This window comes from Artemia sp. Qi Xiang Cuo, chromosome 6 (assembly GCF_049724085.1).
Source record: "Artemia sp. Qi Xiang Cuo chromosome 6, ASM4972408v1, whole genome shotgun sequence".
NCBI classification, from domain to species: Eukaryota; Metazoa; Arthropoda; class Branchiopoda; order Anostraca; family Artemiidae; genus Artemia; species Artemia sp. Qi Xiang Cuo.
The window spans coordinates 79,786,811-79,930,989 of record NC_142799.1 but is presented as its reverse complement, the minus strand read 5'-3'; the positions used below and the strand labels follow the sequence as shown (position 1 = coordinate 79,930,989).

At 34.3% G+C, this 144,179-nt stretch overlaps 1 protein-coding gene across 1 annotated transcript; it reads left to right on the top strand.

Moving 5' to 3' along the window:
- Positions 1 to 29,029: 29,029 nt before the first annotated feature.
- On the top strand, positions 29,030 to 136,126 carry eIF3a (eukaryotic translation initiation factor 3 subunit a). The gene is made up of 18 exons (XM_089091240.1): positions 29,030 to 29,134; positions 58,803 to 58,999; positions 66,927 to 67,075; positions 71,510 to 71,660; positions 74,616 to 74,831; positions 82,141 to 82,337; positions 84,546 to 84,924; positions 85,952 to 86,254; positions 95,086 to 95,223; positions 101,745 to 101,989; positions 104,791 to 105,095; positions 108,672 to 108,843; positions 111,728 to 111,900; positions 123,235 to 123,321; positions 126,595 to 127,066; positions 128,711 to 128,859; positions 129,777 to 129,869; positions 136,006 to 136,126. The coding sequence occupies exons 1-18, from the start codon at positions 29,086 to 29,088 to the stop codon at positions 136,053 to 136,055; spliced, it is 3,525 nt and encodes a 1,174-aa protein (XP_088947366.1). The 5' UTR covers positions 29,030 to 29,085; the 3' UTR covers positions 136,056 to 136,126.
- Positions 136,127 to 144,179: the final 8,053 nt, after the last annotated feature.

Genomic DNA, 144,179 nt, shown 5'->3' with positions numbered 1-144,179 from the left:
ATATTCTTGTGCATACCCTACTCCTATTGATGAGGACTGAAGGTTCTCATTCAATATTTTTTCATGAAAAACAGACTAACTTTTTTTAGGATTTCCCAGAGGTCCCCCTACCCGTTAAGAAGACAAGGAAGGGCGAAGCGACTCTAGTGGTCATATCAAATTGACCAACTATTATACAATATGGTCGTTGGCCGAAACCATTAATCTCAGCAAGAACCAACGTAAACCACCCAAAAGCCAGCTGTCGAGCTGCCACATCCAACAACCACAACAAGATGCCACAGCCATCCAGACCCATCATACGCTAGCCAACAGTCAACTGTCCAACTGCCACACCCAACATGCAAGCTGTAGTCCCATTCCAAGAAGCTGATGTAGTCATGGAACCAGTTGCCTCTCTCTGTGATTAAGTAAGAAAAATTGAATCTTCTCTCTCTCTCTCTCTCTTATCTCTGTATATATCTATCCCAGTGAGTGTTATAAAAAAAGAAAAAAGCGATTTATTAAGTGTGTATGTTTGTGAACTATGTTTTAATGACAAAAAAACCCACAACGTTTCAATGTTAGGATCTAACGTAAATTAAGAAGTAAAAAAAAGTAATAAAAGGGTACCCCTTCTACAGTTTTAGGTTATTAAACAGTGAAAATATTTTTTTCAGCTTAATAGAAGTGTCACATCACCATAAAAAATAGAATGAAAAAATTACATAATTTCTCTGTCATATACCAGGTTACACTTGAAATATCATATTATACACATACATACACATATACATGCACACAGACACACAGACATACACACACACAGAGAGAGACAATCTAAATATTATTTTTCTGGTAAAAGAAGCAATAAATTCACATTATTTTTTAGATAAATGTGCAGGAACTCCCATAATCAATAATCCTAAGGACCAACAATTTAATTGACGACATAGAGATACCGTTATTATCACCACCATCACAATTCCAAGATAATCTCCATGTCGAGTCACAGGAATGGATTGAAGGTTTGTTAAACGATTATTTTGGCGATGATAGTAGTAGTAGTAGTAGTTTGCTTCTTCCGGATAATGGGTATAATTACATAAATGAACAATGTACATCTACAAGGGGTATGGCTGAACCAACTACCCTCGAATCTCAAGGTGCATTAGAAAATATATGGACTGATCGTCTCAGTCCTGATACACTCGAGGGTTTGTTGAGTGAGCTGGGGGGTTTCACACCAAGCAACATCCCCATCATTGAACAAATTGGTGCATGACATGAAATTCCTGTGACGCCCCCTGTCATGCCTGCTTTTAATTTAACTGAATCTGCCTTGCACAATGTACTTGTTTATAGGGCTGAGTTTGGGGATCCATTTACTTCGCTAACATCAGGTGGCATCATAACGGATCCGGTAGACATAGTGCACTCCTATGTGGGCAAGATTCAAACCTTTCTTGAAAGAGTGATTCGGGAGGGAGTAGGGAGGGATGGGATTAAGGCTGCCATCACAAAAAAAAAATTATTGAAATGAAAAGGCGGATGAGGTGTATGAGCGTTATTTACGTACTGACATGCTACCCCTTCATCCGGACCTGAATAATTTTTAGGGTGTTTTTATGGAATGGGTTTATAATAAAGTAACAAAATTGGATAATTATACTGAGGTGGGTAGTGAGTCGATCTTTTCATTTATTGGGAGTTTGGATAATAGTGTGGGTAAATTTAAAAATAATTTTATTTTTAGAGGAGGTGGGAGGGGGGCAGTGGGAGCAAAATATAATGAAGATTTAAAGGGGTGTCAAGGTGTACAACGCTTCAATTTCGATACAGGGCTTCAAGGCTTCAAATATGAATTTCTTGTGGCAGCTCACAAGCCTCTGCAACGGGTTGCTACTTAGACACTGTTGGACAATTAGGCAGTTAATGGGAGTCCAAATTTCCCTAAAGTAGATTTTAATTGTTTAAATGATCAACATCCAGTATTACTTAATGGGATAACTACTTTTGAGCAGGCTAATGCACATTTAAAGATTGGTGTTACTGTTTTACAATACGAAACATAATTTGAGGAGGGTGAGCGCAAAAAGGGGGTAATATTTCTAGTGTGGGCTCCGTCCATTGAATCAGTGGAACATTGGGTTTGGCTTCTTTACAAGCCAGCCAGTGGGTGGTGATGATTCTTTGCTCTGAGCTGCGACAGCACTCATTGAAACAGCAAATAAATTGATATCACGGCTGCGAAATAAATCTTTTCCAATGACTCTATCACTAGAGGACGAGTTGGCTATTAAAATTGAAAAAATGTGTTGAGTTTTTAAAGGGGAATTTGCTGAGCATAATGTGAAAGGGGGTAAGGGGAAAGGGAGTAAAGGGATGGCCCGCGACCACGATCATTTGGGTAACCCGATTGTATCGGGATTGAGTAATTTTCATGGAGTGACCCATCAATCCTGTAATTTAAACGTTAGCTAACAATATTTTCCACCTGTTTATATACACAATTCCAGCTATGATCTGAAATTTATTTTACCGGCGTTGGCACGATTGCAAATAGGTGAAGTTGTAGATGGTGCATGGGTAGATGGTTCTTTTTGATATAATATAATACCCAAATCGTCTGAAAAGCTGCTGCTCCTAGAATTCAAATGGCAAACATTAGATAATGATAAACTGTGCTTTAATAAGATCCGTTTCTTAGACTCCTTTAGCTTCTTCCCCAAATCCCTAAGACAACTCATTCAAGTACAGAAAAGTGTTGATTTTAATAGTTTCCCCCTTCTTAAGCAATACCTCCTTAAACAGCACTTTCTAGACGGTGAGATGTATGATGTATTAACGTGTAAGGGAATGTACCCGTATGAGTACTACAACTCCACCGCGAGGCTTTCTGAGGAACAATTTCCGTCCATCGCCTCGTTCTACGATTCACTTTACGATCGTCAATGCACCAGTGTCGACTATGAATATGCCAAGAGGGTTTGGGCTCAGAGAAGGTGTAAAAATGGGTGGGATTATTGTAGATTGTACCTAGCAAGTGATGAATTGACGTTGCTGTATATTTTGCGCTAGAACACGGATAAAACACGTAAGAACACGGTAGAGGATGGGAGTGTGCACTGGACACCTTCACAACAAAAACTTATCGCTGACCTTCATCCGAAAGTTAATATCGTTGTACATCACGTTCTTTTGCGGTGGATGGTAGCCAACGGTTTCAACGTCACAAGGATACATAGAGCCCTCCAATTTGATCGAAAACCTTATTTGAAAACGTTTACTGACATTTTTGTCGGTAAACGTTCCGAAGCGAAAACGAAGTTTCAAAAAGAAATCTTTAAACTCATTTTGAAATCAGTCTTCGGTAAAATGTGTGAGTGTACGTAATCGAAATCGTTGTGACGTTCTGACTGACCCAAAAGAATGTGCTCGAATCGTTGCCGATCCGAACTTCACATCATTCACAATCATAGACTCCAATATGGTCCTCTTTAACAGAAAAACGTAATTTTCTTGAATAGAAAGGAGTGTAATTTTAAATAAAAATATTGCTGGTGGTAGCACAATAACCGAAATATCAAAAAACTCATATTGTCATTCTTTTACGATGTGTGTAAACACCAATGACTGGGAGAGGAAGAAGTTCAAGTATATTACTTGTATACCGATTCACTTTTGCTCAAAGTTAGAACCGTGAATTTATTGGAAGATTTGGAAAAAGTTGCGCACATTAGCTCTCGAATGGACTTTACCAATTGCGATGAGTCCATTTGCCCGGAGCTAGTGAATCGCTAGGCCTGAAATCGATTATTAATGTTAAAATCAGAGACGGGAAGTGACTTGATTTCAGGCGGTGTGTTTGCAGGTCTGAAGGTGTATTGTGTGCAAACACACAACGAGGTAATCAAAAAAGTCTGCAAGGGGGTGCCTAGACACTACGTGAATCAGAATTTCGATCTGAATGTATGTAGAAACTGTGTGGAAAATAGTATAGCTTCAAGAGCGAAAGTCCTGGTGATTCGCTTTTGCCATGTGTCAGGTGTCAGATAAAGTCTATGTTTGTGCAGATTGTGTGACGGTGCTACCCCACGGACAATTATCTAACTTCTGACCGAAGTGTATGTTTGAACCCTTTCCAATTGTGGTGGACCCCTTTCCAATTGTGATAAGTACTTTTTTAGTGTCTTTTTATTGAATAAATAAAAAATTTTGTTTTGAATATATTACGTGATAGTGCCTTTTTCATTTTTTTATGTGTATGTGTGTTAATGAAACATGTAGTATTTTTTGTAGAGATGTTTTAATTTGTAAATATAAAACATGTATTATTCTTTAAAAATGTTTTATTTTCTTCTTGTTCTCGAATCTGAATAGGGAAATTACTATTATTATTTATTCAAGGAAACGATGCAATCTATAGTCAGTTGTGTTTTGACATAGATGCAAGGGAGACAATGTATCAATTTAAAACTTCATTTAGGTCGTTTCTTTGCGGACCATCAATGTCCGGCAAAGCGACACTTTTAACAAAAATAATCCAAAATCGGGATAAAATATTTTTAGAAAATTCAAAAAAAATTTACTATTGCTACAGTGTTTGGCAAGAATCCTATGATAGAATAAAAACTATTACCCCAGACACGAAATTCATACATGGACTTGACATTCTCAACAGTATTGAATCAAACTCTTGGTTGATTACTGAAAATATGGCTGGATCCATTGAAGAATATACTCAGGAGATGATACAATTTTTTACTGTCCGATCTCATCATTAACATATCCCCGTAACCCTACTTCTACACAATCTCTTTCTGCAGAGCAATGTATGAGAAAACTTGCTTTGAACTGCACCTACTATACCATCTACAGGGTTGTTCGCGATTCCAGTTCCCCCATAACGTTAAACAGACAGGTGTATCCAGGTGAACCGAAATGTTTACTCTTGGCCTACAATCACGCTACCAGCAAACCCTACGGATGTATTCTATTGGACCTGATTCAGAACACACCCGAGGATTTACGTGTAGTCACCGATATTTTTTACAATGAAATTACTGTATATCTGCCGGTTAACAGTAAAAAAAGTTCGTTAGTTGCAATCATGACACTGAAGAAACTACATTAAAATCTACATTTATTGACCATCCTATGTAATTCAAAACCGAGACTTAGGAAGGCCATACTCAAACATGGTGTAGACAGAGAATTCATTAATCTAATATCTGAACTTTGTTTAAATATAACTGAAGGTAATGTTCAACTGCTAGAAGGTTTTAAGCAACAGACAAAGCAACATCGTTTCCTTGTTCGCTCCCTAGCATCAGCAGTAAGCAAAAATAAAGGAAACAATTTAAAAAAAACGACTTCTTCAAGCGGGTGGTAACTTTTTTATACTTTTACTGCCAATCATTGCACGACTTTAAACAGATTTCTCTGGAGAGACAGAGAGAGAGAGAGAGAGAGAGAGAGAGAGAGAGAGAGAGAGAGAGAGAGAGAGAGAGAGAGAGAGAGAGAATGGCCAAACCCTCTAAAGTGACTCCAATAGAACTCGCCATTTCTCCAAAGGAACCTTTCAAGGACAATCTCAGTAAATTCATTAACAATGAGACAATTGCCGACGATGAAAAATCAATTCTGCTTCAAAATGTGCTTCACCGAGTCGACAAACATAAACCCTATCGTGAGAGACCACTCAAAGTAAATTTCATTGATCACAATAAGGAAATGATTCGAACATCATCATCATCATCATCATCATCAAAAAGAATAACAATAATACCAACAGAAGAAAAAGATTTGTCAAAAGTTATGACAAGTGTTGCAGATCTAATGCCACATTCCTATCGTGAACAGTGTAAAAGACTCTTGACCTACCTCAATGACAGTGAACATGTTCAAATTGATGCTAATGGGAATCAAGTTTTAATCCATGGCAAGACCCATATTCTACTTGATTTATTATCAGATTTGGTCATGAATCGTAAAAGACTTGAATAATTTGACAGTCATCTGCATAAATTTTTAAACTCATAAAACTTTCCCAAAAGCATTATTGGCAATAAACATGTTTTTAAACAATTAAAGAAATTTAGTGAAATATCAAAAGATGTTTTAAATCATTTTCAGAAAATACTAGCACATCAAGTGGAAAAGATTTGACAAGAATAATGGGTGAGGGAGTCAAGCGAAGACGTCTTAATATCACTGCATCTCCCCCATCATCACCTTTTAGTATGCAATTGGGCAGTGGACACTTCACTACGTGTTTACGTTCAAAACGGTTGAAGCATTGAAACATGTTTATGAGAATATTGGTGAAGTGGGAAGTTTAAGTTCACCCACCAAACTTGCTCAAGTCACTTGACATGAAAAGAATCGGGCGGCAGAGTATCTACAGAATGAATCAAGTTACACTCTACATCGTAATCGTAGAGTTAGTGGTGATAAATATCGAAAAACTAAAGCCTTTTTCCTAATACAAATATTACAAGCAGATCTTTTGACTCTAGATGACATTCAACGGCGTCACAATCACCCATACAAGTATATTCTACTTGCAATCAGTGTTTTTAGTCGCTATGTATATGACATTCCACTGCGGTGAAAGAGCGGTGATGAAGTTGCTAAAGCTCTTGAAATCACCCTTGAACAGGATTGCTATAAGAATATTCAAACGGATCGGGGTAGTGAATTTGTTAATCCCCTTGTAAAGAAAGTTCTACTGAAATATAATACAATCCTCTATTATAATGATAGTCCAATAAAAGCAGCATTGGTCGAACGGCTGATAAGAACTATTCGACTGTTAATTTCTAGATAATGAACTTTGAAAAATACTGCTACATTTATTCATGATTTGGATAAAATCATGTTGATTGATAATCAACGTTCCGATCCCTGTCCAACTCAACCCCAATAGAAGTTTATCATAATGTCAATACACTCGACAATTTTCTTAAACAATATTCCTATGGCAGTGGTGGTAATGAGAAGAAAAAGAAAAAATTCAATGTTGGTGACACTGTTCGAATCAATTGAACTACTACTGTTTTTGAAAAGGGTAATTACTTATGGTCCACTGAACTTTTTAAAGTCTCCAAACTCTTGGACACTACACCCATAACGTATCGTCTACGTGACATGAAAGATGATGAGATTCTTGGCGGCTTTTATGATTATGAATTACAAAAGTTAAAAACAACGGAATCTATCAGATTGAAAAGATATTAAAGACTCGTACTCACAAGGGCATGAAACAGTTGCTTGTTCGTTGGCTTGTATACAACTCTGATTTTGATTTGTGGATATCCACCGAGGACATACACAATGCCCGATGATTTTTATGTAACAATTATGACCAACGTCTCCGACCCTCTCTACAATGATTTGTATAAAACAAGTGACTTTTGGACGAAACTCTCCCCCGCCATAAAATTTGATGATGGAAAGTATGAAGTTGCTCTTGTTGATTGTATTCTCAAAAATACATATGATATCCTGAGAAAAGATCGCGTGTACGAGGTAAACGTTATACCATTCGATTGGTCACTCTTTGTCGAGTATGAATGGTTTGAAGCACTTAAATCAGTGAATATGCCCATGTCACACTGAAATACACGGCATTTGGCTGTATGAACGATTTGTGTCAAACAATCAATAGGAAAATCTCAGTTCGTACGAATTGCACATTTCAATTTAATTAATCAATGAAAGACGGTTAGATTATATTACCTCACCTCTTGACAGTGAAATAAGGCGTCTTATTGATAATCTCAGAGATGTTCTATGCTTTAAGCAGAATATGATCAGTGGTAAAAACGCTGGAACTCTCAGTGGGATGAATCGTGTTATTTTGGCAGATTATACGCCCGGTTTTGCCTCGGACTCTTGTATGTTTCTTTATGCGTCTTCTGTGGAAACATCAAGAGTTGGTAATTCAAATATTCCCCTCCTACATTTTCTTGAACGAAAAACCACCCATGAACATGTTCATCACTATAATGTGAAGCATCTTCAGTATGTTTCTGTAAACGTTTCGTATTTGAATCTCTGTCATTTAACACTAAGAAGTGAATTAGGTGATCCTCTTGCAATAAAAAAAGGTTTGGTCGTGATTAAATGTTATTTTGGACCATTCAGAAACAACAGAATGGCTGATATTTGTATGTCCTGATATTAATTGCTATGTTACTGTTCTTCAATCACGACAATTGGGTCATGCAATGGACTATCATAAAGGCCATTCGTCAATGTCGGGCTACGGTCGTGGCAGTTGCCTTGCTAAGCTGTATCGCTCTGCAATACCGCTGGCTAAAAAATATATTTCACCGGTTGCCGCAGATTTTGCATCCTCTACGCTACACTATTGGGGAGATGGTAAAGACTTTAAAGAAAGTGTTTCACAAAATCTCAGGTCCAGCGAATGATCCCATGGCGAGCGATTGAAGTCACGACAAAGTAGAAAAGGTTTTAAAAGGAAGAAAAACGTCTCATCACTCATTAGTCTCTACTCAGGTAAAAAATGAAAGACATCACTCTTGTCTAAGAAAAGTAAGAATAAGAAAAAGAAACCAAGAAGAAAATTTGCCAGATCGAAAAGGGATTTCTTTTCATAGAGTGAAATGGTATATCTACCCCACAAGGAATCTCATCCCACTGTCGCCATATCTCTACATCTTTTCAATGCAGAAAGTGTAGATGTCAGTGTAAAACACGGATACTATGAACAATTCTATCCACAGCAACCCCTCTCTGAAAACATACATTTACAAATTTATTCCAATGAAAACTACTTGATAGATTTATCATCCACAATTATCGATTTAAAAGTCGTGGTGAGGAAAAAGTCTTACAATTTACCCCCCCCCCCCAAGTCGATGGATTATCCTATGAAAATGGTATACTATTCAATTTATATAAACAAATATGTGTCTACATAAATGGAACATTGGTGAGCCCTAGCAATAATCTATCAAACAATTCAAGCTACATACAATTTATGTTGATGAATCCAATGTGCAATAAGAAATTGAGAGGTCTGCCAATGGCTATGACGATAGATCAAATGTTTATGCTGACGGTGAACTCACTTGGGCCGTGAGCATGGAATATCATTTAGTTGGTAGGCTCAATCATAAAATATTTAATATATCCTAATGGATGCCCCCCCTTCCAATGTTAAAATTGATATAAATTACAACTTGCACCGTCCAATTTCATATTGAGAAAAACACTTGATGCAGCACCCGATCTAATGTCAATCTCACATCGGCAATACTTCATGTGCGAAAAAACTAGGTTATCAGTTCTATTGCTTTGGCAATTCAAAAACCAAGAGCCTCTGGGAATAATATCAAACTGCTCGTTCCTCTCACAATAACCAATCAATGTCATATTGCCACTGGATCAAGTTCCTACACCGATTCTTCATTTATCAATGGTGAAATTCCTTCGAAACTTGCCTTGGCTTTTGTAAATATGCAAGTACCATAGGATTGTGGACAATTTTGCCACATGAATTTGAATTATTTTTACTTTCCTCTCTTGTGTGTAAAGTAAATGGAATTCCTCTCTACAATTTGTCCTTTGATAAGTCCTATAGGACCCTATATGAATTGACAATGCAATCCATAGATCGAGATTCTCAACTATATGAAAATCATATAACCGATTCAATGTTCGTCAAAAGAAATGGTATCATTGTTTTGGACTCGTCTGGTACTCAAGATATGAGCATTGTCCGAACAGGTACTGTACGTTTAGAGTGTAACTTTGACAAACCATTGACAGAGAGTTTAAGATTAACCTAATTCAGTCAATTTGAAATTGCTGGGGAAATTACTCCAGACAGCAATGTTTAACTAGACCTGGCACCATGAACACCAATCAAATAATCGATGTATTTAACATGGACCCTTATATGTCCAAATACAAATCCTATTGTATACCCTAAGATTTCCTTGATTGTATTCATACTGTTAACAAAACCCTTTTCATTGTTAATAGTAGTCCATCGACTGTGCATACGGGTCATTGGCTATGCATCTTTCAAACAGCAAAGAATATAGAATATTTTGATCCTCTTGGTCCACCAAATGCATTCTACATATCGCACATCAAAAAGTACCTTGAAGGAAGTGGGAAAACAATTATTCAAAATCGGATGTGAGTACAAGATTTATATACCAAAAGCTGTGATTTTCAATGCATTACTATATTTCATTTTTCGATGTCGTGACTATAATTTCAGTGAATTTTGCAACTAAACAGTTCTCGTTTGAATGACTTTCTAGTAGAAAATACCTTCTCATACTTGTATAATATTGATTTCAATGCCCTAAGAATTAAGTATTTTAAAAATGTATGTGAATATGCTTATGAATAAAACATATATATATATATATATATATATATATATATATATATATATATATATATATATATATATATATATATATATATATATATATATATATATATATATATATATATATATATATATATATATATATATATATATATATATATATATATATATATATATATATATATATATATATATATATATATATATATATATATGCACTATAAAAAAAGTCTTCTGTCTTCATTTGTTTAGATTTCTTCTTCTTCTTCATAGTCGTTTAGATTGTCTTTTTATTCGTCATAGACAACGATTAGCGGTGGAAGATCATTGGGATTCAACCTGTTTTGATCCTGGCGTGCAAAGTCAGGGTCACATTTTCCATAATATTAAGTAACTTCATTTTTATTAAATCTCCTTGTGAAGTCAGTGATACTATTACGATTCCTATTGAAAAATTTACCTGTTTCTATCTGATTGTTTGAAGTAATGTCGCACACAATACTCTCATATGAAGAATCACTTTCTGTAACAGCCAAATAAAAATCAGTAGGTTTATAATTATTAATAGCATTGTCCTCACAACGATGACACAGGAACCATAATCTCTTCATGTTTTTTACAATTGAAATTGCTCCAAATTCTTCTTCCCAATACAATTTAAATCCACGACGATACCAATCCCTCAGAAATAAACTGAAGTCACGTTTAGGGTTTTTTCCAATCATGCCAGGGTAAGTATTTTACCATTGGTCAAACTTATCAAACTGAAAATTGGAGCATAGATATCCATTAGGATGAGAGTCACAAGTCTCTTAAGGACAGGTATTACAAACCTTAATTTGTACAGCATATCCTTTATGCAATTTACATGGATTGCATAATCTACACTTTTCATCATAGTCATCAACTGTTGTACAGTTCTCACATGATGACCAGCTGCCCAATATATATAAACATAGTGAGCATGTATGATACATTTATTCGATGTTTTCCGTCTCACTGCCGAAAAGAAACTGACTCAAAATCCATAAAAAAATAACATTGTCTTCTAGGAGGAGGAGGAGAAGTAATAGAGTATTGTCACAAAAATTCATTTCCTACTGTTTTAAAGAATGAATTTCTAGGTGGTGGTTAAAAGCAGAATCACAATGCTCTTTTGTTTCGTTTCAATTAATATATCAATAAATTGAGTAAATACATATGATTCACAACGCCTAAGCTTCATACAATAGTCCAAAGAAGGGGAATCAGTTCCAATTATGCTGTGAAGCATTCCTAGAGAAAATATTTTCCGTTGAAGAGATAATTCCAGAAATTCATCATCTAACACTAAACATTTTTCTAATTTTACTAGATTCTGTAAGATCTTTTGTTTCTCAAATCCAACTATTTTTGTTCTTGATACTCTCACTTCCAACTATAGACTAAAATAACAATTGCAAGTTTCTACTTGTTCACACTCTCAATACCTTTTGGTCACTTCCACTAGAGAGAGAGAAAGTGGAGTAAACGATCATCTAGAGTGTCTAATAAAAAAAAGCATTATAAAAAAACATTTTTATTGACAGAAATCTAATAAAAGAATATTTTTTCACTCTCTTCGCGTTAGGTGAGTCAATCCATTTTCCCCAATGTGCTTCCATTTTCGCTAAAACTACTCATTTTCACAATATTTGAACGTTTATATTTCCAATTTGAAACAAAGTAAACTTATCAAATTCAACTTATTGATGAGATACTAACTCAGTATCGGGTTTTTCATATCCAACCTCAATGTCAGATTAAAAGTGTCAACGCCTATAATCATGCTACAATGAAGAATTATGTCTAACAATAAAACATCCATAACAGCCTAAAAAACTATTAAAATCCATATATCCATACAATAAAACATCTATACAAAAAAATTATATAAAACACCAACCATATAAAAATACGTATAATCAATCATAAAGTAACACACATATTCAACTATATATTATAACCATCCCTGCAATAACAATCAGAATTCCATACAATAAAACATAAAATATAACACCAATACAATGAACAATCAAAATCCATAAACATAAAACATCCATACAATAAAATACCAATACAGTAAACAATAAAACATCCATACAAAAAACAATGCTGTTATCTGTATTATACATGTCATTGACATAGTAATGTCCCACCTGCCCTCCTTGAATGATCCACTACCTGCCCTCCTGGAATGATGGTATATTTGATAGCTCGGAATGATTGGCTACCTATCTTCCCGGAATGATGGGCTACCTGTCTTCCCGGAATGATGGTATATGTGCCTGCTCGGAATGATTGGCTGCTTGGAGATATTGGCTACCTGTCTTCCCGGAAGGATTGGCTACCTGTCTTCCCGGAATTATGGCATATGTGCCTGCTCGGAATGATTGGCTATCTGCCTGCTTTGAGATACTAATATAACACTACTGTAGCGTTTGTTAAAATTGTCCCTAGATTTCTAAGTTAGTGCTTTGTTCTGCCTATATTGCGTTGTGAAGTTTTGAATGCTTTAAATCATCTCAAGTCGAAATCTATTGATGCTGATGGTATCTCTAAAATAAATCTAACTCCCCAATGTGCTGAGCCTGTGTCACATCTTGCACATTTGTTTCAAATCTTCTTGGTGTCATCTGTCGTTCCGGGAAGCTTTTTGTGTGGTAGCGTGACTTCAATTTTAAAAAAAGGTAAGCCGCCAACAAATTGCTCTTCTTACCGTCCAATTTCTGTTTCTTGCAATATTTCGGTAATATATTCGGTCTCCGAATATATTCTTTTACCTAGTCTAAATTAAAATATTTCTTTCTTTGGTGAAAATAATCTTGGTTTCAGACCGGGTGTGGGGTGCCAACATGCTCATCGTGTCCTTTCTTTTAATCTACTTTCTAATTCTTCTAAGGGTAAAGGTGTATATCTCTGTACCCTTGATCTTTCAAAGGCTTTTGATTCTGTTGTTAATAACCAGCTTTGCTTTTTTTTTGTCTTCTTCTGGTGTTAATTTGTCGGTTATTTACCTTCTACGGTTTTGGCATTCTAATTCTTACCTCCGCCTGAAATCTTCTCCAGAAACAACTATTAAAGTGCTTCAAGGCATAAGGCAGGAAGGTGTTTTATCACTAACCCTTTTCAAAATTTGTATTTCTACTGTTCTGGAAAAGATCTCAGGCATTTGTTTTTCTGGTTCTACTGATAATTCTGACATTGCCTATGCTGATGACATTCTGTTGATTAGTCCTACTAAATCTGCTCTTTCTGCAATAGTTTCTTTAGTTTCTCATTATTTCCTAAATATTGGTCCATCCCTGAATCTTGACAAGCGTGAATTCTTATCTTATAATCTGTCTTCGTCTACTCCTCTGGTATGTAATGAATTTTCTGTACTTTCTGTCTCTTCCTTTCGGTGGCTTGGTTTTACTGTTTCTAATTCTCTAGCTCTTTTCTGTAAACAGGTTTTTCCGATCAGAATAAAAAGTACACTATTACAGCTCCTCGTCTGAAACCCCTATATAGGAAACTTACCATTCCTTGGGTTGAAAAACAAGAGAATTATATTGGCTGGAAAATCAAGAAAATTGGCTGCAACCAGGATATTACAAAAAAAATTTCCATCAATTTTTGAAGTATTAGTTTTCTTTGCGGCAGGTTGGATTGAACCTGAAAACCTTCGAACAGTAAGCGCAGATTTATTCACAACGTCATCACAAAGTATTATAGACAGTAATTCATTAACAGATTTGTTAATATACTTTAATAATTTAAATTAATTACATTAAAAGACGGTCATTAGGATATCAAAACATTCCATATATTAGACTTAGTTATATACTTAGTTCTTTGAGGTTCATCCCTTACTATAAAAATAAAAAGCCACAGGCCCTTTCCTTTTTGTAATGAGGGTTTCACCCGGGTTGCAGCGGTGGCTAGCAACCAAGTAAGAGACAATCAAGTCCCATAGTAAATACTTATAGAAAAAGAAATTCGTTAATGATGTTTTCTTACAATAGTTAGTTTTTACTATGGGACGTAATCGTCTCTTACTAGGTTGCTAGCTACCACTGCAGCCCGGATTGATAGCTACCGCTGCAACCCAGATGCAACCTGAATCTTTTCTAGGTTACTAGCTACTGATGCAACTCAGAATCTCTTATAGTACAGCATATACAGTTTTGATAACTGGTTGAAATAATAGCAGTGCTGGGCTCATAACGAGGATGTCGGTGGATCAAAACCACCAGCCGCTCAATTTTTATATTTCTTTACCACTATGATAAAGTATCTGCAGACAAGTTTGAAATAATGAAGAAGAGTGATTGAGAAAAAGAAAAACTCGATTTTAGAAGGAAATGAAATGAAAGGGTTGAGACATAACAATGCATGGTACTTTTTAAATCTTACCATTTCTGAATCAGTTTTATTTGGCAACTTTTTCTCATTTGGCAGTTTTTTTTCCAAATTTGTTTTCAAACTTTTGTTTACCATGGGCTGTGGTTCACCTCTTACTAGGTTGCAGCAAATGTTGTAGCCAAGATTATTATAGGCTAAGAATCTTCATTTACTGGGTTTCGGCTACAGTTGAAACCATAATTTACTGTTCGTCCTTTACTATAATTAGTTAAAATAACTTGTTTAAACAAAATAAGTTTTTAAAAGAAAAGTAAAGAACTCGATTAAACGAAAATGACCAAAAATAAAATCAAATAATCTACCAAGCGTGAAACTGCTACAAATCAGCATCGATAAATAAATGAAACCCAAAACGAATAGAAATTACAATAAATAACCGATTCAAACTCAAACCGAGCAGAAATTAACATGAGTAGGGCTCAAAACCCCTATGGCTTCCCAAGCCCAGAACATTATTTGCACTTTACTGAAAAAATATAAATATTTTTACTTTTATAACTTTAATAAATCAAATAATATTAACATTTTTATTACTAGATATCAGTATATGTATATTAAAGTGACAAGGCACATTCATATTAATTTTTTTCAGTAAAGTGCAAATTATGTTCTAGCCATGGAAAGGCATAGGGGGTTTTGAGCCCATCTTATGTTAATGTCTGCTCGTTTTGAGTTTGAATCGGTTATTAATTGTAATTTCTGTTCGTTTTGGGTTTCATTTATTTATCGATGCTGATTTGTGGTAGTTTCACGCTTGGTAGATTATTTTATTTTTTCTCATTTTTTTAATGGAGTTCTTTAATTTTCTTTGAGAAATTTATTTTGTAGAAATTTTTTTTTTAATTAATTTCTGCTCGTTTTATATTCACATAGTCTTTTCAGGGAAAAGGAAAATAATACTATAAATCATTTCGTTTTTTAAGACTTTATAGTTTGGCCTGGTATTTGTATGCTGGAGAAAAACTTTCAGCAATTGTTTACAACATACACCCTTTTAAAAATCCGGACAAAAATATAATTGTTTAATTTAGTTTCGCAAATCCTCTAGTTGACTTGAAATGGAAAACTTGATACCATTCGCAAAAAATCTGTTTACTTTCTTTGATAGCTTGGATACACTTACACTATTTTGATTTGGTTAAATTTTATGAGCAGAAGTAGCCGCAAAAGTTTGAGCATAGCCCTCAGTCGTTCTTGGGATACTGCTGATATCCCTTATTGGGAATTAGCATTAAGACAGTGCATTTTAATATAATCTTAAGGCAACATTTGGTTTTTAAACATAATAGGCAAATGTGAGGGTGGGTCTAGGAGGAGGATTACTTGCCCCTCAATAACTTTCGACTATTAAAAAGGGCATTAGTTCTTTCTATTTTCAATCGAGTGAGCCCTTTTCGAAGTTCCTAAGACAACTAATTCAATAAAAAGTGCCCTGGTCTAAACAACGAAAAATAATACATTATACCCACATCGACCTTTATTATAAAATTGTCAAGCCTTCCAATCACGCTCGACTATTAAAAATGGCACTAGGCCTTTCAATTTCCAATCGAATGAGCCGTTTTCGAGTTTCTACGACAACGCTTTCTATAAACACATTATATGCCCCAAGGGCATAAATTACAACCCTTACCCTAAGGGCTGTTAGGGTGGTTGTCATCCTCTAGGATATAATTTCCAGAACTTTCAACTAAGTTAAATACAATGGCTATATCAAAATAATGATTGGATGTGTTTGGGGAAATGGTGGGCATGAGAAGGGCACTAGTCACTCTCCAATCACTTCCAACTATTTAAAAAGGTACTAGTAATATCAATTTCCAGTCGAATGAGTTTTTTGAAATTTCTACGACAACAACTTTCTATGAAAACCTTATATGCTCCCAGGCACAACTTACAGCCCTTGCCCTGAGGGCTTTGGGGGCGCTGTCATCCTTACAGACTTAATTTTCAAACCTTTCAACTGCTTTGACCAAAATGGCTATCTAAAAGTATTGATTGGATGTCTTTGGGGAAAAGGTGGGCATGAAAGAGGGGTTGGTTGTCCTACAATCACTTTTAGATATTAAAAAGGGCACTAGCCCTTTGAATTTCCAATCGAATGCATCCTTTTTCAAGTTTCTCTGACAAAGCTTTCATTAAAAACCTTATATGCCCCCAGGGCATAACTTGTAACCCTAGCCCTGAGAGCTCTTAGGAGGATTGGACTGTCATCTCCAAAGACCTAATTTCAAGAACTTACAACTACGGTGAACAAAATGGTTTTTTTTTTAATCCTGATTGGATGATTTTGGATAAATGGTGGGTGTGAGAGGGGGGCTAGTTGCCATCCAATCACTTTCGACTATTAAAAATGGCACTAGCCCTTTGAATTTACAATAGAATGAGCCCTTTTTCAAGTTTCTACGACAAAGATTTCAATGAAAACCTTACATGCCCCCAGGAATAACTTATAACCCTTACCTTAAAGACTGGGGGGGTGTGTCCTGCTTTCCAGAAAAGGTATAATTTCCAGAACTTTCAACTGCGTTGAACAGAATGCCTATTCCCAAAATTTGCCTGGAAGGGGTGTCAGTTGCTTTCCAATCCCTTTCGACTATTAAAAAGGGTACTAGCCAGTTCAATTTCGTATCGAATGAGCCCTTTTTGAAGTTTTTTACGACAACGCGTTCTAAAAAAAATTATATGCCCCAAAGGCATAACTTACAACCATTTCCCTGAGGGTTGTGGTGGAGTGTCCTCCTCAAAAACATAATTTCTATTCCAAAATTGACTTCGCCGAACAAAATGGCTGTCTTGAAAATTTAATTGGATGTATTTTGGGAAATGGTGGGAGTGGAAGGGATGTTAGTTGCCTTCCAATCACTTTCGACTATTAAAAAGGGCACAAGCCACTCCAACTTCCAATTGAATGAGCCCTTGTCGAAGATTCTACGACAGCTTCTGCGATACGAAGTGCCGTTGTCTAAAGGAAAAAAAAACATTGTGCAAACATCATTCCCCCAGGGCATAACTTAAAAACCTTGCCCTGATGGCTCTGGGGGAGTGTCCTCCTCAAAAACATATTTTTATCTAGAAATCAGCTACGCTGAACAAAATGGCTATCTCAAAATTTTGATTGGATGTGATTGGGGAAACGGTAGGCGTGGAAGGGATGTTAGTTGCCTTCTAATCACTTTTGACTATTTATAAGGGCACAAGCCACTCCAATTTCCAATCGAATGAGCCCTTTTCGCAGTTTCTATGACAACTAATTCAATATGAAATGCCCTGGTATGAAAAAAAAACAAATCAAAAAAAAAAGCAACACATTGTGCAACTTCGTTCTTTACTTAGGCAGCAAAGTTTTTTCTTTATTTGGGCTCCTTTTGAAGTTTTTGAGGTTTTTAAACATAATGGGCAAATGTGAGGGTGGGTCTAGGAGGAGGATTGCTTGCCCCTCAATCACTTTCGACTATTAAAAGGGCATTAGTCCTTTCTATTTTCAATCGAGTGAACCCTTTTCCAAGTTCCTAAGACAACTAATTCGATAAGAAGTGCCCTGCTCTAAACAACGAAAAATAATACAGTCTACCCACACCCACCTTTATTATAAAAATGTCAAGCCTTCCAATCACGCTCGACTATTAAAAAAGGCACTAGACCTTTCGATTTCCAATCGAATGAGCCGTTTTTGAGTTTCTACGACAACGCTTTCTATAAACACCTTATATGCCCCCAGGGCATAAATTAAACCCTCACAATAAGGGCTGTTAGGGTGGTTGTCATCCTCTAGGATATAATTTCCAGAACTTTCAACTAAGTTAAATAAAATGGCAATATCAAAATTTTGATTGGATGTGTTTGCGGAAACGGTGGACATGAGAAGGGCATTAGTCACTCTCCAATCACTTTCAACTATTAAAAAAGGTACAAGTAATATCATTTTCCAATCGAATGAGTTTTTTGAAATTTCTACGACAACACTTTCTATGAAAACCTTATATGCTCCCAGGGCATAACTTACAGCCCTTACCCTGAGGGCTTTAGGGGCGCTGTCATCCTTACAGACCTAATTTTCAAACCTTTCAACTGCTTTGACCAAAATGCCTATCTAAAAATATTGATTGGATGTCTTTGGGGAACATGTGGGCATGAGAGAGGGGTTGGTTGTCCTACAATCACTTTTAGCTATTAAAAAGGGCACTAGCCCTTTGAATTTTAAATCAAATGCATCCTTTTTCAAGTTTCTATGACAAAGCTTTCATTAAAAACCTTATATGTCCCCAGGGCATAACTTGTTACCCTAGCCCTGAAAGCTCTTAGGAGGATTGGACTGTCATCCCCAAAGACCTAATTTCCAGAGCTTACAACTACGGTGAACAAAATGGCTATTTTAAAATTCTGATTGGATGAGTTTGGATAAATGGTGGGTGTGAGAGGGGGGTTAGTTGCCCTCCAATCACTTTCGACTATTAAAAATGGCACTAGCCCTTTGAATTTACAATGGAATGAGCCCTTTTTCAAGCTTCTACGACAAAGATTTCAATGAAAACCTTATATACCCCCAGGCATAACTTATAACCCTTACCTTAAAGACTGTGGGGGTGTGTCCTGCTTTCCAGAAAAGGTATGCTTTCCAGAACTTTCAACTGCGTTGAACAGAATGCCTATCTCAAAATTTTCATCGGATATTTTTGGATAAATAGTGGGCGTGGAAGGGGTGTTAGTTGCCTTCCAATCCCTTTCGACTATTAAAAAGGGTACTAGCCAGTTCAATTTCGTATCGAATGAGCCCTTTTTGAAGTTTCTACGACAACGCGTTCTAAAAAAAAAATTATATGCACCAAAGGCATAACTTACAACCATTTCCCTGAGGGTTGTGGTGGAGTGTCCTCCTCAAAAACATGATTCATTCCGAAATTGACATCGCCGAACAAAATGGCTGTCTCGAAATTTGAATTGGATGTATTTCGGGAAATGTATTTCAGGCATAGTATCACTTTCACTATCCCTTTTTGAATTGCCTCCAGATCTTCACTTAGGTAGTCAATATTATGAGCCTGGGGGCCCCACACAGGACATGCATATTCTAGGATAGGGCGCACTTATGTGACGTAAACCGTCTTCAGCTGACTTTGTGAAAAGCCCAGTCGGCGCAAGGTAATTAGTACCCGTAGTGCCCAACTAACTTTTTTCACCAGACCGGCGTTATGCGCGCTAAATAAACAGTCGAAAGTGAAAGTAATATCGAGAATCACTGAGGTTGAGACGGTAGGTTACCACGGATCTGGGCATGAGAGGTCAAGCTTAAGCGGATTAAACCTCATGACATTTGTTTTATTCACATTAAGTTGGAGGTCATTAATGCTACATAGCACGAGCAAGCATTTACTGATCTCACTGCTGAACTGGAGATACACGTCTGACTTTTCAGCAAGATCTTTCAGAAGTAGGGAGATATCGTCCACGTGTTTGAATCTGCCTTCAAACTCGAGGATAATGTAGTTAATTACCACTAAAAACAAAAGAGCTGCCAGTTTAGCGTCTTGCGATGCGCCACACGTCAGTTCAGCCCACTCAGAATTTAATTCACTTGGGTAGAGGTCATAGAGACACTGGTAGGGGCTACGCAGAAAGTCAACAACTAAGAGCAAAATATGCTTCCTAGCGCCCATCTTTTTGAGGTTATTTGCTGCTGTATAATCGTGGATCAAGTCAATGCCTTATGATAATCGACTAAAGCCATGTCAAAGAGGCTACTGCCTTTGTCCAACCAATCGGCAATCAGGTGGTAGAGACATACTAGATAATGTGTCGTACTACTCCCTTTCAAGCAGCCGTACTGAAACGGATCAAGGGCTGGCTGAACTTGGAGTAAGAGCTCTCTATAAATAAAAAATTCGGTCACTGTAGCCATACTATGCGTAATAGAAATCGGACGAAGCTGATCACAGGATTTTGGGTCTTTGACTTTGGGTAAGACGCACATGCATTCTTTTTTCCAAGCACTCCGGAATTTGTGTTCCTTGAGCGACTGATTGATCGACTTTTGAACGACTTTTGCGAAACATAGAATATTCTCTTAAAAGTTTAACTGGCAATTCTCCGGGATAAGAAACACAGTTGCTTTTAAACTTTTGAAGTTCTTTATACACCGCAAACTCAGATACCTCAACGATTGTATCTTCAGAGACGTCAAAAATGAGCGTTCTTCTATCAGCGTTCTGTCATCTTTCTGTATCTTAACATCACTGGTGGTACATTTACCGGTAAGACACTTGACTTCAGAGTGCCACTTGCGGGGCTAACCTTGAAGGAGAGGCGAGACATTTTCATGAACATACCGTTTCTGCGCTGCTCGTAACAATTTAAAAAGGGGTTACGAAGTTTGTTTGCTTGAACAGTATCACCACTGCGATGTAACTGGCAGCGAGTTAAGTTAAATATCTTGAAATTTGGTGTTAGCCAAGGTTTGTCAGTGTCACTAACAGTTATTTTTTCTCAGGAAAATGTTTATGATATTTACATAACAGAAAAGAGTTGAGAGTATCACCTTTTTGGTCGATATCTGTCAAAGAGCAAATCTCATTAAAGTCAAACGTCCCAATCCACCGTCCGAAGGAACGAATTGCCGCTTTAGTCATATGTCTAGTGGCAATTTTAACTTTACGTGGTGCTGGAAGGCCAACTTTTACTATCCAAAGAAGTGTGTTATGGTCATAGTTATGCAACGGACTGAGAGAGCAGGGTACTTCGTAATAATCAGGAATGTTTGTGAAAATAAGGTCTATTATACTACCACTGACGCGCGTTGGGATTGAGACAACTTGTTTGAGGTCAAGCATGCTGGAGACCCATGCCTTATTAGTCTGATTGAAATCGCCAGCGATTACAAAAACCAGCAATGTGTGTTTGCGGCGTAGGTCATCAGTACAGTTTTGGATATACTGGATCAGTTCTTTCCTGTTCTTTGAACTCTTGGGGTAGTAAACTGCAGCTACAACCAAGCACGAATATCTCTTTGATAGGTGCTTTGGTTTGCATTCGACCCAAATTACTTCATGGCATGAGTCACTGGGCTGACTTAGTAATTTACAAGGTAAGTCTTCCCGAAAGTACAGGCCGACCTAACCGCCTCGTTGGTTAATCCATCGGTCACGTCTCGTATTAAAGAAACACTTTTGCCCTTTAATATGCCCGGTTTCATCAATAATATCCCAACATTCTGTGATCACAGCAATAGGGGAACTCGTCTGTTTGAGAACTAAGTTTTCTATATAGGGGTTTCGGATAAGGCGGTTCTTATGGTGTACTTTTTGTTTTGATCTGACTGTATTTTTAGGAGTTATGGGTTATTATATCTCTTAACATTGGACGTGATCGTCTCGTACTATGTTCCTAGCTGCCGCTGGAACCCGGATGATGGTGAAATACCTAGCATTATGACGTCATTCATCAATACTGACCATGAAAACGCAGTTTTTTTGTAAATTAAGAAAAAAAAAATCCGAACATAAGTTTTTCAAAGAAAAGTAAAGGTCATTTTAAAGTTAAGCTCCAGAGATACAAATACCTGTTAAAATTCAAACTCAAAACGACCGGAAATTACTATTAAAGAATAAATGAAACACAAAGCGAACAGAAATTAAATAAACTATCATAGTAAAAACGTACAATAAGTAATGATAAAAATGAATAAATAGATCTTAAAGCGAGTAATGCTTAGATTGAATATGAAGATCAAGCTTAAAACGAAAAAAAATATTTTCCTATTAAAGTATAATTGAAACTTAAAACGAACAGAAATTAAATAAACAATCAATGCGAACAAACACACAATAGATATTAATGTAAATTAATAAATTAATCTTAAAACGAGTGAAACTTAAATTGAATATTGAAATCAAGTTTGAATCGAATAAAAATAATTACAAACCAGAGTTTGGGTATCGCCTCACTGCAAAAGCCTAAAACCTACTGCGTCATTTGCGCCTTATTGAAAAATATTTGAGTCTTGGACAGTATTGGAAAGTATAAACAAAATCAAACTGAATGTTAGATGTATAATGATATTAATTGTTGAAAGATCCATCAGTTCAGGATTTTTTTTTCACTGTAACTTTTATTTCCATTTTCAATGCTGTAAGAACTTGAAAAGAATAAACTTGTAATATACGAGTAATTCGTTTTTTAGTGAAGCGCCAATGACGCAGAAGGCTTTAGGTTTTTACAGTTAAAGAAGGGGGCAGTATCCAAATTTTGTTTGCAGTGAAACTATATTTATCTTGACCAATCTTGGAAAGAACTAATAAATTAAACTGAATATTTGATGTATAATGATATGAAATGCTGAAAGCTCATCAGTTTAAAATTTTACTGTAATTTTAATATTTATTTTCAATATTAAGTACAAAAGAAAACGTTTGTAATATAATTCGTTTTCAGTAAAGCGCCAATGACGCAGTAGGTTTTAGGCTTCTGCAGTGAGGAGATACCCAAACTCTTGTTTGTAGTTATTTTTATTCGAATCAAACTTGATTTGCATATTCAATTTAAGTTTCACTCGTTTTAAGACTTATTTATTCATTTACATTAATATATATTGTATTTTTGTTCGCATTGATTGTTTATTTAATTTCTGTTCGTTTTAAGTTTCATTTATACTTTAATAGCAAAACATTTTTTTCGTTTTAAGCTTGATTTTCATATTCAATCCAAGCATTACTCGCTTTAAAATCTATTTCTTCATTTATATTATCACTTGTTGTATGTTTTTTACTATGATTGTTTATTTAATTTCTATTGGCTTTGGGTTTCATTTATTCTTTAATAGTAATTTCTGGTCGTTTCGAGTTTGAGTTTTAACAGGTATTTGTATCTCCTGAGCTTAAGTTTAAAATGGCCATTACTTTTCTTTGAAAAACTTATTTTTCGGAAAGTTTTTTTTTTAATTAATTTATGTTCGTTTTTGATTGCAAAAAGTTTCAGGTTTTTATGACATGGGGGCGGGGGGTTGCTTACTGTCCGATTATTCTTGACTTTAAAAAACGGATCTAGAACTTTCAATTTAAATCGAATGAGGCTTTTATCAAAGTCTATACGATTACCTCTTTGATAAAAACCTTATATGTGAACAATAGACAGCTTGCATAACTTGTGGACAGCGATTGACAACAATGAACGGATTGAAAAAATAGCTCCAATAAGGGGGTTTAGACCATTTCACTTGCTGGCACAAAGGGATCACGACTGGTTGGAATTGACCCTAATAGGATTTTGTGTGCCAAAGCAATTTTGCATCTATCACAGAGTTTGTACTTTAACCTTATAATTGGATAATTATAATATATTTACTATGTGTTCTTCCCGTACAAAACTTTACCTTATTAAAGTCTTTGGGGTGGGGGCGGCGTAGTTGGCATAAAGAAGAAAACTTTAGGTAAGAGAGTAGGAGAGGGGGAGGGGGAGGTTGGAGACTCATCCAATACGGGGCGGAACTTCACTTATCTCCTCCGTCCCCGATTTAAGAGATTAGACAAACTCATTGGGCTGTAGAATTTTGGACCGTTTGAGTTGTGGAAGACGTTAAAATATTCAAAAATACTTTATATTTTCAGTTATTGCAGGATTGATTTCATAGATTGTGGAATGGTCAGCCCCCTGGCCCATCATTTGGGTGAGCCTCGACTCATAATATGCAATTTTGAATAATTATTCCGTGTTATGTGCATATTTTATTCTATATATGTTATTTTGAGTTACACTTTTATCGCATTGCGTTCATTTTTAAACCTTGAGATAAAAACTGAAACCTTAGCGTGGAAATTCGTGGGGGGACGTCTCCCCCCCTCACATGCATAATTGAGCAGCCAGAGAGAAAGTAATACCAATGAAAATAATCTGTCTTTTGAAAATGTCTTTTTTCAAAAGACACGAACAAAATCGTTCAAAGGAACATGAAGTGCTATCTCTGACATTTCCATTGATTCTTTATTCCCGTTAGTTTCATATGTAAAATTCGGAATATTACCGAATGGGTTTAGTCGTCCCCTCCCTGAATTATTGACATTTGGAAAACCCACCCCTGGGAAATACCTCCCCCTCAAAGAGCATTTTCTTTTGCTGCTGATAATTTCCCCCGTTAAATTCCGTCCAGGAGAAATTTATTTATTAATTTACACTAATATCAGCACTAGATTTATTTATTAATTTACATTAATATCTATTTTATTTTTGTTTGCATTGATTGTTTATTTAATGATTGTTTGATTGTTTATATGCCCCCAGGGCAAAACTTACAACGCCTACCCCCGGACTCTAGTGGGCTGTGTCGACACCGGAGTTTTTTGTTATCAGAAATTTGAACTATTTTAACAAAATGTCTATCTCAAAATTTCTATCTGATGCATTTAGAGCGTAGAGGAGGTGGGGGGCTAGTTGCCCTCCAATCTCTTTTCACTCTTAAGAAGTGAACAAGAGCTTTCAATTTCCAATCAAACGAGCCCTCTCTAAAGTTTATACGAGCATCCATTCCATAAGAAATAATGGGAAGGATTCGGAGAATCCTTAAATTACAACCCTTGCCCTGAGGGCTCTGGGGGCGTTGTCATCCTCAAAGACTAATTTCCAGAACTTAAAACTACGTTTAATAAAATGGATGTCTCAAAATTTTGATTGGATGTGTTTTGGGAAAAAGTGGGCGTGCGAGGGGGGTTAGTTGCCCTCAAATTACTTTTGACTATTAAAAAGGGTACTAGCCCTTTCAGTTTCTTATCGAATGAGCTTGTTTTGAACTTTTTACGACACTGCCTTCTATAAAAACCTTATGTACCCCCAGGGTATAACTTGAAACCCTTACCTTGAGGGTTGTGGGGGAGTGTCCTCCTCAAAAACATATTTTCTATCTGAAAAGCAACTACGCTGAACAAAATGGCTATATCAAAATTTTGATTGGATGTCTTTGAGGGAATGATGGGGGTGGAGTGGAAGGGGGGCTAGTTGCCCTCCAATGACTTTCGACTATTGAAACACTAGCCTTTTGAATTTCCAATCGAATGAGCCTTTTTTGAAGTTTCTACGACAACATCTTCTATAAAAACCTTATATGCCCCCAGGGCATAACTTATAACCCTTGCCCCGAGGATTTTGGGGGAGTGGCCTCCTCAAAACCATATTTTCTATCTGGAAATCAGCGATTCTGAACAAAATTGCTATCTCAAAATGTAGATTGGATGGGTTTGGGGAAATGATGGGCTGGGGGGGTTAGTTGCCCTCCAATCACTTTCGACTAGTAAAAAGGGCACTAGCCCTTTCAATTTCTAATAAAACGAGCCTTTTTTGAAGTTTCTACGACAACACCTTCTATAAAAACCTTATATGCCCCCAGGGCATAACTTAAAACCCTTGCCCTGAGGGTTTTGGGGGATTGACCTCCTCAAAAACATATTTTCTATCTGGAAATCAACTACGCTGAAAAAAATGACTATCTCAAAATTTTGATTGGATGTGTTTGGAGGAGTGAAGGGCGTGGGGGCTAGTTGCCCTCCAATCACTTTCGACTATTAAAAATGGCACTGTCCCTTTGAATTTCCAATCGAATGAGCATTTTTGAAGTTTCTACGACAACACCTTCTATAAAAACCTTATATTCCCCCAGGGCATGAATTAAAACCCTTGCCCTGAGGGTTGTGGGGAAGTGTCCTCCTCAAAAACATATTTTCTATTCGGAAATCAACTACGCTGAACAAAATGCCTATCTCAAAATTTTGACTGGATGTGTTTGGGGAATTGATGGGCGTGGGGGGCTAGTTGCCCTCCAATCACTTTCGACTATTAAAAAGGGCACTAGCCCTTTGAATCGAATGAGCCTATTTTGAAGTTTCTACGACAATGCCTTCTATAAAAACCTTATATGCCCCCAGGGCATAGCTTAAAACACTTGTCCTGACGAATTTGGGGGAGTGTCCTCCTCAAAAATATATTTTCTATCTGGAAATCAACTACGCTGAATAAAATGGCTATCTCAAATTTAGTTTGGATGTGTTCGGGGGAATGATGGGCTTGGGAGGGGGGGGGGTTAGTTGCCCTCCAATCATTTTCGACTATTAAAAAGGGCACTAGAACTCTCGATTTCCAATTGAATGAGCCCCCTTTGAAGTTTTTAAGACGACCCCTTTCATGTGAAGTGCCTCTGGGAAAAAAATAATAATAAATAAATAAATAATAAAACATTGGAGCCGTATGGTCTTTACTGTAGTCAACGCTTTAGCGTCGACTCTGATACTTAAGAGCACAGGGCTGGATTCTGAAATTGTTCAGATGTGAAACTTTGCTTATTTGTGCTTGCAACCTTTTGTGTACTAAACCCTTCTACCAGTATCAGGTTCTTATACCTGTAGGATGCAAGCCTATTCGTTTACACTATTGCCTCGTTAGATAGGGATATTGGCTAGCCTACGTGTCATCTATAAAATCTTCTAAGCCCTAGAAACAAGTAAAAAGTAGAGGCAGTACCTTGTTAACATTATTGTGCTATATTTTAGGCCTTGGATACATTTCTACATGTTATATTCATCAAACTAAGCTAGTTTTCCAAGATAATAAATAGCCACTCAACTAGATCTTTACCATTATTTTGTCTTCTTGGTAAATTTGCCAGTTAATAGATGAAGATACCTTGAATGGGTAACTTCATACTAGAATACAGGTTTTGGGCTTCTTACTTCCGTTTACAAATATACTAGGCTATTCACAACCCTTGGAAATTTATTTTTAGACCTCAAAGTGCCTTGCTCTTTTTTTTTGTTTAGTTGAATGACCCTTGGAAGCGATAAGAAGTGCTTGACATAAATATTGGGGATAGGTTTATATCTAGCATGCAGCTCCTAGATGACAAGTTGGTGGTGAATATGGAGACAGAAATATTACCGATTTCTGTTCGTTTATTTCAAAGGCTTTATCAAAAACTCAGCCAAAAGTTGTCACAAAGAGTTTTTTTCAGGGTTGCGAAAGGAATTTCTCTTGAATTGGATGCTTCGAAGCTCCTCACGGATTCAAATAGACGCAATGCAACTAGAATTGGAGGTTCTATTACTGTTAAGATCGACTTTGATAATCCAATTGCAAAAGCCCTTATAAAAAGGGAGGGCTATAATTTTTTTGATCTTCTTAGTTCACGGTGTTGCTTTAACTGTAGGTCTCCCAGTACTATGAAGCCAGCTTGTACCATCCAAAATGTGCCATTTTTTATGTGGCCCCACATCTCAACCAAAGAATTTCCTTGTGGTTTATATTCTAATTGAGCAAATTTTGACAAACTCCATTTCTCTTTTAGTCTTAAATGCCGGGTTTCGCAGTATTTCTTCCAGCAAAAAATGATGAATAAACCAGTCTCTATAGATTCGCTTAATATAACCGGGATAAATAATAATGGTCTTCTAATCAATGAACTAATTAATAATTATGATATTGTTTGCCTGCAAGATCTTTTTCTTACCTTTACCAGTGTGAATCTCTTATAGCAAACTTTGCATGTGTTTTTTTTTTTTTTTACGAATGCTTGATCAACATTTGGTCGCCCTTCTGACGAACTTCCGTGTTTTGTACATAAGAGACTTATGGAACTACAGCAAATTGTATTAACTATGATGGTCATTTTCAGGTTGCAGGACTAGGAGGCATTATTATTAATAACTCTTAACTTCCTCATAACTCAAATAGAGTGCATTCACTAAATAATTTTGCTGAGGCCTGCTAAAGCCTTGGCTCGTTTTAAAGCTGATCCGATGTCACCTACATCCGATGTCACAGATCCTAAAAAAGACCGTGAACCTACTTACATCCACAATTTTGTATTGTTTCTGATTTAGACCGTATAGTTCCCTAGTTACATCTTGAAATTTCTTCTGTTTATGTGCATATTGATGAGAGTGATATTCATCACCTGCCAATTTTTTTCGTGTGTTAGTTGCATGTAGAAATTTGTGCACGCCCGAGAAAATGCAGCACGAAACGATTTCAGCCAAGTAATTGCAATCCAGCAAATATTCTCTTATTTTTTTTTTGTCTCTCGGTATGTCATTGAGTCTTATTCACGTGGCGAATCATACCAGTTTGAATGCTAGGTCGGAGCATATTTTACTTCCGGCAAAAACATACTTTTAAGCTGCGTTTTAAATTAGTGTTTATGGACAAACTGAACGGTCTATTCTAAAAGCACCAATCAAAACGTAGTTTGACGCAATCGTCAAACAATTATTACGAGAAGAAAAAACGACGCTTACTTCTGTTCAATAGCCAAGGTAGAAATAGGCTAATCTAAGATGTCACGTTTTAACCAAAGGCCAGAAAATGCTCTTAAGAAGGCAAATGGTGAGCTTGCTTTTTTTTATTTGTTCAGTTTCTGGCACAGTTTACTCTGAGGCTAAACATTGATCTTCAAGTAAAATTTCCCTTGGCCTAATAGCCTATCAGATAGGCTGAGACAGAAATCAGATTTTCCTAAAAAAATTTAGTAAAACCATCAAATTGTCAATTCCACGTTCTTAACCAACCTAAACAATGCTATTCACAAAAACTTGCTAACTGAAAAATTGACTTTATTAGCATTTTGAGCCAACTTATGTTAAGATGGCAAATTTTGGTCAATATATACCAAATCATATTATTGAGTTAGGACTAAAGGGAATACACCATTCGATGTTTTTTTTTATGCTGATTACGAATATAATAAGCATTTCTATCGGAAATTAATTTCAGCCCCCCCCCCCCTATATAGTCCCATTCAGGTTTAGGTTAGTTTTAGCCTTTATAGGGGGGGGGGGGCTGTAATTAATTTCCAATAGAAATGCTTATTATATTTGTAATAAACATAAAAAAAGCATCAAGTGGTATATTCACTTTATTTGAAACTCAATAATACAATTTGGTAGGCTATATATTGACCTAAATTTCTAGGTGGTGTGAATAATATCATTTGATGCCTTTTTTTATGCTCTTTCATAATTCAATGATTATTTATAGCTGATGGCATCTTTAGCCCTTAAATGGGCCCTAAATGTATTTATATTAGCCTAATTATGATAGAGCATAAAAGAAGCATCAAATGATGTTTTCACTTTCATCCTAGCTAAATTTTATGGACCACTGTAAACTTACCAGGTAAAATTCTCTAAAGCTACTTTTGGCTAGCCTATCTTGGAAAGGAGTTAGCCTAGGTTGGGAAAATGAAACTTGCTGGGATGTGTCTACAGGTAAGGTCTAAAGTACAGGTAAATTTTTCAGTATTTGTATTAGGCCTGTTTTTTAGCACTAAGGTCTTACATCTAAGATCTTGCATCTTTCTGCAAAGATTATCATTTTTTAACTCATCTTTGTTCTAAGATCTTACAGCAAAAATTGTGAAGACCACCACTGTTCTGCCATATAGAACAATGATGAGAGAATTTTGATGATCTACTCATCATTGTTCTCAGAGTGCTGATCAGAGCAGAAAGATGAAAGACATTTGCATAAAAATGACCAAAGATGTAAGATCTTAGCACATTGATGAGTGAAAAACAGCCCTATTACTGACTTACAAATAAAGTAAACATACCACTTGTTGCCTTTTTTATGCTCTTTCCAAATATAATAATCATTTTTGATGAAAATGAATTTTAACCCCCCCCACCCCCCTAATGTGCAAATATATACCCTGAATTGGTATAAAGGCTAGGGGTGGGGGTAAAATTCATTTTTGACAAAAATGATTATTAAATTTGGAAAGAGCATAAAAAAAGATGGTTAAGTTCTATGAAATCATATTATTGAGTTAGGACTAAAGTGAATACACCATTTGGAGCCCTTGTTTATGCTGATTACAAATATAATAATCTTTTCTATCGGAAATGACTTTCAGCCCCCCTCTATATAAGCCAATTCAGGGTAAGGTTAGGTATACCCTATATAGGGGGGGGGGGCTGAAATTCATTTCCGATAGAAATGCTTATTATATTTGTAATCAGCTTAAAAAGGCATCAAATGGTGTATTCACTTTATTCCTAACTCAATAATATGATTTTGTAGAACTTTACCAAAAAGTCATCAAGTTGTATGTATACTTTATTCACGAGTCAATAATATGAATAACAAAAAATTTACCAAAGTATGTCCCAGGTAGGTATTTTGAAGTACCTACCTCCACTCCTTCTCCCTCTAGAAGGTCCTGAAATTTGCCTACATGACAGGTCTATACCAATTGAAATTTTGACAAAGCAATATTATGCCTTAATATTCAGTTATCAGATTCTTTTTTTCTGGGTTTTTCCTTTTCTCTGAAAATGCAATTCCTGTTATTTGAGTAGAATTTTAAGCCATATCAATGTTTTTTTTTTTCAAAATTTAGGAAATGTATTTGCATATCTTTAAAACCTTATAAATTGGGATTGAGAAAAGTTGTGAAGCTGAGAATAATTTTGCTGTGAAGCTGAAGCTGAAAGTTGTGAAGCTGAAAAGGTATTTTGAAGTACCTACCTCCACTCCCCCTCTATATAATGCAAATTATTGTATGCCATCTATAGTATATTCAATGCAATTGTGTCTGAGTTTGCATCTTTGCTGGTAACTTGAAAAAGTTTCTTAATTATTTTGAAGTCTTTTCCTGTTGTTGTTTATCCTCTAAAGATAGATTTTTTGTCAAGTAGTGTTTGTATAACCTTCTCCAATTATTAGAATAAGCCCTTTTCCCTGGGCATTTTCACCAGCGCCATATTTTTCTCGGGAAGATTGGCACGCCATCTATTGTATCAATTTTCTATAGTGCCATTTTTGATTTCTTATCATTAAGAAGCATACTGGGAACTAGAAGAAGAGGGGAAGGAACTTCCTGCAAGCATTTTATTGTACCTGCCAGTATTAACTTACCCATAAATTGCTGGGGACAGTTGAGGAGGTCCTTACACTTCCCTTGTTTCTAGGTTCCTTCATTCTGTATGTATTCAGCATTCAGTGCTGATGGTGTGGACCACTGGAATGCTTGAATGTAGTAATATGGTCCTCATCAATGTCTATATGCCATGCAATCGCAAGAACATTTCTTCCCTATCTGTCTTTGTGGGTTCTTTTAAGCAACTCAGGACACTTCTGCTAAGAGTGACCAATCAGGGATTAAATTGGACTGTGGGTGGTGAGTTAATGCCAATCTTCTGTCCCAATCTGAAAGAAGTGACCTGTTTTTTGATGCTTTGCCTAGTGGCTATCAGTTAGTCAATAAAGATAAACAGTTTACCAACATTTGTAACCGTGATGGTTCTAGATCAAACCTTGATCATATTATAGTTTCAATGGGATCTCTTGTGATTCCTCCTGTCATTTTTTTGGATAATAAAATTGAGGATGGTCACTTGCCCTTAACTTGCGAAATTGAGTCGTCTGCTCTACTGGTTTATAAACGTTTTTCTTACCAAAATAAATGATTTGATAAGCCAAATTGGAAACGAGTAAATTTTGAAGATTATTTGTATATTCTTTGCTCGTTATTATCAAGCCTGAAAGTGCCTTTTCACCTTGTACAAACCTCTGTAAGGTCGTCGACAGCTAAGATTGATTTAAATTATTACTATTACCAGATGTGTGCATTATTTGAAGGCAGCTGCTTCAGTTTCAGTTCCTGTCGAGTGTGTTAGATTTGGCACCAGAAAACTGTTATGGAATGTCTGCCCAGAAGTGAAAAAAGCTAAACAATGGGCGAAGTTTTGGCTTTGCCTTTGGATTCCATGTGATCGGCCCAAGTCTGGTAAAGTATTTAAAATTAAGCAAAATTCAAAACGTCAGTTTAGATCTTCTTTGCGTCAAGCCTGCCTGAATGGTTTGGATGGCCCCTCGGATTGGATGTCTTGGTCAAATGTCATTATTAGCAGCAAGTGTATGCCTGCTACCGTTTCGATTATCAAAATCAGTGAATTTGTTGCTCATTTTACTCGTGTTTTTTTCTACATTTAATCATTCTATCCAGTCCATGTTTTCTTCCTTATTGCATAATACTGTTCCTTGAGTTCTTTGGCAAATCCATATGTTGTCAATATCTGGTGGTGATATCTATTGGGCTTTTGAGAATGTTAAGAAATCAAGTGCTCCTGATATGGATGGTCTGTGTTACAATCACTTCACCATTAACTGTCCATTATTGTTAATACATTTTCAGCTCCTATTCCAGATGTGTTTAGCCCAGTTAGTTTTCTTTCAGGAATCATAACATCAGTTTTGAAAAAGGGAAAGGACACAGATGAGTGTTCCAGTTATTGACCAATTACAGTGTCCTGCTTCATGAGCATGATGTTTGAGTATGTCATATTGCTGGAAGTTTTGACTAAATGTGATTTTTCTGATTATCAAGTTGGGTTCAGAGCTGGTTTTGGTTGTTCTCAAGCCCTTCATATACTTCGGTCAGTTGCTTGTCTTGGCAAAAATGCAAACAAGGCCACTTTATTTTTGCTTGGTTGATATCTCAGGCACTTTTGACAACATTGTACATGCACAAGTGCTTCACTGCTTAGTTAAAGCAGGAGTTAATTCTTCCATAGTAAAAGTAAAAGTCCTTCAATATTGGTATTCCAATTTGTTGGTTTGGTTAAAATGAATGTCTGATATACCTGAGCCTATCTCAGTAAGGAAGGGATTCAGGCAAGGTGATGTGCTGTCTCCATATATTTTTAAAACTGTGATTGTTGACTGTTTGTGAATGCTGTCTCCTACTGTGTTTTTAGAAAATACTGCTGTTAGTCACACTGCCTAGGCTGATGATGTTTTGCTAGTTAGTCATACTAGGCCAGGTCTCACAAAGAACCTAAACGTTCTGATTAATGCTTTGAGTATGATTGGGCTTTCTATAAATGTTTCAAAATGCAAGTTCCTGTGTTTTAATACTTCTAACCCTGCTCCTTCTTTACATGGGGGTACAATGCTACTGAAATGTGTCTCAAAGTTGAAATGGCTTGGAATTGCCTTTTCTGATAAACTTTTGACTACATGCTTGTCTCTGGTTGCTAGTGCCCTGCAGTGTATTTGCTTCTCATATGGTAAAATCTCGCCTAATAGAGGGAGGTACAGCCATCAAGGTTTATGTAAACTTTACCATCGTTTTTGTTCTCCTGCAATTCTTTTTCTTTCTGGTTTGCAGCCTCTAATGCTCAAAAAAGATTGTCTTCAGCTAAGGAGAGGCTATTTTAAATATTGTAAATTCCTGCTATATTTGCCAAGGTGGTACAATAATCACAAGATTATTTCTCATTTTGGACTTATTGACCCTCTAGTGCTGTTTGATAACATCACTAAGGATCTGAGGACCAATGCTCCAAGGAAGATATGTGCCAGTAATGCCCTCACTTATTTTTTTTTTCCAGATTAGTGATTCTATGGATATTGTTAAGTTATTTATGTTGTGTTTTCCTTATTATTTCCTTGTGGATAATATTATTTTATTTTCTCTTTTTTTACTCCGCATTTATTTTATATTGCGGGTTACAAAAAAACTTACTTACTTACTAGTTTGTAGTGCTCTATCTATTAGTGCTTTAGACATAATATTTAAAAAGCTTCTAAAGTAGAATTTTCGAAAATTTTGAGTTTGGGGTGAATGGGGATTTCAAAAACATCTTCCCATAACATAATTTGTCCTATAAAGTCAATTCTGATGTTTGTAGTACTCTATGTCTTAGCACTTTAGAAATATTTAAAAAGCTTCTAAAGTAGAATTTTAGAAAATTTTGAGTTTGGTGTGAGGGGGGATTTCAAAAACATCTTTCCATAACATAATTTGTCCTCTAAAGTCGATTCTGATGTTTGTAGTGCTCTATGTCTTAGTGCTATAAAAATATTTAAAAAGCTTTTAAAGTAGAATTTTAGAAAATTTTTGATTTTGGAGTGAAGGGGTATTTCAAAAACATCTTCCCATAACACAATTTGTCCCCTAAAGTCGATTCTGATGTTTGTATAGTTCTATCTATTAGTGCTTTAGAAATGTTTAAAAAGCTTCTAAAGCAGAATTTTAGAAAATTTTGAGTTTCGGGTGAAGGGTGATTTCAAAAACATCTTCCCATAACACAGTTTGTCCTATAAATCGATTTTGATGTTTTTAGTGCTCTATGTCTTAGCTCTTTAGAAATATTTAAAAAGCTTCTAAAGTAGAATTTTAGAAAATTTTGATTTTGAGTGAATGGGGATTTCAAAAACATCTTCCCATAACATAATTTGTCCTCTAGACCTTTGTCTGCACTAGATCTCTAGACATAATTTGTCCACACTAGACCTTTGAATTTCCAATTGAATGAGCCCCTTTTCAAGCTTCTACAACAACGATTTCGATAAAAACTTATATGCCCCCAGGGCATAACTTATAACCCTTGCCCTGAAGACTGTGGGGAATAAAAGTACTCACAAAGTAAGGCACAAATAAGTATCAGACAGTGGAATTAATAGCCAGCAGGCTTAGCTGTTGAAATTAACCCAACAAGCAACTGTTGCAGGGATTCAGCAGGAAATTTTACACATATTCAGGGAATCTATCTCATTGAGTTTCAGACAAAAGAAATTTGAAGTCCAATTTAATTGTCAGGTCATGTTTAAGAGTCAGTAGACATAATAACTGGAGAGTATTTTTGTAAGGAACATACCCACCTCCACAAATACTTCTGCATCCTTGCTTTTGGACACCCCCTCGAGCTTGTTACTTTGAGTCAAGGTGAGGCTAGTGTGCCACACAGGGCAAGCGTGTTTTGCATTTGGTCTGATGGAAGTGCAGAAATAAGACCGTAGTGACTTAGGAGGAACATGATAACATACAGCAATGCAGATGAGATTGTAAAAGTTCCTGCCATTTTTGTATATTTGTTTCATGCTGGTGTAATAGAATTTTTAAGAATCTGTGCTACTTTTGACATTTTACTGCAACATATTACTGCAGGAGCATTGCAATTTTGACCTACTGATGCTGTAAGGACAAATTCTGACATTAAAACCAAAACTGTGACTTGTGACCATTCTAAAGAAGTACCTAATGGGATAAATATCTGTACTTTGACCAACATAATTTGACCAACATAAAAAAGGAAGCAGAGTAGATAGCAGAAACATTTATAAGAAAGATTACACCAGACATAAAATTTTAAAAAAAGATAGCATCAGATTTTTGTTTTATATAGCAATTTCAAATTTTTTTCTCTGCATGAAATGTCACCTTTCACTCACAACTAACTCACTCGTTTGCATTTTTAAGACTAAATAAGCTTTAAACTGAAAAGTGAAATACAAGTTGCACCCTAGGCACAGTAGTTTTTACAATATAACAACAAACAGATCAATTACCTCTACAGATAAAATTTTTTTTTTTTTTTTGGTAACAATTTCAAATTTTTTCCTTACATGAGATGTCCCCTTTCCCTCACGACTAATTCACTTGTTGGTATTTCTAAGACTAAATAAGCTTAAAACTAAAAGAGTTGAGATGCAGGTTTTACCCTAGGCGCGGTAGTTTTGACAAATATAACAATAGACAGATCCCATTACCTCTTTAATGTCATTTTTCGTTAGCCAAAAGTACTTGAAGACTTGGGAAATCGCCTACGTCTATCTCTATGTCTTCCAATTCACTTCTTGTAAAATTTAACCGCTGTAACCTGGAGAAGGTAAATATTAGTTTTTAAATATAAAATCAAATTCAAGCCCTATTAGTAAGACTTTGAAAAATTCTGTAAAGACAGGCCCTAACTTCAAATAATTTTTGAGTTTAAGTGTATAATATTTAATACACTGAAGTTTTAAACATTTTAAATTTAAAGATTTGATTTTAATAAAAATAATTGGTAAAATAAAAAGTTTTCCAAATAAATAGGACAAATTCAACATGCCACCAATAATTTATCTCCCAATGTAGGCTATCTTTTTTTTAACTACCTTTTTTTATCCCTTTCTTTCCTGTTTTTTTACTTATTAGATTTTTTACTGTTTTACTTCTAGGTTTTACTTTTTTTACTGTTTGTTTTGTTAGTATTCACTAAAAGTGTTAATTATATTAGTTTAATGTATTGTAAAAATATCTACTGCTATACTGTTGCCAATTTAACAAGATATAAGATGCATTTGTGATTGAAACATATTAATTGTTGTATAAAAGGTTCACATATATAAGTTATTAGTTTCTTCTGGTCTACTGAGATCCCTTTGTCTCTGAACGGCAGCCCTGACAAGGTTTGCAAACCTCCAGATTGAGAACAATGCTCATGGGTCTCGCATGTGACCCATAACTTCATTTGTTAGTTTCAGGATTGCCACCATCAGTAGGATTTTACTAGATCTAGTAAATTTCGAGGATTTAGTAAATTTCCCGAAATCTAGTAAAAAGGCATGGTTTATAGTAAACAAAACTTTTGTTATTTTCCATGAATTCAGGGAAAAAATTAGGGTCTGCTCATTACAAAATCTGATTTCGATTACGTGAGATATTATGGTTATTATTGCTCTCATTTTTGTAATTTTGCGTCAACTCTGGCGCTTAAAAATCTCTACTTTTTTCTTGCCTTCTTCTTGTTACTTGCTTTGAAAGGCAAACTATTTAAAATCAGGACTGGCATAACAGCTGCTATGTGTGTTAGTTAGCTTGGTCCCTTTTTAATACACTGCTGGCAACGAATTTTTTCCATACTTGCCCGAGTTCTTTCTGACTCTCTGCAGCTTGCCCCATTCATGTGCTGGAGCAGAGAGACAGTTCTTGATTTTGTTGGTCATCAAAGCCAAAACCCAGAATAGGCTAAATGTCACGAGAGGTTCGTCCTTGATGAAAAAGAAGCAACTTGTTCTCAGGTCGTCAAGTGGAGTACATGACTGGGTGATCCCCATGGATTTGAAAGGGCTAGTGCCCTTTTTAATAGTCGAAAGTGATTGGAGGGCAACTAACCCCCCTCTCACGCCCACCTTTTCCCCAAACACATCCAATCAAAATTTTCAGATAGCTATTTTGTTCAGTGTAGTAGAAAGTTCTGAAAATTAGGTCTTTGAGAATGACATCCCCCCCCCCCCAAGCCCTCAGAGTAAGGGTTGTAAGTTATGCCCTGGGGGCATATATGGTTTTTATTGGAAGTGTTGTCATAGAAACTTCAAAAGGGCTCATTTGATTGAAAATTGAAAGGGCTAGTGCCATTTTTAGTAGTTGAAATTGATTGGAGAGCAACTAACATCCCTCTCACGCAAACCATTTCCCCAAACACATCCAATCAAAATTTTGAGTTAGCCGTTTTGTTTAACCTAGTTGAATGTTCTGGATATTAGGTCCTAGAGGATGACAACCACCCTAACAGCCCTCAGAGTAAGGGTTGTAATTTATGCCCTGGGGGCATATAAGGTGTTTATAGAAAGCGTTGTTGTTTCAAAAAGGGCTCATTCGACTGGAAATCGAAAGGCCTAGTGCCCTTTTTAATAGTCAAAAGTGATTGGAAGGCTTGACATTTTTATAGTAAAGATCGACGTCGGTAGAATGTATTATTTATGTTGTTGTTGTTGTTTAAACCAGGGCACTTCATATCAAAGGACTTGTCGTGGGAACTTCGAAAAGGGCTCATTCGATTGAAAACAGAAAGGGCTGATGCCCTTTTTAATAGTCAAAAGTGATTGGAGGGCAACTAATCCCCCTCCCACGCACACCTTCCCATTTGCCCAATATGTTTAAAAAATAAGTACTACCAAAAGATTGAATCAAAATGCACTCCGATAATGTCAAATCCCTATAAGACATCTCATTAACAACCGAAGAACGACTGATGGTATTATTTTCAAACTGTTGGTGCTGCTTCTGATCTTAAAATTCAACCAAATCAAAATAGCGTAAGTGTATCCAAGCTATCAAAGAAAGTAAACAGATTTTTTTGCGAATGGTATCAAGTTTTCTATTTCAGGTCAACTAGAGGAAGTATGAAACTAAATTAAACACGACTATTTGTGTCCAAATTTTTAAAAGAGTGCATGTTGTTACAAATACCTGAAAAATTTTCTCTGGTATACAAATAGCAGGCCAAACTATAAACTCTTAAAAAAACGAAAATATTTAAACAATTATGTTCTTTTTCTCTGAAAAGACTATTTCAATGTAAAACGAGCAGAAATTAATTAAAAAAACTTTTTCCACAAAATAAGTTTTTCGAAGAAAAGTAAAGAACTCTTTTAAACACAAAATGAGCAAAAATAAAATCAAATAATCTACCAAGCATGAAACTACCACAAATCAGCATCGATAAATAAATGAAACCCAAAACTAACAGAAATTACAATAAATAACCGAGTCAAACTCAAAACGAGCAGAATTTAACATAAGTTGGGCTAAAAACCCCTATGCCTTCCCAAGCCCAGAACAAAATTTGCACTTTACTGAAAAAAATACAAATGAATGTGCATTGTCAATTTAATATACATATACTGATATTTAGTAATCAAAATGTTAATATTATCTGATTTATTAAAGTTATAAAATAAAAACATTTATATTTTGTTCATCCTTTGTCTTAATTGTTGGTATTTGTGGTGAACCTAGAAAATGAAATGTTTTATTGTAAGTACAGTCTTAGATCAACTGTATTATCAAATATGCTTACCTCAAATTGATCCTTTTCATCTTTGTGGCTCAGTTTTGAAGCATAGGACTGGTATGTACCATAAGTCAGATACTTAAAATCAAAGTTCCTTTTATGTTCATCCGTTGTCTTCGTTATTGGTATAAATGGCGAACCTAGCGTTTTGTTGTAAGGAAAGTTTTAGATGAAGTGAATTATCAAATATACTTACCTTAAATTGATCGTTTTCATCTATGTGGCTCAATTTTGAAGTATATGACTAATATTCATTATTAGTCAGATACTTCAACACAAAGTTTCTTTTATCGTTATCCTTTGTCTTCATTGTTGGTAGGCTGTATTTGGCGAACCTAGAAAATGAAATATTTTATTGTAATGACAGTCTTAGATCAACTGTATTATCAAATATGCTTACCTCAAATTGATCGTTTTCGTCTTTTCGGATCAATTTTGAGGTATATGACTATTATGTATTATTTGTCAGATATTTCAACATAAATTTCCTTTTATGTTCATCGGTTGTCTTCGTTATTGGTATATATGGCGAACCTAGCGTTTTGTTGTAAGGAAAGTTTTAGATGAAGTGAATTATCAAATATACTTACCTTCAATTGATCGTTTTCATCTATGTGGCTCAATTTTGAAGTATATGATTAATATCCATTATTAGTCAGATACTTCAACACAAATTTTCTTTTATGGTTATCCTTTGTCTTCATTGTTGGTAGGCTGTATTTGGCGAACCTAGAAAAAGAAACGTTTGATTGTAATGAAAGTCTTAGATGAACTGAATTATCAAATATACTTACCTTGAATTTATCCTCTAAATATTTTTGGTTCAGTTGCGAAGCACATGTATAAGCTCAACGACAGTAAACTGCCATCAAACAAAGTTCCTTTGGCGCCCTGTCTTTGTTTTCCTTATTGGCATACATTTTGAATCCTAGAAAAAGAAACGTTTTACTTGTAAGGAAGGGCCAAAATGAACTGTATTATCAAATATACTTATCTGTAATTGATCTTTTTCAACTCTGTGGTTCAATTTTGAAGTATATGACTAAGATGTATTTTTAGTCAGATACTTCAACACAAATTTCTTTCGACGCCCATCCTATCTTTTCCTTGTTGGCATATATCTTGATCCTAGAAAAAGACACGTTTTTATTTTACGCTATGGCTTAAATGAACTAAATTATCAAATATACTTACCTCAAATTGATCGTTTTCATCTCCATGGCTCAATTTTGAAGTATATGACTAATATGTATTGTTACTCAGATACTTCAACACAAAGTTTCTTTTATGGTTATTCTTTGTCTCCATTGTTGGTATATATCGCGAACCTAGAAAAAGAAACGTTTTATTCTAATGAAAGTCTTACATGAACTGAATTATCAAATATACTTACCTCAAATTGATCCTTTTCATCTTTCCAGCTCAGTTTTGAAGTATGGGACTAGTATCAACTGTAAGTTATATACTTCAACACGAATTTCTTACGACGCCCATCCTATGTTTTCCTTGTTGGCATATATCTTGATCCTAGAAAAGGACAAGTTTTTATTGTTACCAATGGCTTAAATGAACTATATTATCAAATATACTTACATCAAATTGGTTGTTTTCATCTCTATGGCTCAATTTTGAAGCATATGACTAGTATCTATTATTAGTCAGATACTTCAAAACAAAGTTTCTTTGGTGTTCATCCTTTGTCTTAATTGTTGGTATATGTGGCGAACCTAGAAAATGAAATGTTTTATTTTAAGTAAAGTTTTAGATGAACTGTATTATCAAATATACTTACCTCAAATTGATGCTTTTCATCTTTTCGGATAAATTTTGAAGTATATGACTAATATGTATTATTAGTCAGATATTTCAACACGAATTTCTTACGACGCCCATCCTATGTTTTCCTTGTTGGCATATATCTTGATCCTAGAAAAGGACAAGTTTTTATTGTTACCAATGGCTTAAATGAACTATATTATCAAATATACTTACCTCAAATTGGTTGTTTTCATCTCTATGGCTCAATTTTGGAGTATATTAAAAATATGTATTATTAGTCAGATACTTCAATACAAAGTTCCTTTTGTGTTCATACTTTGTCTTCATTGTTGGCATATGTGGCGAACCTGGAAAATTAAATGTTTTCTTGTAAGTAAAGTTTTAGATGAACTGTATTATCAAATATACTTACCTCAAATTGATACTTTTCATCTTTTCGGATAAATTTTGAAGTATATGACTAATATGTATTATTAGTCAGATACTGCAACACAAAATTCCTTTTATGTTCATCCGTTGTCTTCATTATTGGTATATATGGCGAACACAAATTTCTTTCGACGCCCATCCTATGTTTTCCTTGTTGGCATATATCTTGATCCTAGAAAAGGACAAGTTTTTATTGTTACCAATGGCTTAAATGAACTGTATTATCAAATATACTTACATCAAATTGATCATTTTCATCTCTATGGCTCAATTTTGGAGTATATGACAAATATGTATTGTTACTCAGATACTTCAACACAAAGTTTCTTTTATGGTTATTCTTTGTCTCCATTGTTGGTATATATCGCGAACCTAGAAAAAGAAACGTTTTATTCTAATGAAAGTCTTACATGAACTGAATAATCAAATATACTTACCTCAAATGATCCTTTACATCTTTCCAGCTCAGTTTTGAAGTATGGGACTAGTTTCAACTGTAAGTTATATACTTCAAAACGAATTTCTTACGACGCCCATCCTATGTTTTCCTTGTTGGCATATATCTTGATCCTAGAAAAGGACAAGTTTTTATTGTTACCAATGGCTTAAATGAACTATATTATCAAATATACTTACCTCAAATTGATCCTTTTCATCTTTTTGGATCAATTTAGAAGCATATTACTAGTATCTATTATTAGTAACATACTTCAAAACAAAGTTCTTTTGGTGCTCATCCTTTGTCTTAATTGTTGGTATATGTGGCGAACCTAGAAAATGAAATGTTTTATTTTAAGTAAAGTTTTAGATGAACTGTATTCTCAAATATACTTACCTCCAATTTATCCGCTTAATCTTTTTGGATAAATTTTGAAGCATATGACTAAGATGCATTATTAGTCAGATACTGCAACACAAAATTCCTTTTATGTTCATCCGTTGTCTTCATTATTGGTATATATGGCGAACCTAGAAAAAGAAACGTTTTATTGTAATGAAAGTCTTACATGAACTGAATTATCAAATATACTTACCTCAAATTGATCCTTTTCATCTCAAATTTCTTTCGACGCCCATCCTATGTTTTCCTTGTTGGTATATATCTTGATCCTAGAAAAAGACAAGTTTTTATTGTAAGCAAAGGCTTAGATGAACTGTATTTTCAAATATACTTACCTCAAATTGTTCCTTTTCGTCTTTGCGGCTCAGTTTTGAAGTATATGACTAATATCTATTATTAGTCAGATACTTCAACAGAAAGTTCCTTTTATGTTCATCGGTTGTCTTCAATATTGGTATATATCGCGAACCTAGAAAAAGAATGTTTTATTCTAATGAAAGTCTTTCATGAACTGAATTATCAAATATACTTACCTCATATTGATCCTTTTTACTTACCTCAAATTGATCCTTTGATTCATTACTTACCTCAAATTCCATTGATTCATTACTTACCTCAAATTGATCCTTTTCATCTCAAATTTCTTTCGACGCCCATCCTATGTTTTCCTTGTTGGCATGTATCTTGATCCTAGAAAAAGACAAGTTTTTATTGTAAGCAAAGGCTTAGATGAACTGTATTATCAAATATACTTACCTCAAATTGATCCTCTTCGTCTTTTCGGATAAATTTTAAAGTATTTGACTAATATGTATTATTAGTCAGATACTTCAAAACAAAGTTCCTTTTATGTTCATTGGTTGTCTTCATTATTGGTATATATGGCGAACCTAGAAAAAGAATGTTTTATTGTAATGAAACTCTTACATGAACTGAATTATCGAATATACTTACCTCAAATTGATCCTTTTCATCTTTTTGGATAAATTTTGAAGTATATGACTAATATGTATTATTAGTCAGATACTTCAACACAAATTTCCTTTTGTGTTCATCCTTTGTCTTAATTGTTGGTATATGTGGCGAACCTGGAAAATTAAATGTTTTATTTTAAGTAAAGTTTTAGATGAACTGTATTATCAAATATACTTACCTCAAATTGATCCTCTTAATCTTTTTGTATCAATTTTGAAGTACATGGCTAATATGCATTATAAGTCAGATACTCCAAGACAAAGTTCCTTTTATGTTCATCCGTTGTCTTCAATATTGGTATATATCGCGAACCTAGAAAAAGAATGTTTTATTGTAATGAAAGTCTTACATGAACTGAATTATCAAATATACTTACCTCAAATTGATCCTTTTCATCTTTTCGGATAAATTTTGAAGTATATGACTAAAATGAATTATTAGTCAGATACTTCAACACAAATTTCTATCGACGCCCATCCTATGTTTTCCTTGTTGGCATATATCTTGATCCTAGAAAAAGACACGTTTTTATTGTAATAAAAGGCTTAGATGAACTGTATTATCAAATATACTTACCTCAAATTCATCCTTATCATCTTTTTTGCTCAATTTTAAATTATACTACTAATATGAATTATAAGTCAGATACATCAACACAAAGTTCCTTTTATGTTCATCGGTTGTCTTCAATATTGGTATATATCGCGAACCTAGAAAAAGAAACGTTTTATTCTAATGAAAGTCTTACATGAACTGAATTATCGAATATACTTACCTCATATTGATCCGCTTAATATTTTCTACTCTGTTTTGAAGCACATTAAGAAGATGTGTTGCAATTAACATACTCAGAAACAAAGTTCTTTCGACGCCCATCCTGTGTTTTCCTTGTTGACATATATCTTGATCCTAGAAAAGACACGTTTTTATTGTAAGCAAAGGCTTAAATTAACTGAATTATCAAATATACTCACCTCAAATTGATCGTTTTCATCTCTGTGGTTCAATTTTGAAGTATATGACTAATAATGTATTATTAGTCAGATACTTCAACACACAGTTTCTTTTATGGTTATCTTCTGTCTTCATTGATGGTATATGTGGCGAACCTAGAAGAAGAAACGTTTTATTGTAATGAAAGTCTTAGATGAACTGAATTATCAAATATACTTACCTCAAATTAATCCTTTTCATCTTTTTGGAATAAGCTTTGAAGTATATGACTAGTATGTATTATTAGTCAGATACTTCAACACAAATTTTTTTCGACGCCCATCCTATGTTGTTCTTGTTGGCATATATCTTGATCCTAGAAAAAGAAACGTTTTTTCTCGCAAGGAAAGGCTTAAATGAACTGTAATATCAAATAGACTTGCCTCAAATTGATCCTTTTCATCTATGTAGCTCAATCTTGAAGTGTATGACTAATATGTAGCATTAGTCAGATACTTCAACACAAAGTTTCTTATGAAAAAGCTTAAATGAACTGTTTTTTTAAAATATATCTACCTCAAATTGATCGTTTTCATTTCTGTGGTTCAATTTTGTAGTATATGAGATATGACTAATATGTATTATTAGTCAGTTAGGTCGACACAAAGTTCATTTGATGCTCATTATTTGTCTTCCTTATTTGAACTTTTATTTATTTGTCTTCATTATTGGTATATGGGGCGAACCTAGAAAAAGAAACGTTTTTATTGTAAGTAGAGTCTTAAATGAACTGTATGATGAAATATACTTACCTCAAATTGATCTTTTTCATCTTTTGATACATTTTGAAGTATATGACTAATATCTGTTATTTGTCAGATACTTCAACACAAAGTTCCTTTTGTGGTCATCCTTTGTCTTCATTGTTGGTATATGGGGCGAACCTAGAAAAAGAAACATTTTATTGTAATGAAAGTCTTAGATGAACTGAATTATCAAATATACTTACCTCAAATTGATCCTTTTAATATTTTTGGATAAATTTTGAAGTATATGACTAGTATCTACTATAAGTAAGATACTTCAACACGAATTTCTTACGACGCCCATCCTATGTTTTCCTTGTTGGCATATATCTTGATCCTAGAAAAGGACAAGTTTTTATTGTTACCAATGGCTTAAATGAACTATATTATCAAATATACTTACATCAAACTGATCCTCTTCATCTTTTTGGCTCAATTTTGAAGTATATGACTAATATCTATTATTAGTCAGATACTCAAAGACAAAGTTCCTTTGGTGCTCATCCTTTGTCTTAATTGTTGGTATATGTGGCGAACCTAGAAAATGAAATGTTTTCTTGTAAGTAAAGTTTTAGATGAACTGTATTATCAAATATACTTACCTCAAATTGATCCTTTTCATCTTTTTGGATAAACTTTGAAGTATATGACTAATATGCATTGATACTATAACACAAAATTCCTTTTATGTTCATCCGTTGTCTTCATTATTGGTATATATGGCGAACCTAGAAAAAGAAACGTTTTATTGTAATGAAAGTCTTACATGAACTGAATTATCAAATATACTTACCTCAAATTGATCCTATTCATATTTTCGGATAAATTTTGAAGTATATGACTAAAATGTATTATTAGTCAAATATTTCAACACAAATTTCTATCGACGCCCATCCTATGTTTTCCTTGTTGGCATATATCTTGATCCTAGAAAAAGACACGTTTTTATTGTAAGCAAAGGCTTAAATGAACTGTATTATCGAATATACTTACCGCAAATTGATCTTTTCTCATCTGTGTTGCTCAATTTTGAAGTATATGACTAATATGTATTATTAGTCAGATACTTCAACACACAGTTTTTTATGATTATCCTTTGTCTTCATTGTTGGTAGGCTATATGTGGTGAACCTAGAAAAAGAAACGTTTTATTGTAATGAAAGTCTTAGATGAACTGGATTATCAAATATACTTACTTCGAATTGATCGTTTTCATCTCTGTGGTTCAGTTTTGAAGTATATGACTAATATGTATTATTAATCAGATACTTCAACACAATTTTCCTTCGACGCTCATCCTTTGTTTTCCTTGTTGGCATACATCTTGAATCCTAGAAAAAGAAATGTTTTACTTGTAAGGGAATGCCTAAATGAACTGGATTATCAAATATACTTACTTCGAATTGATCATTTTTATCTCTATGGCTCAGTTTTGAAGTATATGACTAACATGTATTATTAGTCAGATACTTCATCACAAATTTCCTTCGACGCTCATCCTTTGTTTTCCTTCTTGGCCTACATCTTGAACCCTAGAAAAAGAAATGTTTCTCTTGTAAGGGAATGCTTAAATGAACTGTATTATCAAATATACTTACTTCAAACTGATCCTCTTATTCTTTTTGGTTCAGTTTTGAAGTATATATCCAGTTTCTACTATAATTAACATACTCCAAAATTAAGTTTCTTTTATGGTTATCTTTTGTCTTCACTGATGGTATATGTGGCGAACCTAGAAAAGAAACGTTTTATTGTAATGAAAGTCTTAGGTGAACTGAATTATGAAATATACTTGCCTCAAATTAATCCTTTTCATCTTTTTGGATAATTTTGAAGTATATGACTAATGAGTATTATTAGTCAGATATTTCTACACAAATTGCTTTCGACGCCCATCCTATATTGTTCTTGTTGGCATACATCTTGATCCTAGAAAAAAAAACGTTTTTTTTGCAAGTAAAGGTTTACATGTACTGTATACTCAAACTGATCCTTTACACTTACGCTCACCTCAGATGATCCTTTACATCTTTGTTCCTCAATTTTAAAGCATATGACTAATATGGAGTATTGTCAGATACTTCAACACAAAGTTTATTTTATGGTTATCCTTTGTGTTCATTGTTGGTAAATGTTGCGAACTTAGAAAAAGAAATGTTTTTATTGTAAGAAAAGGCTTAAATGAACTGTATTATCAAATATACCTACCTCAAATTGATCGTTTTCATTTCTGTGGTTCAATTTTGTAGTATTTGAGATATGACTAATATGTAGTTTTGTCAGTTATGTCCACACAAAGTTCGTTCGATGCTCATTCTTTGTCTTCCCTATTTGAACTTTTATTTATTTGTCTTCATTATTGGTATATGTGGCGAACCTAGAAAAAGAAATGTTTTTCTTGTAAGTAGGCTAGAGTCTTAAATGAACTGTATGATGAAAGATACTTTCCTCAAACTGATCCTCGAAATATTTTTGGCTAGGGGTCGAAGTACTGTGATATGCCGAGTGATTGTAAAGATAATTCAACACAAAGTTTATTTGGTGCTCATCCGTTGTCTTCATTATTGGTATATATGGCGAACCTAGAAAAAGAAACGTTTTATTCTAATGAAACTCTTACATGAACTGAATTATCAAATATACTTACCTCAAATTGATCCTTTTCATCTTTTTGGATAAATTTTGAAGTATATGACTATAATGTATTATTAGTCAAATATTTCAACACGAATTTCTAACGACGCCCATCCTATGTTTTCCTTGTTGGCATATATCTTGATCCTAGAAAAAGACACGTTTTTCTTGTAAGGAAAGGTTTATATGAATTGTGTTCTCAAATACGCTTACCTCAAATTGATCCTCTTTTTATTTTTGGGTGAGTTTTGAAGTATAGATCCAGTTTCTACTATAAGTAAGATACTTCAAAATTAAGTTCCTTTCATGCTTATCTTTTGTCTTCACTGATGGTATATGTGGCGAACCTAGAAAAGAAACGTTTTATTGTAATGAAAGTCTTAGGTGAACTGAATTATGAAATATACTTGCCTCAAATTAATCCTTTTCATCTTTTTGGATAATTTTGAAGTATATGACTAATGAGTATTATTAGTCAGATATTTCTACACAAATTGCTTTCGACGCCCATCCTATATTGTTCTTGTTGGCATACATCTTGATCCTAGAAAAAGAAATGTTTTTCTTGAAAGTAAAGGTTCACATGAACTGTGTTACCGATTACGCTCACCTCAGATTGATCCTTTGCATCTCTGTGCCTCAATCTTGAAGTATATGACTAATATGTATTATTAGTCAGATACTTCAACACAAAGTTTATTTTATGGTTATCCTTTGTGTTCATTGTTGGTAAATGTTGCGAACTTAGAAAAAGAAATGTTTTTATTGTAAGAAAAGGCTTAAATGAACTGTATTATCAAATATACCTACCTCAAATTGATCGTTTTCATTTCTGTGGTTCAATTTTGTAGTATATGAGATATGACTAATATGTAGTTTTTGTCAGTTATGTCCACACAAAGTTCGTTCGATGCTCATTCTTTGTCTTCCCTATTTGAACTTTTATTTATTTGTCTTCATTATTGGTATATGTGGCGAACCTAGAAAAAGAAATGTTTTTCTTGTAAGTAGGCTAGAGTCTTAAATGAACTGTATGATGAAAGATACTTTCCTCAAACTGATCTTTTTCGTCTTTTTGGCTCAATTTTGAAAGTATATGACTAGTATCTATTATTAGTCAGATACTTCAAAACTAAGTTCCTTTTATGTTCATCGGTTGTCTTCAATATTGGTATATGTCGCGAACCTAGAAAAAGAAACGTTTTATTCTAATGAAACTCTTACATGAACTGAATTATCAAATATACTTACCTCAAATTGATCCTTTTCATCTTTTTAGATAAATTTTGAAGTATATGACTATAATGTATTATTAGTCAAATATTTCAACACGAATTTCTAACGACGCCCATCCTATGTTTTCCTTGTTGGCATATATCTTGATCCTAGAAAAAGACACATTTTTCTTTTAAGTAATTCCTTAAATGAAGTGAATTATCAGATATACATAGTTCCAATCGATTGTTTTCTTCCTAACTGCTCAGTTCTAAAGTATATGAGTAATTCTTGTTAATAATCAGACACTTAAGCACAAATTTCCTTTCATCGTCATCTTTTGTCTTGACTGATGGTAGGCTGTATTTGGCGAACCTAGAAGAAGAAACGTTTTATTGTAATGAAAGTCTTAGGTGAACTGAATTATCAAATATACTTACCTCAAATTGATTGTTTTCATCGCTGTGGTTCAATTTTGAAGTTTATGACTAATATGTGTTATTAGTCAGATACTTCAACATAGATTTCCTTCGACGCTCATCCTTTGTTTTCCTTCTTGGCATACATCTTGAATCCTAGAAAAAGAAACGTTTTACTTGTAAGGAAAGGCTTATATGAACTGTATTATCAAATACACTTACCTCAAATTGATCGTTTTTATCTCTGTGGTTCAATTTTGAAGTATATGACTAACCTGTATTATTAGTCAGATACTTCAACACAAATTTCCTTCGACGCTCATCCTTTGTTTTCCTTCTTGGCATACATCTTGAATCCTAGGAAAAGAAACTTTTATCTTATAGTTTTCAAGTTTTCTTGTAAGGAACGGCTTAAATGAACTGTATTATCAAATATACTTATCTCAAATTGATCGTTTTCATCTCTGTGGCCTCTTTGTTGGCATATATGGTGAACCTAGAAAATTTACTGCCGGCTGTTGCTGCGAAATAATCCTTTATACTGACTGCTGGACATGAGATGGTTTGCCGAAACAGGCTCAATATTGAGTCAATTTGGCATAAGGGATTGGTATTTTATTCAAATATGATGTGTCTAGTGTTTTTATTTCTTTTTTTTGGTTCTTTGGCCCACAAAGGCGAAATTGGCTTTGTGGGGGTCTAAACTTCTGTATTTTTTTTCTGTGTTTCTTTCAAATAAATTGATTGATTGAATTGAGTGATTGATTGATCTAAAAGCTGTTGATGAGTTGTTAAGAAAATGCAAAACTGCTTTTTTAGTAGAAATTAATGTCTTAAAGGAACTACATTATCAAATATAGGCTCATTACCTCAAAATTATCCCTTTTGTCTTTGTGCATAAATTTTTAACTACTTGACTAGTATGTGTTATACTTCAACACAAGGTTCCTTTGACGCTCATCCTTTGTCTTCTTTGATGGCCGTTTTCATTTAAGTATTTAATAAAAAAAAAGCTTCTCAACTGAAATTAAGGAGCATTGTCAAAAGTTTAAACGAACAGAAATTAATACGTATTTGAGGGGGTTTTTCCCCTCCACAGTTCGTCTATTTTTGTGCTAAAGTTTTTTTTTAGAACATTTAGAAAAGCTTATTATTCGAATTAAATGGCCCTTGTGTTTCAGGAGTCGTCATTAAAGCAATGGGACATAAAGTCAAACTTTAGCGAAAAGAATGAGGTAATGAGGAGGGGTCAGTCCCCCTCATAAACGTAATTATTTTCGTTCGTTTTAAGTTTTAATGTTGCCCCTTACTTTCATTTGAAAAAACTAGTTTTTTCTCAAATTTGATTTCTGCCCGTTTTTAAACAATACAGGTAAATCCGGCTCCCTCTCCATGGAAAATTCCTTCCCCTCACGGAAAATCCCTCCATAAAAGTTTTTACCAAATAAAATACTGCCACCCCTAGCCAAGAAAATTCACCACGACAATTATATTCTAGCTGATATCCCCCCCTCCCAGGAAATTTCTTGCGGACTCCGGGTGAAAAAATTTTCTTAACGCACTTTAATTTAAAAAAGATTTTAAATTTCTGTTTTTTTTTCTATGATATAGGAAATTGCCTCCTCCGTGGAAAAGTTTTCCCGTAAATGCTCTGCCCCCTAGTAGAAATTTGATCCCGCAGAAAATTCCCACTGGAGAATTTATCCCGTAGTAAACTCACCAATGGAGAATTTTCTTGTGACAAATCCCCCCCCCCCTCTCCTAAGGAAAGATACTCTAGACAACTCCAACCCGGTAAAAATTTTCCCTGGACAATTCAACTTAACATCTCAACATGTAAAAATGAGTCGACAAAGAGAAAATGACACTAATAAGAAGAAAATTGTATAGAAAAGTTTCCCCTCTTAAATTCATCCCTCGGAACCTTCCTCACCTTGGAAATTTTTCCCCGTGGTAAATCCCTCCAGCAAAAAAAAACTCAGCCTCTTCCCCCCTCCTCTGAAAAAAAGCATGCATATTTCCCAATAAGAAATACTATACGTAAACAATGGGCAAATTTTTTAACTGAAACAGCTTTCCTCAGGGTCTGTGGGGGGGGGGGGTCAAGTTATCTCCAATGGCATAGTTATTAGGTATTCAACTATAGCCTACTCAACTAAATGGCTATCTAAAAATCCGAACGGATGGCTTAGAGGAAAAGGTCGTAGGAGGAGGGCTAAATGCCCTCAAAACTTTTTGGTTACTTAAAAAGGGCTCTAGAAGTTTTAATTTCCATTCGAATGAGCCCTTTCCCGATATTATGGGATTATTGTTTCGATGCGAACACACTGGGGAAAACAAACAAATAAACACGCATCCGTGATCTTTCTTTTGGCAAAAAATACAAAATTCGACACTTTTGCAGATGGGAGCTTGAAAGTTTTACAATATGGTTCTCGGATGCGCTGAGTTTGATTGTGTGATTTTCATCCTCTCCGTGGAAAAATCCCTCCAGCAGAAAACTCACCCCCTTAAAAATGTATCCATATTTCCCAATAACAAACACTACATAAACAATGGGCAAATTTTATAACTTGACAAATTTAAGACCTTTGCTCAGGGTCTGTGGGGGGTCATGTTATCTGCAATTGCATAGTTATTGAGTTTCAACTATGCTGAACTAAATGGATATCTAAGAATTTTGATCGGACGACGTTGAGGAAAAAGGGGTAGGAGGGGGGCTAATTGCCCTCTATTCTTTTTGGTTGTTAAAAAAGAGCACTATAAATTTTCATTTGAATGAGTCCTTTCCCGATATTATAGGAATATTGGTTCGATGCGATCACCCTGGGGAAAACAAACAAATAAACACGCATCCGTGATCTTCTTCTGGCACAAAAAATATAAAATTTCACATTTTTGCAGATGGGAGCTTGAAAATTCCACAAGAGGGTTCTTGAATACGCTGAATCTGTTGGTGTGATTTTCATTAAGATTCCGTGACTTTTAGGGTGTTTCCCCCCTTTTTGAAGATTAGGCAAATTTTCTCAGGCTCGTTGCTTTTGATGAGTAACACTACAATTAATGAATCTTAGATATTTGGAATCAGTATAGCAAAGCAAATCTTTTGATATATCTATTGATATCAAAATTCCGTTTTTAGAGTTTCAGTTACTATTTAGCAATGTCACTCCTTACTTACAGCTTGTTTCCACGAAATGTTTGATAAAGGCTTAAATGAATCTTATTACAAAATGTATTTACCTGAAACCGATCATTTTTCATCTTCTTTGCTTAATTTTGGTGCAGGTGAGTAATATGCATAATCTGTCCGTGAGTCATATACGTGGAATAAAAAATTATTTCGACACTCATCTATTTCTTATTTGCTAGTACATTAGATAAACCTAGGAAACAATTCTTTAAAACTTAGATTAAATTATAAATATAACCACTTACCCAAAAGCCATCCTCCGTCTTCGTTTCTTAATCTGTATGCAATTTCCAAATATTTGTTATTATACATGTACTTTAAAAATCACCGCTTTTAATATACCACAGCATATATTCAAACAGTACAAGCATTCTCTTACCATAAATAACGTTTTAATCTGCTATGCTTGGAATACATAGATAATGTCAGTACTGAAAGCTTTTTAAGAAACTAAATTTAAAATATTACGTGTCTTTATATATACTTCATCATGACGTCACTCCCTTTCAAGTTACGACGTCATACGAATTCAGAAGGTGACGTCACTTTATTTTTGATGCTTGAAATTTCTCAAAAATTTTTTTATCAGAGTAATTACATTTGTCACTTGAAGCTTAATTTTACTATTGTTTAACGTCACTTTTTATCATAATTTGTCCTTTTGATCGTATTTCATGCTAGCAAATAGAACATTGATTCCTAAATGAAGTTTATATTGGAGATTGGTAATTTTAAAGCAACATTTTGAGCTTATAAGTCAATAAATAATTTAACTGTTGATTTAAATTTAATAAAGTAATTTAAACATATAATAAATGAAATAAAATAAATAAAATATTTAATGAAAGAATCTAAAAATAAATAAAATAAGATGTATAAATTATTTTAGATAATTTAATTTTATGATTTAACTGCTGATAGAAATACATTAAAAAGGAGACAAGTTTAGATAAAAACTTACTGCGTACTAGACTAATAAACCTAGATTGACTATCTAAATCTAATTATATTAATTCCAGGGAATGTCAAGAATGTTTAATTTTTAAATATTGTTATAATAAATGAGAAACTGCTTAAAGTATAGCCTACTTTGTTTTCAATAAAGCATAAATGACATTCTGGCCTTCAGAGGGTGTAGGGGGGTGGGGGTGGGGGTAGTCCAACTTTTATAGGTGGTAATTTATGTTTGTTAGAGTTTGATTTTTTATTCGGTTTAATTTGGGTTCGTTTTAGGATAAATCTATTCATCTACAACATTATCCGTTATCTTTGTTATTGATTGATTGTACAAACTTTTATCAAGCTTGTTTATTGCAATTAAAATTCTGGGTAAAATTTCAATATTCAAAATGTTTGATTAGCCTTAGATTTGTGGAATTATATTTTAATAATCTTTTTACTCTACCTCCCCCCTCATACGGCCTGGAAGTCAAGAATCACTTCATCTAGATTTGATTCCTTGATTGTCTGTCTTTGTTGAGGTTCCCGTAGCCCTGTCAACATGCCCTCGAATTTTCAAGCGGGTCAGCGAAAATCAATTTTTTTGCGCCAAGAACCAATACTACTACTAACTACTTACTGCAGCACCAAGCTGCTTGAGGCTAGCACAGCTCAGAGCCTCCCTCTTTAGACCATCCTAGGATCCTAGGAAGTTCCTATTTCCCTTATATCTTTTCTGACGACATCCTACCCCCATAATCGGGGACGACCTGCTTTTCAACTGGGATGACCTACTAAGAATCATTGCAGTAGAATCCCCGAATTTATTTTATGTCTTCATTATGGTCCTCTTTGTTCAGTCTACTTACCTTAAAAGTTCCGTGTCGACCGAACGAAATATTTTTTTTGCCTATCTTAAGATGTCAAGGGTCATTACGAACCATTTTTTTCAAAATATTTTTTCTTCTTTGGGTTGTTTTCCCGATAAATTGCAAGCCCCCTGAGAAAAACACGAATTCACACCTGTTTTGGGCATCACGAACCAATACAACAACATGTTTTTAATTATTTTGTCTTTATAGAGATCTTTTTTCGACATAACACCTTTAAATTAGGTGTTGTTTTCTTAGACCACACTGCCGTTCTAAGACGAACAAATAAACTTTCAAATGGGGATAAATTCATTTATTTAGACAGTGAAAAAACAGGTACAGAAGTCCAGATATTTCGGTCACATATACAGCGATCGTCTTCAGTAGAAAAACTAAAATAATAAAATTGAAAATAGCATATTTATACCCAACAAAAATTCAAATGGGGATAAATCCATTTCATTATTATTTATTTATTATATTATATATTCAATTTTATTATTTTAGTTTTTCTACTAAAGGCGATCGCTGTATATGTGACCGAAATATCTGGACTTTTGTACCTTTTTTTCACTGTCTAAATAAATGAGATTTATCCCCATTTGAAAGTTTATTTGTTCGTTATAGAGATCTCTATGGCCCTGTCTCCATGCCCCAATATTGAACTACCAAGGATAATAAAAATCGAACGTGATTGTTTTGATTGGTTAATTGAAGACTCAATTAACCAATATGCATCTACATCTTAAAAAAATCAGGAAATATCGGGAATGTATTTCTTGATGAAAAAGACCTTTATTTGCAGTTATGCAGGTTTTAGTAGTAGTGGCTGCCAAATGTAAAAGAATTTCTGCCAAAAAATTCAGCAAGAAAATTCGGACGATTTTGGATTGAAGCCCCCCCCCCCCTGGGCCCCCAAGATTTTTTCTGTCGCGCTCTTTCCTTGTTTTTTTCTTTTTTTTTCACTCTATTTTTTAGAATAAATTCGTGAATTTGGTCAAATTTTGGCACCTTTTCACATTGCCCCTCCCAAAAAATTTTGCTCCCTGTCGCCCTTGTCTTACCCCCCCCAAGATTTTGCTCTAGATCCGCCCCTGCGCCAGTATGGTCTACAGGACTTCCTTAGGGAATTTGTAAATATCTATATAAATATGCAGTTCTGCAAGTTTCAGGGCGGGGAATTTTTTTGGCACCTATTGGTGCATAAGTTTGTTGTGTACATTTTCCTTCCCGGGGAAGATTGTTTGCCTCTTCTTAAGGGCTGATATGCAACTATGAAATGAGCTTAAAAAAATATTGAATTAAACAGCTTAAGATGGTGCTTTGTCTTACGAGGTGTAGTTTTTACTGCGAATCGACAGATTGTTAGTATTTTATTATTACGGACGAAAAGCGTTGTCAAATTTAAATTAATTAGTTCTAATTATTTATTTTTGCGGTTCAACATTGAAACACTGAAGAAAGTTTGACAATGTCCTAAAAACTTCGTAATTTTAAATCGGCTACAAGGAGAATCCAAAAAAAATCGCGGCTTTCTGACATGGAATGATAGCAAGTCGTGTTTCATTGCTGTATTAAAAACCTACAAGAAAATGCAAATATGTCGCCAAAAATTGGATAGGGAATATAAGACTTAAGTTGTACCCGACACTGCTTGCATGGCCGGTTGGTTTGGAGTTTATCAGAGACGAAACGAACTCAAGGGCTATGTTTGTGCGTCGCGAACCGATAGAGCCAAAATTAGTGTTTTTTTTTATTCTAAGCTATGTTTGCTTTTTTTAATTGAAACCAATTGATCAGGGGTAATGATTTTTGTGGCTCATTCCCAGGCCCTCGAAACTTACTGTTTTTCAAATTTCAAATTGCAACAAATAACTTGTTGGCCCTATAAATTTGCAGGCAAACCAATTTTTTTTTATTTTTTTTTTATTTTGGTGGATTGGGTTCATCTTGGCCTAGGAACTTATGGATTTAATTTTCAAACCATTCGAAAACCATTTTCAATCAATCTTTCTTGTCTACTGATGTCTTCTTTGCCAAACAACTTTTGGATTTAACTTTTGAGCTACTCAGTTTATTTTTGCTTTTTTTCGGGCCCATTTTTAGGGGTACCATGCCCTTAAACTAATTTTGTATTAGGTTCTTCTTGGCCTTTGGACTTGCAGCTGCAAGTCTGAAACAGATCCGGTACTGCAAGGTTGTGGCCATCCACGGCCCCCTAATCCTCTCACTCCAAGCCAAAATGTGTGGTTCCCTTAGCCCAGGCAATAATCCTTGAACATTTCGAACCAGTCTAAAAGATGTTGGCCTTTATTTGGACTGCAGTGTTGAGGGAACCCGTGTCTCCAAACTATTTATTTTGTAATTAGAGTCCTCTTAGGTAGGGTCCTACAGTCTTCATTTTCAGGCGAGCAAAGATTTTTTTCTGATCCAAATTTTTGGGGGCTACTGTATCCAACCCAATTTTTCCGTGCACTAGGGTCCCTCTGCCAGGAGTGTGAGTTTCAAGTCGTTCGAAGAAAAATATTTTCCCTTTTCTGAGAGAACCAATGTTTTCATATTTTTTCTTTTTTTTGTTCGTCTGGATCTTATTGACGCTGGAAAATACGGAAATAAATTTTAAGCCGATCAGGAAACAAACTCTTCGGATCTTTTTTTGGAAGGAGGGGGGAGGGCAGTGGCTGCAAATTTTATCGACGCTTTAGGTTCCTCTTGGCCCAAGAACTTACAGTTGTAAGTTCAAAACTGACCAGAGAACAGATTATCCAAATGGCCTATTTCATCGCATCCTAATACCCTTCTCTCTTCCTGCAAAACGTTTGCCCCCTTGGCCTAGGATACAATTCTTGGAAAATTTTAATTCAACCTCAAAAAAACCTGTACTTCAACTAAAAAAAATTGGCCTTTTGTCAGGACGCATTTTCAAAATAACCAAGTTTTTTTTTTCTTTAAGTTTGGGTTCTCATGACCTAGACTTAAGGATAAAGTTTCAAGCCAATCGAAAAATTGGCCCTTTTTGGAGCTCCACTTTTTGTGGCTCTTGCTTTCAAACTAAACTTGTTTTGTTCATTCGGACCCTATTGGAACGGGGGATTACAATTTTAAGTTTCGAGCCGTTCAGGAAGAAATTTTTTGCTTTTTGTCGGATGCTATTCTGGGGACCAATATTTTGTTTGGAACTTTTTTCTTCTGCAGTTATGTCCCCTTATCTGAAGTACTTTATGGATTTCGAGCCACTTGGCTAAAAGGTTTGGGCCTCTTTTCAAGTTTTTACGACCACTTTCATTTGAAATGATCGGGGGGGGGGGAAGAGAAGAAATGATACATAAACAGTGCATAGCTCTTTTCATAAGAATTGCTAAAGCGTTGCCTTTGAAAAGCTTTTATGAGTTATTATAAAATTCACCTACTTCGAAATTATCATTTTCATCTTCGTTGTTACCATTACTCTCTTAGATAAGGAAAAAATAATACACGGAGGATATATGCTTGTTACTCCTGCCCCATATTGGACACATTTTGATAAATTCATAGATTGATGGTCTGAAATGGCTCCCCTTTATTTACCTCAGCTTACATCGGAATATTGTAAATATTCACTTACCAGAAATTGAACTTCGGTCAGCTGTTTACAAAATCCGTACACCACTTTCTTGTTGGCCGTAATATATATTTGCCTGGTGAGCACTTTTAAGAAACTAAATTAGTGTACATATTTCGTCTATATATACTCTCGTATGACGTCATCCTATTTTGTATTACGATGTCGTGAAAGTAGAGAATATGACGTCATTGATTTTACATTTCTTCTTAACTATCTCATAAAAATCTATAATATCCTTCAACTAGGGTATTTGTGCTTGTATTTTTTAAAACTTTCATTAAGCTTTTAACTGCTTCACTTACCCAAAAGAGACGTTTCTCCATACTCATGGCTTAATATTGCTGCATTTGTCAATTATGTGTTATTACTCCTATATGCAAGAAAAAGATAATCTGAAGTTTATCGTTTTTCGGTCTTGGTAGTGCATGACATGAAGCTAGAAAATAAAAAAAAATTATATAAATAAAACCTTCAACGAAACATATTATAAAATTCACCTGAAACTTATCCTTTTTATCTTCGTCGCTTAGTTTTAAATAACATAACTAATATGGATTTTTAGTGACACTAATTCTCTTTTTTGAGAAAACTTTTTCTTGCATCCCCATCTTGTCAAAACTTCAACAAGATAATCACTTATAATAGCCTAAAACCTAGCCTTTAATTAAGCTATAGTGGAACTCTCTAGAATGCATAATTAGGTAACAAGATAGGTTCGATTTTTTTTTTTTTTTACTATTGGTGTCAAGTTACCACATGCCACAGTAATGAATCTTTGTTTAAAATTTTAGAGTTCATTGATGTTGGCAAGCCTTCAAGAGCCTTGGAAACCCTTTATGATGTACTTAAATCAAAACGAAATAGGACAGCACCGACTGACAAAATCCTTGAGCCTATTATGCTCAAATACTTGGAACTATGTGTTGAGTTGAAAAAGTCTCACTCTGCCAAAGAAGGTCTGTTCCAGTATAGAAATATGTGCCAAACAGTAAGTATAGTACACTAAAATGTACCTTGAGCTCATTGACATTTATTGGGGTAGGAGTCATCTCAATTCATAAAACAACCAACCGATATCTACTAAATATAACTTACTAGTCTTACTTTTTGCTATAGGGTTCATTTTTGACGAAATAATATTTACTGTTGACGTGAAACCTGATTGCAATTCATTTCCTCCTTTTCTTGCAGATAAAACAGGAAGCATAAATTATGTTTTAGAACTGGAAGAGAAGTAGGGACAGGGGTAGGAAGAGGAGGAGGTAAAACACACCTTTAAAGAACCTCTGTCTCCTCTTTGATTTTAACTGTTTTTGTATGGTTGTTTTCTGAGTAGGTGCACACTGAGCTCCCAGTTTTTCTTTCTTATTTCTTTTGAGTTCCTTTTTTCCTTCTTATTTCATTTGGGCTCCTTTTTTACCCTTTTGGCATTGCAGAAAGTTTAGCAAAAATATCCCAACAAATAGAAGGTGAGAGTAGAGTAGAGTAGAGTAGATGAGAGTAGAGTAGAGTAGAAGGTGATATTAATAAAAACAGGGCTTAGGATTTGAATCCCACATGTGACATATTTTTGCTAGTTCAAGCTACAATTATAATTGTACATTACAATTATTAAGACCATTTCCTTTTTTGGGTAAAACTAGCATTTGCGGATCAAAATATTGATTAACGGTGGTTTTGTGTGTTATTATTCTTGTTTATAGAAGTTGTCCAGCTCACTTTGCTGCTAGTATATAAATGATAATAGTAACAATATTTATTTATTGGCCCTTACTCGTACAAAGGAAGAACAGAAATAGAGTACGAAATAAGTAAAAACAAACAAGAATTCAAAAATCAGAGTGAAAAGAAGAGAAATAAAATAGTTATTACATCACTTGCACTCAAGTAAAAGTGTCAACAAATTTACAATTGTTTCTTTGTGGTTGTAGGTTCAGATGGTGACGGTTCAATTGTGTCTACCATGTTTGCAAACCCAGAAAGTAAGGGTTTCTCTCGCAAAGTAGATATCTTAGCAACAGCTTTTAGTATCCGTAATAAATAAATCCAAGTTTAGATCTATCAGTTTGGGTCTACCAACCCCATAAAGGTGATCCGTTAACAAGATGGGGAGTCGCTACATTTGAACATAATTTTGCCAAGATCTTCCTATTCAGTGTAATTTTAATGAAATAAGTTTTCTGGAGCTCAAACGTATACTCTTTGTGATATTTTCAATTGTCAGTTTGTTTGGCCAAAACATACTTTCATGATTTACTTATATCCGTAGAGGGCGCAGCACTGAACTTATCTGAGACTGAACACTGGGACCAACACTTTATATCCTTTTGACAGGTACTCAATATACTCTTGTAGCAATACAAGGCTGCAACTTAACATCAACAATTCATTTGCATAAGAGAGACTCAGGTCTGAAAGATATATGCTAAGTCCTTTCGCAATACTCATAGCTACAGCTACATAGTTACATAATAATAATAATAATAATAATTTATTTGGACCCTCTATACATACAAAAATTGCACTAAGAGGAGTATGGAAAAAGAAATTTATAAACACTTATAGGCACTATATAAACAAAATATAAACAAGTATATTCACAAACACTAGAAAAAAGAATACACTAACAATGACTCACAAAACGATTACGGAAAATCTAGGACTGACTGAGATCGCTGTCTGAATCTCCCTTCTAAAACATCCATCTTATCACATATCTGAAAAACACCATAACGTTTGGAGATATAACAGTTACGGGACCAAATAGGAACACGAAGAAAATATTTACAAAATTTGAAAAAGACAGACCCAATTTGTTGACGTTCAGACGTGGTAAAATATTTCCATATTGGCATAAGAAAAAATACATGGGGAGCAAAAAAGAAGTTATAAAGCTGACCACGCTTTTTTTTTGTAAAATTGACATTTAACTCTATAAAAACGTCCATAGGACTTTCTCAACTTCTCTCTCAACACATTTATTGTTAATGACCTTGTTGTTCTAATTAAGGTCCTGAATGCAAGTCCAAGGTACTTGAGGGGAAGCAGTGGCAGAAATTGAATCAGGGCCAACCTGAATTTTTGAATGGGGAGGGTGATGACAACCAAAAACGAGAAATTCAGTTTTAGCAGAAGCGAATGACAGCCCGATGTCAAACAGCCTGGCTTAGAGGCTATTCACCGCAGCTTGTAGCGATTGCAAATCATTAGACAGAAGGAGAATATTATCCGCGTACGACAGGTGACTTGCGTCAATGGATGGCTCGATAAGAAAATGCGGTATTCTGCGGGATGCACAGCGGATGGCATTGTTAAATATTGCAGGACTTAACACTGAGCCCTGTTTTGCTCCACGACGCACAGAAATATAGTTTATATAGCTATTAGTATAACATAGCTGTTAGTTTTAAACTAATGGTTTGAAACAACAAATGCTACCCGAGCAAAGCCACGGGTGAGGGAATTCAGAAAAAAAAAATACGCCCCATAAGGTCTGTTTTAAACGATTTGGTATCTTCAAAAACTATCGTTTTTTGCTTTATAGTTCAAATCTATCAAATGATAAAATTTGTTTTTTTTTATAGTATGAGTATATTTGAAGTAAAAGTCCATATAAAATTACGGCATCCTTTGCTCCTTTTTTATTATCAAGTCTTCCTTTATAAGTAAAAAAAAAAGAAGAAAACAATGCTCGTAGTTACAGCTACATACTTGCATAATTATAGTCAACATATTAAATAGCACAGTATATACATTTGTGTAAAACTACAAATAAGCCTAATGGGACCACTAAATTCTCTGTGAGCCATCCGAATTCACGTGCAGCTTGACGAGTACCACATACACAAGGGCGCTACTATGCGTGTTTTAAAATCATACTCAAGTAGTTATAGATAAATCTGAGATTGCACTGTCAAGTGAAAAGTAGCAGAAACATATATACTAAACATAAATAGGGAAGAACCTGGATCTCTTTTTTATAATTTGATTGGGTAGTCTGTGTACAAATGTACAACTGGCGTTTTAACGAAAACCCAATTGCCGGTAGTCAATCCTGCATTTCTCCGCGTTCACGGGAAAAAGCAGAAACTCCAAAATCTTACTCAAGTCCCTAGATAGAGTGATTAGCCTATGCTTTCTACATTGATTTTTATTTGTATCCTTTTGTTACATTCAACACATTACCAGCAGAAAATAACTGGAGAGCTGTCCTACTATCAACACACATCTGGAGCATAAGGATAAGACGGTCAAAAAAGAAGGTTTGAACCATGACGCAAGTGGTCAGGGCAAACAGCATTAAACCCGGTGCTTTTCTGCATTTGCAGCTTTTTCGGAATGCGGAATACGGACGACTTTGAAGTGATAAAACTGTTTCGCGCTATCAAAGGGGGCTATATTTTCTCTGCTAGAGACTTATCACTATGCAGTTCCGATTTGAGTCTTTTGACCTGAATATAGTTTTTCCTGAACTGAACCAGAACATAATTTGCTCTTTATTGAAAAAAAATACAAAAATATTTAATATAATTTAAATATTTAATATTAAAAATATTTAATATTAAAATATTTAATATAAAAATATTTAATATTAAATATAATTTTTTAATAAATACAAAAATATTACACATTCAAGAATGAATATTATTATATATATATATATATATATATATATATATATATATATATATATATATATATATATATATATATATATATATATATATATATATATATATATATATATATATATTTATAATAAATAATTTATTTTTCACTCACTATAAACAACAAGATAAAAGTAGAACAATGAATTAAATAAAGACTAAAATAAAACATAAAATGAGATAAGAATTCCATTTTAAAAATTCTAGAACAAAAACATGGGGTAAGACCATGAAATGGCTGAAACTTTGAAATAGCAGCCTCGGATAACTCTTCATGTTACAGGGGCAGTTGTGCCGTTATATCTGGAGCATAAAAATTCCTATTCTTATACCATTATTGCAAATAAAGTAAAAATTTGAAATACCGAAAATGGTTCTAGGTGTTTACCCCCCCCCCCTCGCGGAAAATACCCCCTGGTAATACTCCTTCATGGAAAATAAGGTTTTCCAAATTTGAGAATTTTATTTTAGTTTAATTTTTTAATTTCCGTAGGAGGAAGGAATTTTGGAACTTGTGTATTATGCGTCACTCACTCAAGTTTACGCTGTGTAAAATTCGAGAACACACCGGTTTTTCTGTTAGTTTATTCGTTACTTTAGAAATACTTTTGGGCTATAGATTTGCACATTAGGATGGAGGGGGGGGGTAAAGCATAGTGGGTCTGCATGCAAAATGTGTTTGGTAAAATTAATGTAGTTTTATGATGATCGCTGATCAAAGTTTATGTTATTTATGCCTTTCATTTCTGTTATTTTACTGTGTTTATGGCCGTATATTTGGCTTTAAAATACACTTATTTATCTATCTATCTAATATGCAGAATAAAATCGACTCTTTTTCCACGATTTATTTTCTCTGAATGTTGATAAGTGTGAGTTCCTCTCTATTGATGTTAACTTAGTTGTCAAAACTTTTCTAGACCATTTTTGGATACATTAGATGGTTGGGAATCTCGATTACAAGTAATTCACGATCCTTTCGGTTGCTTAAAGTTTCTGGTGCTCTTTAACCTTCGGATTCGGTATTCAAAAATTGTCGCTAACAGGAGGAAATATAACTGCAAAACACTAGGGAACTGTACTCGACCTACTGCAACCCATCTGTCTTATCTTTATTTGGTTTGTTTAAAACTTTCCACAAAAAAGATATCTCAGCTCCCCGCTCAGCGTATTTTCGGTGGTGGCCGGCGTTTACCTCCCTTCCCCCCGCGGAAAATACCCCCCAGCGGAAAATATCCCCCCCCCCCCGCGGAAAATGCCGCCCCCGGAAATTACCAGTCGATTGCAACAAAATCGACAGAATTAGAAAGCCCATTCCGTGTACGACTAATCAAAAGAATATCATCCGTCTAAGCTAGGTATGAGGCCTTAGAATTTTCTAGAAAGCAAGTAGTTGGAAGACTATTTAATACATTAAAAACATACAGTCCAAAAATAGAAGGAGAATATACAGCAACAAAAACAAGATCCATTCATAATAAAGTGGCCTATTCATTAGTACAAGTGGATGCAAATTTCTGCATATTAATTTGATTATTAAGTTCTGGTGAGTTGAAGTGCAATTCCTACGCACAGGAAAAAGTTGCAATGTTTCTTATATAAAAACTGAGTTACAGAGTGGAATGATTTAAAGAAACTAAAAAATTTATGTCTACTCAAACCTCTGAAAAATCTAATTCCTCCGATTTCACTTCCTGATTCATCAATCAATCACTCATAAAAAGTAAATTGTAGCCCACATGGAATAAAAGAACGAACTTAATATCCATAATATTGTTATATGGCAAAAAAGTTTGAAGAAGATTTGAATTGCACATCCTAGTGTATCAAATTATATTTTCGTCTTATGTGCCTTACTTCAAGCATACTAGAATATGTTTTGCAGCTGTAATAAGAATATTTCTTACATAATACCGAACAGATCCGAAGAAGCAAGCCTTCAAAAGGCTCATAGAACTGATAGACTATTTGAATTACCCTTACTCCATGCCTTCCTACCCTAGGATGGATGATCTACTATCTATCAATAAGCGAAATTAAATTATTTTTATACAATTCTAAAAACGGGTGATGCGAGCTTTGCCTCTCACTGAGACTATCTGTCTTGGCTTTACTCCAATTAGCCATGACTCTCATCACGGTTGATTTTAATTCAAATTCACTGCTTTTAGCAGCTTCAATTGTATTTAAGCGAGAGTAACCAAACAAAGTTGGTAGTTCGTTACAAGTAAAACAAACGTGATAATGCAGTTAATGCTTCCTTTTCGATTTATCATTTCTTCCCAGAAATACTTTGTTTTAGTATTCAATGAACCTTTGGATTTTCTCATCTTCTATCATGTCCTATCAAGTGATTTCGGGCAGTTAGACATTACAGTTGAGCATGAAATTTGTTTGCTGACTATCATATTCTTGAAAAGAGCTTTCTTGAGCTACTTGATAGGCTTCCATATACTGCTAGAATATTATTTCCTGTACAGATACTATTTAGGTTTTAAACCTAATTTTGTGGCAGGCAAGGCTTGAGTATCTTCTGTTGCAACATTGGTTATGAATCAGTCCCCAGCGTGTAAGTCAAGATAGTTTCTGCTCAGCATTTCAGATTGTAGAGTAAATTCATTTTAAACGGTTCGTCGTAACGAACTGTAAGTAAGGAGCGACCCGGCTCAATAGTACCCGAAACTCTAAAAAACGGAATTTTAAGACTAATAGATACTTCAAAAGATATCAGATCTTTATTCTGATTTCAAATATATAAGTCTCATCATGTTTAGTTATACCCATCAAAAGTTACGAGCCTGAGAATATTTGTCTCATTTTTGAAAAGAAGGCGAAACACCCCTTAAAAATCATAGAATCTTAATGAAAATCACACTAACAGACTCAGCGTATTAGAGAACCCTACTGTAGAGGTATCAAGCTAAGTGAATTTTGTACTTTTTTGCCAGAAGAAAGATCATGGATGCCTGTTTATTTTATTTATTTATTTTGTTTTTTCCCAGGGGTGATCGTATCGACCCATTGGTCCTAGATTATCGCTAGAGTGCTCTTTCAAACAGATATTAGACGTTCTAATGTCCTTTTTAAGTGACCGAAAAAATTTGAGGGTAACTAGGCCCCCTCCCAAGCTCATTTTTCCCAAAGCCACCCGATCAAAATTTGGAGATAGCCATTTTTTTCAGCAGAGTCGAAAAATGTGATAGCTATGTCTTTGAGGATGACTTAATCCCCCACAGTCCCCGGGGGAAGGGCTGCAAGATGTGAACTTTGCCCATTGTTTACATATAGTATTGGATATTGGCAAGTATACAGACGTCTTCAGGGGTGATTTTTTCTGGTTGGGGGTCAGGGGGAGAGGTTACGTGAGATGATCTTTCCATGGAGGAATTTTTCATGAGGGAAGGGAATTTTCTATGGAGATTTCCCAGCATTGTTTAAAAAACGATCGGAAATTAAATATAAAAATCAGGTTTTTCAACTGAAAGTTAGGAGCAACATTAAAATTAAAAGGAACAGAAAACATTACGTATATGAGGGGATTGCCGCTCCTCAATAGCTCGCTCTTATGCTAAAGTTTTTTTTTAACTTTTAAAAGAGGTTTTTATTCTAATTAAACAGCCTTTGTGATTCAGGAGTCATTCTTATTTAACTGGAACAAAAATCGAACTTAGGTTATTGTAAGGTTATTATTAGTTAAAAGAGAAAAACTAATATGCAAATTTCGTTTTAATTATTCATATGCGGTGAACCATCTTCAAAACCTGCATTAATTTTAAAATATTCATAAATAAAATAAAAAAAAAAAAAAATTTTTGAACTGAAAGTAAGGAGCGACATTAAAACATAAAAACGAACAGAAATGATTCCGTTTGTGAAAGGGGCTGTCCCCTCCTCGCGCCCCGCTCTTTACGCTAAAGTTTCACTCTTTCTCACAACTCTTCTTTTTAAAACAATAAAAAACTTAAGCGTAAAGAGAAAGGGACAGCCGTTTTCCAGGGGCGAATCTACAACATTTTCATTGGGGGACAAAAAGGGTCTACTTTTGGATATTCAAGGAACATGGGCTAATAATTTTTTCTCCACGTTATTGGAGGGCAGGGGGCAACTGTCCCTTGCCCCTTTCATATACGGAATAATTTCTGTTCGTTTTAAGTTTAATGTCGCTCCTTACTTTCATTAAAAAAAAAACTTTTTTTTTTAATTTAATTTATATACAGAATAGTGTTTCATGCAGTATTTTATTTATAGACAAATGTTGCCTCATTGGAATTTGTTGTGAAGCGCTACTTGGAACTTGCTGAACAAAAGACTGCACAATCTAGGAAAGAATCAAATCAAGCTGTGTTAGATGTCGATGACCTTGATAATATTCAAACGCCAGAGGGAATTCTGATGAGGTATGTCTCAACACCAACGTTCTACTCAGTGACATGATAAGATACGATTTATTCATGATTGTTAACATACAATAAGAGAGTTTATTGACTAATACATATTTGGAATCAAAATACTCTTATTCGCCCTCCAAAGGCTCCATGGTCAGGGAGACAAGGTGGATAGAGTTCCATGCTAAGCAGAATTTTACCTAATCTACATTTTTTTATGAAAACCAAGAACAATATAACACAACAATAATGAAATTTTACAGTCAGTGAAGAATAGCAGGAAAAAGTTATATGTTTTTGGCAAAGACACCAGCTAATCTATCATTAATAGAAGAAATGTGTTTTTATAATAGTCGGAAAATATATGAAATAAAAAATTAAAGTCTATATTGACAAGAAAGAGTAAATATTGAAGAGCTATCCTTATAATGTGAAGTATTAATCCATTCATTCACCCTTATCAGGGTGAATTGAATTGATTCTAATAATGAAGAGCCAATCTTATACTTATCCCATTTGGATTAGGCTATGTATTGTACAATTTTCATTGACACTGATGTTATTAGCAAGACGAAAGAAGAAAATAAATATTAAGTTTAAAATACGTGTTTTATCAACACATCCAATATTTTAGAAAAAACTCAACAATCACAAAAAATAGAAAATATTCTAGTTGTAAGTTGAAAAGAAAGTAATAAATCAAGATGCATGCTATTGCAATGTTTATGAAAAGTCGTTGTGGGTAAATCCAATCTTTATATGATTTATGTAATAGAAATGTGAAGGAAATCATGCTTTTTTCATTGCGATTTCTTGTTCCTTGTCTTCAACTTTAATGTGCTGTTTGGGGTGTTTGAATTGCGATATTATGCCTCTAAAAATCTTGCAGTACCTTCTCTTTGAATGTACGATAAGTAGTGGAATTTCTAAAATGTATGCCCTGTCTCAAAAATATAAACTTCCACCTGATTGTGATTGCGTCTTTACCAGCTTCCATTGAAAAGGTGTTTTATAGAGAGGCAATTGACATCTTAAAAAATTGAGATTTGCTTTGAGGGATTTAATTTGTGTTTATTACGTCTATCGTAAAGTTGTGCAATAAGAGAGTTTGGGCCAGCTGGAAGAGCCGTGTCGGTACCAGCCGACCTCTACGCCTTAAGCTGTGAGAACAGGCAGCACGAGTACTTGCCAATCTTGTGCAGCACGAGAACTCCAGAGCTGAGCTCTTGTGCAGCACAGGGAGCACGAGTACTTGCCAAGCCAATCTTGAATTGTATTTGAACGTTGTGTTATATATTTTTTGCAATGTATTGTGAATGTGGAAAAGTGCAGTAGGAAGCCAAAAGCAGCCCGTTTAGGATTCCAGGTGCTTTTCTTAAGAAGAAGAAAACCAAAAAATGTTGTTTGAAGTAACAGATTTTCCAGTATTTAAGACTATCTTGCAACGTAAGTCCTTGGAGGAGAGGCTCCAGGTTGAGATTTATACCCCCCCCTTCTAAACTGTCTATGCTGGATTGATTAGGCTCATTTGTTTAACAACATCCAAATTTTCTTAAAGACCAACGTGTTTTTTTCTATCGTGATCAGTAGTATGTAGCTTGGTAACAATTACGATGGTAATTTGAAATGTTTTTAGGTATGAACGTCTTAAAATAGACAAAAGTTTCTCTGAAGCTTGCAAAATTTTCAGGAACCACAGGGGAAAAAATTCCAATGGATAGATAATTCCTGTGGGACACTCCACTCTGTACGGCAAAATTTTATCACTTGATATGAAAATTACCCTTTTGTAGAACTTTTTGAGTTTTTTTTCAACTCAAAAAGTTGAAACTTTGAAATATATGGCTTAAGCAATAAGTACATTGAAATAGAGAATTTCGGAGACCACACTGCCTTTCCATGACGATAAACAAATAAAAGTTTAAATAGGAATAAAATCCTTTTAACAGTGATTTTCACAAACAGTGATAAAATTTCACAAAAAAATACTAGATGTTTCGGTCACATATGCAGTGACCGTCATCAATAGTAAAACTAAACTAAAACAATTAAAACAATAGTTTGTATACGAAATAAAATAAATCTACATATTGTTTAATAATCTAATTCTTTTCAAAGCAGAAGCGGAAGCTAGTCTGTTTGACCTTCTTGGAACCTGTTCATTAGCGTTGAATGAACTAACACTTGGGCAGAGGTTAACTACGTTGGGTGAATTGAACTTTATTCTACCTGATTTTAATAAATTATCGTAGAGTTCAAACCAAATTCACCTGTATCACGATTTAAAGCTATTGAATAGAATTTTCGTAGTTTCAAGAGTTTGACGAAAATTTTACTTTAAACCCCGGTCCCTAGAAATCAAAGAGACATTATCGAACAAAATAAAATGGTCTGGAAAATAAAAAATGTGTTCCAAATATGGGCTGAAGTGAACTTTCCAGACTTAGAATCTTGCTTCAAAGCCGATGAAATAGAATTTTATGCTGTAATAATCTCGTTTCCAAATTCTGGTTAGTACGTCCCACATATGAGCCTCCGCAAGTACATGGATCTGATAGGCCCCACTTTGTTGCTCCAATGAAGTTAGATCCTTCCCAGAATTTGGAAAACTACCCAGACTATTATTATTCTTTAAACCCACATTTAGACCATCACTCTTTAAAATTCTTGTAAGTTTTTCACTTAGCCCAGGTACATATGGTAAGGAACAAAAAAAATCCTTCTCTCGAATTTTCTCAAAGACTTCCTTAGAAATCTCTAGAAACTTTTTCTTTCTTTTTGAAAAAGGATTTTAAAATTTACAAAAAAACGACAAATAACAATAGATTTTTGTCAGATAGCTCCGGTCACGCTCGCCAAGTAAAAATTGGTTTGATCATTTCTTTAACTGACGGGATCTTTAGTATTTGCTCTTCAACATTTTTTGAGGAGTTGTCTTTTCTAAGAAAAATACTAACCTGTATCCAGTAACCTGTATCCAGTGTGGTTAATTAAACAGACTTTTTCCATGTCAATATAAAACAAACAGAAACTAATTAAAAAATAAGCTTTCAAAAAGTAAAGAGCTCCATTAAACCAAAAATGAACAAAAATAGAATCAAATAGTCTACCAAGCATACAACTACCACAAATCAGTATCAATAAATAAATGAAAACCAAAACAAACAGAAATTAAAATAAATAACCGAGTCAAACTCAAAACGAGCAGAAATTAATTTTAGCAGGGTTCTAAACCCATATCCTTTCTAAAAGCCAGAATATAATGTGTTTCACTGAAAAAAAATCTTTAAATGTTTTCATTTTTATAACTTTAAGAAATCAAAAATTAATTAAAATTTTAAGGAATAAATATCAGCATATGTATATTAAACTGAAAATGCACATTTATTTCAGTATATTCATTTGAATTTTTCGCTAAAGTACGTATTATATTCTGACTTTTAGAAAGTATAGGGGTTTTGAACCCTTCTCACATTAATTTCTGCTCGTTTTGAGTTTGACTGTTATTTATTTTGATTTCTATTCGTGTTGGGTTTCATTTATTTATTGATATTGATTTTTGGTAATTGTATGCTTGGTAGATTATTTGATTCTATTTTTGTTCATTTTTGGTTTAATGGAGTTCTTTACTTTTTTTGAAAAACTTATTTTGTGGAAAAAGTTTTTTTTTTATTAATTAGGAAGGAAAAAGTGGTACTTCAGTAATGCAGTAAAAATACAATATCTAGTGTAAAGTCACAGTTTAATGGGTGATAATAGGGGGTTTATTACTGAATATGATTGACATTGATTAATATTTATTAAATATAAATGATAAGTGGGTAAATAGTCACATCTTGAACGGGACTGCATTCTGGATACGACTGTCACCTCTTTGGACGGTAGCTGGATACGAGAGTGACCTCTTCGGATTGACGCTAAGATAGATTTTACGGCAGCATTAGTGCAAATGATTAGTCGGCATTAGTCGCAGCATATGCAGCATTAGTCGTAATTCTGACTATTATACAGTTTAAGGCAATTTAATCTGAAGTGGGGGGCTAAATTATTTGTCAAGTATTGTTAATTAAAAATTGTTTGATTGTTTATAAGGGTTTGCGATGCAATTTGTTTCATTTTGTTTTGGATTCTAGAGGTTATAGTAGTGAGTTTTGAATACGAGAGGCTAGAGTACTGAGGCTATCTGAATTCGATTCTTGTTTCTTCTTTTGTTTTTGTTTTTTGTTTTTTTTGTTTGATATAAAGGTTATATTAAACGTTAAAGGATAGAGGAAAAATCAACGTGGACTAATAAGATTAAAATATTGCAAAAGTTTTTGTCCGAGGAACGATTATTTACCCTATTAATTATTATTATTTTTTATTATTATTATTATATATTATTATATATTATTATTATATTATATTTTATTTATTATTATTATAATTATTATTATTATTTTACAGAGCTGTCAGTGGTGAGGACGCCCAGGATAGGAGTGATCGTACCATCCTAATGCCATGGGTGAAATTCTTGTGGGAATCTTATCGCCAGTGTCTTGAACTTCTTAGAACTAACGTCCGAGTCGAATCTTTATACCACTATGTGGCTAGAAAGGTATGTTGGAGGGTTTGTCATTGTTTTCAACCTGGAATGTCTTGATTTCCTTAAGGGGTTAGAGTCGTTAAGGAAAATTAGGCGCTTGTGTTTGCCTACAGCTTTTATATAATCAAACTCAGCCTAATCAGCAAAATCAAACTCAGCCTAATGAATAATTAGTAATCTATTCATGGCTTTTGAAATAATTATAATTAATCTCAATTAACCAAACAAATAATTAAGCTTTAATTGTTATTTATTATAAGGGAGACTGGCAAGGATATTTTGTCGTTTTTTTATGAAGATACAATGCAAAGGTATTTTACACAATCAAGGGGAAAGGAAGACCCTCTCGATTATTTTTTAAATTAAGACAGAAGACATAGTCATTTTATTAATCTAGGCTGGGAGGATGAGGGGGGGGATTAAAAATCGTGGTAAAACCTTCCAAAAGATTCAACTATATTTACTGTTCTTTCACGAGCGCTGTTCGAAAGAATTGTAAGTTCAGGAGAGCTATAAAGAGGTTGTTTCCGTGAATATAGTTTGAAGTATATCAGTATATATTGCTAATGTATCAAACATATAGAGACTAACATGTGTTCCCGTTTTCGGGGGTTATAATGAGAGAAAGGTTGAGATGGCTAGGGTACCTTCTGCGGATGAAAGATGACAGATTACCGAAGATTGTCCTTTTCGGCCAACCGTCTAGGGCTAAACGGAAAGCAGGTCATCCGCCGTTGGGGCGGGAGGGTGTAAAGAGAGAGGCTTTGAATAGATTGGGATGGGACACAGAACATAGTTAAAAAAATTTGGGCTGCTAACGATTCTATGTGGGTTGTATCCCGCTAAAAACGAGGGCTAAAGAAATAAAAGTCTTTATTACAGAGAATTGACTAAAAATTTAGACTTTGCTTATCCATAAAATTTCATTTTGTCGTTTAACATCGCCATAAGAAAGACCATCAGAAGACAAAATGGCTCAGAATAATCTGCTTCAATGTTTTGTAATAACGAAATTAATGGAAAATACTGATGTCGCTTGACAGTATTCCCAATAAAATATACAATATTGCCAAAACTTAAAAGGAACAAAGAGGACCACGCTTTGTCAGTTAACCCGTTACTAGGAACCTTTTTCTGTAACTTAGTAGTCATACTAGCAGTTTATACGACTAGTGGGTTCAAGCCACTGCAACAATCTTTTTCACTTTCTCAATAATTTTGAAAAGAAGGGTGAGAAATGCCATTTCGGATCGATCCTATCCGAAAGTTATATTAAATTAAGCATAACTTGTGAAGTAATGAGGTTGTAAGGGGGTGGGGGGGTTCGAAGTTTCCATGTCAGAGGTAATTCGAAAGCTATAATCTTTATTCTATCCTTGTGCTACTGAGGAATAGGCCTAAGTACGATCGCCAGGATACATTTTTCATTGAATTGTCATTTGCTATTAAACTTTGTCAATGCTCTGTACCATGCCAGAAGATTTGTGAGGTTTCTAATTCATTAAATTTTCTTTGAGTTTTAGATTTGTTTTCTTCAATCACAATTATTTTCTTTTCATTCTGAATTTGAGTTAATTTCTGTTTCAAATGAATAAGAAAAAGTAATTAGTTTTCTTACGAAAGACTAGGAACGAAATTAAAACTTCATAAGAGTATAAATTATTTTTTTGTAAGATATCAAATATAGACGTAAAATGTAGATAAATTTTATGGAAAATACAGGATGTTTATATAAAGAGCCGCAAGAATTGACATTTAGGACTGAAAGCGAGGAGACGAGCCGAAGCGTTTTGTACATTTTGTGAAAATTAAGCACTTCACTTAAAAAAAAGGATTTCAAACCTTCAAAATGTATTTCAAAAGTCTGAGACCAGTTTTTAGTGGGTGGATTTGACCATAAATTTTTTTTACATTATTTGCAAGGGAAAAAAATATTTGAGCGTTAAGCTGCTCTGTTTCGTCTGCCATACTGACTTTGAAAAATATAAACTGGGTTAAGAATGTAGAAACTTAAACATATTTTAACCTATTGCTTGCAAAACATTATTAAAATACTTATAATGAGGTGCTAATAAGACTTTTTGGTAGTATTTCGTTCTTTCATGTTAACTATACTTATACACTCATGGTAAGTTCAGATACACTGGAAAAAAATAATGTATAACTCTAGCTGAAGAAGAAGATGTATTTGTCTTGCTTGTATTTGTTTTTTATATACTCATATAAAAATAAACACTACAAAAGTTAACTTATTTGAATGTTTTTCTAAAATTCAGGAAACAGAACTGCTTGTAAAAATGATTACACCCACCGCAGTTTTTTTTTGTAATCGGTCATCTCCATATAGGTTTAGTTACAAACGTAAATTTAAACTGTTAGGATGTCCTTATTTATTTTATATATTTAATGTTTTAATTAGAGCCTTCAATGTTTTTTTTTCGAAAAAATAGTATTCAATATAAGTGGTTAAATCATGAAAATATACATATTCGTTTTGGGGTCTTAGCTTGTGTGAAATTTTATGTTTTGTAGATAGGGGTTTGGAATTTTGAACACCTTCAATAACAAAAAACTATAGATACGATAGATAAGATTTGTTGCAAAAAGCCTGCGGGCCATAGCAACACAAAATACAGCCTACAAACAAAGCTTAGGAACAAAATGTAACTTTCAATAGTATAAACCAAAAAAAAAAAAGACAAAAAAGACACACCAAGGTCCAACATTTTAACCGTCAAACACCAACCATAATAAAATTCAATTCCTAAAAACCATAAGATAACATATATATATATTTGAAGTTATATGTAGATTGTGGATTAAAAGAGGAATCCCAAATGTTGAGACATAATCAGATAATTACAAGGAATAAGACATAGTTATAATGAATAATTACAAGAGAAATAAACGTAGATGAGCAAATTATCAAGATAGTCATATTTTTTCAGACTTAATCTTTTTTTTCAGGGGTTCAGCTTTTGCGAAGAGTACAAACGCAAAACTGAGTTTCGCAAATTGTGTGACAACTTAAGAACTCATTTGCAACATGTTACCAGACAAATTCCTGGTGGCCCAAATGTCATCAATTTGCAACAGCCAGAGACTCAGCAAATGAACCTGGAAACCCGTTTAGATCAACTTGATAAGGCTATTAAAATGGAACTTTGGACTGAAGCCTATAAGGTAGATTTTGGTCTTAGTCGATCATAAATTTTTCGTTTTGTTTGCCATGTCTAGATCACAGTTCCCACCAGCACTTAGTGTCTTGTAATACAGTGCTGGTTGAAAGTTTGACTTAAAGCTAGAAGTTGAAGACCCTTAGAAAGAGATTATTTAACTTGTTTTTTGGTTGACAAGTTTGTACTAAGGGAGTGAATCATTATTAAAAAATAAACCGTGAATACACGGGGGACGGTTTACACCCCTGGGGAGAGCGGAGAGGGTAGAGGATAGGATTTCTGAGACCCATGAATTTCAAAGCTCGAATCCCTTAAAAATTTTAAGCAGCCCTTAAACAAATCTGCGCGTTGAAATACAAAACATGGGTTTTTCGGTGTATAAATTTCAAAATTTTCAAGGGAAGGGTCTCTTTGGACAAATCTTGGGCTTAATGGTGCTCCCACCTCTATTAAGGTAAGCATACGAACACAATCTTACATTTTACATTTAAAATAGGTCAGAAGTAAATGGCGAGCTGCCCCCCCCCCCACCGGAATCGGTCCTTGTGCTTCCTGTGCTCATCAAGTATGTGCACTCATGTTGAAACTTTATGCTGCGATCGTGTTGAATTTTTTTCATGCGCTCGTGTTGAAACTTTATATGCGCTCGTGTTGAAACTATATGCGCTCGTGTTGAAATTTTTTATTCGCTCGTGCTGAAACTATTTGTGCTCGTGTTGAAATTTTATATGCGCTCGTGTTGAAACTTTATTTGCGCTCGTGTTGAAATTTTATATGCGCTCGTGTTGAAACTTTATATACGCTCGTGTTGAAATTTTATACGCGCTCATGCTGAAACTTTATTTGCGCTCGTGTTGAAATTTTATATGCGCTCGTGTTGAAATTTTATATGCGCTCGTGTTGGAACTTTATATGCGCTCATGTTGAAATTTTTTATGCGCTTATGTTGAAACTTTATTTGTGCTTGTGTTGAAATTTTATATGCGCTCGTGTTGAAACTTTATGCGCTCGTGTTGAAATTGTATATACACTCGTGTCGAAACTTTATATGCGCTCGTGTTGAAATTTTATATGTGCTCGTGTGGAAACATTATATGCGCTCGTGTGGAAACATTATATGCTCTTGTATGTGCATTTTATATGTGCTCGGGTGGAAACATTATATGCGCTCGTGTGGAAACATTATATGCTCTTGTTGATCCTTTGTGTGTGCTCGTGTTGAAATTTTATATGCGATCGTGTTGAAATTTTATATGCGATCGTGTTGAAATTTTATATGCGCTCGTGTTGAAATTTTATATGCGTTCGTGCTGAAACTTTATTTGCGCTCGTGTTGAAATTTTATATGCGCTCGTGTTGAAATTTTATATGCGCTCATGTTGAAACTTTATATGCGCTCATGTTGAAACTTTACATAAGCTCGTGTTAAAATTTTGTATGCGCTCGTGTTGAAACTTTATATGCGCATATTTTGAAATTCTGTATGCGCTGTTGTTGATACTTCATATGTGCTCGGGTGGAAATTTTATATGCGCTTGTGTTGAAATTTTATATGCGCTTGTGTTGAAACTTTATGTGCGCTCGTGTTGAAACTTTAATGTGCTCGTGTTGAAATTTTGTATGCGCTCGTGTTAAACTTTATATGAGCTCGTGTTAAAATTTTTGAATTGAAACTTTATATGCGCTCGTGTTGAAATTTTTTACGCGCTCGTGCTGAAACTTTATTTGCGCTCGTGTTGAAATTTTATATGCGCTCGTGTTGAAATTTTATATGCGCTCGTGTTGGAACTTTATATGCGCTCATGTTGAAATTTTTTATGCGCTCGTGTTGAAACTTTATATGTGCTTGTGTTGAAATTTTATATGCGCTCGTGTTGAAACTTTATGTCCGCTCGTGTTGAAACTATATGTGCTCGTGTTGAAATTTTATATGCGCTCGTGTTGAAACTATATACGCTCGTGTTGAAACTTTATATGCGCTCGTGTAGAGATTTTATATGCGCTCGTGCTGAAACTTTATTTGTGCTCGTGTTGAAATTTTATATGCGCTCATGATGAAACTTTATATGCGCTCGTGTTGAAACTTTATATGCGCTTGTGTTGAAACTTTATTTGCGCTCGTGTTGAAGTTTTATATGCGCTTGTGTTGTAACTTTATGTGCGCTCGTGTTGAAACTTTAATATGCTTATGGTGAAGTTTTGTATGCGCTCGTGTTGAAACTTTATATGCGCTCGTGTTGAAATTTTATATGCGCTCGTGTTGAAATGTTATATGCGCTCGTGTTGAATCTTTATGTGCGCTCATGTAGAAATTTTTTATGCACTCGTGTTGAAACTATATGCGCTCGTGTTGAAACTTTATATGCGCTCGTGTTGAAATTTTATGTGCGCTCGTGTTGAAAATACAACTTGAAAGGAGAAGATGCACAGCAAGTAGTAGTAAAAATTCTCTCTTTTCCCCTCTATTCTTTGGTCTCTTCTTCGTTTTTTTAATATATAATTAGTGTTATTGTTGTTTTTATTATTCATGGGTCATCTTATGTGATAGACATTAGATCCTAATAAGAGACAATCATGTATTCGTTGTGTTCAATTCTTTTAAAGTAAATTAAAAGCAATTCCAATAACTCAGTGTCTGTTGTTAGCCTCTTTTAATAGGGGTGGAAGAAAAGATTAAAGAAACTTGTGATGATGAGGCAAATAATGATATTGACTGGGAAAACGATATTAGTTCTTATGCTTAATAAATAATAGGAGCGTTTTCATAGTCTCAAATCAGACATTGTAAAGCCTTTCAAATTAACAACTCTAAAATAGTGAAAAGAAAGCTTTTTTGCATGGTGGCCATGGTCTGCGTTGCGCAAGTACCGATCTCTTTATTCAATGCCTTCGGCCGGGAGTGCAATGTGTGGTTAGAGGCAAATCATCCGACGCTTCCCGTATTTTTCCCACAGATTTCTCCTGGTACTCGTTTAGAGCTGGGTCGACTCTGGCTGAGCTTATAGAGTCACACCATTGACCCCGTTCCAAACCAAACAACTAGTGACACCAGGATTTGAACCCCTGGAATCAGGATTTCAAGTCTGGAGCGCTAAACACTCGGCTAGGACGGCTCAAAATAGTGAAGATTGTCCACAAACTGGAAATTCCCGTGTCAGGTATTCTAAACTTGGAAAGTGAGAAAGCATTAGGTGGGGGGGGGGGGGTAATACGGATTATTATTGTACAATTACTTTCTGTTGTAATATTCTATGTAAATTTATTTCTTTATAATACTGTGCAACTGACGTACCTCTTTTGGTCTGGCGGAGGAGATTTGGTGCAAGATTTTACTTTTTGTTTGATTTGTCTGGTCTTTTTGTTTTTCGCTTTTTATTTTTTTCATGAGTTTTAGCTTTTTGTTTTATTTGTACCTTTTATTGTTTCTTCTTGTTTATGCTTTATAGGAATGTGAAGAGTTTTGAAACTCTCTTAACCGTCAAATTGTTGACCAATGAATGGAAAACTAAAAAATCAACGAAATAGGGGATCTGGAAGAATTCTGTTTTTTAATTTTCAGAACAATCCTTTATGTGGCTATTGTAGATTCCGTATCTCAGGAATCTGACATATTAAAACGATCTTGTTGAAGGCATAAATGTAAGTATAAAATGCATTTGACATTTAAAACAAACCTTCCTGCGGTTATAAGAACAAAATGGACAGTAAGATTATTTAGCAAAGATAAATAAATTTAGATTTCATTTGAAAGTAAATTAAAAGAGGGTCTAAAATTTTAATCAAAGATAATTTTAGTCAAAATAATCTAGCCTGTTCTAAACGGGATGCGAGATCATAAGTGACTTGAAAATGCTGATGGATGAGAGCTGTAGGCTGTAGCCTACAGCTTAAGTTTTCTTTCTATCAATAAATCTATTGATAGATAAAATAAAATAATCTATTAACCGTAGGACTGCAGAAAAATTATATAACCGAAACGTCCACAAGGAGCATAAACCTTAGTCATTTACATCCCATAGTGATAATTCTCAGGGTTAAATTGCTCCAAATGACCATAAAAGGGTTTGAAACACATTATTATGGGGACAGTACTTTTTAAGTACATTGGTTTGATCTTCAAATAGAAGAAGCTGAAGAATAAACAAAAAGGGGGTGTTGCCAGACTGATTTCTTGTTAATTAAGCCAATTTACTGCTCTTCTGTGGGTATTTTGTGAATGATTTGTTGATTTTTGGCTGCTTACGTTTCGGCATTAACGTTTTTTTAGAAACTTGTTTTGTCAATTCTTGACAATCCGTTTCTATATATCGTCACTCTCAAAATAAAAAGGGTATATCTGGCAGTTCTTTTTTGAAAATAACATTGTAGACCTAGGTGCTCTAGAGGTTTTTTTCGTTTCCTTTCAAGATATGTGTATCCTTCATAGAAGGTAGGAGAGACCAGTGACAATTGATCGAAACATTTCCCTGTATCCTATATGTCAAAGACAAAGTAACATAATTTTATGCACTATGTACAGTCCTCCCACTGGGTTCATATGAAAAAAGTTCATATTCTTAATCTAGGTTCATAAATGGTTCATGATTTAGAAAAAAGGTTCATATAGTTCATATTTTTCTTGCCATCAGCTGGAAAGCACTTGCGGTTACCGTCTTTTTCCTTATAAAAGACAAGCGAAGCAAATGTGCAAGAGTTTTATTTCAACGATTCAAACTGTAGCACTGCATGTTTTGTGAAAATGTGGAGCTTCCTCCGCGTCGTTTTCTGATTCATGTGCAAAGTCGATGGCTAATCCTCGTTGTTTCAGCTGAGAGACTTGATGAACAATGGGATGCTCTCGATGAGTATCCTGAGATTCATCCCTGAAAAAAGACCAGAATTAACGAAGTCCAACGGATACAGAGAGATATCTAGCAGTCTCGAGTGTACCACAACCAAAATATTAGTCCTCTTTGTCACATCTTTCGGGAAGCTATTTGCTCAGTTTACAGAGTTGTTTCAACGTAGAGAACCACCTATCCACATTCTGTATGACGAAACGCGTCTACAAGTAATGATGAGCGCCAGCCGTTTTGTTAAGCAGAATGCTTTGACTGATATTCAGAAGGAAAAAAACACTTTTCTGAGCTCTCCCATTCAAGCGGGGATTTTCTTCCATCCGATAAAATAGCATGCGGTGACATTGTGGAAGATTGCCTGTCGAAGGTACAAAAATTTTATGCTCTGAACTTCAGGAGTAGTGCCAGAACTGCTTATCTGGCCGCTTGCCGCCATGTTGAAGAGAAATCACAAGGTCAAAGTGTCCTTCAGCATTTCCGGTGCCTGCGACTGGATGATTCAAATCTGGAGACAAGAACAAGCAACTTTGTGAAAATCGTTGGATTTATGCCTTTCCATGTGAATACTGAAGCTGTCAGGGACGAACGGAACTTTCTCCAGCTTGAACCGAGTTTGCCTTAGAACATGACTTCATCGACGATTGATGTTTTATGGAACTTGGTTTCTAGTCTAAAAAACTATCAAGGACATACAAAATATATTCCCTTGTTTCAAAGATAATAAAATCAGCTCTCTGCATGTCGCATGGGAACGCTGACGTCGAACGTGATTTTTCCCGGTCAGGACAGATCTTGACTGAGAAAAAATCATTGATGAAAGTGAAAATGCTCAATGCTAGACTAGTAGTCTCTGATGCTCTAAAGAAGTTTGAGAACAGGCCCGAGTTAGTCCCTATTACCAGAGAGCTGTTGAATTTAGGGCGAAATGCGTGCCAGAGCTATAAACTGTACCTGGAAACTGAACGATCTAAACAGGCTGAATAGGAGTCCAAAAGGAAAAGAAGAAGAAGAGGAAAAAAAGAGGATGTTATCTGGGAAGAAGATTATTGAACACCTTGAAAAAGATTTGACTGAGAAAAAGTCAGTTGAAAAGGAGAAGAGACAAGTAGTAGAAAGGCTTCTTCAAGAAGCTAATGTGAAGCTGGAAAAAGCCATAGATACCAAAGAATTTTTAGAAATAAGCCTTGTACAAAGTATGATCGAAATGAAAACTCATGATAAAACAACACCAAAAAACACAAAGAATATCTGCACCAGTGATGAAAACACCAACTGCCGCTTTTTGTATTCACGGACAGTATCTGAGGTGGACATATCATAAATTTAGGTTCATAATTGGTTCATAAAAAAGCGCAATCAAAAGTTAATAAAGTTCATATTTTTGTGGTCAAAAGTTCATAAAGTTCATATTCTTCACTAAAAATCTGGTGGGAGGCCTATATGTATCAAAACGACAACCTCGCCACATTTCTTTGTTTTTCCCCCAGTTGTGCCCCTATTGCCAGTTCTTTAAGCAAATTTTATGTCAAAAGTACATGAAGCTTGTCAAGTAAAATGCGGCCGATTTCATTTGCAGATCTCATGTGTACCCTACAGTTACATGGCCTGTGAGTCAGTATCTGATTATTCTTCAAGCCTCAGCGAAAATATCCGGTTTTTTTTTCTGTTATGCCCCAATGCTCAACTCTCAAAGTAAATTTTTTCCCAAGGCTAAACGAAAAGCAGGTCGTCCTTTGTTGGGGTGGGAGGATGTAAGTAAAGATTCAAGTGGAATGGGAACTTCCCGAGAGGGTTTAAAGACGCAGGCTTGGAATAGATTGGGATGGAGGAGAAGCTTGCGTTGCTGTGTTGACCCTAGGCTGTCTGGTGCTGCATTGAGTTGTTAGTAGTAGTAGTAGCTTGCCCCTAATATGTAAGTCTATAATCAAGTTTTATTTCGAAAACAAGGCGCGTGGAATTTAACTGGTAAATTGGGGCCATAAATCTCATTTGTACTCTATACTTGCGGGACCTGCGATTCAGTGTCATTTTTTAGTTGGCTTGGTTTTTTGGGTTTGTTTAATAACGGTTGCTCTAAGTAAAATTGAATTATTTGTGAACCACAATTTTTGCTATTTTTCTTCAGCTCTGCGCCCATATCCAATTTTCAATGTAAATGTTTTTCATTTATGCCCCCAACCTAATTCTCTAAGCAAATTTTCTGTCAAATATAATTCTCATAATCGATTTACAAGAAACTCATAGGTAAATTGCGGCCATATATTTCATGTATACTCCACATTTACGAGAGGTATGATTCAGTGTTTCCTAATCTGGTTTATTTTGTTTTTTGAGTTTTTTAAATAATGGTTGGTCGAAGTAGAAAGAATTAGTTGTAAACCACAGTCAAATATTTATAGCTCCTTTGCTTCCTGCTTTTAGTTTTAATTATTGCTATTTCTTTATTTCTTTTGTTCAAAACAATATTTATTTTAGGCTATTGAAGATATTCATGAGTTTACCGTACTGTCAAAGAAGACTCCATTGCCGAAAATGTTGGCGAACTATTATGAAAAACTGGCTTTGGTTCTTTGGAAAGCAGGAAATCAATTGTTCCATGCAACTGCGCTTTCTAAATTGTTCCAGCTTTCTAAGAGCCTCAAGAAGAATATTACTGCTGAAGAGTTGCAAGAGTGAGTATTAAAGCTAAATCCTATTTTTTGGCTAGGATCAGAGAGGGGTGTAATTTCTTGCACTTCTCAAATAATGAAAATTGTAGGATCCAAAAGTATGGATCATGATAGGTCAGGGGTCAGCTCCCTTAAGTTCGGAATAATAGGGTTAATATATTTTTTTGAGGGAGGGGGGATGGAGCGGGTCGTGAGATAAAGGGCCAGGGGTCAGCTTCCATAAGTTTTGGAATAAAACATCGTTAAAAATTGAGGAGGGAAAGGGGAGTTGGATCGGGCCTTGAAGGGTCAGGGGTCAACTCCCAAAAGTTTTGGAATAAAATGTAATTAATACATTTTTTGAGGGGGAGGTTGGATAGGGGTTCAACTCCCATAAGTTCTGGAATAAAATATCGTTTTTTTGTGGGGGGGGGGGGGGCTGGGCCATGAAAGGCCAGGAGTGAGCTCTTATAAGTCAGGGGAAAATATCATTAACATATTTCTGGGGGAGGATTATGGACGGCAAGAGGTCAGCTCCTATAAGTTTTGGAATTAAATATCGTTAATATTTTGGGGGGGGGGGGCATAGAGGGCCAGGGATGAGCTCATATAGGTTTTGGAATAAGTTTTTGTTTTTTTTTGGAGGGGGGGGGGGTTCATGGAGGGCTAGGGAGTCAGATACCATAAGTTTGGAATAAAATATCGCTAATAGTTTTTTTGGGAGAAGGGGGGTCAGGCCATGGAGCAGCCGCGTTTCAGATGGAAATTGTCAAAAGGAAATAGTCGAAAATTGTCCAGAAATTGTACATTTAGTATTTTTAACCTATTTTCCACTTCTCCAAGCTATTTTAGAACGGATGAATTAGGCCAAGCTTGCGTAGATGAGAAGAAAAAGACATTTCAATAACTTATCTGTGCTTTTTTATGAGGGAATTTTAGCAGAGGAGAGAGAGAAAAAATAATAACTGTTTCGGAATCAAGAGCTGTGCTTTAGAATTTTCTTCTTTTTTTCTATTTTGTTTTTAAGTTGTGTCCCCCCCCCCCCCATACCCAATTTTCTAAGTAATTGCTTTGTAATATTTTGTAGAAAGATCTCACATCGAAGTGTTTTATTTTTGCTGTAATTTTTCTACTTTTAATTTCAATTGAAAATATAACGAGTTTCTACAAAAAAAACTTCACATCTGTAATTTTTCCCTCTCAAGTTGACTTTGATTTAAAGGTTCTACTTTTTAGTAATAAATTTAAGATCCCACTTGAGCTTTGAATTATCATGCGTTAAGGCATTTTTTTTTTTCATCTTAATTTTTCTTTTTAAGAAGTCTTAGATGCACTTTTTTTCAAGGGCTAATAAAAGCCTCCTGACTCCACTTCAAAGAACCTATAATAGAGCCTAAAGACTTGAGTTATAGCTCCAGTCGGATGCCTCTATAACCTCTTATTGAGAATTCCGATGTGTTATCAATGGTTGTTTTCTGTTAGTGCGTCCGCCAACATTTCTCCGACGAGCTATCTCTACTTGTACCGCCGTCTGCCAAGCCACTTCTCCAACCTACTTTAGAACGGAGGAATTAGGCCAAGGTTGCATAGATGAGAAGAAAAAGACATCTCAATAAATTATCTGTGCTTTTTTTATGAGAGAATTTTAGCAGAGGAGAGACAGAAAATAATAATATTTCTAAAAATTATAATAATTAATAAACTAATTAAAGATTAATAAATCATTGAATTATTAACAGTTAAGTTATAGATTTTAATTATTTTAATCTATTAAATATAAATTTCATTAGGGATTTCATTAGGATCCTTACTAGTGGACTGACTACAAGAAGAACCATGAGTACACAAAGAACAGCTGTGTAAGATATATCTCCCCCATTTGAAATGGTCTCCCCTGGGAGGTTCTATCTGAAAACCTGCCTGTCGATTGCTTTAAATGAAGTTCAACAGCCGCAGTTCCTGGGGGAGAACCTGAGTAAATGGTTGATTGATGGCATATCAGGCTCTTTAGTATTTAGTGCTGCGACATTTGCCATAAAAATAAGAATCTTTACGATCCGTCTTCCTTTCTTCAAGTATCTGTTATTCTTAAAAACTCGGGATTTTCGTTTAAAGTGTCCTTTAAAATGTTCTCTTCATTCTTTTAGAAGATGCATTATAGTTTTCTTGATACTAGAGTCTGTTCTTTTGGTTGAAACTATGTATTCATTTTGCGATCTCTTCTTCATTTAGTCTTGCCACCCGTGTTCTTGTCGCTACTTTGGCCATTCCACTGCCATCAGCGCACCCTGAGTTTGACCGTTTCTTTGAGACAGAAAAGAGTGCTATGGAGAAGCAGCAGAGACTTGCACAGCTTCTCTACCTGCAGCAGGCACCCACCCGCGCTGGACTTATTAAAGACTTGGGGCGCTACAATGTTGTCAACTATGTTCACCCAAAATTGAAGGAGCTTTATGATGCTTTGGAGGTTGATTTTGAGCCGTTGAAGATTTGTGTTCGTGTTGATGGCTCCCTTCAATTTATGAGGGCGTCAGAAGAGCGCTTGATGAAGGACTTGCGAGAATATATTCCAGCTCTACAAGATATAACTCTGACTAGACTTGTGAAACAGGTAAAATATTTTACTGTATTATATAAATGTCTTATATTACGAAGAAGGGATGTAGTCGTGAAGTGGAGGAGTCTCCCTTTGGTTTACCCCCCCCCCCCACCCCCTCCCCATCATAATTAAAAATCTTAAATGATAAATGATCCGGTTGAAGTTACTGACTTGGTAATGATGGTACTGTTGGAAGGATCATTTATTGTATTCTCCTTTTCTTTTTTTCTTTGTATTTTCACATGTTTTTCTTCTTTCTTTTGTATTTTCTTCTTTGTTTTACTTTGTATTTCTGGTTTTTATGCTAGATTTATTTGAAAATTCATGAGAGCTATAAGATCTAGTGCTCACGAAGTTACTTCGAAATATAGTAGTGTATTTTTTCTTTCATTGTCTTTCCTAAGGTATTGGCTTTTCTTTTGGTATGTTTAAATAATTCAAAATCTGTGGATACAAAATGATGAAATTGACTAGAAACAGATTTCTTTGATAATAAAATTATAAAATTGGTTTTCTAGAATAGTTGGAGGGTAGCAAAAATAAGGCCTTTTTTTTTTTTTTTTTTTTTTTTTTTTTTTTTTTTTTTTTTTGTGGAATAACAGAATTTCTTTTATAAATAAGTGACATTCGTAGTGGGACCAACTGTTCAGTTTCAGCATACAGCACGTACAAATAAATCAATAGTCAGCGTGTTGAGGCACTGGTACACCGACGAAAAATCAAAGGTTTAAAATTGACTTCAACAGGACAAGGCCAATGATAGCGAAAAAAATCCCAAATATTTCGGTCTAATGTTCATTGTCCGTCTGTCAACGAATAAAAAGGGAAATGTAGAAAACCAAGACCAAAAACTCAGCTGCAACATTTAACCATAATACCTCAGATTTTTTTTGTTTGTTTGTCGTGATTAGCCAGCTCAGTCATAAAACTATCTTCACTGAAATATTTTCATTATATTAACATGTATATTAATGTGTATCAACATGTATATCAATATATCAACATGTATATTAACATTTTCAACATGTCTGTTTTCTAGTTGGCTCAAATTTATGACAATATAAGCTATTCCAATCTGCTGAACTTGGCTGTTTTCAGTGACTTCTTCAGTCTTGAGCGGGTAATTGTCAATGCTGTTCGTCACAATGATATGCAAATTCGTGTTGACCATCGTAACGAATGTATTCATTTCGGTACAGACTTGGCTGAGTCCCAGAGAGAAGAAATTGAAGAGGGTCCTACCTTACAGCCTATGCCATCTGAAGTTTTCCGCACTCAGTTGATCAATGTGTCAACCACTTTAACTGATTTCTTATCTACAGTCCAGAATGAACAGCGTGAAGTAAGTGGCATTATTATTATAGAGACATGAAATTTACATAAAGAAGCAATGCTTGTATCATCTCATTAGGGAGCTTTCGAATTCAATTTCGGGTCTTTACTGGGTTCGGGTTTTCGGGTTGGCTCCTTAGGATTTTAGGTCATCAATATCTTTGCCACATGTTTTTTTTTTTTTGGGGGGGGGATATTTTTTGTAATTAATATTTATGTGACCTTAGTATTGATTGCAAGAATCTTTTTGTGTCAGAAAACATAAAATCAGTTCCCATTATTCTATTGTCGTTTCTTTTCCATTATTACTTTTGTCTTTTCCTAATGCTAGGGTTTTTATAGAACCAAGTTACAGTTATAATTATTTTTCACTTTTTAATTTTCTACTTGTTGTTTTGTTTGAATGTTCTTTAAATTCATTTTTCGGTGTTCCTTACTTTTTATTTTGTATTTTTTGTTTGTGCATTTTCATTTTTCTTTTATTTATTCCTCTGTGGATTTTTAATGTTTCTAAACGACTATCCCTATCTGGAATTATCCCAATTTGAACTTTTATTTGTTCGCCGCAGAAAGGCAGTGTAGTTTTCGAAAAATACCTATGTCGTTTATACGCGGGTACTAGACCAAACAAGTGTATAACAATATATTCAGTAATTTTTTTTTTTTTTGCAATTCAAAGAAGGGGAAGATTCTGCCTCCTTCATTAAAAATTCAACTTACATTAAGGCAATATTAAGGAGAAAAGTTTTCTCAAGACTGGAAATGAACCCTGTTCTTGGACCCTCTCATCCAATGAACCGGAAACTATTTTTAATCAGCAACTAATTATTTTTTAGTATAAATATCTTTTGTTTTAATTGTAGCACTTTAGTTTATCTGCTGATGATGGTCACTGTATATGCGATCGAAATATCTAGAACTTTTTGCATCTGTTTCACTGTCTAATAAAAGGATCCCTGTTTGAACTTTTTTATTTCCTTCGTCATAGAAAGGCTGTATGGTCTTCTCAAAAATACCTAATGATTCTAAAAATGGTAAAAATAAATTATTTATCATTATTAATATTCCTGATGCAGTTAATGTTCAAAATATTTCGTCACCTGAAGGAGTTTGTGAAATCAGCGAAAAAAATTTCAGAGGCAACGCTGTAGCGCTGCCTATAGTAAAGGCCATACGGATCCAAGGTTTTATTTTTTTTTTCCAGAGGCACTTCATATGGAAGGGGTCGTCGTAGAAGCTTCAAAGGGGGCTCATTTGATTGGAAATCGAGAGTTCTAGTGCCCTTTTTGATAGTCGAAAATGATCGAAGGGCAACTAGCCCCCCCCCCATGCCCATCATTCCCCCAAATATCCGAGCCAAATATTTTAATAGTAATTTTTTGCGTATAGTTGATTCCCAGATAGAAAACTTTTTCTTGAGGAGGATGCTCCCCCACACCCCTCAAGGCAAGGGGTTTAAGTTATGCCCTGGGGGCATATAAGGTTTTTATAGAAGGTATTGTCGTAGAAACTTCAAAACAGGCTCATTCAATTGGAAATTGAAGGTCTAGTGTCCTACTCAAGAGTCGAAAGTTGCGTTATCATAGCGAGCCCCCCTCCCCTCCCACGCCTGATGTCTGCCCATGCTAATCACATCAGACTCTTCAAATAGCCCTTCTTATCATCGGTGTTTATTTCCAGATAGAGAACACGTGTTTGTGAAGGACAATCCCCCACAACGCTCAGGTCAAGGGTTTTAAGTTATTCCCTGGGGGCATATAAGGTTTTTATAGAAGGCATTGTCGTAGAAACTTCAAAACATTCTAATTCGATTTGAAATTAAAGGGCTAGTGCCCTTTTTAATAACGGGAAATTATCGGATTGTAACTCGCCCCCTCTCCCCCCCCCCCACGCCCATCATTCCCTCAAACACATCCAATCACAATTTTCAAATAGCTGTTTTGTTGAGTGTGGTTGATTTTCAGGTAGAAAATATGTTTTTGAGGAGGACACCCCCCACAACCCTCCGGGCAAGGGTTTTAAGTTATGCCCTGGGGGCATATAAGGTTTTTATAGAAATAGAAACTTCAAAACAGGCTCATTCGATTGGAAATTAAAGGGCTAGTGCCCTTTTTAATAGGCAAAATTGATTAGAGTACAACCAACTCTCCCCTCACGCCCATCCTTTACCCAAACACATCCAATCAAAATTTTGAGATAGCCATTTTGTTCAGCGTAGTTGATTTCCAGATAGAAAATTTGTTTTTGAGGAGGACAAGCCCCCACAACCCTCAGGGCAAGAGTTTTAAGTTATGCCCTGGGTTCACATTTTGTTTTTATTGAAGGCTTTTTAATAGAAACTTCAAGAAAGGATAATTCGTTTTGAATTTCAAAGGGATATTGTCCATTTATATTGGCGACAGTTTTTTTAAGGCCCATCACCCCCCCCCCCCTACGCTCATCATTCCCCCAAACACATCCAATCAAAATTTTGAGATAGCCATTTTTGTTCAGCGTAGTTGAATTCCAGATTGAAAATATATTTTTGAGGAGGACACTTCCCCACAACCCTCAGGACAAGGGTTTTAAGTTATGCCCTGGGGCATATAAGGTTTTTATAGAAGGCGCTGTCGTAGAAACTTCAAAACAGGCTCATTCGATTGGAAATTAAAGGGCTAGTGCCCTTTTTAATAGTCAAAAGTTATTGGAGGGCCACTAGCCCCCCCCCCACGCCCATCATTTCCCCTAACACATCCAATCAAACTTTTGAGATAGCCAGTTTGTTCAGTGTAGTAGCTTTCCAGATAGAAAATATATTTTTGAGGAGGATACTCCCCCACAACCCCCAGGGCAAGAGTTTTAAGTTGTGGCCTTGGGGCATTTAAGGTTTTTATAGAAGTTGTTGTCTTAGAAACTTCAAAAAAGGAACATTCAATTGGAATTTCAAAGAGCTAGTGCCCTTCTTTATATTAGAAAGTGATTGGAGGGAAACTAGCCCCCCCCCATCCCCATCATTTCCCCAAACACATCCAATTAAAATCTTGACATAGCCAATCGGTTAAGCGCAGTTGATTTTCGGATTGAAAATTTGTTTTTGAGGAGGACAATCCCCCACAACCCTCAGGGCAAGGGTTTTAAGTTATGCCCTGGGGGCATATAATGTTTTTATAGAAGGCGGTGTCGTAGAAACTTCAAAAAAGGTTCATTCGTTTGGAAATTTCAAGGGCTAGTGCCCTTTATAATAGTCGATAGTGATTTGAGGGCAACTAACCCCCCTCTCACGCCCACCTTTTCCCCAAACACATCCAATCAAAATGTTAAGACAGCCATTATATTAAACGTATTTTTAAGTTGTGTAGATTAGGTCATTGAGGATTACAACTCCTCCAAAGCCCTCAGGACAAAGGTTGTAATATAAAGATTTTTCCTATCCTCCATATTGTTCCGTATGGAAGGGATGCTCATATAAACTTTAGAGAGGACTCATTTGATTGAAAATTGAAAGTTCTTGTTCACTTTTTAAAAGTCAAAATAGATTGAAGGGCAACTAGCCCCTCTTCCTCCTCCATGCCCTAAACGCATCAGATAAAAATTTTGAGATAGACATTTTGTTAAAATAGTTCAAAGTTCTGATAACAAAAACTCCGGTGTCGACACAGCCCACCAGGACCCAGGGGTAGGCATTGTAAGTTATGCCCTGGGGCATAACTTATTAAGGTTTTTTTTTTAACTTATGGGAAGGGGTTTTGTATGGGAAAAACACATAGGAAATGTATTATAATTATCCAATTATAAGGTTAAAATACATAATCTGTGATAGTTGCAAAATTGCTTTGGCACACAAATTCCTATTAAGGTTAATTCCAAACAGTCGTGATCCCTTTGTTTCAGCAAGTCAAATGTTCTAAACCCCCTTATTGGAGCTATTTTTTCAATCCATTCATTGTTGTCAGTCGCTGTTCACAAGTTATGCAAGTTGTCTATTGTTCATATATAAGGTTTTTTATCAAAGAGGTAATCGTATAGACTTTGAAAAAAGCCTCATTCGATTTAAATTGATAGTTCCTAGATCTGTTTTTTAAATTCAAGAATAATCGGACAGTAAGCACCCCCCAATGCCATAGAAACTTGAAACTTTTTGCAATCAAAAACGAACAAAAATTGATTAAAAAAAAAAAATCCGAAAAATAAGTTTTTCAAAGAAAAGTAAAGGCCATTTTAAACTTAACCTCAGGAGATACAAATACCTGTTAAAATTCAAACTCAAAACGACTAGAAATTACTATTAAAGAATAAATGAAACCTTAAACGAACACAAATTAAATAAACAAACATAGTAAAAAACATACAACAAGTAATAATATAAATGAATAAATAGGTCTTAAAGCGAGTAATGCTTAGATTGAATATGAAAATCAAGCTTAAAACGAAAACAAATATTTTACCATTGAAGTATAAATGAAACTTAAAACGAACAGAAATTAAATAAACAATCAATGCGAACAAACATACAATATATATATTAATGTAAATGAATAAATAAATCTTAAAACGAGTGAAACTTAAATTGAAACTGCAAATCAAGTTTGAATCGAATAAAAATAACTACAAACATGAGTTTGGGTATCGTCTCACTGCAGAAGCCAAAAACCTATCTGCGTCATTGGCGCTTTACTGAAAACGAATTATATTACAAATGTTTTCTTTTGTACTTAATATTGAAAATAAACATTATAATTACAGTAAAATTTTGAACTGATGAGCTTTTAGCAATTAATATCATTATGCATCAAATATTCAGTTTAATATATTAGTTCTTTTCAAGGTTGGTCAAGATAAATATAGTTTCACTACAAACAAAATTTGGATACTACCCCCTTCTTTAACTGTTAAAACCTAAAGCGTTTTTACAGTTGGTGCTTCAGCTGCGTCATTGGTGCTTCACTGAAAACGAATTACTCGTATATTACAAATTTATTATTTTCCAGTTCTTACAGCATCGAAAATGAAACTAAAAATTACAGTGAAAAAAAAAATTTTGAACTGATGGATCTTTCAACAATTAATATCATTATATATCTAATTTTTTTTTTTTTAACTCTGCCATTTTTTATAACTAATCGTGTTAGTTTGTTATGAAAACATTCTATGGCTTGTAGGCATTTCTATTTGAGCAGAAAGCTGCACCTCAAACTTTGTGAAACATGCATTTTCTTGCATGAAACACCAAAATATAATAAAATGTCAAGTTTCGGAGTGTTCCACCACTCGCAAGCATGTGCCTTTGGTATTTTTGAATCCGCATGGTCAATTTAGGGTGTGGAGGGTAGGCCAATTCTCGTAGCAGCCCCATTCCGTCGTGGTATGGGTCACATTTTCAAAACCTGGCGTCCGGAATATCATATAATATACCAAGCATACAACTACCCCAAATCAGTATCAATAAATAAATGAAACCCAAAACTAACAAAAATTTAAATAAATATTAGAGTCAAACTCAAAACGAGCATAAATCAATGTGAGTAGGGTTCAAAACCCCTATGCTTTCTAAAAGCCAGAATATAATTTGTACTTTACTGAAAAAAAATTCAAATGAGTTTACTGAAAAAAAATGTGCATTGTCAATTTAATATACATATGCTGATCTCTTAAAGTTACAAAAGTGAAAATATTTCAAAGAATTGTTTCCACTTAAGCGCCAATGACGCAGTAGGTTTTAGGCTTCTGCAGTGAGACGATACCCAAACTCTTGTTTTTAGTTATTTTTATTCGATTCAAGCTTGATTTGAATATTCAATTTAAGTTTCACTTGTTTTAAGATTTGTACATTCATTTATATTAATATCTATTGTATCCTTGTTTGCATTAATTGTGTTTTTAATTTCTGTTTATTTTAAGTTTCATTTATGCTTCAATGGTGAAACATTTGTTTTCGTTTTCAGTTTGATTTTTATATTCGATCTAAGCATTAGTCGCTTTAAGATCTATTTATTCATGTTATATTTATTCAAAATATATATTTATATTTATTCAATTACATGGCCTCGGATCCGGACCCCCTTTTAATTGTAACCAAGGAAGAGTTCTACTCTGCTCTGTCTAAATGTCTGTCAACAGTGTCCCCCCACGATGTCACTGTTCTTCTCGGTGACTTCAATGCTACAGTGCGAGATGATATGGGTGTTTGGCGTGGCACAATTGGACCTGTATCCCCCGACCCACTGAACGATAACGGCCTTCGCCGTTATCGGAGTTGCTCGTGCTCGTAGCTTTCGATGATTAACTTCAAAGTTAAAGAAATCCATATTTTTGGAATCAGCATAACCAAACAATTGTTTTTTTGGTATTTTTTTTAATTCACCTTCTAATGCACTATTTAAGGCGTCTTTCACCACCCCCTCCTGCCTGATTGCCTCCAGCTTCTTCATAGCAGTGGATCTGGAAAGAGCTATTACAAAAAACCGTTCCGACAAATTTGATGAATTATATATATTCATATTTATTCAAAATTAATAAATAGATTTTTTAATTAATACACAGTAAAATAAGAGCCCTATATACAGCTTCATTATTTTAAACTATAATAGGGCTAGATAAAAAGTTTAATTGCATCGTTATAAAGGGTGAACTGGGTCTTTTTAGTTTAAGAAATAAACGGTTAGTACGCATGGTAGGTTATTGGAAAAAAATTATTTGCTGTGCCAGATTATCGGTTAACAAAAAATGCTTTAAATGAAATGCTATTGGATAAAAGAAAAGATTCTTGGCTTGTGCAAATTAAGAGTATTGTAGACAATTGTGGGCTATCTGTCTGGTGGAATGATGGCATTGGACCTGGGGTGGAAACAGGATGATTGCAAAAGATGTAGAAAAGTGGTACAAGATCAAGAGATCCAGGTTTGGCAAGAAGACAGGGTTAAGTCACAATACCTTGGAATACATAGGAAATTTAAAGAAGCCTGGGGTAAAGAAATATGTCTTAAATTTCACCTCTAAAATGTTACTTTAGAATGAGTTTTATCGGTAAGGGGGACTTTTATACCGCTTGGGGGGAGAAGAAAGTGTTTAGGGAGGGTTAATATGCCAAGTGGTCCCTTCACTTGTCCGTTGTGCGGGGAGTCTGAAGATTTAGAACATTTTATGTGTTATTGTGAAGAACTGAAGGTACTTAGAAGGGAAATTTTTGTTAGGGATGTGATGCATAGAATTTCTTTAGAAATTAAAATAAGAAAGCATGGGTGCTCAGAAAAGCGGATAAAGATTTTCTAGATGTTTTCCAGAGAAATTGCTTAGAGTAGAGTACCGGGCTGACTGACCTTATTTCAAATAATAGGCTATACGAAAATTCTGGTACAATACCGCTCTCTAGGGCTATAATGAAAGAAAGGTTGAGGTGGTTAGGGCACGTTGTGCGGATGAAGGATGACAGATTGCCGAAGATTGTTCTTTTCGGCCAACCGTCTAGAGCTAAAGGGAAAGCAGGTGGTCCTCGTCTTGGGTGGGAAGACGTCATAAAGAAAAATTTAAAGGAAATGGGAACTTCGTGGGAGGGTGTAAAAAGGGAGGCTTTGAACAGATTGGGATGGAGGAGGAGCATACGTAGTTTGTTGGCCCCAGGCGGCTTGGTGCTGCGGTGAGTTGTTAGTAGTAGTAGTAGTTGCAAAGTGGATATTAAAATTTTGGGAAAATTTGTGAGCATGGGGATGAGACATAGGGAGGGTTTTCTATCGTAGTGTTATTTTCAAAAGTGTTTGAACTTATTATGTTTTATGTGTTTTGTTGTATTTGTAAAGTCCGTGGTCTATGGGGCTTTTGTGAGAAATATATCACAAATATATCTATATCACAAAAAAAAATTGTTTTTCATCAACAGAGAGCTAAATGTCTACTTAATGTCAATAGAAAATTGCCCAGAGAGTTTACAAAAAAAGGGGATTTGCAGGTGTTCTTCCACTGGATACACCTATCCTTGGGACTAAACTATTTCTTTCTACTGACAAAATTAAAAACAGACCTTCAAAAATTATTAGATGGGGATCATAACAAGGAAAATATTAATTGAAGGGGCCTTAATACAAGCCATTTCTCCTGTACACATTCTTAATGGCTGAGCTTTAATAGACTTTTAGCTTTTGCTGATTGGTTTAATTAAGCTGTTTTAGTTTGCACTTGACAATCCGCCATTCGAATTACCTGAGTCAAAGTTCAAACAGCTAAATTTGCAAAAATTAAACCACTAAAATATTTATACTGTTTTTCACTTTGACCTGTTCGAATTACCATTCGAATTACCAGAGTCAAAGTTTAAACAGCCAGATTTGCAAAAATTAAACCACTAAAATATTTTTTGCTGTTTTTCACCTGTTCCAATATGCATAGAGGGGCTTAATATATTCTTTGAGCTCTAGAGTTATGATTTTTCTGACTGATATTGGATTTTTGTGAGTTATTTCTTTGTCAACTCCATATTTAGTGAAAATCTAGGTAGGCTATTCAGTGTTTTTATTGTAACTTTCTTCTTCTCTTTGCTGTCCTAGAGTCTATGAGTCAAACGTCCCCTTGAACTGTGAGAAACGAACCATTTTCGATTTGTAAAGGTTAAAATAATAAAAAAAAAAATCTAGAATTTCGTCAATCTGAGTATTAGAGAGTTGTGTACATGCATCATTTTAAGGATGTTGGATATTGAGCATTTCTTCCAAAAAGAACAGCCCACTTAACGAGTTTCCTTTGGATTCAGATTTAATTTTTTTCTTGTTTTATTTCTTTCTTGTCCTTTTTCTTGTTTCTTTTTTCATTTCGTATTTAAAACCTTACCTCTTAGTCTTCCGCAAACTAAAGCTTAAACTTTATATTTTACAGAGGAAAAACTATGAAATTCGTGCCAGAATCGTCCAACAATACTTCGACCATGCTCAAAGAGACAGAGCCGGAATATTGGCTCGACAAAAAACCATTGAAGCACGCAAAGAAGAAATGGAAAAGCAAGCCCGTGAAAGGGTGAGTTTTTGTTGGGTTCCATTCTAGATTGTAGGTCGTAGCAACTAGATTAAAGTTTGGAAGTTACTTAACGTTTACGTTAGGAGTCAATTTGATCGGCTCCATCCAAATTATTCCGTTATGGTGGTGCTTTTTGCAACTCTTATAATTTCCTATATGTTTCAATCGGCGTGGTTTATTGGTCAAAAGCAAAATATAGGGCGGACCAAAGCCAACCAATGTAATTCATTCTTTTTTACACTACGGTATACGGACATTTTACTGCGATGTATTGAGCCGACGGCTTTCTGACAATATTTTGAAATGAGGTTGAAGAAAGAAAGAAATAACGGCTGAGGAGTTTTTGGTACCCGGTATTTTTTTTTCAGGTTTACCTGTAAACCTAAAATGCTTGTTTTATAGTCAAATTACCAGTTTTTTTCCCTTCAAGGATGCTTGCACAATATAGTTTACTCGGGTTTGCTAGCCATCTGTAGGGTGATCAAAAAACGTAACAAAAAAAAAAAATAATGAGAGAAAAGACGGGTTTAAACTGAATTAAGCTTCTTCCACTACTTTATTTAAATTAAACTCTTTTTTCTCTTATGCTTCTTTTAAAGTCAATAATCTCTAGGTTGTTTTCCCCGTCGGTTAAGTTTGTAGCGCATTGTTGACTAGCTTTTTGTGAGGTGATAGCTTTCTTATTGCAAAACAAAACAAAACATTTGTTGTAAAATAAAAAATTTCATTTATATCCATAGCAGACCACCAGAACCTGAACATTTCTTTTAAAAATTATACAGATGTAGAAGTACAGACCTCAAACAATGTGGTAAAGAGAGGTTGACCGCAGGTACTTCAGAGGTATATATATTTTTTTAATTTCAAATCATTTTCGAAAATACAAAATCACGTTTGTTCCGTAAAAACTGGTTTACTTCGTAAGGAGCTAAGCATAGGCGATATTGGATATTTTATGCCAGCGTCCCCTCAAGGTCACGCTTGTCGACAAAAAAAAACAACAAATTTTATGAATGAGCAGAACTGTATCCAAGTGGGAGGAGTTGCCGGGTTTGACCCACCCCCTCCCCGAAAATTTTGTCTTACTTGTATAAACGTACCAAAAATGTTATAAACTCATTTTTGAAGTTTTCTTGTACCCCCCTCCCCCCCAAAAAAAGAAAAAAACTCCCGCCCCCAAAAAACAATCCTGGATACGCCCTTGCGAATGATATGTGGTTTTTCTTGATTTTAGCGTCAAACTCATATTTGAGAAGCAGAAACCTAAGATGGCAAGAAACTGGTTAGAAAAGATTGCAACACTTTGAAACTGGTTAGAAAAGATTGCAAGAAACTGGTTAGAAAAGATTGCAACACTTTGTCTCCAACTATTCTTCAAACTAACTAACAATTTACTCGTTGAGAAGAGTTTTATTCATAGCTCATATCTTAGTTTTAGCACCAATAACACGAGATAACACAATAACAATAACACAATGCTAACAATTTAGCAATTTTTGCATTTTCTTGCAAGTTTGCGTTATGTTCTACAGAAACGTCTAAGTAATATAACAAATCTGGCACGGTGATTACATATATCTGAAGCTAATGAACAATATGATACAAATACGTTGTCTATTCGGTCACAATAGTAGCTTCAGATTAGTCGCAAAATCCTCTGTTTTTAAAAAGGATTTTACTGTCTAAAATAAAATTTGAATCATATTTCAAAATATAATTCGGTGAATTCATAAATCAAAGTCTCAGCTATCGAATAATGCCAAAATTGTCATCTTTAGTCTAAAATTGAAGACAGTACACGGTTTATTTAAAAACGGTCAAAAATATGCATAGTGAGCATAAATCTTAATGCTGAAATGCACCGGGAAAGTGTGTAAAGCAAGTAAGGACTTAGGTTGATAAGCATATTTTCCTTGAACCTAGTCCTTGTAGGACTAGGTCCTATATATTACCAACGAGTAGCCGTACTCTTTGGTTGAGCTTAGAATTATTTTTTGCTAAAATATATATTATTTTGTTGACATTTTTGCTCAACCGAGCTGTTTGGTTGAGCTATTTGACTGAGCCATTATTTGGGTTGAGCTCAGCAATATTACCAAAGAATAGCCACACTCTTTGGTTGAGCTCAGCATTATACTTTTGTTGAACCATATATTATTTCGTAGAAATTTTTGCTCAACCGTACTATTTGGTCGAGCTCAGCATTATTTTGGTTGAGCTCAGCAATATTACCCAAGAATAGCCGTACTCTTTGGTTGAGCTCAGCATTATTTTTTAAGTGGAAACAACTGCATTGTGATAGTTTTGGAAGTTACAAAAGAAAAATAATTTAATTAAAATGAAAGTAGAGAGTAACAATAAAACTTAACACGAGCAGAAGTTATCCTGTCGACATGGGGGGCTGCCGTCTCCTGAACATCTCACCCTCTACGACCTGGCTTGACGGGTGCTTTACTGAAAGCAATTAAGGTGCGGCAAATTCGGCCAATTAGTCATTAAATCAGCCAATTAGTATTTTATTCACCAATGCTTTTAAATAAATTTGAATTCTAAAATTACACTGCGTCAGGCATTGTAGTTAAAGAAAATATTAAGCTGTTTGTCATTGGTTTTGTTTTGAGCATGTTTGAAGGACTGCGGAAAAGGGGTATAAGCCGCCCTTATATTCAGGGTAATTTCTGTTCGTTTTAGTTTTTGATGCTACTCTTAACTTTTATTTTAAAAAATATGTTTGCTTGCTACTTTATATTCTGGTTCGTCCTGAATATAAGCGGCTATAATTCCTTCAAGCTCTATAACAAAACTTGACTGTACTATAACTATGGTTGAGAAAAAGGGCTCGTTTGGGTGTTTTAGCGTTTAGAAATAAAATGGAATTTTTCTCGATCAGTGGTAGATTTATACCCCATCAGTTTCACTCCTTATACTTGAGGTAAGATTTTATCATAGTGATTCGATATCTAAGAATTAACGTTTCTTTTTAAAATGCTGTTTTTGCAGATTCAGATACCTATATCTCCTTCCGCTCCAGCATCCTTACTGCATTAATCCATACTCCAATTAAATAAAGTCAGGGGCTAAATTCTTCTTCCCCTTTTCATAATTAGCTAAAGCACCTGCCATTGAAAACTTGGAACTGTGGTCCTAAAAATAAAATTTTAGAAGCCTTTACTGCCCCCACCTCCTAAGAAACATAGACTATAGTCTCACGGAGTAAGCGGTCTGTCATAATGATTAATTTTCTATGATCTACATGTATGTTTAGGGACAAATATATCTCCGCGTCACCTTATAACATTTTAAAGAAAAAATCATGTTTAGTTTCAAAGGGCTAACCTTTAGATCCCGGATGGGGTCGTTGAAGGTAGGATAATTCGGTTGCTTTTAAAGTTTCTATGTAGATTTATAGGATCGTTTGCAAATCAAGTGGTACATGTATCGCTGATATTTTTGCGTCACGTGGGGAAGCTATGGCTCAAATTTACCGGAGCAATTTTTTTTATATATATATAAAGAGAGATTAATAGATATCAAGATAATAGATAATAAGAGAGATATATAAAGAGAGATTAATTAACATAAAGAGAGATTTCCGATTAATAATCCTCTGATTCGATTATCGTTTGTATTCTGGTATTGACAGTCTCGAATCGACCACTGATAAATTTCAGAAAACTTATTTCTATGCAGAACGATTGTCGGGGTAAAACGGATTTAACGAATAATGAACACAACTCGTTTCTTGCGCTTAACGTAAATCCTCAGACGAAACTCGGTCAAATGAAAGGCATAGTTCTATTACACCAAAGCTACTTAAAAACAGCATCAGAACTTTCGATTTCTGTTAGAATAATTCCTTTTTCACTGGTTTGTTACGATTACTGCTGTTTTTAGGTGAATTTCTGCTTGTTATTGGTATTTGCATATATAGGTGAATTTATACGTGTTTCTGGTCTCTACTGATATCCAGAACAAAGAGAATCATTTTCCATACAGAGAGATTATAAAATGGTATGAAAAGTGGCAAATGAAAAAAAAACAACAAAAAAACAGCATAGTATACGACCTCGTGAGTGACTATACCATAAAACAATGCACATTTCAAATGATCGTTAGCACAGAAGACTTACTATAGTAACTGTACTATACCATAAAAAAATGAACATTTCAAATGATCGTTAGAACAGAGGAATTAGTATAGTAACTTTACTCTACCATAAAACTATGCAAATTTCAAATTATCGTTAGCAGAGAGGAATTACTATAGTAACTGTACTATAACATAAAACAATGCACATTTCAAATTATCGTTAGCACAGAGGACTTACTATAGTAACTGTACTATACCATAAAACAATGCACATTTCAAATGATCGTTAGCAGAGAGGAATTACTATAGTAACTGTACTATACCATAAAACAATGCACATTTCAAATGATCGTTAGCACAGAGGACTTACTATAGTAACTGTACTATAACATAAAACAATGCACATTTCAAATGATCGTTAGCACAGAGGACTTACTATAGTAACTGTACTATACCATAAAACAATGCACATTTCAAATGATCGTTAGCACAGAGGACTTACTATAGTAACTGTACTATACCATAAAACAATGCACATTTCAAATGATCGTTAGCACAGAGGACTTACTATAGTAACTGTACTATATCATAAAACAATGCACATTTCAAATGATCGTTAGCACAGAGGACTTACTATAGTAACTGTACTATATCATAAAACAATGCACATTTCAAATGATCGTTAGCACAGAGGACTTACTATAGTAACTGTACTATACCATAAAACAATGCACATTTCAAATGATCGTTAGCACAGAGGACTTATTATAGTAACTGTACTATATCATAAAACAATGCACATTTCAAATGATCGTTAGCACAGAGGACTTACTATAGTAACTGTACTATACCATAAAACAATGCACATTTCAAATGATCGTTAGCACAGAGGACTTACTATAGTAACTCTACTAGACCATAAAACAATTCACATTTCAAATGATCTTTAGAACAGAGGACTTACTATAGTAACTGAACTATAACATAAAACAATGCACATTTCAAATGATCGTTAGAAGAGAGGACTTACTATAGTAACTGTACTATATCATAAAACAATGCACATTTCAAATTATCGTTAGCACAGAGGACTTACTAGTAGTAACTTTGTACTATACCATACAAAACAATGCACATTTCAAATGATCGTTAGCACAGAGGACTTACTATAGTAACTGTACTATAACATAAAACAATGCACATTTCAAATTATCGTTAGCACAGAGGACTTACTATAGTAACTGTACTAGAACATAAAACACTGCTCATTTCAATTTATCGTTAGCACAGAGGACTTACTGTAGAAACTGTACTATAACAGAAAACAATGCACATTTCAAATTATCGTTAGCACAGAGGACTTACTGTAGTAACTGTACTATACCATAAAACAATGCACATTTCAAATTATCGTTAGCACAGAGGACTTACTGTAGTAACTGTACTATGCCATAAAACAATGCACATGTCAAATTATCGTTAGCACAGAGGACTTACTGTAGTAACTGTAGTATAACATAAAACAATGCACATTTCAAATTATCGTTAGCACAGAGGACTTACTGTAGTAACTGTACTATAACATAAAACAATGCACATTTCAAATGATCGTTAGCACAGAGGACTTACTATAGCGTAGACTTGCTACTATGACCATATAAAACAATGCACATTTCAAATGATCGTTAGCACAGAGGATTGACTATATTAACTGTACTAGAACAGAAAACTCTTCTCAAGTCTAATTATCGTTAGCAGAGAGGAATTACTATAGCAACTCTGTTATGCCATAAAATAATGCACATAGCAAAATATCGGTAGCAGAGAGCACTTACAGTCGTAAATGAACACTACCATAAAACAGTTCACATGTCAAATGATCGTTAGCACAGAGGACTTAATATAGTAACTGTACTATACCATAAAACAATGCACATTTCAAATGATCGTTAGCACAGAGGACTTACTATAGTAACTGTACTATATCATAAAACAATGCACATTTCAAATGATCGTTAGCACAGAGGACTTACTATAGAAACTGTAATATACCATAAAACAATGCACATTTCAAATGATCGTTAGCACAGAGGACTTACTATAGTAACTGTACTATACCATAAAACAATGCACATTTCAAATGATCGTTAGCACAGAGGACTTACTATAGTTAATAATGATTCTACGATCAATCAACATTCCTTAGATGGTTGGACTGTCTATTTAATACTTGCGGGGACAGAGCCATTTTAAGTAATGCTTGCATTGGAAGCTCTGAATAAAGTGACACGGGGGAGAAGTGGTTCCAGCTTCGTTATTCTTGGGTGGCTTTGTGTTAAGATGAGTTGTTAATAGTACTGGGAATATAATATAAAAGTTTTTTTTACAATCGTCTTTAAATTTGCTATAAAACTTTCAATCTCTTATCTAGGAATTGGAAGAACAGAAAAAACAGGAAGAAGCAGCTCGCAACCAACATCTCGCTGAACAAAAACGTCTGGATCTAGAACGACAAGAAAGGGAAAAGAAACGCCAAGAAGATGAACTCAAGGCTATAAATGCCAAACAAATTAAGGATAAGATAGCTCAGTTGACCCAGTCTGCCCATGGACAAAAAGTGGCTCAAAGACTTGGCTCTGAGATGGAAAGTATGGATCCTGAGACTCTGATGGCAAGGTATGTACATAAGTTAGCCCCTTTTTGGCTTCTTACTGCTGTGGCCGAATGGTCGTACCGTCGGACCTATTGTTTGGTTTGTAGAGAGAGTTAGTGGTACTCCCTCTAAGATAAGCCAAAAGTCTAGTTAGCTTCAAAGGAGTACCTTGAGGAATGTTGGAAAAAATACGGAAAGAGTCAGATGATGTGCCCCCATTACGTGTGGTATTCCTGGCCGAGGGAAGACACCATGATATCAATTTTTTTTCTTTTTTTAAGTATGAATTTTCTCAAGATTTTTATATTAATAAATACTTTAGGGTAAATAATATGAAGATAGCACGTCTCAATGAATACCTTCACGATGTGTACCTTGTATCTATAATGTTATCCCGGTTGATTTATTCAAGTTAACTCTTTCTATGGAATCTTTTGGGAAACTTCTAATTAAAAATAAATATTTTGGAATAATTTCTTTGGTCACACTGCCTTTTCATATACAGAATTTAAAAAATGAAAATATAGAGAAAACAGGTATTATATACCGCTTTCTAGGTCTATAGTGAAAGAAAGGTTGAGGTGGTTAGGGCATGTTGTGCGGATGAAGGATGACAGATTGCCGAAGATTGTTCTTTTCGGCCAACCATCTAGGGCTAAACGGAAAGCAGGTCGTCCCCGTCTGGGGTGGGAGGACATCATAAAGAAAGATTTAAAGGAAATGGGAACTTCGTGGGCGGGTGTAAAAAGGGAGGCTTTGAATCGATTGGGGTGGAGGAGGAGCGTGCGTAGCTGTGTTGGCCTCAGGCGGTTTGGTGCTGCGATGAGTTGTTAGTAGTAGTAGTATATTTTAAAACAAAGAAGTGGACAAAAAAAATAAGAAGCTTCAAATAATAAAGGAATCCAAATATTCCGACTTCCCGTCCATAAACCTTTATAAAAAAAATTAATTCAAGGTAAATTCAACACAACCTAAAGAAAAAAAAGACAAAAAATAAAATTCACATCTTAATAACTTCCAAAATCACCATGGAAATATCACAAAGATGCACAACAGAATGGCAAATTAGGTTGTTTCTGGTACAGTTGGAGTTACGGTCTGATACAAAGACACGCTAATTTATCATTCTGTTGTGCATATTCGTGCTATTTGCACGGCGATTTGGGAATTTATTAAGATACGAGTTTTATTTATTTTTAGTTTTTCTTTCTTTTTATGCTGTTTTTAATTTAGCTTGAAGTAAAAAAATTCGGATTTCTTTTTTATTTAAATATTGTTGTTTTTGTCTACATTGCTTTGTTTTAAAATATTATATCTATTTACTTTTTATTTTCGATTTTTTAACTCTAGAGGGTCATAGGATGAATGGCTCATTGTTTTGTTGGAGAATGAAGAAAAATTTTCTAAGAATATTCTAGTTTGCCTAAATAAATTAGGCATGAAAAACCTAAAAAATTAGCTCAAAAGAAGCATCATTGAGTAATTTGACAGTTTTGGAACTTTTTTCTTGTGCTAACTGCCTTGATTAAACTCTTTGCCATCACAGGATTCATATTATTATTATTATTATATCTATATAATAATAATTGTATTATATTATAATTATTATTATTATATATTATTATGTATATTAAATATTTTACATTAAATATAAAGAGTTTTTCTTAACAATTAATTAGGCTCGCAAAGTGACATTTTACTATATCAAACCTCCTGGCAAAGATAACTTGATGGCAAAGAACAAAACTGTATTCATTGACCAAAGGGACAATTAAGTTGACATCTCTGAATCGAGAACGGGCCTGACAATATCTTGATGTATGGAGTCAATTGTAGCAGTAGTAATTATTCTATATGGAAAGGTCATTGCATGGGAAATGCTATTGTTAGTTAAATCGTAATGCGTTTCGATGGGTTTTGGAACGGAAGAAACAGGCCTCAAATCGTCGGATTTTTATTTCGTCCTTCGACATTAAAAAGAAGTGCTGAAATTTGGTCTTTTACTGTTTAATAAAAGACAGAAAAAAATAGCCAAAAAAGTTGTTTTTGTCTTTCTTTTTATATATTTATCTCTCATCAGGACTTGATTCATACTTTAAATTTGAAAAACCAAGCCAACTAACTTAGAGTATAACTGAGGGATTGGCCATCTCCAGGCATGTTAAGATGAGGAAGCTGGGGGAATTGAAACAGGAAGCAAATTTGAAAATTTGTTAAATGGAATTCCAAAGTAAATTTTTCAGACTATTTAGAGCTTCATAAATTAGTCTTATATTTTCTGCAGGCTACTCAAGAATTCTTCTGCTCCTCTTTTGTGCACCTTTTTTGTTTTGTCACTTTTATGTTTTGAGTAAACAGCGCTTATCAATAATATGTTATTGTTGCTCAACAATGCTCTCTGCGGGAATTAACTGAAAATGGTTTTGAATATTTAGAATGGAAGAAACAGGCCTCAAATCGTCTGATTTTTTTGTCCTTCAACATAAAAAAGTGCTTTCATTTTGTCTTTTACTGAATAACATAAAAGTCAAATTGCAAAAAAAAATATACCATATAATTCACTATCTAATGCTCTTCTCAAATATAATAATTTTGGGATAATTTTTGGAATAAATAATTTTGACTCGTACTCGTTTTATACTAGTCTAGACAAAGATTTTGAGGCACAATGCATTAAGTAGATTCAGTGTCCCGATACAGTTTTTTTTTTTTTTTTTTTTTTTTTTTTTTTTTTTTTTTTTTTAGAATCTATAGTCTGTTGCGTTGAGTTCAGGTGCTTTCTCATTTTCACCTCCGAGTTAGCCATTATTTTTGTGTATTTCAGGCAACTTGAAGAATTAGAAAAAGAGCGTCGAGAGACTGCTAATCGTTTAAAATCCCAAGAAAAGAAGTTTGATCATCTGGAACGTGCCAAACGCCAAGAAGAGATACCACTTCTTCAAAAGGAGCTTGAGGCACGTCAAGTAAATGAAAAGGAAGAATTCCAGAAAGAGGAAAAGGAAAGGGTCGCTCACATTATTGAAGAAAGGAAAATTGCTGTTGCAAATAAAGATCGTCTTCTGAGAATGAAGGATGATAAGAACGTGTTCTTGGACATGATGATAAAACGGCGACGCGAGGAATATCAAGGTTAGAACCCCTCCACCCCCCTACTCTCATGGTCTCTCGATCTCTTTTTTTATATTTGTAGAGAGATAAATAGAGAGAGGAGAGAGAGAGAGGGGGAAATACATAGTTGGGTTTCCAAGAAAGATAAAAAAAAAAAACACCAACACATGATGATAAAACGGCGACGTGAGGAATGCTAAGGCCAGACCCCCTCGCGCTCTGTCTCTCCTGTATCTCTTGGTTTTTATTATATCTATTATCACAGTAGTTCCAATAAAATATTATGTGAATAAAGAAGGTTGTTATGCCTTCAAGTGAATTTGAAATATAGTTAAATTAGTCAGGTTTAAAATGAAATATTGTTATATGTTTTAATTAAGCATTGACATACTATTCACAACTTGTATTTTGTTTAAAGTAATATAGCAAGCGAGGGGTATATTTTTTATTGTTCATATCTAATTTTTGCCATTTTATATCCCTGGTATTTAATGTATAGTTTTATTTTATTTTTTTTCTAGATTTTTTTATATTTTCATTTTATTTTTTAAAATTTGTGTTGCTTTCTATGCTAATATAAAGGCATGAAACAAATTAAGAGTTATTAATGCAGTACTGCAAAAAGGAAATTCGTCCTAAAACTGAAATTCAATTCAGCTTATACTACTATCAGAGAGCTGAGAATGAAATGCTTTCAAAAGAAGTTAATTCCGTAAATTAAAAAATATTTTTTATTTTATAGTTTCTGATTTGTAACTTGAGTTATATTAAATAATCATCATAAATAAATCCATTTATAAGCAATTTATATTTCATTTATAGATAAAAGTATAAATTACATCTAGATTACATGTTTCATACAGATAAAATTACATGTAGATATAAATACTAGTACAGATACAGATACAGATATTTTATTTATGAAATATATATATTTATATATTTTAAGTGGCCACAAAATACAAAATATATCTATTTATGTATTAAGTGGCCACAAAATACACCTGCGCACATGCCTGGTGGCATAATTGAGTGCATTAAAAATTACAACAAATTATTAAACACCGTTAGCAAAATAAATGAAAAAAAACAAAAAAAAAACCAACAAGTTTGTGGGACAACTGCCCAAATACAAACAAGGTAAATAAAACCAAAGTCAACCATCAGAGATAAACTTCCCCGCCCTTCTTCGAAACTGCTGGTAATCAGCGCACTCTCTAATATCCAGGGGAATAGAATTCCACACCTTTGGACCAATATGCCTCAAATTAAATCCTGCTCTAGTTGTTCGCCTAAACTCCAGCGAGAAATTACACCTCAGTTATGTCAGATATGAAAGACGTTCCGAGTTAAGAGGGAAAATCCCATGGAATTTTCTGTTATTATCAGCTTGCTGCAACAACAGGCTGCCTGAGGCCAACACATCTAAGCAAGCTTTTTCTACCACAGCCTATTCTAAGCTTCACTCTTTAACCCCTCGCAGGAAGGTCCAATTTCTTTAGATTTTTCTTGTAAAAAATAAACTAAAGGACGCCTGAATATTTCGCATTCTTTAAATCCTTTGTCAACGTAAAACGGAAAAAAATAGACTAAAAAGTTGAAAGACAATAGAAAATAACATCAAAAATTCTGACAAAACAAAACAAAAATCGCGAAGAAAAGAGAACGAGGACAACAGTTAGTGAAAAAATAAAAAAAAAATGCAAATATTTCGGTAAAGACCTCCGCTTGACCGTCCTCAGCGCAAAATAATACCGATAAAAGTATCGGTATTACACTCTAAATAACAACGATAATGGTCTGAAAGGATCATATTATTTTCGTTTTGTGTTTTCTTAAGGTTTGGTTTTTTTATTTTTATTGGTATTATTCTGCACTAAGGACAGTCAAGCGGAGGTCTTGACCGAAGTATTAGCATAATTTTGTAATTTTTCACTGGCTTCATTCTAAATATGAAAAAAATCGGAAAAGGTGAAAAAAAATAAAATAAAAATGTCTTTCAGGTCATATAAATGCCTTTCAAGAAATAGGATTTTTTTCAATATCCAGTTCCCCCCCCCCCGTTCCCCTCAGAAAAAGTTTACGTGAAGTGTTGTGCAGGCTGGAACACTGTTATGTAGATAACCTAAACAGATATTAAAAAGTATGCTTTATTCATTACGATACAAATAAAAGTACCGGGAGGCCGCCGGGCTCCAGGTACCCGAATACCGGGGCCCCGGTATTCGGCCCGCAACAGGCTTCTATATATAGATTCTCACTGTCGCTTGTCTTCTAAACGCAGGCAATTTGAGCCTTTTCTTGATGTCATGACATCAAAGGGACCTTAAATTAGAAGTTGGGCCTTTGTAAAATAACATATTTTTTATGGGACCTTTGACTTTTGCCTCGGCTTGTCTTTTGTCATTATGAAAGACATATCGTCGAACCTTAGTTTCTCTCATTTGTTCAGGTGGGACAAAAACTTCTTTTTCTTCCAACGATTTATCTATTCCGGGTTTTTGATTTTCAAAGGTATGGAAGGCATTGACGGCCACCTTTGTTTCTTTTAATTGTTCTGGGGGTGGGACAAAAACTTCTTTTTCTTCCAACGATTTATGCAGTCCATAGTTTTGATGTTCAAAAGTATGGTAGATATTGATGACCTTATCCATGTGAAAATCCAAAACCCAATCATCATCGCTATCATTTTCAATTTGTTTGCTTCGTTACACTTCATAAATTTTAAAATTGCTCGGAAAAGAAGTTTGAAAAAAGTTACTCTGATACAAATAGCGAAGGATTATGGTGCTAAGCTCACCCATTTTAAATTCATCATTTTCAAACGTGTTATTGTTTATATATTGTTGCCAATATAATTGCCTCATATACCTATTGAGAAAAAAAAAATCTATATTTCAATAGTTTTTTTCCCCAGGATTTGACAATGATTATGAAAAATTAAAGAATTTATGTTTTAGTTCTCGACTTATCTTTGAGTTATCTTTTGGATATCTTTCAATTGTAATTTCATGTTTTTTGTCAAATAATTGCTTTAATTTATTGCCAAATCTGAAAAAATGATGTTCTTTTTAGACCGTAAATTGTTAATAAAATTATCTGCGAGTTTGACAGCTAAATAGTCAATCAAAATTTGGCTTTTCGAAAACTTCTTGTAAAACTTGGAAAAATTACTTTGTTTCATGGAATAGGTTGCAAGACGCTAGCATAGCCAAATGGAGTCACTAGGAGTTTTGTTTGGTACGTCTGCTTGGAAGTGACATTTGTGAAGTTTTTATAGGAAAAGTAAATTTAAAGCTAAGGTAAAAGTTAAGTTAAAAAGTAAACTTAAAAAAGAAAAGTAAAGATTTCCCTTAAATTTTGTCAGGAACATTTGAAGATCCAAGAAGTTAAAATCCATAATTTGCTCGATCCGAGAAATTTTGTTTTTACTCTGATTTAAAACAGAAGTGAACCGAACTTTCCTCTCATCCCCACTTTCTCCTCCTCAAAAGCCTCCACTTTCCTTGTCACCAGGAGGATTTTTTTTGTCATTTGAGTACGCGGATTTAACCCCTGTCAGAATCTTGTTAAATTGTACTGTTTTTGTACTTTTAGGGAAATTGGAAGCCTGGAAGATTAAATTTGCTGAACAGCGTGAGATCAGATTGGCTGAGAAACGCAATGAAATTCGCCAGCAACGTCGTGAAATCTTGCGAAGAGAACGAGAAGAAGCAATTACTCGACAAAAAGAGGAGGAGGAACGGATGATTAAGGAAAAACAAAAGAAGTAAGTTTTAATTTTACATGCTAATTGTTATTTATTTTTATATAACAATATTAATCATTTTTTTATAATAAATTTTTATATTTTTAAATTTTTTGTATTTATTTTTATTATTATATATATATATATATATATATATGTATATATATATATATATATATATATACACATATATATATATAGTAGTAGTAGTAGAATATTTTTATTTATAACACGTACATAAATAAATGTCACAAAAACAGCGCACATGCCTGGTGGCATACTTTAGCGCTGAAAATATTGCCAACGAAAATACACAGCCATTTTCTAACTAAATTTTACAAGAACGAAAAAGAAAACCTTAATGAACAAAATGCTTAGCATGTCATAAGATATTTCTTCACCAGTCTTAGAAAATGTCGCTTGTTGCTGCATTCTCGTATATATATATATATATATGTATGTATATATATATATATATGTACGTATATATATATATATATATATATATATATATATATATATATATATATATATATATATATATATATATATATATATATATATATATATATATATATATACGTATATATATATATATATGTATATATATATTCGTATATATGTATATATATATTCGTATATATATATATATATATATATATATATATATACGTATATATACATATATATACGTATATATATACATATATATGTATATATATATATATATATATATATATATATATATATATATATATATATATATATATATATATATATATATATATATATATACGTATATACGTATATATATATATATATATATATATATATATATATATATATATATATATATATATATATATATATATATATATATATATATATATATACGTATGTATATATATATATATGTATATATATATATATATATATATATATATATATATATATATATATATATATATATATATATATATATATATATATATATATATATATATATATATATATATATATATATATATATATATATATATATATATATATATATATATATATATATATATATATATATAAATATATATATATATATATATATATATATATATATATATATATATATATATATATATATATATATATATATATATATATATATATATATACTTTTTATATTTATATTTTAATTTTACACTAAATTTTATGTTTTATATATACTAATTATGTACCTGCACTGTGTACGTATATATCCATACTGACAATGGTAAGGCTTGATTGGCTGGAGAAACCCACATCGTCTACTGCAATTAGTGGTAAGGAATATTTTTATTTCAGAATCTTTTATTTTTCTTATTTTTTTTTCATTTACTATTATTTATTTCTATTTAAAATCTTGCTTAATGAGCTATTTTTTACAGATCTTCAAAATCTGAATCGTCCTCCTTCTTTGTTTTTAGGTGTAGTAAGTTGTGACACCTTTTTAATACCTTTTTGCAAGGCCGTACCCAGGATTTTTTTTCGGAGGGGGTTTTACTAAAAAAAATTGGGGGGGGGGTGTCACAGAAAAAAACACTCAAAAAACGCATACAAAATTTGTTTATTTCCATTTTTGTTACGTTTTTACGAGTCGAACATTTTGGGGCCTTGTCTTTTTGGTAAGACCTTTGATGTTTTTGGCTATTTTCCCCTAAGGAGGGTGCGAGGGCTTCTCTAAAGAGATGTTAGGATGCACACTAATTTATATGCAAATCTGAATATGTCTTCGTGGAACGGTACATTGTTTATAGTTAATTTGTTCGCCCTCCCCCGTCCCGAGGAAAATAATCTAAGGTCCTCTTACAAAATAATTATTTTTAGCCATCCTTATTACTATCCTTATTACCTTATTACATCCTTATTACTTATTACTATCTGTCTGTTATGAGTCACCACGGCCTTCGTAGTAGTAACGTGTTTTTCTTTACTGCCTCTCTTATTAAGACGCTTCAAATCAGTTTGGAATTCACATTAAGTAATTGAATTGGAAGTTCATGTTAAATACATCGCTGCGATCAAGGCTTCAAAAAGCTAATGGAACTTGAAACTAAATATACACCCTAAGGTAAAAAACAACTGCCTTATCTTTCACCTTGTTTTGATCACACAAATAGGCGATCTAAAGACGTGTTTGGGCGTCTTTTGGCCCGTAAAAAATCACCTGAAAACAAAACCCACTTTGGCTTAAATTTTCCCTATTGGCTTCGGGCATATCCTTTTAGAATACCCTTACCCCTCCCCTCCTTATTATACGTGGATATGGCTGTAGCAGCCAGGACCATTATATGAAAACGCTGTGCCCCTGGAAAAATATGAAAAGAATCTGAGACAAGGCCGTACCCAGGATGTTTTTTCGGAGGGGGTTTTACTCTAAGATTGTTTTTTTTTTTTGGGGGGGGGCACAAAAAACCTCAAGAAATGCATACAAAATGTGTTTCTATCCATTTTTGTTACGTTTTTACGAGTCAAGCTAACATTTCGGGGGGGGGGGTTCAAACCCCCCTCTGTGTGCGGTCTTGCTCTGAGATTAATCTAATTCTCGATTTCGTTGCGTTGATATTGTTGGAGCTACTTCTTTTGAAATGTAGAACATTGTGTTTAAAGTTGCAGACCGTAGTTATATTACTACTCGCTACAGAGGAGTAGAGGTATAGAGGAGTAGGAGCCAAATTATCCCCAATACCCTCACTATATGGAAGTAGTTGTAGTCTGCTCCTCTATTTTTTGGTATTTCATGTGCTTTTATTTCTCAACGAAAGTGCTTTTGGGGAAAGCGTTTTTAACCCCATAGAGCCCATGTACAAAACAATGGTTTAGGCCCCCCTCTCTTGTTTTTTTTTCTGAAGATTTTATTTACAATTATCAGGGAACATGAAGAAACACTTCGGCGAGAAAAAGAAGAGCGTGAGAAACACAACCGAGAATTGGATAGACAGGCTGAAATTCAAAGGAAGCGTCAGCAGGAAGTTGAAGAGAAGGAAAGAGAAAAACAAGCCAGGGAAGAAATATCCCGTGAGGAGAGAAGAGGTTTTGGTAGAGGTAGGAATAACAGAGCCAAACATTATTAAAGAGCCATATGCCTTCCACGCATTATTTTTTGCTTTTTTCCTCAGCCTATTCGTATGAAAAGCATGGCCATAGAACTGGGAGGGGGTATTTTTAGCCGACGTTTTAATGGCTGAATGTAATTGAAGGGCAACCATCCACCTCCCGTGTTTTCCCCCAAAATAACCATGGTATCGAGTAAGATAAGATATTTATTTCAAAAAATGACTATCACAAGCCCCGAAGGGCCGAATTCGCATTTCGGGGTCATATAATAAAAAAAACATAGAAATGGCACAACAACTAAAAAACTGGCTAAACAATGCCAAAAGCAACAATATCAGAAAGGCAAAGCCATTCATTAGTCTAAAAAACAAAGTGTCAAATGTAAGAAATTTAAAAAGGCACAAACTAAAACAAAACCAAAAAAAAAAATTGAGATAAAAATAGTGTCAAAAAGGTTTAAAAGAGACTATATAAAAAGGGATGGGAACGGAAGAATCAAACGGACACAAGCATGGGTATCACCAGTACAAAAAAACAACTAGTGGTTTATTTGATCAGTAATGAAGGGGACAAAGGTTTTTTCATATCTGGAGGTTAAACAACGGATGGGGGACAAGATAGGGACGGGTTCAGAAACAGTACGTGGCAGGCGGTGTGTGGATGGGGAATATCTAATGGGGGAAATGTTTTCTGCGTGAGGGTTTATTATTGCATCTTTTGCAAACTGGAGACACAACCTTCCTCTCCTGTGCTCAAGAGTTACCAGCTTGGCCTTTTTTAGAAGGAGTGAATATGGTACCAAAGTTTCTTTAAAAATTATTCTTAGGGCTCTTTTTTGAATAGATTCAATTTTATCTGATTCATCACGGGAGATGCCAGGATGCCAAACTGGACAAGCATATTCAAGATGCGGGCGGACAAAGGAAGTGTAAATCCTTAAAGAATGGGATGGAGGACGTTAAATTTATTCAAGAGCTTAGTGAGAGACATGGACGCATTAGCTCTACGGACAATATCTTTCACGTGGATATCCCACTTTAAATTAGAGGAAATTGTAACCCCAAGTAATTTAAAGGAAGACACAGAAATATCTGGGGGGATAGGGTCAAGGAAGGCAGGAGTAGATTTTAAGAAATGTATCGTCATTATATTTGATTTTGTGGAATTTACTTTCATATTTAGGTTCTTAGCTTCATCCGAAATGTAGGTTAGAATTTCAAGGGATCTCTTTTAATATTCCTGTGGCATACTTCGAGGATCGACAAGTCATTCACGTATTTCCGCCTTTTGGGGAAGTCCTTACCAATATTGTTAGTGAAGACTAGAAATAAAAGTGGCCCCAAATAAGGCTCCTTGAGGGATTTCATAATATATAGGTAGGAAGTTATAGACAAAATTGGTGTATTTAACGACTTGAGATCTATTTGAAAGAAACAATACAACAATATTTACTAACAGAGAATCAAATTTAAAGTTAACCAGTAGTAAACGAATTAGGGTGGTGTTGTCAACCAGGTCAAAACCTTTTTGGAAATCAACTAAGACAAGATTCAGCCAGACATTTGGTTTATCAAGGTTACTTACGATGGTATGCATTAAGTGCACAAGGTAATGGGTGGTGGAAGTTTTCTTTAAGTTACCAAACTGCCGGGTGTCAATACGCGGAAAAATTTTATCCTTAAGCCAGTCACAGAGGACACCTTCATAAAGTTTGGAAAAAACAGAAGTGAGTGTAATGGGGCGAATGTTGGCGAAAGTCAGACTGGTGCATTTTTTTGGGACAGGTGTTATAAAATCTTGTTTACAGCAACTTGGGAATTTACCAAATTTTGTGATGTGGTTGAAAATATTTGACAAAGGCTCAGCAATTTTGTCCAAAAAGGCTTTAATTAAGTCAACTGGCATGTCCAAGGGACAAATACTTGATTTTAAATAAAAGTTCAAATAGGGATAAAATCCTTTTAATAGACAGTGATGATAGAAATTCACAAAAATACCAGATATTTCGGTCACATATACAGTGACCGTCATCACTTCTCTTTGTCTTGTCTCTTGCTAAGCTGAAAGAAACTAACGAAGAAAGTGGTTTTTTCTGTAGTTTTATAGAGCGTAAACTTAAGTGAGTGGCGTATAATACACAGGTACCAAAATTCCTTCCCCCTACGGAAAAAAAACAAAGTTCATAAAATTGTCAAATTTGGAAAACCTTATTTATTACGGGGGGGGGGGGGTAACCGCCTAGAGCCCTTCTAAACAGGTCTGACGTGATATTATTCCTAAAAAAAAAAATTTGTAGCTTGGATCGTTTCATTTTTTTCTTTTTTATCCTATTAATTTGTCCGTTTTACCCTTTTCTAACATTGTCCCTAAGAATTATCTTTTTAGCTTTGACCATTTCATGTCTTTTCTTTGTTATACTATTCCATTTTCTGTTTTATCATTTTTTAATATTCCTAAAAAGTTTTCTTTTGGAGCTTAGACAATTTCACTTTCTTTCTTTTTATCCTACTCATTCTCTTATTATTATTATCCAATTCAATTTTATTTACCATTTTCTAATATTAGTTCTAAAATTTTCTTTCGGAGCTTAGACAATTTCATTTTGTTTCTTTTTTATCCTATTATATTTTTTTTTTCAAATAATATTCCTGCATATTTTTCTTTTGAAGTTTGGGCAATTTCAGTTTATTTCTTATTTATCCTAAACATATGTTTAATTTAACATTTTCTAATATCATTCCTTAGAAGTTTTCTTATAGAGCTTGGGCAACACTGTTGTCTTATATTTAATTTTTTGGGAGCTTGAAAAATTTCATGATATTTCTTTTTATCCTGTTTACTTTTCAACTTTATAATTTTATAATATTATTTATAAGAAGTTTTCTGTTAAAGGTTTGACAGTTTCATTTTGTATCTCTTTTGCGCTATTTATTCCGTTAGAATAAATTTTTTTTTTCTTTTGAAAGACTGCCGCAAAATTAATAAAAAACTTGCTTTACAATCCTCATATTGAAAAAAATCTTGAATTTTTTTCCTCTTACTGATTGATTACTTGTTGTTGTTTTTTTCCAAACTAGAAAGTATATAAGTAACTTACACAGAGAAGTAGTAGTATAGGAATATTAATAGATCACATGTTAATAGAGATATTAATAGACCACAGAAATTGAAGGTTTAATTTCTAAGACTCTTTGTTCTTTTTTATGGCTTTAAGTACCAAAACCAAATATAGTGAAAATTAGCATTATATATATATATTATATATATATATATATATAAATAAATCTATATGGACGTTCAGTCCTTAAAGTCTTAATAATATCGGATTTATTAAAATTAAGAAAGTGAAAACATGAATTTTGTTTTCATTAACACACCCCTTTGATAACATTTATATAGTGTGTTTTGATTCATTTCAACATCAACACAACCCTCACCTGCTATTTGTGATGGCAGTAGTAGTATTAGTAGTAAGCAGTAAAAGTATTCACATTGTGCCTTTTCGGTGTAGGTAACATCCCCTCTTCATGCCCTTGTTACTGTGAGCACCCTTTTGATACATGCATGCGCATAATGCGATTTGATTTAGTAGTATCCGCATACTGCATTTATGTTAGCTCAACACACCCTTCAAAACGCCCAGAAAGTTTCAATCTAATATTCTAAGCCGGGCTTAAGATACTTCTGACACGTCTTTGAAAGCCTGCATGCACATAGCTTGTATCATTTAATGGAACATACCCCGTAACATTTCCTGATAATTTCTTCTTAACACCTTTAGCCTTAGTTGTAGTATTAGTATGCAGATCCACATAGCGTGTTTCGATTTAGTTCAACATCCTCCTTAATATTCCCTGAAAGCTTCACCGTATTAATCTTAGCTTCGGTGCTAATACTAGTAATATTAGTAGCCATAGTAGTAGTAGCAGTTTTTGTTGTAGTAGTTCGTACATAATGCTTTTTGGCTACTTAAACAACTCGCTTAAAATGCCCTGAAAGTTTCAGCTTAATACCCTAGACCAGAAGTCGGCAAGCTTATTAGCCAAAGAGCCAAACATGAACATAAAAAAAATGGGAGCCAGATCTGCTTGTGTTGTAAACTTTTGTTACGCTAAATACGTATTACACTAAATAAACCTGATTTTCATAACTAATAATTATTTGAAGTCTTTACATCTCCCTGGAAAGTTTGAGTAAGTCAGGTTTGTATGTTGTTGTTTTTAATTTTTGGCATGATTCCAAGTTCTCATCAACAAGAGGAGTTCTGTTTACTCTCGATAATGTTCATGCTTGAAAAAGATTGTTCGTATATATATATATATATATATATATATATATATATATATATATATATATATATATATATATATATATATATATATATGCAGAACCTAATAGATAAAACAAATTACTCTATGCTGAACGGAAAAGGGTTACAAGCAAAACACTAAGCAAACCACTTGTGTTTTGAGATCACATTTTTTTCTTCTGCAATATTTCCAATTCAACACAAAAACGTTCGAATTTAGAGGGCGATATCTCTTTGTTTTTTAAATCCAAGAATTGTATTTCAAAGCTACCAATATCAATTTCAAAATAAAAAAAAACTTCAACTGGGTTATCGTAGTATTTTGACAAATGCTAAAGTTGCTCTGATTTTTTAAAATTATTGACACCTGTTGAGAAATGCTTCCCTCATATTTTAAATTATTGTTTTAAAAAAGGTTTCATCAATAGTAAATTGTCTTCGACAGGATTATGTGTTCTTTCTCTTGTAGTTTACGATTAAGCTGATTTAGATGAGACCAGACGTCTACCATGATGAAAGTTTTAGATGCACTGATCATTTGTTAGTTCCGGATAGTGAACTTACTTCTCAAGGAGAAATGCTTTAATTTAAGAAAAAATAAACACGAAACGTTTTTAAACGTTACCTCTTGATAACCAACGTACCTTGTCATGAAGCAGAAGATCAGCGTACCCAGTCTTCATTTCATATAAAAATTCTTTGATTTGGTGATGATTAAGGCCTTTAGCTAAAATGAAGTTGATAATGGCAATCACTAATTCCATAATTCCATAACCTTATAAATACAATCACAATTCCATAACCTTAGAAATTTCTTCCGGAAAAGTTTGCGCACCAAGCGCTTCTTTGGGAATGATACAAAGGTAAAACAAGTATCTCGTGATTAATTTTTTCTTGTATTCACCATCTGTGTACGGTTTCCCTATCTTAGCAATCTCTTGGCTAACAACAAAACTTGTCATATTAATATTGTTGGAAGATTGCATCGAGTTATTAAACACTGAAGTTGACGACTTTTGAATCTTCCGAAGTTGCTCAACTTCTTTCTTGAAAAGTATCTCTCTAAATTTGACGCGAATTTCTCCTTTCAAATGAGACATGTCGGAAGTCCATTTAAGTTTCGAATAATCGCAAAATTCTCAGTCCAAAGTCCAAACATTCAGTCCAAAATTCTCAGTTAAAGTTATCGAGTATTTTGCAATAGGTTGCATAGGTTGCATCAAAACATGGCCAATTGTAGACAGAGTTTTCATCTTTCAGTTTTCTTTGCTTTTTTTTGTAGTCATGTTAAATAGAGTACCCCTAAAGATATACCAAATGTATTCTGTGGTCTATAATAACTCTTTTAAAAAATACAATTTTTATGAATACATGTAACTACGCTAAAAAAAAAAAAAAAAAAAAAAAAAAAAAAAAAAAACACCAAAAATGCAGAGACAAAAAAAAACCGTCATCAGAATCACAGAGCTTTTAATATGACGAAAAATTGAGTACAATTTTGGTCCCGGAACAACAAACATCCATAGCAGGTATAATAAGATCGCATAAAATACCTGTAAGATGTGCAGCTAGGTTGAAGCATACAACAACTTTTTAATAAGACAGGATATCGACAGACACGGTAGATAAGTCAAAACTGTTCAAACTGCAATTATTTGTCTGTGATGCCAATTTGTAATCCCACTGCTTTAGAAAGAAGCATGCGCCCACATGTTTATGGTACCTTCATGTCACACCGGACTACACCAAAAACACAATCAATTTCGGCCGATAGCTTGTATATGGTTTGTGTTAACGTTTACGAAAACTAATAGAATTAAACTCTGTTCGTTAGGTATGTCTACAATGAAAATATTGTCGCATCTTCCGTAGATTTTTGTGCCAGAGCCACTCTTAAGGAGTCAAAGAGCCATGTGGTTCTGGAGCCGCACTTTGCACACCACTGCCCTGTACTATCCCTTGGATGTTTCTGATAAGCCCTTTGGACATCCTGCATGCACAGAGTGTGTTTGGATATAGTTCAACATCCACCTTAACATTCCCTGAAAGTTTTACCGTATTAACCTTAGCTTCGATGGTAATAGTCGTAGTACTAGTAGCAGTTGCTGTAATAGTAGTCTGTACATAGTCCCTTTTGGCTAGCTCAACAACCCGCTTAAAATGCCCTGAAAGTTTCAATTCAATATCCTTAACCGTTCCTAGGATATTGCTGAAGCCCTTTGAACAACCTGCTTGCACAGAGTGTTTTGGTTTATTTCAACATCCCTCTAAACATTCCATGAAAGTTTGACCTTCATATCCTTAGCCTCAGTAGTAGTAGTCATTGTAATTGTAGTAATAGTAGCAAAAGTAGCAGAAGTAAAATTAGTAGCTGTATGCATAGAGTGCCTTTTGGTTAGTTCAACATCCCTCTCAAGACGTCCTGAAAGTTTCAACTTGATTCTCTAAGCCGCTACAAAGAAATTGCTCATACATACTTTTGGCAACCTGAATGCACACAATGTGTCGTGATTTAGTTCAACACCCCCCTAAATATTCCCTGAAAGTTTCACCTGAATACCCTTAGACTCAGTAGCAGTAGTCGTTGTAGCAGTAGGGGTAATAAGCGCATAGTGCCTTTTGGTTAGTGCCTTTTACTAGAGTGTATATATTGTTTTTTTTTATTATTAATTGATCATCCCCCTCATCCATCCCTTACAGTTCCACCTTCCTAATCCATTTCTGAGATATGCCCTTTTGAAAACCTACAAGTACAGAGTATTTTTTTTATTTTTTTTTATAGTCCCTGAAATTTTTACTTTCATACCCTTAGCCTCAGTAGTAATAGGAGTCATAATAATAGTAGTAGTAACAGCAGTAGTATTAGCAGCAGTGTTACCTTTTGGTCAGTTTAACATCTCCTCATCATGTCCTGAAAGTTTCAACTTGATACTATAAGCCGTTTATAAGATATTGCTGATACACTCGTTTGACAAACGGTATGCAAATCGGACCTTTTGATTTTGCTCAACTTTCTCCATAATATTTAATTAAATTTTCTCCTTAATATCCTCAGCCTTAGTATTGCAATAGAAGTAATAGTTGTAATAGCAGTAGTAGTAGTGGTGGTGGTAGCAGTAGTAATGGCGGTTTTAGCGTGCATATATTAACTTCTGATCAATTGAGCATCCCCCTCATCGTTCTCTGAGGGTCCCAACTTAGTACCCTAAGTCATTCCTCAGATACGCCTTTTTGACAATCTACAGACACACAGTGCGTTTTGATTTGTTTAAACATTTCTCTCAACATTCCCTGAAACTTCGTTTGAATGCCCTTAGCCTTTTTGGACAAAAAAGGTCAAACAAGCCCCTTTTTTCGATAACAAATACTCTATGTAAACAATGGGCGAATTGTATAACTTATATCCCTTTCCTCAGGGGCAGGGGGTTATCCCCAGAGACATAGTTATTTGACCTTTCGCCTTTGCTGAACAAGATGGGTACATAACAATTTTTATCTTATGTCTTTTGGGAAGAAAGAGGTGGATGGGAGGGGACTAGTTGCTCTCCAACCACTTTTGACTCTTGAAAGGGGTAGTAGAACCCCCAATTTACAATCGAATGAGCCCTTTCCGAAGTTTTTACCACAATTCCTTCCTTACGAAGTGCCCTGGTGAAAAGAAAAAATAAATAATAGTACATTGGGTACACTTTGCTCTTTACTTAGGCAGCGCCAAGTGCTGCCTATGATTAGGAAAGAACAGCACTTAAAGTTTTAACAAAAATGATCTATATGTAGTAAATTTGGTTTTGATTGTAGTATATGTATGCTGCTTCTTGAAAACGACGGCCAATTCAAGAACTCGTGAAAAAATCTATTACAAAATCAAAAAGTTTACAATGAAGAAAAAAAAAATGATAAAAGATCCAGCCAGTGCAGAAAAGAAGAAAAGTATGCATATATTTCGGTCGAGACCTCCGCTCAACAATCCTCAGCGAAAAAGGAGAAATAACGAGAGAGAAAAATAAACACAGATAAAGATCCTTAGGACAATACAAAAACAGAAAAACCCCTAAGAGAATCTATTGTCCTGAAGACTTTTATCTTTAATTTTTTCTCTATCACCTTTTTTTCACTGAGGAGGGTTGAGCGGTGGGCTCGATCGAAATTAATGCTTACTATTCTTCCTTTTTTTTAGCTAGAACTATCTTCGTTGTTTTTTTCTTCTTATTAATCTATTTATTTGTGCTTAGCCAGTGTGCTTTTTTCCTTTTTTAGCCTTTTTTAACTTGCTATTCTTCCTTTTTTTTAGCTGGAACTATCTTAGTTGTTTTTTTCTTCTTATTAATCTATTTATTTGTGCTTAGCCAGTGTGCTTTTTTTACTTTTTTATCCTTTTTTAAATTGCTATTCTTACTTTTTTAGATGGAACTATCTTCGTTGCTTTTTTCTTCTTATTAATCTATTTATTTGTGCTTAGCCAGTGTGCTTTTTTTCCTTTTTTAGCCTTTTTTAACTTGCTATTCTTCCTTTTTTATCTGGAACTATCTTCGTTGCTTTTTTTCTTATTTATCTATTTATTTGTGCTTAGCCAGTGTGCTCTCAGAAATCATTGATGATGTATTAATTTGGGGGGCATTACGACCAACGTTTTGACCTGACCAAGATCTATTATGACTGATATCTCTCATTCTGGCCCTGGTGTATACGAAGTGACAACGTGCGCAACCAGTTGATAGTTAGCGGAATTGAAAGGTGTTAACGGCCATAAGTCTTGAGTCCAATGGAAAGCATAGTTGGCCTGTTAGACAAGCTAGTGAAATTATCAGGAATATTGACTGTAAATAATACTTGAAAATTGACCACGCTTCCATTGTCATAATCAATGTTTTTCATTGATCGATTTTTCAATGCGTTTCAGTCGGTGACTGCGTGTGAATGAATGCGTTTCAGCGCAAGATTTTCAAAAATACTTCATTTCTTGAAGTTATTGACTATAAAAGGAAGAAAAAAAGTTAAATTTGAAGTTATAAAGGTTGGGTGTGTAATAATTCGAATTTAACGTCAAAACCCACCAGAAAAAAATTAAGAAACAAATACTTTCAACTATCAGACTGAACTCGCTAATACTAAATAAAAAACACTGATAATGCCAAATAATAAACTATAAACACTTTCCACTATCAGACTGAATTTGCTTTAAAAAAAAAAAAAAAAAAAAAAAAAAAAAAAAAAAAAACAACTGAAAAATACACCAAAAAAGCAGAGACACTTTCCACTAGCAAACTGAATTCGCTTATTAAGCCTAGAATTCACAAATGTCGCAAATAACTGCCTGGCAGCTAATAATGCTAATAATGGAAATAAACAATGAAAAGCGAAGTTATCTTCGTTTCCCAGCTCGCAAACCAAGGCCTTAGAATAAATTAAAACAACTAATTTTTAGAGGATAAAGATATTTGAGTAAAGGCCTGGCCAGACGCAGCATTGTTCAAAATTAAAAACGGTTTTATCTTTTAATAGGCTAACTGCCATCTTGGTTAAAAGAATTTTCTTTGTTGATTGTCCATATGTTACAGACGTTTTTCGTCAAATTCGTCAAAATGTTTTATTTGATGACGCTAACTTACCGTTTGCACGCTTGCGCTGTAAGAAAGCGCTGCATCTGTCCAACCTATCAATAGTCATAATGAAGGCAAGCTATGTATGGAATTTCAGCATTTTTAAGCCTTTTTTGCTTCGTCATAGAATTCAAATAAAATAAGGATAAAAAAAATTAACGGTTCTTAAAATCATAAATATTGCTAGTTATTTAAGTTGAGTATATTAATTTCTTTGCTAATATCTGTTTGTCTTGAATCATCCTTTTGGTGAAAAATAAGCTTCAACTTTTCAGTTTCCACCTTCCACTTTTTTTATTTTCTTTTCTGTAGGCTGTATTAATACGGTTGCATCTTACACGAGCTTCTAAATTAGTTTTTTTTATATATAGATTAACAGTCATTTTTATAGTTTGTACACTGACTTAATAAAGGTTGAATGATTATCTCAACACAATTTCACTCAATACACTACTTGATGACTTGCTCAAAGTACAAAAAAATCTTTGGATTAAAGAGCAAGATATTGACTAGGGGGCGAACCCAATCATATACGTAGTGATTTCTGTTCGTTTTAAGTTATCTGAAACATTTTATCTGAAAACACCGGCTTATCGTTTCTGCCGGTGGTGGAAGAAAACACTACGTTCATCCATCCCTTAAATAGCCAGTACTCATCAGGGTTGTCACCACTGGTGATTTATCACCAGATCTGGTTTTATTTTATTCTCCTGGTGATTATTGACCACCGATTTTTGGTGATTTTGGCGAAAAACACTGGTGATTTTCTTGCTGAAAAACTGGTGATGTTTATTTCGTTGTGGTGGCAACCCTGATACTCATTATGAAGGCGAGCGATAAACAACATTTCTGTATTTGAAAACTTTTTTGCTGCTTCGTGGGATTGAAATGCAATAATATAAATATAACAATAATAAAACATAAATATAGTAATAATATATAAATGGACGAAATTAAAATAACAAAATTCAACGGTCATTAAAATCCTAAGTATTGCTAGTCATTTATGCTGAGTGTATTAAATTCCTTGCCAATGTTTGTTGTTGATTGAGGATTGACTCGTGTACTTATATAGATATCAAAAGTAGTTTCCACTTTTATTATAATTGCAAGGTATAAAATAGCTCTTTATTAAGGGCAATTTAAGTATAGGGGTTTTACGTTTTCTCATATATCGATAAACTTTAATCCTTTGCTTGATGATCCCCTTTTCTAAATTTGTCTTGTTGTCCCTGTTCTGCTTTCATATTTTGTTTTTATATGAAAAAAGTGATTATTGTTTTGTTTGATTTATTTTTGGACCATGGAAAGGGAATACAAGATGGAACTATTCCTTCCTGTAAAATGGTTTTAGTTAAAGATTCTCAAAATTACTCAAAAAATATTTGAGTACTTAGCCTCTCTTTCTTTTAGAAGCCACATCAGAAGACAGCTGGCGCAAACATCATTCAGGACCGGTCGATACAACGGTGAGACCAGAGCCGTATCGTGCACCTCAGGGTAAGTTTCTTATTGCTGATCTGTATTCTTCCTTTTCGAATCTTTAAATTCATTTTAATATAATTGCAAAGTATATCTTCTTTTTGCGTATATTTTGTTTTTACTTGAATTTTTTGACGCAATTCTTCATTTTTTGCCTCTTTAGAGATTGCTCTTTTTGCCTTTGTTCTGTTTTTATTTTGCTTTACAGTTAAATACTTCGATATAGTCGTTAAATTTTTTTATTAAAATTAAAAAAAAATTAAGCTAATAACGTTGTATTTTTCTCTTGTTTACAAATCACTTTATCGCTTTGTTTGAAGTCAAAATAGAAAAACAAAAGTAGTGAAGTGAAAACAACACAACATAACAAGCAAATTCCATATGCTCCAAATGCAAAACCAGAATTAGAAATAGATTGAAAGACGCGAAAAAAGGAGATAAAAATGAATGTTTAAAGAGTAAACCACAAGGAATTACAAATTTTAACTAATCGAAAAATACCAAAGGTAAATTTCCCCAGAAACATGTGTCATACACACAGAGAGTATTTACCCTTTAAGTGTCGAGAAAAGTATTCATTTACATATGTATGGTACTCATATAGTACATAATATGGTACTCATATAGTACATATGTATGGTACCCATATAGTACATAATATGGTACTCATATAGTACATATGTATGGTACTCATATAGTACATATGTATGGTACTCATATAGTACATAATATGGTACTCATATAGTACATATGTATGGTACTCATATAGTACATATGTATGGTACTCATATGGTACATATAGTACTCATTTACATATGTACTTTACTTAACGATTTTGCAGAAAGGAAAAATCCGAAGAGAAAAATTGAACTCTTTCTCCAGCGGAAACCATACCACCATATCACTTACACTTTTTAGCATAAGTGATATCGTTATAGTGCATGGCTTTTCTTGTCAGAGTTGCCAGTCCCTCGAAAGACCACCCATTCAATTAAAAACCAAACTCCATATGGGCACGACATTCTTTTCTTTAGCACAGCAACTCAACTTTACTCCATTTTGTTTCATGGAATTCTTTTCATGTTGTCCACAAGAGCTGAAATTGATTATTAGTCCATTATTATACATGAAATTGGTGCTGAATCCGCTGAAAATAGCTTTGCTGATGTTGAAGCCTATATCAAACTCAAAAGTTTGGCACGTAGGTTTTTTGCTGATTACTAAGAGAGGCCCGAAATCAGTTGTAGGTTATGACTTGAGAGAATTAATTAGAACTTGTGGTCACTTTTTTTATCTATATATTATGTATCTATTTTATATGTATTTTATATGTATATATATATATATATATATATATATATATATATATATATATATATATATATATATATATATATATATATTATCAGCGTTCAATTTTTTTTTTATATTGCACTAAAATGTAGGGAAAAATGTTTGTATAGACTCGGAAGAAAAAAATTGTCGATAATTAAATTATAATAAAAAATAATAAAAAATTAAAAAATAATTTTTAAATAATAAAAAATAATAATAAAAAATGCATTTTATTACTAAAGTCTTGTATATAGAATGGGAAGACGCTTGGACATAAGACAGGATTGAAGGCTCGACTCTAATAATTGGAAAAAAAAATGAATTATTGCAAAGATATGTTACTGAAACAATGGAAAATATTTCTTCATTTTTGTAATTATTATTTTGTTCTTTTATTTCAAAACTCATGAAGTTATTAGTTTTTAAAATTTACTATGTATGTCTTGAAGCTGTCTTGCTGTAGCATTTTCCTTGAAATGCTTCCTCTCACCCGTTTTTTTATTCCGTCCAGAGATTTTGAAAACTGAAGGGGAGGGGACTTTCCCTCTTTTCACTGTACGAGGAAAACTAGTTATCAGAAAGAAGAGCAAATTTTTAACTAAGATTCTTACTTCATATTCATGGTTAACGGACCTGAACATCAATAATAATTCTTGAAATTAAAAAAAAAGATTCACATTTGAATGAAAAGAAACTTTATTGTCTTATTGAAAGAAAATATTATATTCAATGAACAAAGAGCAATATAGTCTTCGTAGATAATTTTCTCGTGACTGTCTTGTAACATAGATAATCACTGTCTTATTAAAATATTTTAGTCGTTTTTAAGATATTTATTTTTACAATTATAATCTTCGTAAAAAAAAAGATGCATTGTGGTAGTAGTTGTAACATTGCAAGAAATTGATGATAAATCATGTTTAATTAATTTTATGTAATTAATTATATAATTTTTTTTTGTAAAAAATCTTGTCTCGTATTGGTGAAAACTGAAAGTTTGACCTAACAAATCCCATGGTTCTTGATAATAGAAATGTAAAGAAAAAAAGACATTTAAAGTTAATACGAATATTATTAATAAAAAAAATAAAAAAGCATTAAACCTAATTAAAGAAAAGGATACTTTATGTTCTCTAGATAGTTTGGAACTGTTTAATTGTTCAATTTCTGTTGAGAAATTTTCATTCTCTTTTACCAAAATGCTTTTCAGGAGTTGAAACACGTCAGGGAAGGTCACGGGATAGCCTGTTGGTTTTTCCATTTACGCCATGCGTTTGGTCTGATTTTTCTTTGGATATTTTATGTTCACGAATATGGAATGGTCTACCAGAGAAATTATGACGAAAACCTAGTCTTGCTTCATTCAAATTATTTTTTTTTAAATATCTGAGTAAGAAGCCTTAATAATAGTAAATAATCTAATAGGATTTTTTATGATTAAAAATAAATGAAAATTGAAAAAAAAATTATAATGTTAAATTAATAATTCTATTTTTGTACAAAATTATAAGCTGTATCAGATCTTGTATTATCTCGTTGAATTTGAAATTTAAGTTAAGTTTTATTTTCGGTATTTTTAAAGTATGGAGGTAATTTGAGTTCATGCTGGTAGGCATAGGGAGGACTGCGACTTCGTGATATACATAACAGTGTGATATAATGTTTCCTCAACAAGATCGACCTAGAGTGCTAATTATAATGGATTATGGCCTAGAATTGGTTTTTTAAATGTCTTTATGAGTATTTGTAATTTAAGTGTAAAGTATTATTAATACGGATCTAAATCTGATAAAGAGACTTGGACAGGGAAGTGTAAGCTAGAAATTCTCCTCGTTCTGTTTGAAAATAGTACACTTGGCCCTAGAAAAATAGTTGACCCCCTCACATCTCCCTAAAAAATGAACGCGCATTTATGTATCTATTTACATTCTTCACATAAGTTTTGTTAATTTTTAGGTGATAGAGCCTATAAGCCCCCTATAAGGCGTTCAGATAAATTTTCGGCACGAGAAGAAGTCAAGTCCCGTGAAGAAGCAAGTCCACGGAAGGGAGGTATAAGTGGCACTGATGAAGTCTCATCTTGGCGCTCAGATAGACGTGCAGAAGACCGCGAGCGTCCTGTCGATCATTACGGAAATCGGGAACGTCGACCGGATACCTTTTCAGAACGGGATCGTTATGCAGATCGCGGTGGACGTTTTGGAGATCGTCCTCAAGAAGGTCATGGCTTTGAGTCTAGAGACTTTGGACGCAAAGACCGTGAATTTGATCGGCGTGAACCGGAAAGAAGATACCTAGATTCAAGAGACCGTGAATTTGATCGGCCCGAACCGGAAAGAAGAAATCTAGATTCCAGAGACCGGGGTATTCGTGAGCCAGAAAGAAGGGATTGTGATACGCGTGAACCAGAAAGAAGAGATCGCGATACGTATGAACCACAAAGAACAGTCAGAGGTGATGGAGACCGTGACGTGTAAGTTTCTTTGTGAGTTCATTTATTTCCAGTTTTTTTAAGAGAGAAGTATTAAGTTTGGAAATTTGCTGACTAGATATATTTCTTAAGCGTTTTCTAACAACAATAGATAAAGCTGAAGAAAATTCAGTAAACTCTCCGTATACTTTAACTGTTTACGTTTTCTGAGATTTTAGTGTCGTAGAATTTTATTAAATCTTAATTTTTTGCGTTCTAAAGAATATTCCCTAAACATGGCGCTCGATATAAAAAAAAAACTAACCTTTTCGCTGTCAAACGCTAATTAATTTCTAAAGAAGTTTAAAATTGGATCAAGTTTATATCGGAATAAACTTCAAGTAGTGTCCTTTTTTTACAAATTGAATAGGGAAGAAAAAAGGGTAAACTCTTTTTTATTATTTTTAGTTTTTTCCGGAATTTTCTTTTGCTGAAGGAGCTGATTTAAGTTACTGGTTTTTTTTTTTTTTTTTTTTTTTTTTTTTTTTTTATTACTAATTTATAGAATTAATTATACAAGAATTTTTCTTTTATTGCTATAAATTTCAAGAGACCTTGGTTAAAAAGTTCAATAATATAGAACTATAATTAAACTAAAGAAACACATAGCCTACATATTTTTATTTAGTAACTTTTTATTATTTTTTATTTAGTAACCATTTTTATTTTGACATATTTTTATTTAGTTTTATATATATATGCTTCTATGGCCTATTCAATTTAAAACTATCAGGTTTCACTGTCCATAGTATTCTAGTAAAAGTTGATCGAGGAAGCCAGTTGATCAATGGCGGATATGTTGAATAATTAATATTAAAACATTTCAAAAAAAATCCATAAATATTGAAAATTAATATATATATCGTATGTTAACCAAGAAAAAGAAAAACGTTTGCAAATTTGCTCTTAAGCTAGATAACCAATTTCATTTAGAATTCTTGGAAAAGAGATATGAAACTTGTACTCTATCTTTTCGTCTGTGTAGGTACGGTAGCTCCATTTAGGGAACTCTCGTAAGTCCGCAAGATCTCTTTAGGGATCTCCTGATATTTTGTCATAGGTGGTCCGGGTCTGAATTGGAAAACTGTCGTAGGGGAAAATAGTAAACTTACGATGGTTTTCAATTAGGTTTTAGTACGTTTTGGACTACCAGTCCTGGGTTAGCAATTATCATTTTGTGATTCAGGTATTTTCACTATGGATGTATGATCATGATAATTGCTTCATAAAATTTTGGTATTAGTTATAAATGTGTTACTAGTTAAGATTATTAAATTAAATTCATTAGTTGAAATATAGTGAAAATGTACTGCTCTCAAATATTTTATTATTCTATTTTAAGAAAGGGGGTTAATTTGACTATTAAGCCAGAGAATGCTCTGGATGTTTTTTTTATTAAGGGAAGTGCTCTTACATTTTCTTCTAAACATCCTCTAGTGACGGGGCTGTTTTCATATTTCGATGCTGATTATCCAAATAACGGGCCATTGAGCCCTTTGGGATATTGTCTTTGTTATTGCTCTTTTATTGAAATAAACGGAACTTGAACTTGATTATTGCTAATTTCTGCTCTACCATCGTTCCTTATCTTCTTGTTTTCAGGGGTCGTGGTGATGAAGGGTCATGGCGTAAGTCGGATTACGGCAGTTCACATTCTGAGGAGAACCAGAGAGAAGTGCGAGAAGTTGGAGACAGAGAAAGACGAGGCTGGGAACCAAGACCTCGCGAGGAACCAAGAGGCTTTGAAAGAGGTAGGAGTGGCAAACTTGAATATTTTGTGTTAAAGCGTCCGGAATTACCAGTGTCTCATTGCTAAAAAAAATGACAAAAATACGTTCAAGTATACCGAAAATCAAAATTTAACGTCTTGGATCTTATGTCTGGCAACATTGACTTCCAACACATTTTTGGATCACAAAAATACTATTAGTCGCTAGAATTTAATTTGAGGCCGGAGGCTTAAGTCGGTATTTTTGTTTTTTTCTGTTTCAAGTAAATCACAAAAAAGATCAATGCCTATCTGGAAAGAATTAATCGTGGATGATGGGGAGAGATGAGAGATCTCAAGATGTTCTTTTGTGTCGCAAATTAATCTACAAGTATTTTTATAGCAGTTCCCGTTATTGCCAGTGTTTCAGCGCTAAAAAATGGGTTTTTAAAATTTATCAAAAATCTTTGGAAAAGATATTAAATGCATTTCTAAAATTGTGGTTTTCATCAATTGCGAACACGTAAGCACGTTATTTAAGCGTATGTTGATTAATATATTTGTTGAAATCCATAGCTGATAACGTAAGTACGTCAACACTGAAAAAGAACAAAAAATGATTAAATGATACAAGGCGCTAGCCTACTAAAAACAGCAACAACAAAAAACCAACAAAACTTCAAGGTCAATGCGATAAGATAAATGCAGCACATCAAGCAATAAAACAAATGGTTAAAATTATGAATAAAATACGATTTTAGCTAAAAATTGCTATAAATTCTTGTTATAATTTTTTTTATTATTAGCTATAAATTCTAATAATAAAAAATATAAAGAATAATAATAAAATAATATAAAGAATTATATTAGCTATAAATTCTAATAATAAAAAATATAAAGAATAATAATAAAATAATATAAAGAATTATTCTTTATAATATAAATATAAATTCTTTATAGGTGGTGATCGTCCTCCTATGAGACAAGTATCCCCTCAGCGCATGACTAGAGATAGGGACATGTCGCCTCGACCAATGGACGATAGATCGGCTGGTAAGTTTGAATAATTCCCCTTTTTGTATATAAGTGCAGCGATTGTATACTTTGAGGGACGACGCAATCATATGCTTATTCTAGGAGCCCCCCTTTCGACTCCTTAAAGCTGTCGAAAATATATGAAAATAATTATGGGAAAGCGGTGAAAGGGGTATTTGCTAAACAAAGACAAATAATAAAGAATTATTAAAATCGAAAGCATACAGTTATAAGTTACTTCTGTGTCGCATGCGTGTGTTTAAATCGTTTCGTTATAGTTAATATTTTAATGTCTTTTTTCAACCTTTGCCTTCTTTTTTTGCTCTTCTGTTTCTCTTTAAAGCTCTGGGTTTTTTTTTTTTATGACGAGGCCTTGTCGAACATAGTCAGAAAATATTAGCAATACAAATTTATTTATAAATGTCTTTGATCATAGGTCCGTTTTTTCCTTTTTTTTCGTTTTATTTTTTTTAAGTCGATTTACATCTTGTTTGACCATAAAGTCCCTATACAGATGTCTTACCCTTGTCAATACTACCTTGGATTTTCCAAAAAAAAAAAAAACGGAATATTAGTAGATACCAAATTATGCTATTTTCAGTCATTTCCGCGCGCGTTTTCTTCATACGAACCTCTGATAATTATTTTATTATACTGTGGTCCATTGGAAATATAATTTCAAATTTTTGATATTTTCCTTATCATATTTTCTTTTCCTTCCTTTAATTCCTTTTCCTTCATTTTTCTTTTCCTATCACACGTTGTTCATGACAAATCCGCTTTCTTTCGGCTTTTTTTATGTAATTTTATTGGCATTTTGAGTCTATCGTTATATTGTTTTCGAATCCCCCTGAAGCTTCGAGTTATATCCTCTCTGAAATGTAATTCTGGAAAACATGTTATTCTTAGTGTATATAATCCATCATTAAGAAGTGATAGAACAAAAAAATATTTCCCTAAAAGCCTGTCAGAAAACTTAATCTAGGCATGGGTGCCCGTAGAGCAGCAGTCAGGGAATTTTTTAATCATTACTCCAAAATATTTTTGTGAAAGTTGATATTACCCCATGGGGAGAGCCAAAAAAATCGCCTCTTTTTAGCATCTTTCATATTATAGCCCCTCATGATAATTTTGAAAAGAAACAATAACTAAAAATTTAATTAAAACATATCAATGTAATACCTGTTACTAGTAATACATAATGGTAATAATATTAATATAGCAATATATATAATAGTAATATATAGCAATAATAATTAATAATAGTATATAATAGTAATAAGTAATATTAGTATAGTAAGTATAACGGTATAATAGTAAGTATAATAGTATAAAAAATAATAGTAATAGTATACTATAATAATAGTATAATAAGTAATAATAGTAATATATATATAACCAATTAAAACCTATAGGGGTACGATTGAGGGTTGACATTCTGGGGTACTGTAACAAATTATAATAATAATAATAATAATGGTGGTACAGACAAAAATTAGAATTGAAAAAATTAGAAAAAAGAATAATTGAAAACATTCTTCCTTCACGTTTTGGAGAAATGATGTTGTTTCGTGTTCGATATAATTGATTCAAAATTGGAACTTTTTGATGTAAGAGCGATTCGAATACAGTCTTCGGCGTTTCATCGATTTCTGTTCTTCGTTTTATGTTCATTAGACTGGAAAGGCCTTGTTCGCACAAATATGGTGTTGTAAATGGCAGCAATTGTTAACCGCCTCTTCATGTACAATTTTGAAAGCCTTTGCAGCTTTTGACCACCAAAAAGACGACAGGTTTAGTTTACTCCTAAATCGAATATGTCTTTCAGTATTAGATCCAAGTTGAAGAATTGCTTCTGCCAAACCCTAAGGTTCTTCTGGTTCGAAGGTTCTTCTCATTTAAAAGGATCTACAATCCAACTGACAGTACTTGTATCAAGATCTGGAATGTAATCTGAAAACCGCTTTCTGAGTTCGATAACATGTCTTACAATTGCATCCTTGATGTCAGCAAAAGTTATATTTTCGCAATCTTTCAAAAACAAAGCTAACCTTTTAAAAGAAGCTTTCTTGTTCTGTTCGACATTCTGTCTCCAATTTTGCAGCTTTAATCCAAACGTTGACGCTATTTCTCTCAATGAAATGATATTATTTTTTTCTTGCAGTTCTTTGTTTAATATATATATACCTAAAAAATTTCCGCTAAATATGCGAGATATGCAACCCAGGAAGAGCTTTTAAACTTTTCTGCGAGCAAGGCCTTACCCCAGAGAAGGGGTTAGGGGGGTTTGAACCCTTCCCGAAATGTTTGTCTGACTCGTAAAAACATAACAAAAATGGATATAAACAAATTTTGTATGTTTTTTTTTTTTGTAACCCCTCACCCCCCTCCGAATTTTTTTTTTAGTAAAACCCACTCTGAAAAAGATCCTGGGCACGGCCTTGTCTGCAGGAATATTTTTTTTGATCAATCATAAAAATTTCGTCTTCAGTTTTAATAGTCCATGCTCGATTTAGTACATTTCCGCGAGAAAGCCACCTTACTTCTGTCTAATAAAGTAGGTCCGTATATTCAGCTTCACCGTCCTGATATAATTCACGAAATAGCCGCGTGTTTAGAACCTGTCCCTAGATAAAGTTTACAATCTTGGTGACATCATGCATGACGGCTTCTAATGTAGATTCTAAATACTTGACCATAAGGGCCTGGCGATGGATCATACAGTGATTAACTTTAATATTTGGGTCTTTTTTTTTACGAAAGCTGAAAAACCGAAAGCTGAACTTATATGACCCAGCATAGCTGGAGCTCCATCCAAGGATACAGAAATACAGTTTTGTTATTTTAAGCTTTGCGGATAGAAGTCATTTACTTTATTATGGACATCAATTCCACGAAACCTCAACTCGAGAGGAGAACAAAACAGAAATTTCTCTTCAAAAATATCTGCAGGAAGGATCTGCACCTTCCTTAGCGAACATGTACCATTAGCTGTGAATTGCTACTAAAATTAGTTGTCTCATCAAGCTAAATAGCAAATTATTTAGCCTGTTTTTATGCGAAAATAACCTGTTCCTTCACATTTTCTGCTAATATAGAAATTCGTTCTTTCACAATTTTCGCAGACAACGGCACTGAATTCAGTTTCTTCGCTTCTTTTTGACCAACCATAATCTCTGCCATTTTTACAACAGCTGGATTAACCAAATTTTCATCTATAGTGTATGATTTCTTATTTCGAGCAATCAACTAGGCTACTTCAAAGTTAGCCTTTGATGTCGAACTCTGATCAAATGTACCAAACAAGTTGCTATTCAATCTTTGTCTTTTAACAGATATTTCTAAATTTGCAAAGTATTCTCGCGGTTCGGAAGACAGGTGTGAATGCAAATTGTCTATATGTTTTTTCAACTGACTTTTTTTGAAAGATTATGAAATAATTTTTTCGTACATACAACACACTGTGGTTTCACTGTACCATTGTCTTCTATTTATGGAAAACCGTAACTAAGGAATTTGGCTTGGTATGTCCTTTTTCTATTTGCTACCATCTGAAGGGATACCTAAATTAATAATTAAAATACTTGAATTAAATTTTCCAATTGCGGCTAACATTCATCGATATATTGATGATTAATGATGGTCTTTGATGATCATTGATGATATTGATGATTGATGATGATCTCGTCAGCAACTAACTAGAAAAACTGGCTCTCTGACTCGTCAATGTATTTTTTGTATCTTGACGGCATGGCATGGACTGAGCAGGTATCCGGGGCTGTGCTTTAGTGCGCAAAGATTTAACTTGAGAACACTAGTGGTTGGGAGTGAGATGGCGTGGCCTGCATATATCGCTAAATTGTTAAAGTTGAAAAAAATACTAAAAGGTTTATCAAATAGCAAATTAAAAATACATACTTTTAATCACAAAAGTTACATATTTACCCCCAAAAATTTTCATCTTTACTCAATTTGGGGTAATTTACCCTGGTTCCCTGACCGCTGCCGTAGAAAATCTCAGGTTTTTTTTTTTTTTTTTTTTTTTTTTTTTTTTTTTTTTTATTGCTATCAATTTTGCATATTTTCTTTATCTCTGCCCTGTTTGATCCTATATTGAACTCAGTCTTTGAAATTACCTTCTAGGTTGGAAGGTCATAAATATCGATATTTGGGGTCAAGTGTCATAAGATCTTTGGATATCCCTCTCAATCCCACTGAAATTGAATTCTTTGTAACCATGTTGATCTTAGTGAAAACAGTAGGGATAGAACGACTAAAATTTTCTCTAAAAGCCTGTTATAAAAGTCAATCTATTAATGGGTGTCCGTGGAGGAGAGGTGATCTTTTCTTTTTTTTGCTACTGGTGCATTGTATGGCCATTTCTATATACTGCTAAAGAAATCAAACGGGAGATGCTACAGTCAAACGGGAGAGACAGATTCCCGATCTGGTACTAAAACAGTTGTTAGAGTGGAATTGGGTGAAAGGGGTGATCTAATGAGAATGTTAAAATTACAACTTGGGATTTTCCAAAGACAGAAAAAGAAGCAGTTGAATTTTTACAGGATAAGGGGTTATTGCCCAAAACAAAAGAGTGTGAAAGTGGACACATCATGACTTTAAACTTGTATGGGAAGCTTATTCGACAATATTGGAGGTGTTGTAAATTTACATTTAATGTATGGTGTGCTTTACCAAAAATTTCAGTCTTTACTAGCACTTTCTTGTTTCGTAGGTCCTAAGCATCGACAATTTGAATCTAGTGTTATAGGACTTGAATATCCCTCTCAATTTTAGATTTTTACCATCTCTAAATGGAATTCTGGCTAACCATGTTATTCTTAGTGAGTACAGGCTGTCACCAAAAAAAACGGACAAAATGCTGCTACATACACATATACACTCTGCGATTTGTTTCATTCGCCTTTGCTATTTTGAATATTGTAAATTTTTTGCTGGGTTTTCCAATTTTGCTTAGTAATATTGAATTGGCTGTAAAATTTAAAATCAAAAAGCCTTTAGAATTAACTAGGAAAGATAGACAATATTTATCGTAAGTTTGAGAATATTCTCTTCAGGCCCAACTTTTCCCATTTGTTTCCAGAATTTAAAGGATGGTTGATATTTTTTACGTATTTTGTTCAGTTCTCTTCTGAAGCATATTGTAAACCAATGATTTGTTTCACTTGCATAAGTTTTTTTTTTAATTTTATTTATGTATTTGATATACTCCTCGATTTTGAAGGAAATAAATATATAGGTGATATATTATTATTGAATATATGATTAAGTTGAAATAATAGAATAACGGGTAAAACTTTTGATTAGGATAGTTTTTTTTTATCAATGTTCACTGTCTTAATTATAAGTAATACCCGCTATTATATTTTCGGTTCATTTTGATTACAAATAGAAAGGCAGTGTGGGTATACGGTATTATTTATGTAACCAAAGATAATAAATAAATAAAACAAAATACAAAAAGGAGATAATTTCTAGAACAGCGTGCTGTATTTTTCCTAGCCAAGAGTTTCAGAAGGACGAGTGTTGGACTTTAGATAGGTTACTGTTCTAAACGAAGAAAAAAATCAAGGTGATTCAGTTGTACGAACTCGACTAAGGTGGAAAAATAACCTTCAAGATGAATAATCGTGTTTTCTCGAAATGATTTTCTCAACAGTTGGACGATTTTGCTCACAGGTTACGAAGTACGGCCCTCGAAACGTGTGTCTTTTAAAAACCTGGCACACAGAATACCAATATTACTAAGGCTATCATAATGGCTGTGGTAACTATAAAAATGTCATTTAATCTCATTCAATCCACCCTAAACTTGGCGTTATATTTGGAAGCTCATTCTGTCTGAGTAGAAAACCAGTTTGACATAAATCTTAAAATAATAATCTATTACATCTTTCAGTATTTTCCTTTATTTTTATGTTTAAAGTGGGTGTTAACTGTTTTTACATTAAATTATTTTCTAACCGCTTAACCGTTTCTATTTTTTTTTTCTGTTTTTGATGTTTTTTAATCACAAGCACTAAAGGTGTTTTGTGCTATATGTTGACTCGTGCTTTTTTTTTCTTTTTTTTTTTCGTTTCCAATTATGATGGAGTAATTTCAATTTATTGAATGTTTTTCTTTTCAATTTTAGAGACCGAAGGATCTGGCTGGCAAACGCAGCAGTCCCGCAGGAAGCGGTGAATTAGTATCTGTTTTTTGTCTATTTTATTGCTTGAAGTTTTTGGTGGGGCAAATAAAGTAGTGTAACCTTGCTCAGAATATTTTTTTTCCCGAGGTTTAGTTCAATTGATGATTGAAAACAAGAACTTATCCTTGTTTTTTTATCGGGAGGGGGGGTACAAAAAACTTTTCAAACGCCTCGAAAATACGTTTTTATGACTTTTAGTAACGTCTTTATGATTTGGACAAACATTTCAGGGGAGGGGGTCAAATCCCCTAACCCCCTCCCCGCCTTCTAGATGCGTTCTTGGTTGGGCATTCTTTGGGCCGCATATTGGGGGACAAAAAGTATCAGTAACGGCAATATGTCACCAGTCTTTTCAAGTAGGTAATTATCGGAGAATTATCTAAGTCGCGTTTGAATTATCGTCTCTTTCGACACGACAAGAAACTTTGCAGTTTTATTTGATTCTCTGTCCGCACGGTCGGTGTTCGATTTGTAGAATTTTGACATAATGTTGGTTTTTTGCTGCTTTCTGACAACAGAAAAAGTGTCTTTATTTGCCTTTTCGACATAAAAATTGTAAATTCAAGCGGCAAATTCAAAATTCGAGGTAAATTGAAGGCATTTTGTTAAAAAGTGACGGTTTATTTCAAGAAATGGCAAGGAGTATTAGTGTTAATTAATTAATTTCCTAACCTTTTCATTTCGTGACCTTGACCAAAATGGTATGATCAGTCTTAATGACGCATCGAGAGCTATCGGTATCATTAAAGGGTCAAGTAGAGATAGCCTCGACCTCCCAGTAGATTGGTTCATAAGAAAAAACAAATGGTTGGCGTTGCTTCAATTACCTAAGAGGAGAAGGGGTATTCCTCGCCTATGGTAAAAGGTGTAACTTTATTACCTCGGAGGCGTATCTTCGTAAGCCATTCATGTTATTCCTCAAACGTACGCCAAAAAACAAAACCATCAGCCCTGTCTTTTGAAAAACCTGATTGATTCCTGTGTGAAATTTTAAGCCAGTCAAACAACAACAGTGCTTAACTTACGAAAGTTGTTTAGTCGACTCTCAATTCAACGAACCCTCTGTTTATTTCTTATGTTCTGTGTTGTCAATTGGTGAGAATGTCGAGGGGAACTAAATGTTTTTCAAATCTAGGGCGGGGGCCAATTCGTCTTTTCCAATGAAAATACCAAAAAAGAGTATTTTGTAATGAAGATATTATATCTCCCATAGAGATATTTTTAAAACTGTAAGGGGAACTCGTGCCCTGTCACCCCTCTCAACTGACACCACCGAAGGCCACAGTGGTGCATCAGCACCACTGATGCTAGTCTTCAAAGTGGTTTGGATTGTATCAACGCCGTTTAGCTAATTTTGCTTTACATGTGTGTGCGTGTAGCTCTCCTGCTACTGGTCATTTCAGGAGAGCTATTCCAAATTTAGATTATAAGATGAAATGTACTATCGCTCTTTTCTTACTTAACTCTTGCGCGCCATCCGTGGGTTGGAAGGTATTTTTCTGGGGTAAAAGAATTATTTATTTTCTAATCTGAGGTTTATTTCCGCCTGTAATCTACCAATATTACTGTAGTTTCTGTGGGCCTCTTCTCACAAAAGTCCCGACAGAAACGTGCCACGACACTGCTGTGACTTGGGGGTCCCACTACACTAGAACAGTTTCTTTTGCAGTGGAAAAAATAGGTAAAAACAAGCAATGTTCCTGTTGTTGATATTCTAAAATACAGTTTTTGTGATCATTGACGCATAGTCAGATTCCGCTTCTTAAGAAAAGCCAGGACTTACATTTACGTCACTCACGTTTCAGAGAGCACATTTCACATCGTGACCGCTGAGAACTGAATTTTGGCTAGCGAGCTCCAAACTACTCAGTCGTACATCATCAGGGACAAACGCCCCACAATTTCTGCGTCTTGTTTTTTTTTTCTTTTCATTGTAGCTTTCAAAACATGTCCAGCTGACTTTCTTTTCGGGATCTGAGTATAAAGTAAGCCTTGGACTACCGTTCGTTTGAAGTCGGACTATGTTGACTTTGAAAAATAAGTGTAAGAAACATAAAGAACATGGGTATTACACATTACTATATTATGGAAACCCCAATGCCAACATATCAGGGACTTTCGATCCAACCCATATATTCGATCCCTGGTTTGTTGTAATTTTTGCCACTATTGGCGTTTTTATTTTCGAGATGGTTCCGTTACAGTTTATTCTTTTGACAGTAACATTGTCTGTATCGTGGTAGTTTGAATCAAACAGTATAGATCTTGAATCCGTCCACTCTCCTCTCATGCTCATAATTTAAGTCATTATTGTTCAAGACTTAGAGAGGGAAGCGCTTTTCTGTCTGATCGTATTATGCAACATGCTAGAATATTTTATTATCTCAAGACTTCTAGCAGGTGTAAGGGAGAAAAAAATGTATAAAAAATCAGCACATGTTTCTTTCCACAGAAGTTATCTGTCAGCTTTGCAACAACATACCCACAAAGAGCTAGACCGCTAGAATCTTCAACCACTTCAAATCTTCCCTGGCAGACATCAAAATTGTAAGTATCTCCTTTTGTATAGGCAAGGCATCGCAACTTGTAACCTCTTTTTATCGATTTCATTGGATTGTATTGCTTGAGAGAATACCTGCCCTTGAAAAGTATGATTAATTCATCAAAGCTAACATACGTACTGGTAGCTGCCAGGTTCCGAAAGCTATCGTTCAATATATTCATCATTGGACGCAGCTTGCCTTTCTCAGTCTGCCTTTCTCATCAACAGCCAATGATGTGTTATGAAGGACATGCGTATGTCGCATGAGTTCGGATATATGTCGCATATATCTCTTGAATTCGGTTTCTGTTCATTATTGAAGTTACAAATGGAGTTCTTAAATCAGGATCACTTGGCCTACTACTACTTCTAGTACCAATTAACAAGCCAATTAAAATGAGCTATTTCTGATTGTTTCTGTGAGCGAGAAAAGGGATATAGCGTATTTCAGAAGTAGTAGAAGTTGCTAAATATCTTGGGGAAATCAGATAAAGGAAAACGGACAGAGTATTGGTTCAGCGGGAAGTGGTGAACTGTAAATCTTAGCTTGAAGAAAAATCATCTATCGTTGTTTGATTTCTTGCTGCCGTACCTTATTACAGAATGTGGTGAACTACTAATTATATTGCTTAAAAATAGTTAAATTTGGTTCAGTCAAATAATAGTCTAAAATCGTTAATATATTTATATGAATGACTTACCATAAACTTGGAATAGTTCTAATAAGTTTGCTGAAGATAAATGTTAATTATTTTAGAATGATAACAGAATGTGGTCACCTACTAATTATATTGCTTAAAAATAGTTAAATTTGGTACGGTCAAATAATAGTCAATAATAGTTAATATGTATATGAATGACTTACCAAAAACTTAGAATAGTTGTAATAAATTTGCTGAAGATAAATATCTGCTAATTATTTTAGCAACAAGCCGGATGAGGCCAACATGGATCCGCAGAAAATGTCTGCCATCTCAATCTTTCCTTAACTACTACTACTACTAACAACTCATCGCAGCACCAAGCCGCCTGAGGCCAACACCGCTACGCACGCTCCTCCTCTACCCCAATCTATTCAAAGCCTCCCTTTTTACACCCGCCCACGAGGTTCCCATTTCCTTTAAATCTTTCTTTATGACGTCCTCCCACCCCAGACGGGAACGACCTGCTTTCCGTTTAGCCCAAGACGGTTGGCCGAAAAGAACAATCTTCGGCAATCTGTCATCCTTCATCCGCATAACGTGCCCTAACCACCTCAATTTTCCTTTCATTGTAGACCTAGAGAGCGGTATTGAACCACATTTTACGTACAGCCTATTCTTTGAAATACGGGCAGTCAGCTGGGTTCTCAGAACAATCCGTAAGCAATTTCTCTGGAAAACATCTAGCAAATCTTCATCCGCTTTTCGGAGAGTCCATGCTTCAGAGTCAAATTTGACCACTGTCATCACTGTAGCCTCCAATATTCTGATCTTGGTTTGCAGACTTATCTTCCTATTCTTCCGGACTTTTTTTAACTGTGAAAAAACACCCTGAGCCTCGGCTATTCTATCTTTAACATCTTCACTGCTCCCACCATCTTTACTAATAATACTACCAAGGTAAGTGAAGCTGCCCACCTGATCAATCTTTTCATTACCCTACGTCACCTTTTCATCATCACTTATTCCTAGCCTTAGTGACTTAGTCTTCCTAACATTAATTTTCAAACCAATACTAGCACCCTGAACTCGCAAAACCTCTAAAACTTCATTCATTTTGCTCACACTTTCATCTAGGATGCTTAAATCATCAGCATAATCCAAGTCTAGGATACTTTTTCCTCCCCATTTGATTCCGTGGTCTCCCATTGCCTTTCCTGTGCTCCTTAAAACAAAGTCCATCAAAATAATCCATATAAAGGGGTATAGAACACATTACTGCTTAACTCCTGATTTGATACAAAACCAGCTGCTACCCTCATTTCTTACCTTAACCTCTGCAGTGTTATTCTTGTACATAGCAGTAATCACTTTAATGTATATATCTGTTAAATCATACAAAGATAAAACCTTTACTAAAGCTCCTCTATCAACAGAATCGAACGCTTGCTCATAATCTATAAAACTGAGGACCAAAAGTGTTTGAAAACTTAGGCACTTCTCAATTATTAACCTAAGAGTGAAAATTTGGTCAACACATCCTCTACCTTTTTCTAAAACCGCACTGCTCTTCTCTTAAATTTTTGTCTACAGCATCTCTCAGTCTAAAAAGTATCATATTACTAAGCAATTTGCTACCTACAGAGACCAGACTAATGCCTCGATAATTACCACACTCACTTTTATCACCTTTCTTATAAAGTGGCTTAATTAAGGTTTTCCTAAAATCGTTAGGTACTTCCCCTTTTTCAAAAATCATATTCATAATCTTCAATAACTTATTTCTAACCTCAGAGCCACCATATTTAAGAAAATCATTTACTACCCTATTAGCACCTGGAGCCTTATTATTCTTTAATTCTTTTAGTACTGTTGCTAATTCCTCCTCACAAAACAAATCTTCCTTCACATCCAAGTTATCACAAACTTTTTCATTTTCCTCTATATTTTTTCCTGCTACTCTATCTCGGTTAAGCAAGTTCTCAAAATGTTCGGCCCATCTCGCTTTAGCTTTTTCCTTATCGCTAATTGCCACCCCATTCCTATCTTTAACTGGGACAAGTCCGGATCGACTACTACCTCTCAATTTGTTAACGTGCCAGTACAATATTTTACTATTATGCCGTCTAGCTGCATCTTCTAAATCCTCGGCAATTTTATCCATGGCCTCCACTTCACAGCTCCTTAGTTCATATTTCAATACTTTCTCCACTTTCTTTACATTTCTTTTGTTTTCATGCGATCTATCACTCAGATAATTCTTGTACAAGTCCTTTCTCCTTTCTAGTAAAGATAAAGCTTTTTAACTAATATTCTTAGCTGCAGTTCTAGCTTTCTCCCCTAAAGCACCTTCAGCAACTTCACAAATTATTTTTCTAAAGTTATTCCAACCATCTTCCACATTATCAAATTTTAAACTCTCAAGTTTAGTATTCAACTGTTCCTGGAAAGTTTCTCTCAAATTCTCATCCTGGAGTCTACTAACATCATAACTTCCCGGGAGGTAATTACCCTTCCGATATTTCAGCTTTAAATTAACCCTTGACACTACTAGATGGTGATCTTTACTTTTAACATCAATAACAGCACTCCTATATACCCTAGTATCTTGTATTGATCCTGCCAGTCTTCGGTTTACTATAACATAATCAATAAGGTTTGCTGTCATACCATCACGTGAATACCATGTTAACTTATGAGCCATTTTATGACAAAACACCGTATTGGTTATAACTAGATTGTTATACCTACAAAATTGCAAAAGTCTGTATCCATTACTGTTTTCTTTTCCTACACCAAATTTACCTAAGCTGGGATACCATCTATCCTTATTTCTACCAACCTGGGCGTTAAAATCTCCCAGCAATAACATCATATTTCTGCCTGGGACCTTGTCTATTTGCTCATGTAACTGTAAGTAAAATTCGTCTGAGTCACTAGTATCTCCATCAGTCGGTTCTATAGGGGCGTATACTACTATAACTGATACCCTGAACTTTCTAGTCATAAAATGAGCAATTAGTATTCTATTCTTAATACCTTCCCAGCGTAAACAAGACTCAGGAGCTTACTTATGCATCATGAGCCCTACTCTCTCTCAATGCATCGTATCCTTGCTGCCTGAATAAAAAAAATTTATATCACCTAACTTCATGCTTCCTGCCCCTGGGATATGAGTTTCTGAAATTCCTAATAGATCCAGTTCGAAGTGTCTGAATTCGTCAGTCAAAATGTCGATACGATAGTCATTTTTTAATGTCGTAACATTCCAAGTTCCAATTTTCATGTTCTTTAAATGATTGAAATTAGTTTCGCCACTGGAAAAGCAATGATCCCGGATAGCAGTGCAGGATGGGGATCACATGTCTTCCCAAGTCTACATGGAAGTGCTTAAGCCGGCTTAGAACCGTACAGCAAAAAGTCCTTGGGACCTCCATGAATGGGGGCTTTGTGCAATCCTGGGCTCATATAGGTCACAACATGGTTTTCAGCATTTGGCAATACTCTTCTATCAACAAGAGTCGACATCCTGCACAGACAATCTTAAGCCTATTACCTCCGACTCATTATATATTCATGGCTTGCTACTACGGGGAGGCAACCCGTAATAGATAAATTAGCTAGGAAGAGATTTTTCAGCCCAAAGACGCCCATCAAAACATACCAAGCCCAGACAAATTACCCATTGGTCAGAATCCCATGTAAATGCGGTGTCGTTTACTCGGCTCTAATGTCCTCAAGGGGTGCCACTCCTCCCGTGGGAAGCGAGTTGACCGCAAGGCCCCGAGTCTTGCAGGTCCTCCGAAAGGGTCAAGGCAACCCTTTGCAGAGGCCGTTGTCCATAGATCTGGATCTTACGCCCAGCCACAGTTGTCCTCCTATAGAGGATCCTCCCGCGATGGTGTTCTGCATCACCATGCAATTTAACCCATTGCTGGGAGAAGGTTTGCAACTCATGGAACTTATGGACAAACCAGTGGGCCCTTTTGAGTGTACATTTGAGGGGCCTTCTTCTTCCTCTGCCTGTATTTATGACCCCGGGCGAGGGTGCCCCAGATTTTTTTATGGACCCCCAGGGACAAGGTCCCCCTTGGTCCGTGCCTCCTATGGAGGTACCCTACATATCTGTAGAGCGTTCCCCTATCGCCACCTGGGGACACGCTGAATGGCCTGGGGGAGGCCAGTTAAACGGATCACTTGTTTTGCAAAGGCCATAACTCAGTGACATATTTAACCTACTACTTATAAATATACATAACTTACTGACTAGGCCTATATAAGTTATATACAGAAATATATAACTCAGTGACATACTTAACCTACTACTTATAAATATGTGTAACTCACTGACTAGGCCTATATAAGTTATATACAGAAATATATAACTGAGTGACAGATTTAGCCTACTACTTATAAATATGTGTAACTCACTGACTAGGCATATAAGTTATATACAGAAATATATAACTCAGTGACATATTTAGCCTACTACTTAAAATATGTGTAACTCACTGACTAGGCCTATATAAGTTATATACAGAAGTATATAACTCAGTGACATATTTAGCCTACTACTTATAAATATGTGTAACTCACTGACTAGGTCTATCTAAGTTATATACAGAAATATATAACTGAGTGACATATTTAGCCTACTACTTATAAATATGTGTAACTCACTGACTAGGCCTATCTAAGTTATATACAGAAATATATAACTCAGTGACATATTTAGCCTACTACTTATAAATATGTGTAACTCACTGACTAGGCCTATCTAAGGTATATACAGAAATATATAACTGAGAGACATATTTAGCCTACTACTTATAAATATGTGTAACTCACTGACTAGGCCTATATAAGTTATATACAGAAATATATAACTGAGTGACATATTTAGCCTACTACTTATAAATATGTAGCTCACTGAC

Coding starts and splice junctions, on each gene's coding strand:
- eIF3a (XM_089091240.1), top strand. CDS start 29,086: ATGTCACGTTTTAACCAAAGGCCAGAAAATGCTCTTAAGAAGGCAAAT. Junction 108,844..111,727: donor ATTAAGGAAAAACAAAAGAA/GTAAGTTTTAAT, acceptor TACAATTATCAG/GGAACATGAAGAAACACTTC. Junction 127,067..128,710: donor GAAAGAAGAGATCGCGATAC/GTATGAACCACA, acceptor TCTTGTTTTCAG/GGGTCGTGGTGATGAAGGGT.